This window comes from Acipenser ruthenus, chromosome 8 (genome assembly GCF_902713425.1).
Source record: "Acipenser ruthenus chromosome 8, fAciRut3.2 maternal haplotype, whole genome shotgun sequence".
NCBI lineage: Eukaryota > Metazoa > Chordata > Actinopteri > Acipenseriformes > Acipenseridae > Acipenser > Acipenser ruthenus.
In genome coordinates, this window is record NC_081196.1 from 8944602 (window position 1) to 9066825 (window position 122224).

Consider the following 122224-nt stretch of genomic DNA (forward strand, 5'->3'; position numbering starts at 1 on the left):
TATCTCGCTGCTTTGAGAACGCCTGAACCCAGACTGAGATTTCTCACATATGTTATGAACTCCCAGAAATCTGTTGAGTTTCTCAGCCACTACTCTTTCTAAGACTTTAGACAGAAATGGGAGGTTGGAAATAGGCCTGTAGTTCTTAAGAACATTGGGATCTAAGGTGGGTTCCTTGAGCAGAGGTTTTACTACAGCAGTCTTGAATGAGTTAAGAACAGTACTGATAAAAGAGAACTGTCAACAATATTCAAAACTGCAGTGTTTATTTTAGGGAATAGTTCCTTAAAAAAGTGAAGTGGAAATTGGGTCTAACACACATTATTATTTATTTCTTAGCAGACACCCTTATCCAGGGTGACTTACAATTGTTACAAGATATCACATTATTTTGACATACAATTACATTATTTTTACATACAATTACCATTTTCATTTTACTGCCACTGCTTGCAGAGAACAACCCCGCAGTTAACAAGTTGTTTACATCTCCCCAGGAAATCCTGGACATCGTAAAATAACTCAAAATAAATAAAGGCTACGACCTCTTTCTATTGATGCTCCACCAATATACCAAAGTACAGGAACATTCATCAGTAACATATTATTTTGGTTTTCATTTCTGGACTGGCTGTACAAATCCCAGCGGGAGACAGAACTCCTTTCTATAGACAACCATCTCCAACACACCTGAGCGGCTTCTTGCTCTCCCAACACATCGAGCAAAGCATTGCCAGGCTCATTGGGACATATCCCACAACATAGCCCTGGTAACCAGGAAATTATTATTAATGGTGTAATTAATGGTGTTTTCTACCCTTCAGCATCTTTTTTTTTTTACTGCTCCCTAAGCATTGTGCTCTTTATTTATTTTCAGTCTGCATGTTGTCCCGCACCTAAGTGTCCCTTATGCTTTGCTGGCCTATAATCTCAATAATGCCTCAGGTGTACTGATACTGACTTTCCCCTTGCTTTGCAACTTCAGTCGGAAGGCATTACACTTGAAGAGTACAATGTGTATGTAATGCTATTTGACAGCAGCTACAGCTCCTCTGCAGAGGTATTTATTTACATGAATTGAGAATGACGTGTGAAAAACATTACTGTAATGCAAATGGTTACAACATTCTACTGTAAAGACTACCCTCAAATGTAAAGCACTCCAAGTGAGAGGTCATGTTAATGCAACTAAGTATGTTAACCGTAATGGTGGGATTTCTATAAAATATGTCTGTGATGTATGTTGTTTTCCTGTGGAAAAAAAAGCATCTTTGAAGGGGCAGAAAGACATCTCGGAAGAGCCTTGCGAGTTTCCCTGTGTGATCCCTGCTGTGTGTAAGCGTGAAGCTTTCTCGCCGGACCCCTTTACTTTAACACGTTGCAGCTGCCGCGGAGACTCCGCAGATGAATAGAAGAGGGTCAGGCTCTTTCACTGGGGAGCAACGCATACCAAATCAGAACAAGGGGGAATCAAGTTCCTGCACAACTTTTCGAAAGTTTTACTCTTCGTGTTTATCTCTCAGTAATATTTATTCTGTGAAGTAGTATGTGTCTAAAATGTCCTTAAAATATGAGTAAACTTTCGAAAGGGTGCGCTGTGGAACTTTAGGATTTGGGAACAGGCAGCATTGTTTGGTGTCCTCCCCATTTCTTAAGAAGTGGGAGGGTCCAAGCAGGAGTAGCAAAAGAAGGAATTGTTTTAGAATTCAGTCATCCAAAAAGACAATTCCATATGGAGGACTTGGAGGTTTGAACAGAATGTTACTAGCATCATCGCTCTAACAAGAGTTTTAAAAACAAATGTACAAGCTTTATGCAGAATAACAAGGAAGCAATCTGGATTTACCCTTGCTACAGAGGAAACAACTTTGTAAAGATTTATCCGTCAGAGAAAGTTTCGGTGAGTTACATTTTTAAAAGATTTCGTTTTTCTTACAAAAACTAGTCTGCCTTTGCGCAGCGACCCCCTTTCTGTTTTGATTCATGGTGGGAAATAGCAGCCTGTTTTACAAACTTTAGCCCGAGTTGAATATCTTTTAGATTTGTTTATTGTACCTTTTTGGAGAACAAAAACATGAGCAACTTTAGTGTTCTGAAACTTGAATGCGTTTTGTTACATTTTGCCGTATATTTTGTCAATCCGTATATACGTAATTACTCTTACGCATGGTATGTGCTTGGCTACAAAAAACCTTACTTCTACAAGTCATGTCATATATACACAGTATTTATGCATTTCAACTTCATTGCTTTAATAATATCAACATGAAAACGCTCCACTGATGTAGCCTTTGAGTTAAACAATGTGCAGTGCCTGATGTATGATTTTAGTTCGTTTTATTTTGATTTGCACGTTTTATTTGTGGTTTGTGTTTTAAAGTAAAGTGTAACCAGTACTGCATTACTGCAAATGATTTGTGAAGTTAAACGAATAAAAGAAAAAACATTTCTTATGATAAAAAGCTGTAGAAAATTTCTAAGATTGTGTTTTTATGAAGGCCTACAGGCCCATAGTAAGTTGGTATGTTGTGATGCAACCTGTGAAGAACCTGTCAGAAAAGACAAAAAGCCCGGTGCAGTTTTAAGAGATTCTTATTTCTTAGGGAAAGATAGATCAGCAGAACATTAAAAGCAAATATATTGGCCTTTTTAAATTATAAGTGGTGTGTTCGAACTTATACATTTGTTTCTGAATTATTTCAGCTCGCAGCCGTTAATTATATTTTCAGAAGATACTTTGTATTTACATAGGGGGGCTGTAAGTCGCCTTGGATAAAGGCGTCTGCTAAATAAACAAATAATAAAAATAATAATAATAATAAAGTAACTGTAGCAATATATAACCAAAATAATTACAAGACTAATGATAAAGTAAAGTTTGAAGTAAGTTTAACGATTTAACGGTGTTAAAATTGACATTCTGTCTGTCTGCATTTGTTTTTATTGCACCCCAATAAAAAGCACGTTTAGGAAATGGCTTGGGGAATTTGTATTGCTAGTTTCTCAACAATGCCCAGTAGGGAATCCGAAATATAGACTCCCCCATCTGTGTTTTCTACTGTCGGAGTTATACTCTATAATTTGAGACTATCCCTGCTTTCTGAATTCTATTTACGTCTCTAGCATAAATATTATACTCGAAAAGCAAAACGTTAAAATTACCAACTTTAAAGGGCCAACACATCGTTTTATTTTTACTTCTACATTTTCAGAAGAGCTGTAAAATGTAGGTCCGGAATTTAGCTATGTTTTGAAAAGCGTATTCCAAGAAAGCATGGCCACTGAGGGCAATATTCAGCCAGCCATGATAATCAGCTGTACAGAAATGATGCTCATGAAAGAATTTTAAATTATTCAGTTAATGTGATATGTAGTGATGTCTTGAACAGATACGTTCACAATATTAATAAATTAAATATGCTTCTCAAACTACTTATACTTCTTGTATGTGTTCTTATTTTTTGGGAGTGTAACCTTTTGGTTATTTGGCCTATGAGGAATTCAGTTTATGCAGTCTACTTGATTATGGAACTTTATGGTGGCAGTCAAAGCTTTGGTTTTGTTTTGTTGTATGGATTAGTGGAGGCTGCCCCTGTACTGGTGTCTTCTGATGTGTTGCAGGAATGTGCCTGAAATACATGTACCTTATCTGGCATCTCTGAGATATCCTTCCAGCAGGCACTGGGCTAAAACAGACACACAGATCCCTGAAGTGTGTACTCTTTCTTAACAAAATGATAGTTGTCTTGCATTCTCCTAATGTTATAATGCACTGCACTCTTTGTTGTAAGGTCAGTGTTTCCATTTCATCTTGTTATGAATGTACAATTAGCAGGAGGCCCTTCAAACCATCTTCTGATTTGATTATGGGTAAAGTGGCACACCTTGATTAATTTCTGTACTTGCAGCTGCAGTAGTGATGTGTTCTGTTTGTTTTCCAATGAGTGCTGCCTTGTTTGACCCATGGTTATAAATAAATAAATACATAAAAAACAGGGTTGGTTGAATGTTTTTACAAATAGTGTACAAGAATGTACCTCTGGACCTTTGATATGAGTGTATTACAGCAATAACCAATAAGACATTGGAAATTATGTATATATAATATATATATAAATAGTGTTTGAGGGTCTCTGTATGACTTTGTTGGAAGCCTGTTTATTATGGTATTTAATAGCACATTTAACTTGTTACACAGTTTTGATCCCTCATGGAGATATTTAGCGATTTTGAATCAAATTGATTGTTTGGTCAACGTTTTTTATAGGGGCTCTTGTAAATACAAATCCAAATTAGACCATAGAAAAAAAACTTTCTTTCTTTAAAAAAAAAAAAAAAAAAAAAAGACTTCCACTCGGATGACTTCTTAACCATACAGGGAATTGCCACAAATTCCTTCCAGAGCATCTCTATTTTTTTTTTTTTTCCTGTGACATGCTGTATAAGTTGGTTCCTGGCTCCTATACTACTAATGTGGCAATGGACAACCCATCTGAGAGGGTCTGAGCAGTGCAGATGGTCGAAGCGGGGTGCTGCCCCTTTAAGGGCAGCGGCGTTGGTGGGGGAGTTTCTTCTCCCTGGCGGGTATTGTTGAGCTGGGGTGCCGGGTTCCTGGTGGGGCTTTCAGCCTCTGATGGGGTTTTGTCAGACGGAAGAAAAGCAGAGCAGCCTCCAGCCAGGAGGGGCTTAGCAGATTTCCTTTCTCTGCTGTCTGGAATTGTTTGGAAAGCGAGCCATGAAGAGATGTTGTCTGGCTGCATTTTCTTTAATAGAAGAAAAGGGGGGGGGGGGGGGGAGGGAAATCAATATTGGCAATAAGCCTAAATGTAACATTATTTTAAAAGAGTTAATAAAAGTAAAGTTTAGTAAAAACTTTATCCAAAAATTACTTTGTTCAAACATTTTTCTTTAATTTGAACAAAACAAGTTATAATATAAAATAAAGCCTGTATGCTTTTACAGAGGCAACAAGTGGTACATAATGGTGGTCTGCTTGTGGTTTGAGTGAGGTTAAGTGTTTTGAGATGTTAAGACCCTCTGGGCACTGAGCAGAGTCCAGCCATCCAAGAGAGCACCATTAATCAAGGCAGAGGACTAAGAACAGGCAGAACAGCATGAAAAGACCTGTCCCTACCCTCCTAGCTGTTCTGCTCGTAATGGCAATGCTGGTTTCTGAACTAGTAAGTTGCACTGCATCTAATAAAGTATTGGTACAGTGACTAACAAGTACCTTATTAGTGCTAAACACATGAGGGTTTAAAAACATTGCTGGTATAAAAAGTAGGCAAATGCGTGTTCTAATTTGTATAAGGATGTTCATTTGAGAATTTACACAGGGATTCGGGCAACATCAAAATTCAATGGGGGTGTTCAAGATTCTAAGGAAGTCGCAAACTTGTATCTTTGGGTGTCATGGAATTCTATACATACACTCTTTTCCTCCGCCAACCTCTCCAGTCCTCTCCATAAATATTGCATGGCATGGGTTTTCATGGCATATCCTTCCGCATATTGATAGCCTACAAGTCATTTTTATTTTCCTTTCAAAGTGCTGCAATGAAGACCTTTCCTAGCCAATTAAATCGCACTTGCATGCTGGACAGTACGATGGCTGTGTGACAGCAGAACCATTGGGACTACAAGTCACTGTGTTTTCCTCTTTCTAAAACTACAATAAAGTTAACCACAGTTTTGTTTTGTTAATTCTCTCTTAATGTGTATATAGTGTCACAATGCTGTGTGTGTAATATATATCTATCACACACTGATGCTGCCAAGCTCATGATAATAAAATCCCGAGACAGGTAAACAGAAGATGTGTGCACGGTCAAACAATCCTCTTGAAGTAATTATTTGTCTAAAGCTTAAGTCACACTGAAAGAGCTTGAGGAAAGCAAACGGTTGTGGCCAAGAAAAACGTCAGGCTGCTTCTGGAAGTGATATGGGGATCAGAGATTCTAAATAGGCCTTTATAACAATGCAGGGCTCCTGTCTGTTCTGCACATGGTTTGGTTTGTGTTTTAGGTGTGATTTCACACTGGTGGTTGTGATGGATTGAGTCATTAAAATATACCATCATTTAGTTCCATGTCGCTCATAATTCCAGGCTACAAAAAGGAGAAAGATGAAGAAATAACATTTACTGTAACATGACTGAATCATATCAATTAGTGTGTGATTTATGTTTAATGTTTCAGTAACATAATCTATCCTGCTTATTCTCTTAGCTCCTTCTTCCCAGGACACACATGAAACAAGATGCTGCATCTTGGTGTATTTCAAATTCTTATGGAATATTTGTGCAAAACAGATTCTATACGATCAGGTTCCGCTGGCTGGGGATTCCGCTGTCCAGAAGTTGCTGATCAAAATCTACGTGACTGAGTAAACATGTACTTTCTGTTCCTGTTATATATTTGTGTATTTAACCATTTTAATAGGTATTGTCTTCTGACACCTCAGCAGAGTTGTTCTCTTTCTTTCATTTCTCTAATTGTTTGCAGGGAATGTATGATTAGAAGAGCATTTGTTTTTAGCAGTAAAGGGGTTGTCTGCTCTTTTTAATAGGCTTCTAAAAGGTGGTCTTCTTCTTCTTCTTCTTCTTCTTATTTGTTTATTTTAGCAGACGCCTTTATCCAAGGCGACTTAAAGAGACTAGGATGTGTGAACTATACATCAGCTGCAGAGTCACTTACAATTACGTCTCGCCCGAAAGACTGAGCACAAGGAGGTTAAGTGACTTGCTCAGGGTCACACAATGAGTCAGTGGCTGAGGTGGGATTTTAACCGGGGACCTCCTGGTTACAAGCCCTTTTCTTTAACCACTGGACCACACAGCCTCCTTATGTTGAAGATAATACAAGCCAATTAAAAAATAAAAAAATGGGGCAGGTTTTAACACCACTCTCTTAACTTGCCCCTAGTGTTGGAGTTTAGCTGCTGTTTTCACTGTGTGGTTTTATTCGACTATTTCTGATCGCGTCATTCGTTAACAATGTAAAACCACAAAGTGCCATGAGCTAACAAGCTGTGTAAACAGGGCTTGTGTAGAGGCAAACTAGACAGAAAACAGTCCGTATACCACCACGCCGCCTTCATTAATTTTAATTTCAAATAATTAATTGCACTGTAGAATTGGTTCCAGTTGTGTGCTAAGCAGTTGATTTATCTCCCCATACACATCAAAAATCCCCACCGCTAAAGTTAAGGAAAGCAAGACTCATAAAACAGGTTGCCCCCAATCCGCTCCATGTCAGCTTTTTCGCTTATAGGTGCATGTGTGCGTGCGTGCGCGTGTGTGTGTTTTGTAAGTGAACATTTGCTTCACATGCAGGCTTTCAGTAACCTGCTGGTCCTGATGAGCACACTTTTTCTTGTCTATTTTGGAACCTGTGTTTTCACTAAATGATGTAATTGCCCAGTTGTGTTGATTTCCTTGTTTTTAACGTGACATGTGTTGTCTTGTGGCACACCCCTTAGTGTAATGAATGCATGGCAGTCCCCTCCTGCACAATTGTTTTTCCGGTAACTGATCATCACCCTGCCTGAGTAGCTTCCATTCTACCCCACTGAATTGTTTATGTATTTCTCTCTTTATTTTAAATGCCTAATTCTGGGATAGCTGTTTTAAGGTGGCAAGCAGCCGACCTTGTAATCACAGCCGATCGTTTCAACATACTAATTCAATAACAAATGTTCCTTAAAAACAATTGCAGGTTTGTTTGTAAGTAACATTTATCTTTCTTGCTTGTGGTATGGTAATTCTACAGCTTTTCTGGGCCAGGGTTCAACGTTTGTTATGCCAAGAGGGCTAAAGGCTGAATGATGGTAAATAGATAACTAGAATCTGTGGATCAGCATCGTGATGCCATCTCTGAATAGACCTGAGGCTGTTTAATTAATCAGGTTCAGTTCAGTCTCCAGAGTGTTCATGAACACAAACTTCAGTTTTCACAGTTTTGGATACTGGAGTTTGAACTTCATGAGTGGTTTAAATGTGGTTCTCCCAACATCACCATGGAGAGTAGTCAACATAAAACATGCCATTTTTAACAAAATGACTTAAAACATTACAACCATTCTAACTTGCAGTACAAGTATTTAAAATGATCCATTCAAAATCTGTTTGCCATAGTTAAGACTGAAGTTTGTGTACAGCAATTCCATAACTTCACTTTTAGAATTTGTTTTGTTTTTTTAACCACAGCTTATTGCAATAAAGGTACTTTTAAAAGCGGGTCTTTCCTTCTGTGGTCTTGTTACATTTAGTGATCTAACCAAGTCTCTTATGTTTTAAAGAATGTAAAAAGTAATTAAAGTTATTTGAACATTATCGTCATGGAAACTACAAGGACTTGATCATGCAAATTGTGCAATTGCCTACAATTTATTTCCTGTATTAAAAGTAACGAAAGAGATAAGGGCTTGCTCCCCTGAGCTCTGTATACTTAGAGTGGTTCTTTTGATTTACTTCCTAATAACTTTCCTATCAACAAACTCATTAAGTATGTCTGTAATGGGAGGCCATGGCTTGGCCTAGAGGCCTCTTGCAGTGTTCCTCAAAGCTTAATCAAGGTGTCATCGACAAAAGGAAATTGGTTTTTTTTTTCCTTATCTAACATTAAAGACTTCGAGGCACCACTTTATAGATATGGAAATGAATAGTTTGAAGTGTAATTTAGCCTTGCCAGAAGTAGAGATAGAATGATAATTGTTATGAAAAAAAAAACAAAAAAACTGTTTGGCTTGACTTGAATTGAATTGACATGCTCTGCAAAATTGCCTTAAGAGGTATTCGGTGAATAAGATTAGTTAAACTGCAGATTGGGGAATCTGAGATCTAAATGGGTCATTCGTGCACATGTTGCATTTTTAGAAATACATGGTAGTTAATCTGCACAGAATAATGACTACAGTCTGTCTAAACTCACGGATACCATCTAGACATTGTTAACTGGAAAACAATCGATATTTCCCATGCAGAAATCAATGTATGATTGTGGCACCCTGCTAAGCCTTGGGATCAAATGAAGTATAAAAATGGTAAAAGCATTGGATAAACCATGCACAATGAGAAATCCAGAATTGTCAGTTTGATCCCACAATTTAATACTATAGTATCCAATCCCCCCCTATCCATGTTGATGTTAACCCAGCGTTCTCCTAAACAGACTGTACTATGAAAGTTTCCAGTGTCCATTTGTTTTGGTTTGTCCTGTAGGCACCTGTCAGCGTTCGGAAACATTGAGTTCTGTCTGAGCAAAGGTCACCATGTGCCTGCGTTACGTTCAGGTTTAACACAGTGTTGTGATTTTCTCAAAGGGCTGTTGAGGATCAAACCCTGACCTTGGTATGTCAGCTGCAGCAGTGCAGATGGACATACAGTAGCAAGTCAGCAGAGGGAGAGAGAATAGTAGAGCTACAGTGAAGTCTTCTAGCAAGGCTGTCATTTGTTTTTCATTATGTAGCAGATTGGGCCAGATCAGCTGTACTTTGCGAAATGAATAGCGGTCCTTCTGGTGCATTTCTGTGTTCTACCTGTTGGTTAAACATGCGTGTCTCCAAGGAGGGGTCCTTAATGTTGGATACAGAAAGCCTTAACAGAATCATTGGAATGTTGAAATCAAAAGTTCCATGCCCTTTGCTGTTAACTATTACAAAACCTACCACTTTATGTGATTGAATAGAAGGTGTACTGTACAAAGCTGGTCACTGGATCATTTTTTTTGTTCCTCTCTCCCCCATAGTTCTGCAAGGGAATCCATTGCTAGCCGTTTGCCTGTTAGTGACATTTGTTTGGGGAACTAGCTTCATTTATTTAATAGGTGTTTTTTAAGATTTCTTTGCATGTCCACTGAAATGTGTTGTTTTCAAGGATGTTCTGGTGGTTCCTATGTATTGTGGTGGTAAATTGAGAACTAGGAAGTGCACAATTTGACCTGTGTTGGAATTTGGCTAAAAGAGTGTTTTTTTTTTTTCTTCTTCTTCTTCAAGACAGCCTTATCGGGTGATATCTAAAATGTTTACAAAGTTTTATTTTGTATGTATTTGTTATATAAAAAATATTCTAGCTCTAATAATTTTTACAAGCCATGGAAATAAGACAAACAATGACCATATACCCATTTTATCCAAGTATTAACTTGATAATGAAAACCTTTCATAACTTATATATAGGGGATTGTAATCCAATATAGCAAACAAGTAAACCATGTAATGTATAACGGAAATGACCAGTTGCTGTTTCTTGAACAATAAATAACAGTGGATTGAAGAGGCCTATTCTAAAGATCTATTCTATGACCTAAAGATTAACAGCAAACACATTATTTCAGGTTTACCTATGTATATTCTAGTTATATATATATATATATATATATATATATATATATATATATATATATATATATATATATATATATATATATATATATATATATATATATATATATATATATAAATTTTATAGTGTGTGTATGTATTTTAAACCCAAGACAAACCAAACAACTGCTGAAACATATTGAGGTCCAAGTGTAGTATACTTACAGTTTTAAATGAAGAATCAGTTAAATATTTAATATTTTCAACCTTAACATCCCTGGGATGCTTGTCAGTATTCCGAGTTGCTGGCATTCACATCAGTTAAATAAACCACATTGTCCTAGTTGTTCCAACAGAATACTGTTATGAATTGTAAGTGCATTGCATTTCAATGGCTTAAAAAAAATGACACGTCAGGGATTAATTAACATGCTTGTTAATTATGCTTGCTTATGTAAATGAATCAGTTGGCTAATTGATTAGCAACCCCCCACTGTGGCTAAGAAGCAAATCACTGTGTTAATCTGGGGACTCCAGCAATCCAGTCAATAGAACATGTACTGTTAAATACACTTCTCTTACTTGGTCTTGTAATTATTTTTTTAATGATTTAGTTGTGATTTGACTGGTCTTTGCTTAGTTTCATTACAAATCCAGCCCCCCCCCCCCCCCCAATTGAGATTCCTGGAGGTATTTAAATTGTGAGTCCTTGCAGGCTGCTTCTGTGAACTGAATTGATTGTCTTAATAGAAAGCATCAGGCTGATGTATGCCAAGTTAATGCTGATGGAGAGGGGGGGGAATCCATGATACAAGCCCCCCCCCATGCCTTTCCACTTCTACATATAAACTAGGATTAATGAAAAGAAAGCTGAACGCTTCCCTAGAAATATTACAAAGGTACTTTTGTGGGTTTTTATTTAGTCATCCGCTCGAGAGCAGTTATCTGATGTTTGCTGGCCCCTTCTCAAAGCCCTGTTCTTCAGAGGGCCCCGTGTATTCAGCTGAACAGGGCTGGGACGATCAGTTTTCTTAATCTCTGAAGTGTAATGGGATATTCTGGAGAGACCACAAGATAAGGAACAGAGCAGGCTCTATTTATTTATTTTTTCTCTCTAATTGGTGGAACTTTTTTTTTTTTTGTCCCTGAGCTGAGCATTCTAAAACAAAGCGAAGCAAGGTAGTGTGTTTTTTTTTTCTTCTGAATTATGGAGATTTTTGTAACAATATTGCTGGAGGTATCCAGCCTTTATTTTTTTAAATAGCCTGTGTATTGGTAAGATTCAGAAACTCTGAACGCCTTGATTTTTTCTGAACACTTTCCAGCTTACCTGTTCACTGGGATGCTAAAATAGATTTTGTGAACTTAAACCTATCTGGTGTATCGAAACTGTATTTTAAAGTAAAGTGTGTGTGTAATATAGTTTATTTGAGACAAAGTGTTACCTAAAAAAATATTTTAAAAAGGCAAGCGATTCTAAACGTTTTCAAGGATACATTTATTGCAGGTTACTGGCAGGTTTCTTCTGACTCAAACCACCATTAGATTGTTGGACCACCACAAAAAACACAAAAAACAAAAAAACAAGCCACGTTGAAAACCAAAGGGTTGACTTTTCCTTTGGTTGGCCACAAAGCTGTTATTAAAATAATTCCTTTGCCACCATTAATGTCCATAAGCCAGCCGAGTGGGCATTGCTGTGCCATTCAGAAACTGCAAAGGGTTTTATTTATGCATTTCCTAATCCAAGAAAACCTTTTATTTTACGTGTTCCTATAGTTATGTTTTTTTATGTCAGTTTGTGAATATGCTGCTTCAGAGTGTTTTGTGATCAGTTAACACTCTGTGATCCGTGAATGTCGGAATAAACCAATAATATCCTTAAGTGAAACAATTTGTTAGTAAAAGTTTCCTAAATTGGAGCAGTAAGGACATGAACAGGTGGGCTCCTCCTGCAGTCAGGGAATGCTGCCTATCACTGTAACCTTTAAATTGATGGTTTCTCTGTGAGGCTTGGGGCACGTGTCAAAATATCTTCTAGCTCTTATGTAAAGAGAAATGTGTAACTACTTTTTTTTAATTTTAAAGGTAAGACAACATTTGACTGTCCTGATGTGTGATTTCAGTTCTTGAAGACAATATGTCAGTATGTCAATATTGAAGATTTCTTCATGTATCTACATTGGAAATTGAAACACATTGTTAGTTTGTTGTAAATTCACCAGTAAACTTTAATGAAAATAAGCTGTACGTGAGCTAAAAGGTTTGAAGTTTTCAGTAGGTGTTTTTCATACGCAGTGTAAATACAGCTTTCCTTCTGCCGTAGCAGTTGCTAAGCCGTTGACTGACAAAGTTTGCAGTACAATTTTTCTTTCCTCTACTCCACTCCCCCATCCTTTTCAACATCACCCATCAGCTCTTGCTCCAACCCTTCAGAAAAACTGCTCTCTTTTAAAAAACAAACCCCTGGGGTAATTGTCTCCTCCACCAGCTCACTGCATTACAATGAATATCGACTCTATTAAGCTGCGTTCTGCCTGTTAGTGTCGTCAGGGGCAACCGGGTTCCCTTATAAAAAATATGCAGCTGGTTATTGTAGGCTTCTGGGCCTCATTGAAGGCCTGAGGCCTGCGCTGGCAGTTGAACTCCCCACTCCTCACACTTGACACTGCCTCTGTTTATCTAAAGGGGGGGGGGGTATTTGGAAGCTGATTGTAAAAGGAAAAGGGGTGGGGGGTGGCTCAGTTAGAAGTTTGGGGATGGGGGAGGGGTGCCTACATGAATATTCAGAAGACAACCCCCCCTTACCCCTCCCACGCCGAAAGCAGATGGAATGTAAAACAACAAAAAACAATTTACATGGGGAGAGTGATCGTATTCATCCAATTACCAGGGTTGTCAAAATGAATTTATACAGAGGGGTTGTGGAACAATGAAGTTTAAGTCGGGGAAAAGAGTAGTGATGGAACAAAGGAGTATTTTTTTTCTCTAGAAAAACTGTATAATTTTCCACTCCTGTAGGGTGCTTTTCAACAGCAAGGTGCATTGCTGGTTAATATTTATTTATTTATTTATTTATTTATTCTGTAGAATATCTTAAATAGAATTCGAAAAATAGTTTCTAAAAATCGTACGTTACACAGCGCCCTTCTGTCACACTTGGTTCGTTTGAAGTTTGGCTCGCTTGGAGGTGTTGTGTATTCTAAATAAAACACGCCTCAAATGAAGTGAACATCTCTTAATAGACTTGTTAACTTGTCCATATAATCTGGCCTCCTGATTGGTGCGTGTTTTGCCGTGTCTCTGGTTATGTCGGTGCATTGAACTTTTGAACTGACTCCTTTTTGTTCTTTCGCATTTGAAATCATGTCATGTTGACTTAAGCAGCACGTTGTGTTTATTTTTTCTCTTGCCCTGTAGTCTATCTCTGGACTTGATCAGAGAAAACAAAACCCTTAAGATTCTTTCAAATACTTAAGAAAATATTTCAGTCAACTGGGGGAGAAATGTGTCTGGGGGAAAAAAAAAGAAACAATATTATTAATAATCAGTTTTTAGTAAATACACAAATTGTATTTTAAAAAACTACAAATAACTGCGTACGTTTTCAGTTTTTAAAGGCTATGGCAATCTGTGGTGTATTCTCACAGAACTACTGTAACGTGTGAGAGTAGAAAATGAAGTTTACCTCTGTGTTTTAGACCGGCTGTAAAAACAGTCTTCTTGATTTGTCTTGGTGGAGTGTATTGACAGTCTGTCTCTGCCTGACCTTCATAATTTGTACTGTAGTTCAAATTGTTTCAGTATCCGCACTCCCAGTTGGGGTTCCTATTAACACAGTAACAGTGGGAACATGGGTGGCTGCAGTTTGTTCGTCTGCTGAGTTAGTGGTGGTATTTGTGATGATCGCAGTGTGAAGTTAAAATAAACTAGAGTACATGTACTGTATGTACATTTCTTTTGGTCCATGGCCTTTTTTGTACCTGGAGTGGGGATTCCATTTGATAAACTCTAGGTATGTCAATTGATACTTGACAGTATGCCTTCAGAATTGGATTTTAGCCTACAGCTCTTTTCTTTCACTTTCTACTTGAGACTTGGTTCCACAGGAAAACAGAATAATTTAATCTGAGATTTGAAACTACTCTATGGATAAACCAAATCAATATTGTCCCCTGTGTTAACAGACACAAAAAAACGAACATCTGTATTATTTATAAAGGAATTTATGGGGTTTTTTTCCCTATAGAACCAATATTCAAGCCAGGCTGCCTAGCCAAGTTTTGAGTACACAGAAAACATTAGAATTGAGTTTCTTTCCAGAGGTATCAAGTCTTTTGCTACAAAACTATATGGACAAAACTGCTGGGAACAATAATTGAACTGATCCATCCTGCCACTCAGCTGTTTCTCTCAGGTCTTCTCATAAATGTGCCTTTTCATTTAGACAAAAGTTACGTTTTGCATGGCAGCTACCCTGTAGTGACTGACCTACCAACCACAGTGTTTCTACGCACTTCGTTCTGCACAGCTTCTCCTGTAGTTCGACAATTCAGAACTATTTTAACCCTAGTTGCTTTCTAATCTAAAACTTTTAATTTCCAAGTTCAATTTTTTCAAAACATTTTATATTGCTATATCTGCAAATCCTGGGCTTGATTTTTTTTTTTAATTGATTTGGAGCCATAGTCATGAAAACAGCCATTTAAAAGATCTCCAAGACCAGCTTGGTTTAATATAGAAAGTTTAAAGGCCCTGACACGGGTGCAGGCTTTGGTTTGTTCTTAATGAGGCTACACACTATAACAAGACTGGGATACCTCCTCATATCAATAGTTGAGTAACTTTCACTTGTACAATGGAAAAGACACGTATTGGGAAATGATTTTGTAAGTTTTACAGAACAATATAAATACGCAGATGGGGAAGCATGACTCCCATTACTTGGCAGTTGTTTGGTTTTACAACAAGCTTTGGTCGCATGTTGTCGCTACACTGGATTTGTGACACATATAATAAAACTTGCACTAATAACCTGGAATGGTTCAAACGGCTGCTATGCAACAGGTGTCTTATTTTCACATCTGTATGTCAGCAACTGGAATGCCTTAAACTGCTTTGCACCCTGTGATGTGTGTAGGTATTCAGCTTTGTCTTTTAATTTTATCAGTGAATGCGTTGTGTGTATTATAGTTTTGTTTTTTGCTGAACGTACTACACAGGATACACAAGTATTGGAATTAGCAGTGATTGGTTGATTTTTCCTATGTGATTTATATAATTTAATATAACTCATTGGGTACATGGTTAAACGGTTCCTTCAAATAAGTTGTCAACTGCTTGTTTATTTTTATGCCCCAGGCTGGACGCACGTCTAAAATGAATATTTAGGAAGCCCTTCCTGTAGTAGTTGGTATATTTTACACTGTGATTGGAATGTAAGCAGTGTGTCAAAGCTTTTACTGGGGAATGTGCCATTTTTAACCCCATCAAAATGCATAATGTCCTGGAGCTTTGTGGAAGGAGCCAGATCATTGATCCGACACTCTTTGGGTGACTGTACAAAAAAAAAAAAAATACTGACCAGACTCTGCAGTTAATCTTGTACAGTCCTGGTGCTGCAAATTTGAGCAAAACCAGAATTCAGCCGTCGTGGGCCAAAATCTGTGCATGCATCCTGTCTCGAACCACCCACTGCTGTTTCCCAGGGCACTAGCAGAGATAAATAAAAAATGAAGGGAAGCAGGGACAGGCAGATAGAGATGAATGGTTTTCATGAGCTTTTATTTTAATTTGTATTAAGGACAGATGGTTTAAAAAATATCATATCCATGTTGATTTTTTATATCGCTCTGTGTGTGTGGTCACATTTTATCTCTGTGATTAAAACCATCATTTTGGTGTACTTTTTTTTTATATCGTAAAGACATTTCAAAAATTACTTTCCAATTATCTATTTTAGCAACTTCAACTGACGTCATCACCATTAATAAATACTTTATTTATTGAACCTTGCAGAAATTTAGGGATCGTCCAGCAGAGGTTATTGGCCATGACTTGGTCTCATTTTTATAATAACCTTATAATTCTAGAAATCATGCCAGTTGCCATTGTTGATCTAAACAGGTGTGTGTAGACTTGGTTAGAGGTCAGAATAACAAATATTGGGCAGTTGGTATACTCTCTGTTTCTGATAACGTTACAGAAAGAACAAGGGGTTTGATGCAGTCTTCCCTACTCTTACTTGGAGAGCTCACTGTAAAATTAAATAAACAAACCATTCAGAATGAATGAAATGACCTCATCCTGGTTTGAGAGAGTCAATGAACGCTACAGTTTCCTGTTTTCTGTTGGTGTCAACTTACTACATACTTCCAAAGCTGAGCTTTCTATACGTTTCTGTTCTTCAGAAAGCAGACCTTGTCCATTGCCAAGTATTTTTAGATTCTCCACTGAAGAGTTTTTGCAAAAGGGACCCATTCTTGAAACCTGACTGTTGCTTTGAAGCTATAGTTACTAGAGAAATGTTTTTTTAGCCATTTATATTCAGGTTTGTTGACGGTAGGTTACTTTTTAAAACCAGTTTCACGAAGTTACCTCATTAAATAAATGTATTATATTTGAGCTGCTTCATTGTGCAGAACAGTATGTAATAGGTTCATGAAAACGCCCGTATGTGAAATATACAATCTCAACTGCCTAAACCAAGACTTGCCTTTCTAAAGACTGCACAACTTGCATTTTTGTATGGCATGTGCTACTCCAAATGTTTTGCCAATAAGGTTGAGTTGATCTCCAGGGACAGTGCAAGTATGACGCAGCTGCAGTCTGATCCCAGAGCCTTTAACTAATGCCCTCTAGGCTGCAGCTACTGAAGCCTTGGGGCATACATGACTGACTGCTCAGTATGGAGTATATCTGGCTATTGAGGTATTAGGTTGCATTTGCTTCTACCCTGTCTGATTTTACCAAAAAGAAAATCACATTTTGGTATAAAACCACTGTACCTAAACTTGAATGATGTAAACATACAGTACAGATCAGATCTGCAGCTATGGCCAAAAGTTTTCCATCACCCTGTAGAATGAACACATTTTGCTTCATAAAGTTGAATGAAATCTGCTGAATAATGTTACGTTAACATATATTTGTAGTCTTCCATATACCGAAAAACGGACACATTGAAAAATGTGCTATTTCGAAATCTAACGTGAAACACTCTCTAGACTCTAGGCTAATGCGTTTATTTCTAAGGATTAATTGGTTTCTTTCCTTGCGCCCTGGAAAGGCTGTTTTTTTTTTTTTCTGCATTCGCACTCTCCATTTCCAGTTGCAGTTTGTCTGTTTTTCTCCATTGCAGGTTGGCATCCCCAGGGATGGGCCATGCCCTGCTGTTTTTGGAAAAAAAAATGTTTGCTGGGCTGAATAAACAAGCGATGAAGTCGATCTGTTTTTACATTGAGCCCCTCTGGATGGTGAGCTCGTAATGGCCTTAAGTCCTACCACCCTCATTCATTTTCCCTGAGCTAATGACATGGGTTTGGGGGGGAGGGGGGTGATTTGCTGGCAGTCTGGGACCGAAAGACCACCCCCATCTTGAAGGGAAGTTGTTACTTTAACCTGACAGGAAAGAATTTGGAAAACTTGGCAGAAGTCTCCCTTTCTGATATTAACTGTTAATACACTGACTGCAGGCTCCAAAAAAAAGTAAGGGGAGCTTTATTCAGCTGCTTATTTTCCATTTGGTAACTTCCACATAATTCCTTGCTGAAAGACGTCTTTTGGCTGGAGATAATCAAGAATGTTCAAACCCTAAGAAAGGAACTATACATCCATCATGTAATTTGAAATATTACTCATTAGTTGCAGCATAAAAACCCCCATCTGTGTTTTTATTGTTCATATTCAATACATTGTAGTGCTTGACAGTAAAACAAGAACATCGCAGATTGCACTTGGAGTTTCATTATTGGGGTGCAGTGTGTTGGCAGGCATGTGTTTCTTTTCTCGGGCTCTGGGCAAGCCATCTGCTACAAAGGTTTAGCCAAATATGCCGGTCCAGTTCATTCTCCCATGGTTCCCAGCTAAAATAGTCTAATCCTAATCTTCTGCAACTCTGACGTGATTTTAAGGGCCTAGCGCCATTTCAGGTGGTGGCAATAGGCCGCAGTTGTCAGCCGAGAGTGTTGGGTCAAAAACCTCAGTGTAAGCTTTCAGCATTGGAGATTACCAGGCATGACCACATAGAAATGTATTGTGGCATTTTTCCCGGGGCAACTTGGAACTAGTTTGTATCCTGTTGTGAAATGTCACGCTATGGCAAAGCAAAATGTTTAGTGTAAGCTTTGGTCTGCTAACCACATATTTACAGTTTAAAGTTCTGGTCCACTGTCCACACAACAATTGTCCATGTCCATTCATAAACATAATGTGCAAAACCATTATTTTATTGCTCTTTTGAAAACGATTTTATCAGTCTGTACCATCTGATTTATTATTTTTATTTATTACTTTTATTTCTAACAGTTGGTCCACTCCACAGTGCTGCTGGAGTGTGTTTGTTTTTGGTTCCAGAAATGTATTTGTCTACCAAAAATCTTTATGATCGGTCACATTAATACATTTTTATAAAAGAAGGATTAACTGATCAATTAATCTGAGAAAATGAGATGTAATTTATATAAAAAAGAAACATTTCATTCAGTACAGGGGGCATTTTAAATGAACATCAGTATTTATTTTGTGGCATCACAAATAAGCAAACCCATGTTTTGTCTGAATGAATATGACTTGCATTTCTCGTGTTTGTGGAAAACAGGACAGTTCAGCGAATTGGTACAGCAATGTACAGTTTAACTCGGGTAAGGTGTAGTTAGACTACTGTATACAGATTCCAATTAAAATGTAATTACAGGGCAGCTAAATGAGTTAATATAAATGAGCAGCTATTTATTTTTTCTTCTACTGAAGTAAAAAAAAAAAAAAAAAAAAAAAAAATGGTGAGGTTCTCATGTATCAGACTGTGGCTCCGACTTGTCGGGAACATTCGGAATGTATAGGGTCACAAAACAGAAAGCCAGTGAATAAAGGCACTGTTTCTCTCCCCCTCCCTCCCCCAGTTAGTTACCTGAAAGCAATTACATGGATGGCGAGTGGTCCTGCTTTTACCTGTATCAGTTACACCACGGCTACGCTTGAGAGAAACCATGGGACAGGGGGCTCTGCTGCTCTGTAAAGGGTAGTATTTCCAGATGCAGGTGCAGCCTTGGGACAGTCCCCCCCTTTGCTCAAACACAGAGGGATTACAGTAACTAGGGCTGTTGTATAAAAGCATCGCTGTTGTTAAATTTAATCCACGACCGTAGGAGTATAAGCAGTAGCTTTCCACTGCTGCGTTTAGTGTTTTAAAGAGCAACTGCTCATTAAATTGAATTCCTTCGGTATGTAAGTAAGCAGGTACTTGTGGGTCTAAGAGGCTGGCTTGTTTGACTTGCTCGTTACTGTCCTGTTTTTATCACTTGTGTTTCGGGGGCTTCACTCTATTGAGGCAAGGGTTCCACAGTAAAGGGTTGGTATGGAAACCCTGTAAAGCAAAAACAGCTGACTGTGTAGAAGAAGAAAAGATGGGTGGGGGAGTGGGGGGGGTCCACTGTTTTTGGCAGGCAACATCCTCTGCCACACACATTCAAGTGGCTTATTGTGACCAGGAGTGATTAGCCTTTATTTTTTTAGAGCACCAACTTCAGAGTACAAGTTTTTTTTTTATATATGTGAATTGTTTTTGTTGCATGTAAATGTTAGTGTGCTATGCCCACTGAGGGGCATGGGATGTTAACCAAAGCCTTCAGAGGTGAAAAGCTAGTGTATTAACCCACTGCATCACTAAAGCCCTTTTCTTAAGATGCTTGCTAGCCCTTTCAAAAACAGGGAATCTCCTTTTTTTTATTTATTTACTTTTATTTATTTAATTTTAAATAAAGTGTCCAACATCTTGGTCCATATTCATATAGCATTAGCATACAGGTGCATTTACTCGCTTTAGGTTTGAAGGGCAGTTATTCTTACTGTATAAACAATGGTAATGCAAGATACTCAACATTTTCAGCAGAGGCTTTTGTGAAAGAAGTGGTTTGCCTTTTACTTTGTTTTATCATTTACTTTGTTTTATTACTATATTACAAGATCTATCAAAAACAAAATAAACCACTTCAGTAGCCAATGTAAATAGATCTGTTGATTTTACAGTCTCCCCCCCCATGTTTGTTTTATTGCAGGGTTGATCCTTTGTATTCAGTGCATGGAACAGCTTTGCTATCTGACAAGTGCTGGATGATGAAGGACATGTTCCTGATGGATGGGAGCAGGATGGGGTTGTGGAAGAACTTATCTTTTGTTGCTTGGCTTCTTGTAACGGCCCTGGGGTTTCTGGTGTCTGCTGCTGGTAAGTATAGAACAGCTATGATATAAAATTAAGTAGTAGAGTATTGCAGTATTAATATGCTTACATCAGAAGTGCTGAGGCTATAGTGTGTGTCTTTTTAATGACAATCACAATTGCACCAATTGACTATTTCAGAAGGCTTCCTGATTGCACTGTGTTGACTGGCTCACTGGTGTGAGTCTTATTGTCTGGATAAACCCAGAATGATTCGCGCAATACAACAATTAGTCAGTTTTAAAACGAATGCTTATTAGTTACAAAACAGCATGCAATATGAAAAAGGCATAGTTAGCAATTTCAGAGACAACAGAAGAGTGGAGCAGTCTAACAAAGGAGCTCTAAATAAGCCTTTTTATACCTAACCTGTGGTTACATCATTCTTCAACCATTCTTTCTTCTTGTTAGTGTTTTCCAGTATATGAGCAGATCATTCACAATCATAGAAAGTCATCACTTGCAACGTAAAGAAACTAAAAAGATGAGTTCTACAGTGCTGTGCACACGCTGGGAATAACCAATTGGTGCAGTCCTCTCCTACTGCAGCACCTTGTCCTTGATGACTGTTCTGTAATCATCCCTTAACGAGCCTTATTAGGATTTGCAAGCTCTTCTCTGAGGTATACAGTTATCACTAGCCATGTGCTTTGGGGAGATATCTGAGTGAGCCTCTCTTATACTGTGATACCCTTTGAACTGCTGGAACAGCTTGCATTCTGGTTAGCAAAACAGTCTGCCGTTGAGGTCACAACCTCCTCGGCAACGAGTGGGCGGGATTTCCTGTTTCTTGGCACAGCCAACTGACTGCAAAAGAAGAGGGCTTGATTAGACTGGTGTGAGCCCACTTTATGAAAACCTGCCTGAGGTTTACAGTCTGGGATAAAGAAAGCGTTTGAGAAATCATAATGTATTATTTAAAAAAAACATCCCCTACTCTACATTCATGTTTTGTTGTTTCCTTCCTAGTTATGTGAAATTAGTAGTTTTGTTTTTGCTTTTATTAAAAATTCTGCAAAATTAGCAGCACTGGGGTGAAAAATGTTTAATGCCTTTGTATACAACCTGGTTTCCAATTTTCTGCAAACATCATGCTGTAGAATTAATGAAGTGTACTTGTGTTGCTTTAAACCAGGCCGCATGCATCACTGTTGCATGTAATGATTCAAATAGCTTTATTTGTTTATTTTTTGGTTTAACTGATTTATACCGCAGGGTGCTTTAATTTATTTTCTTTTCTATATCTCTTTAGTAAAGAGGTTATGTAAAAGATATTACTTTTTTTTCCTAGACGAGCTGCCCACATTCACAGTGCAACCCATGTCTGCAGTCCAAAAGCTGGGTGGTCCGGTCACACTGAGGTGCCGAGTCGAGCCCCCTACTGCCAACGTGAGCTGGAGGCTGAATGGACATGAGCTGAGAGACTCCAACGCCAGCCTAGAGGTGCTGATCCAGCCGGAGGCTCTCATCATCCCGGCCCTGAGCAACCTGACCATTGGCCGCTACCAGTGCATCGCTAGGACTGCGATAGGAGCCAGCGCAAGTGTTTCTGCCACAGTCACTGCTGCCAGTATGTAGCTGTTGTGCTTTCTTTCTGTACTTTAACTAATCAGGGGTGAGCAGAACATTCCCCTATAGGATCATTGCTGCAAATGCAGTGTTTCTCATTGGGTGGCACAATGTTCAATGAAAAAAGAAGTCAGTTACAACATTTGCATTACCAGTATTTCCTAATAAATCTAAATAAATGTTTCCTAGGTTATCGGTCAATCAATCAATCAATCTTTATTTTATATAGCGCCTTTCTAGTGGACCACATCACAAAGTGCTTTACAAGGTGCAGCAACAATAAAATCCATAATACTTTAAATACAGAGAAATGCATAATACATGATATACAGTAAAAAAAAACAAAAAAAACAATGCATAAAACAATACAGTGAAAAATGCATAATACATTAAGTACAGTGGAAAGGTTTTTTTGATTGGAGTCCTGAATGATCAAAGTCTTTTTTTTAGCTTTTAATTTTTAAAAACAAACATTTTTTAACCCATTTAGTGAGTTTTACTTAAACCGCAGGGTTCCTTCCTCTGCGGCTCCGCTAGCCTGAAGTTGGCAGTGATAGGAGGGTACTAAAATAGCAAAAATAAACACTGGGGTATATAAGTGTAAGAATATATAAATAATCCGAACAGGAGAAGAAGGAATCCAGTTATTTAATGCGAGTGGCTCCTGGAAAAGGCTTTGTCTCTGCGGCAGTCTCTTGTCATCGAAGCAGTAATCAGAACTGAAGGGTTCAGGCCCAGGCCGAAGGGAATGAGTGCGAGCCGAGTAATCCAATCCCTGGGCCGGGGTTTTGTGGGGGCTGAGCGATGGGGGCTGTCATTATAATCGCTGCGGCCGGAGACTCTGGGCCCAGTGGTCAGATTGAGTTACCTACTGTGCATTCCAGAGAAATTAGAAAAGGTTCATCAGGCATAAAGGAATGTATTGAAGCAAATGCTGAAAAATAATTAAATGAAAACCAATAGGATATTCATTTAGAATTCATTTTATGTAAGAGATTGGTTTGAGCTACCTATACGTGATGTACACAGCTGGATTACATTTATTAATTATTTATTTTTTTGGGGAGCATTTTACAGCAGTGGCTGTGCTGAGAATAGAATTTATTGGTACTGGAAATTGCTCTAAAAAACAGTTGTGGCTTATCAAGCCCTAAATCGGGACCAACTGGTGAAACTCTGATGTAGTGCTGTTCCAGAGAGGTTTGAGTTGAGATAGGAACGTTTTGATGTTGCCTTGAAGTGAACGCTGCTTGTATTAATCCTCCTTAAGCCAAGGCTTGTATTCATCTCCTCTAGTCTGGGTGAACTGGTACAGTGAAGCATGGAACCGAGGAGTTTCTGAAAGAACCCTTCTCCTTAAACACTCAACTTGTATGACTGTTTTAAATACTGCATGATGGCAGTAGCAAAGTTTGACCCGGTACTTTTAATTCATCACCTTCAGACACTGTTTTTAGATTTGACCACTGATGTGATGTTTTAAATTCAAAGTGTATTTATTCTCATTCGATTTTATTGTTTTATCCACTTGACTGGGTTGGGTTCAATAACATTGGGCACTGTTGCCTGGATCTATTAAGAGCACTGTGTACACGGCATATAGAGAATACAGTATATTAAGGGTTTGTAATGCTGGCTGTCCTTCCAAATTGTTATGAAATGCTTTGCTTCACATATATTATCTGTATACAAGCATTGGTCTCTGCAGTGTGGTCCAAAACCTATTAAAAGTAATTGCTTTTCTGTATTTTATTGTAGTCAAGATTTAAAACGCACACACTTGAATTTTCATTATTGGTGGTCCGGTTTAGACAAGCAAGTGATTTATTGTCTCTGCTGCAGACGTTGAGTCAGTCACAATGTCTCCAGGCCTCAGCCAGAAGCGTAGTGAGTGATGTTGCTGACATTTACGGCTTATGAGAACCCATTTTTCCTGGCATATAGAAATGTTGGCAACTTTCTCCTGAAGAAAAAAAAAAATAAAATAAATGATCTCTCTTCAGTGAGATAAACACTGCCGACGGGTATTTGGAAAAAACAAAGTGAACATCATACCACCCCACAGTGTCTGGTCCTGTATTTGTATTCCAGTAATGTGATGGCAGAAGTGGAACGCGCAGAGAGGCCTGCTGTTGTGACTGCTACATAATGAATCTGCAATGAGACACTCTTGACTCGATCTGTAATAGAACCAGGGACACTTTTGATAGGCAGGTTGATCTACAAAAACCAAGGCACAAATATGTTGCTGTCTACACAGTTATGAAATCCGTTAGCTGTGTATATGCCAAACACATTGACTTCTCTGTAATGTTATGGAATTATTGTTTCTTTTTTTCAAAATTTTGTTGTGCCCCTGATAGAAAATGGTTTGAGATTATGTCACTGTTACTTTCCAGCTACTGGCAATGAGATCCTGGGGAGTTTACATCAGAATGGGGGATGAAGTTGTTTGGGGTTGCATGCACATCTGTGTATTTCTGGTGGTGTCCCTACTGAATTAAGTTAGAAGGTGCTAAATGGAAAGTAGGCGCTTTCTGTTCCCTTTTTACCCTTTTATTTTGCTGTATTTGCAGTGGAAATGGTACGGACGTACTCCAGAGAGACTCTGCCGGCCTCTTCCTGAACTCTTGGAAATACAATTCCCTCCCTGGTTGTCTTTGAGGATTAATGATATTTATAAAGTAGTTCAACTTTTTTTTTCTCCCTTCATTTTTAATGTCTGGTTGCCAAGGTATTCCCAAAAAGTATTAAGGATTATAGATCATAAATCATTTTTGCTACTTGCAGAGAGGAAAAAAAGGAGAAGGGCAAAGGGGATGTAGTCTTCAAAAGAATTTGAACTCTGCGCCTTAATGCACGCAGAAGGAAAAAACAGCCCCTCTCTTTTGGGAATTGGTTCAGACAAATCCTTAAGTTAGATATCATTTTTTTTTCTTCTAATATTTATTTTTTAAAGAAACCTTACTTGGATTAGGAATTTAAAAAAGAAATACACTAATATAAACATCTATGTTCAGGGACTGCAAATAACAAAATATTGTAGTCTTCCATGTCTTGAAGTATTAATGCTTGATCATTTCTTGCCTTGTGTATACTATTACCTCAGGGGGAGTGATTCCTGAATGATGTTCTGATTGCATTCTTCATAATGTTTCTCTGCTTGTCTCCATTCATTTTGTTTACTGTGCCGATATTTAGTTGAATTCACTTGAAGTCTGACTCTCTTACCCTTTTAACCCTACCTAAGTAATGTTCAGAAAATGTGGATATGAAATTATCTGAAAATGCCCTCTATATAAAACTAGCAAGGCTATTGGTTCCATTTCTTGATTTCTGCTGTTTTCCTGCCTCAGTGACTGGGTGTAGGACTTGGACCAGAGCATGTGGAATATTAGGTCTTGGGATCATGCCTGCACCAATGAAACTTCTTGCTAGTTATTGGTTAAAGACCATTTGTACTCGGTTGTGTTTTATAGCCCATTCCAAACCAGGACCTTGCTCCAACCAGGTTCTAAAATACTTACTTGTCCAGGACCTGGCCTGGAACAGATGGAAAGAGCCACAGTGGAGAACCAAAGCTTGAGACTATTCTGTAAAGAGAAAAATAAATGTTGTAGTAGTTTTTTTTGTTTTTGTTTTTGTTTGTTTGTTTTAAAATGAATTTCCACACTCAATCTCTGTTCTGATATTCACCTACAGTCTTTTGGCACTCGAGTTTCTTTTGCTCAGGAATGTGGGGGTGTAGAGTCTTTAGGGAGATGGTGAAGGGTTTCAGAGGGGAGAGCTGTAAAAACAGTAAGCAGATGGATTCCTCAAGCAGACCAGAAGGCAGGTGGTGTGTTGCATCAGTGAGAAGTCTCCCCCATGAAACCTGAGCCTTTCAAAGAGGCGGCCTGCTTTCTGTTTTTCTCATTTCTCTTTAAATGAGATGCCCTGTGGAGCCATGTACAGCCTAGAACAGGAGTGGAGATAAGAGACGAAGGCATGACGGAGTACCTGTCCCTGGACACCGGGTGGGGGAGTCCACACAGGAGGAGAGCCTTCAATTGTACTGACTGTTGAAAGTGCATGGTCTTCTAGGGGGCTCTGGTTGATGTCTTTATCTGCAGGAGTTTCTCAGAGGCAGCACAGGGCTGAGGTTGAGAAGTGAGTTCAGAACTTTAAACTCGCAGCTGGGGAACAAGCAAGTTCACATAGACAGAATGTGTTCATACCACTGGAGCTAGGTTGAGTAGTGTGTGTGTGTGTGGTGTGTTTTTTTATATATAAATACTTGTCTCAGGCCCCCTTTTTAAGTACAAGTCAATCTGTAACCTAAACAAGATGCATTTTCTATAAGTGCTAAAATCAAAAATCTGTGAACGCATGAATATTTTTACTACTCCGGTTGATCTCGGTAAATTCTTTTGTACCTGCAGAGGGCAGATTGTCTTGCTGCACCCAGCTTTTCCAAGTTTAGCTAGCCATTCATCCAGTTAAGCTTTGATGTAGTTACATGTTACAGAACAGCAGTCAAAACATTTTTAATTGAACAGATTCAGAAAATACGAGATGCAAGTTAAGAGTCTAAAAACAAAAAAAAAACTTGGCTCGCAAATGGAAGCATACACTTTAATATAAATATTACATTTCAGTGCTATGTATAGACCACCACTGTGTTTTCTCATGTTAGATGCACAAGCATTCTTTATTCTTGAAGGCATTTTCCCATGGTGGCCTTTCAGTGTACCTCTCCCCATAGCTGGACCCCCTTCCCCCACACCACGTCCCCTCCATTGAGGTTAGAGGGTAATTTAGTCTCCATGCCTACTCAATCAAGGGCCTCTTTCTAACCAGAGCCTGTCAGTTATGCTGATATGGTTGCCGACGGCTGGCTGTGTTGTGCTGTGTACTCGAGGACCCCTGGGACCATCGTTAAGCTTCCCTGCACTTATTCCAGTGCCTAGCAGGCAAAACTAGTTTTCTTTTTCAGAAACCTGATAGTAGCACTGTGTCAGCATGGGGCACACTCCCCCCCTAAAATATTGAGGGCTAAAGTGGCTACACTGTTTGGGTTACAGATATTTGGAATTGGTGTCTTTTATTACATTGGGAATCGCACAAAATCACTTGTAGCAGAGCTACAACTAACAAACTACATTCTCTATATCTGCTTGTTGTACGGCAACGGTTTTAGAAAAGGCTTTTTATTGTTCTAGTTTTCTAATTACTTGCTGCCGACTAGATCCATTCTAAAAGGTAGAGCTCCTTTTAAGTTACTGAACTTGCTGTCACCAACCATGTTGTGTAATTCTTTCTCCAGAGCTGCGGGATTTCGAGGCAGATGACCAGCATGAGATCGAGGTGGACGAGGGGAACACCGCTGTCATAGAGTGTCACCTTCCTGAGAGCCACCCTAAGGCTCAGGTCCGCTACAGTGTCAAGCAGGAGTGGCTGGAGACTTCCAAAGGTGAGCCAGAGCACACAGCAGGATTCCAAACCGGGGGCTGCCATAGCCATGCTGAACTGCAGCACAAAGCTTCACCATCAGCTCTGCGGATCTAAACTAGAAACGGATTATTTCAGCTGCATCTTCATTTCCTCTTTCTTAATCTATAGTAGAAAAACAAGTTGAAACAAATATTAGTTAATTCCTAGTACTAATGAATCAAATCATTTAAACTGCAGCAGAGGTGTTTTATATATATATATATATATATATATATATATATATATATATATATATATATATATACTTGGTGGTCCAAAGCACATGTCCTCCAAATACTACCTCCACTATACACCAAAGTCATTGTATTTATCTTGCTCTTATTGTATTACTTGTACTGTAACACTTGAAATGTCGCCCTGGATAAGGGCGTCTGCTAAGAAATAGATTTATTATTATTATTATTATTATTATTATTATTATTAATACAGCAATGTCTGACTGCCTTGTTTAAGTCATGCTATCCAGGTAATCTCAAACAGTGCCTGTGAATAACTTGAGTGTGCTTAAAATTCAAATACAAATGTCTCCTCTCTCTCTCTCTCTCTCTCTCTCTCTCTCTCTCTCTCTCTCTCTCTCTCTCTCTCTCTCTCTCTCTCTCTCTCTCTCTCCTTTTTCTCTTTCTTTTTCTGCCTGTCCCGTCTCCAGGGAACTACCTAATCATGCCGTCCGGAAACCTCCAGATTGTCAACGCCACTCAGGAGGACGAGGGAACCTACAAGTGTGCTGCCTACAACCCTGTGACCCAGGAAGTGAAAACATCCTCCTCCTCAGACAGGCTGCGTATCAGACGTAAGTGCCACACAACATTGGGGGGCGGGGCTCGGACGAGGAGCACAGATAAATGTTTGTTTTACAGTAGGATTATGATCATTTCAACCTACAGTATGAAAAACAACCTAATTTGCCCTCTCTGCTCACTCCCTCAGGCTCCACATCGGAGGCCGCTCGCATTATCTACCCCCTGGGAGCTCAGTCCATCATTGTGACGAAGGGGCAGAGCCTGGTGCTGGAGTGTGTGGCGAGTGGCATCCCACCTCCGCAGGTGACCTGGTCTAAAGACGGGGCAGGTCTCCACCAGCAGAACAAGACCCGCTTTCTTCTGAGCAACCTGCTGATCGACGCCACCAGCGAGGCAGACTCGGGCACCTACAGCTGCCAGGCTGACAATGGCGTCGGGGAGATCGGCGCCGCCTATATATTCTACAGCGTGCAAGTGCTCGGTAAGCAGAATGCTTATGTAGTCTTTTGTATACCCAACACCGGGATTAGTTTCAAAGGGACTTTTCCATGACTGTTCAGCGAGCTTAAAAAAAAAACAAAAAAAAAACAAAGGTACCAGCTCTCAGTAGCTGTATGCTAGGAAAATTGAATTAAGGATCCCTGTTTGAAATAACATTAAATTCTGGGCATTGTGTTTTAGTAGGTTTTTCTTTTGTCTTGAAGTCAAACAGCTGTTGTTAATAATACAGCAGATTTACTGGTATTTCATTTTGTTTTTAAACACTTTTTTTATTAAAACATTCAAATTCAGCCAACCATCAACTTGTCTTGGTTCATCATATTGTTTTTTTTTTCTGTAAGTGGTAATTGTGACTGGCATGTTATCATAGAGGCAATATTGAATTGATTTGACTGATATTTATAATTATTATAGAAGCAGCCAATGGTACAGATCTTCATTTTTTTTTTTTTAAATCAGTGCTACATTAACACTGGAACATCATCATGGAAAGAGTAAGCACATTGCGCTGGAATGCTCTGTGTTTTTTGTTGCAGAGCCCCCGGAGGTGAGCCTGGAGCTGCAGCAGCAGTTTGTGCCCTGGGGTCAGAATGCTCGCTTCAGCTGTAGTATCCGAGGGAACCCGCTGCCCTCAGTGGTCTGGCTTCGCAACGCAGCGCCCCTCTCCCAGTCGCAGCGCCACCGCCTGACCAAACGTGTTCTACGTGTCTTGAATGTGGGACCGCAGGACGATGGCATCTACCAGTGCATGGCTGAGAACGAGGTGGGGAGCTCGCAGGGTGCTGCCCGTCTCATCACAGTCCCGGCCGGTGAGTGGAGATACTGCAGCAGTGTTACTAATGTTTCAGTTCTAAAACTAGAGCTTTCAAAACCCCATTGCTGTTTACTTCACACTGTGTTACTTAACCCTATATGTTTTTAATTTGGTACAGAATAAATGGGATTAAAACAAAAAAAATATATATATATATATATATATATATATATATATATATATATATATATATATATATATATATAATCACAAGACTGGGTATATTTACTGTGGGATATATTTTTGTTATCTCACACGAGTGGGATAACATGCTTACCGTGACTAGTTTTGAATGTGTCATTTGTTTACATTCCAATCCAGCAGTGTGCTGCTGAAATTCAGGAGCTGCGTGTCAGTAGTTCAAACAATACTGATTGTGCCTGCGTTTGACATCCAAAGTTTAATACTGGTAACAGTAGGAAACAACAGAGTTTAGTGAAGAAATGCCAGTTATCGATCTGACTACTCCTGGCTTATCTGAGCAGCCTGTAGCCCTTTCATTAAAACCAGAGAGGATGTAAATTGACACCGAGCTCAAGGTTCTATCTAAAGACAGTTGCAAAGAGGACATAATGAAATTAATCTGCAGCGAAGCATAGTCTGTTGACAATAAAAGGTAAAGAAGTGGCAGATTTAAATAATCCCTGAATTAATTTATTTAATCTAAAAATATATAGCCCTATAGCCTGGAGGTCGCTGGTTCGAATCCAGGCTATTCCACTGCTGACCATGGATGGGAGTTCCAAGGGGTCAGCGCACAATTGGACGAGCGCCGCCCGGGGTGGGGGTGGGGCTTAGGTCGGCCAGGGTGTCCTCGACTCACCGCGCACCAGCGACCTCTGTAGACTGGATGGGTGCATGCAGGCTTGCCTGTAAGTTGCCCAGAGCTGTGTTGCCCTCCTACCCTGTAGCACTGGGTTGGCTGCATGGCGGGCCTGCAGAGTAAAAAAAAAAAAAAAAAAAAAAAAAAAGCAGTCGGCTGACGGCACACGCTTTGGAGGACAGCATGTGTTCGTCTTCACCGCTCCTGAGTCAGCGCATGGGTGGTAGCGGTGAGCTGAGCCTAATAATACAATTGAACATTTCAATATATTGAATACTGAATGATTGTTTGTGGTATACGGTTTATATTCCCCTTAGTAATATGTCCTTGCATAAACCACTCTGCCCTTAATATCGGCTGTTCATACCTTAATTTTACATGTACTACTATAAATATTACACACATCTCCAAATTCACTACCACTGTAGTGCATGTAAAATTAAGATATGATGAGGCGATATTAAGAAAATGCAGTTCTTGTTGAAGCTCAAGTTGAATGGGATAGCTTGCAGCTGGGGGGTGTTGGCAATGTGAATGTAATTTATGAAATTATCTTCCTACTGAACTTTCAAATCAATCAATTAATGTCCCTTTCCACATAAATATCAAACAGTTGCCTTTGCCCTTAATATTAAATCATCACTGTGGCCAATTATTTTAAAGTGTGAACCCTCTTTCTTGCAGAAAAACTCCCAACTCAAATCATAAAGCCTGTCAATCCAGACAAAATCCTGAGGGACAAGGCCTCGCAGAAGCCTCGCCCAACACTGCCAGTCGTTCCTATAAAGTGCCCTGTAGACGCAGGGAAGGTGTCGCCTGCTGAAGCTCCCATCATCCTCAGCTTACCCAGGACTACAAAATCGGACTCTTATGAGTTGCTATGGAAACCAAGGGATGGGGGGTCACCTGTACTGGAGTATATTGTCAGGCATAGAAAGGTAAAGAAGAAAAAAATAAGAATCATTCTTGGATTCAAAACTGTAAAGAGACTAAGTCAAGTAGAAAAATATCAGCTGGGCATTTAGTGTACTGATTAAATGTGTATGGGATATGTGGTGGTGGTGTTATACTAGTGAGAGTTCGGTGTAAACAGCACCCATTGTAAATGATGAGTCTGTGAATGCTGGGTAATTATGAAAGGGGGAAGGTTTCTGTCTAGTTATGTTAGCTATGGTTCCAATACAAAACTGATTTTATAATTCAAAGAACACAAAAATTTTTAAATAACTGTAATAGAAAAAATGTACTTAGAATAAAGGGGCAGTTGTGACATGTAATGAAATGCCCATGTAAATGCTGTATCTCTTACAATATGTATTTCTGTACTTTTCACCATCAGGCCACAGACTCCACTGATGACTGGACTGTAACCAGTATCCCAGGTAACCTGCACAGACTAACCCTGGTCAAGCTGGACCCATCCAGCCTGTACGAGGTGGAAATGGCAACGAAAAACTGTGCAGGGCTCGGGCAGGCAGCCATGATGACCTTCAGGACAGGTAACTGTCCCTATTTTAATGTCATAATAAAGATGAAAATACTTGTAGTCTCTGTTCTCAATTAGCGAGAAACTGATGCCTGTAAAAGCCCTGAATTAAACTTGTTTTTTATACTAGTTTGTAATGTTAAATGAGGGTTTTTTTTTCTTAAACTACAAAGCATTTAAAAAAATGTTTGCGTACGTGTGTGCGTGTAGCTCGTTTGAATAACCGTCTGTCTGTGTGTCTCTTTCAGGTCGCAGCAGCGGGCCTGAAAAGATCCTCAATGATGATCCGTGCTCCAGCAGCCAGAACCCCAGCCCATCAGATAACGCTTGCCTGTCTCGTACGTCTCGCCCCGTTTACTCCCTTATATCTTCTTGTGTGTAATTATATGTATATATATTTTAGTTTTTGTTTTTATATAATCTTACCTGTATTGGCTCATTCCTGCGTGCATCATGGATTTTTTAAAACTACTAAACCAGGGATCATGCTTGTTCCCTTTCAGGAAGTAAAATGGGAATTCTATAATATAGTAAAACAGCTGTATGCCTGCTCAAGGGGGTACATGGAAATTGATTAAACTGGACGCCATGGCCAGCGTTCACTGTTGCATGTCCACAGGCAGTCGGCTCCACTCCTTGCATGCAGGTTGTCTACTTCCATACTAATTGAACTAATCCTGGAATTCCAAGCATATTTATCTCTGCTGCCTGTGGGAGGGACATTTCTTATCAGTGATTTATCCCTGGCAACAAAATAAAAGCTGGAACATTGCTACAGATGGTAATTTCAGCTATGTAATGGTCTAAAAACAGACAGATCATTTGCGAATATTGCCAAACAATTTTCAACTGCTTGTAAATTTCAAGCTGGAACGAAAAGCCCATTCAATTCACCCTTGCATTGAAAATAACACTTTCTTTTCTGTGGTGTTAACTCTAATAGATGTGTGTATTTTCTGTCCTCTCTCTCTCCTCTCTCTCATACGTAGGATAATCTGACAGTAAGTGTTCTGCATGTAGTTGTGAGGAGTGCCCTTGTGATTTGCTTGTTACTGTATGTGTGGTTGATTAGACCAGGGCCAATGCGGATGTTGCACTGTTATCCCAACAAACATTGAGGCAAATGTGTGAAAATACTGCACTGAAGCTGTTTATTGGCTGGCTTGGCAAAAAAACAAACAAAAACAAAAAATAAAACACCTATAGGCCATATTTATAAAGCTTTTGCGTGTATCTGTACTGGCTCTAAAGTTTATTTAATTCCGTGATTTAATAGTATGATAGCATCAGTCAACCTTTTCCTTCTTTTACAGTAAATACATTGTCTGAAGGATTTCTTTTTTGGCTGAGCAATGCATCATTGAAGATCACTTGCGACTGCTTGGTTTTATTTTAGTTTCTTTTAAGCCGTTATATGAAGTTCATTTTCAAATGGACTCGTCCTGTCCTGCTCCTCCAGCTCCCGAGGCCCCTGACCGGCCCACCATCTCCATGGCCAACGAGACATCGGTCTATGTGACGTGGATCCCGCGCGGTAACCGTGGTTTCCCAATCCAGTCCTTCTGCGTTGAGTACAAGAAGCTGAAGGGCGGAGACTGGACACGGGCCACCAGCAACATCCCTCCCTCCCGGCTCTCTGTCCAGATCTCTCAACTTGAGAAAGGTCAGGCACTGGACCAGTGTTGTGCAATATAAGGACAAGAACCGTGTGGTCATACTGCTTCTGCTTCTATATGAAGAAAAACAGACGCGCTGTACCAATAAATATTTCTTTAGAAGTGTAATAAAATAAAAAAAATATGAATCTTGTCCTTTTTTAAATAAAAAGACACAAAACAAGGAATATGCCGTGACCCGAATGCACTGTATCTCTTGAGTTATGTCCTTTCTATATGAATGCCTACAAAGTATGCTTCTCGTTGTTTTATGCAGGCGACTCCTATAAGTTCCGGGTGCGTGCAGTGAATATCCTTGGGGAGAGCCGGCCCAGCACTCCCTCCAAGCCCTATGTGGTTTCCAGCAGTCACCGCGTCGCGGTCGCTGGGCCTATCGCGGGACCCCACATCACCTACACCGAGGCTATCAATGAGACAACCATCATGCTCAAATGGATGGTAAGTAAATGTGTGTTATTTTTAATTGTCATGAAACTCAATTTCTCTTCAGAGTATCATGTTTCCAGACCAGGCTAGTTTTCTGTTACAACAAGCCACACGTTTTAAATGGGAGCACTGGCACTGATACAGGAAGAAGCACAATTTGCCTACACTTTAATGGCATGAAACTAAAAGGGATTTTGGTTAACTTTTAAACAGAATAAATTTGACTTTAAACTTAAAAAATGTTGGTGATGTATTTTAACTGTCCAATCCTTTGTCTCCCCGTCCCCCTGAAGTATACATCTTCCTTTAACAACAACACTCCAATCCACGGGTTTTATATCTACTACCGGCCGACAGACAGCGACAATGACGGCGATTACAAGAAAGACGTGGTCGAGGGTAAGAAGGCTCCTTTATACTGTGCAAGCTGACTGGATGGTATCATCCCCAGCTCTATAGTGGCTGGCAGCGTTACACAACAAACAAAACGCTTACAGTATGAGGGTATTACAAATGCACACTTATTAAAGCCACTTCCACTGGGAAAATTAGGTTTATGATGCCATTCATGCATTGGTTTTTGTTGTAGTATCAAACCTGAAAATGCAGGTGGAAATGTATATTGTACCTGTTTTTAAATTTAAAAATGTAAACTTATTTGTAAAAGGGAGAAAATGGGTTGCCATATTAATTAATGTGTGTGTGTGTGTGTGTGTGTGTGTGTTTTAATTTGCAATGTGTTTTATTAGGGTGAGGTAGTTTGGCTGATCATACGTTCAAATATAAATAACAGTTTTATTTTAAAAACTCTGCCAGGGTTCAATTTTTAAAGCTCTTTGTTGTACTGAAAGGTTCTGACTGTTCAGTTCTGTTCTGTGTCGTGCCGAGTCCAGGATATTAACACATTGCTTGTTCCGTTTCCCATTCAAGGTGATCGCCACTGGCACTCCATCGTCCACCTCATGCCAGAGACCTCCTACGACATCAAGATGAAGTGTTTCAATGAGGGCGGGGAAAGCAAGTACAGCAACGTCATGATCTGCGAGACCAAAGGTGAACAGTTTTTTCATTTTGAAAAAAATGTAAGAATTTGGACTTGCTGCGTTTGTTTTTAGATTGTAGTATTGTATAACAGCACAGTACCAGCACTAAACTTTTTGTATCTCCCTAGCTCGCCGGTACCCACGTACCACAGCCCGTCCGGTGTCTCGTCATCCTAATGCAGGCCATAGAGAGGTGCCAGCAGTAGCACGCTCCAGTGATCTTCCCTACCTCATTGTCGGCGTGGTGTTGGGTGCCATCGTCTTCATCATCGTGGCTTTCATCCCATTCTGTCTGTGGAGGGCCTGGGCCAAACAGAGTGAGTATTGGAATTACAAGTAGCCAGTGATCCCTGCAACAGAAACCAGAGTAGCTGCAAAGTAACTGAGAGATAATCAGGTAAGCCTTGTTTGCAGCTCCCTGGGTAAACTACTTGCTTCCCTGACACCTATAAATGAGAAGCAATCCAAAATATTGCTTATTAATAAATAAATACATTAGTTTTGTACTGTGTATTTAAAATGCTTTACATGGATATGGTCTATTTAAACCTCTTTTACAATGATGACCCTGTGGACCCAATGGACAGCTTAGATATTGGGAAACTTTCTCAGGGACTTGTCTGTTATTGTACACCAATGGTACTGTCTCCTGTTTTCTAGCAATAATTTTATTTCATGTACATTATACAGCGCCGAGTCAATTCGTCAGAATGGGTAAATGATTCAATTAAATTGTTTTATTTTTTATTTCATGTAGTATTTAAAATGACTCCTATATTCAAATTGGGCGGACTAGCAAAATTAAGATTATTCATCCTCTTCTAGAGCAAACGTCAGACCTGGCATTCCCGGCTGCCAGCCTGCCAGTGTCCTCGTGCCAGTACACCATGGTGCCTCTCCAGGGGTTGGCTGTGCCCAATGGGCACTGTGCAGCTGACAGAGCCACCATCGCGCTCAATGGGGGTCATCACCCACTGTCCAGGAACGACTACACTACCTCTGGAAAACACCTGAACTACTGCCTTGGTGGGCTGCACCAGGTAGACTGCTGCATTTCTTCTTCTTATGTACATGAGTTCTCTCTAATTAGAGGGCTGGCAAATCAATTAAGGCCTGAATTAAATCTGAATTCACACAATATAAGCTTGGAAGTGCTGACCGTAACAATGCTATGACAGTCTCTACTGTACACCTGTTTTTATGGGAATCTCATTAAAACATGTCCAGACTGCAGTGGAGTTGGGGATGGTGTTTGAAATGCTTCAGCTATCACGATGGCGTTAACGCTTTGAGATCAAAGTGAGCGTACAGAACCGCTCAGCAGGTTAAAAGCTCTCCTCTGAGGATTGTGTTTCAGTTCAGGTCCCAGTTGAGAAATCGGGGAAGCTCCTCATGCGTGAATATGAAAAGTTTCTCTGCTGCTCTAATAATATCTTGGTTGTCTTGAAACAATCTTCAGAGAATGTTGTCCGCTGTCTGCTAATCCCTATAGAAGTGTCTACATTTTTTAAACTGTATTTTAGACTTTAGATTTTTTTTTTTTTCGGATGCTTACAGAATTAACTGGAACTTTTTGTAACAAACCACTTTGAAAGTTAAGACTGTGACAGCCAAAGCTATGTGCCCAGTGGTATTGCCAGTGCACACTCATGAAACCAAACGTACCTGTTTAAATGGGGTAGTATAGCTTTGGGGGCAATGAGTGATTGTTAGTCCTCTGTTTCAGGGTGAAATGGAATGCAACAGCTTGCTTCAGGAGAACATGATGTGCAATGGCAGACCCGCAGCGTACCGATATTCTGAACGGTAAGTTCACGTTCACATTAACGTGGAATGCTTTGTATAATTTATGATGTATACTTGGTTTGTTCAAATAACATATTTTTGCAATGCCATGTATTTTGTTTGTTAGGGGGGAGCAACATTAGACTAGTTTGTTTAAAGGGATGGAGACTACACATCTCCTGAAGACCTCTTACTACCTGCATGTCTAGAAGGTTAATCACCAGGGCTGATGTGTAGCAAGCCATCTTTCCTCAGTATGTACTTTGTGTTTTATTTAACCCCAGGTTGCCCGAGCATGACCATGAAGAAAACTCGTTTCTCCCAGACGACTCCACCCACCAGCTTCTCAACACTGGTAATCACCAGGCCAGCAGTGTGTGCCATGTGACAGGGAGTGAGGCCCCATGTTGCAGAATAGAGGGTGCACGGGAGATCAACATGAATGGTGGTAAGAACCCTCCCTGGTGATTTTTTTTTTCCTTCACATTTTTACAAACAGAAATGCACTACAGAGTTCTACATTAGATTTAAAGATTCTCCTAACCGTGTTACTCCCAAGGGACCTGTTTTAAAGATCCTAAGGGGTTTGTTACATTGATCGAAACAGGACCACCAAAATTGAAATCATTAAAAGCCGGGTTTGTGAAAACCAGCATCTATAACAGCATGTGTCTCTCTTTATTTTTCATAGTAAAATGGCAGGCTTGTTCCTGTTTTTAATATGTAAACAGTGACAGTAATCCCCACTTTTAGATCAATTGAATAACCGCTGTCTCTCTTTAAAATCTGTTTTAAAAACTCTGACAGCTGACACTGAGATCTTGGCAAGATTTTCTTTTAATCGTATTTGCAGGTTCGTGAAAATGTGGCACCATAAATTTCTTTTAATGACAAAACCTGCTGCGATGTATAATATAGAGAGCAAGATTTTTGATCCAGCTCTTCTTTTGTATGTAGGCCCTCCTCCGTGCGTTGCTGTTTTAACTCCAGTTGAAGTTGAGAGTCCTGAAACACTCCGGTCTCTGAGCAACTGCTCCACACAGCAGCCCCAGGATTCACCAGGGCCGGAAGTAACCCAGGAAGAAGTGATATTTTCACCCAACACCACCAAGGAGCAGAGTGGGCAGCTACAGAGCAATGACAAGGAGTAACAGACTGCCAGAGAGACTGGGGGAGGGCGGGAGTATTTATTTTTGTATAACAAACATATTTATATATTTATACATTTGTAAATAAATTGGTATGTGTTTTGTTATACAGTTTTATATTTGTATATATCTCAGAAATGTTAAACGAACCCTGTTCTGTACAGGAACTGATCAAATATACGTCTCACTTTACGAAAATATGTCTTCCGAGGACCGTAGTGTCATTGTTTTCTTTGCTGTTATTCACTAGTTCATATTTAAAGAAATAAGTCCTTTTAATATCCATATTAAATTTGGCTAGGACTCCCCCTAATTACCCTTTGAGAAAAATTGGCAACACCCATTCTCTCTTTTCTGCTTTCAAAATAATGTCGAAAGGTGATAAATCTTTCTAAATGATGTCAGAAGCTTAGCTTGTCTGTAAAAGGAGTTCTTTCTATTTTTTTTTTAAACATTAGAATTTCCAAAATTTCACGCTTCAGTTATGAATTATAAAAAACATAACTTGATAAGTTACTGTAGTTTATAAAACTATTGGAAAAAATGTTTTGAGCAGACTGAATTTGTCAGCGTGTAAACAGTTTACTTTAATTGTGTGTTTACTTCACTACACTGATTTTGTAGAGTACTAAACAGTACAACCATCCAATATTAACCTTTCTGATTGTTCTGGTTCCAAGGTTACTTTTAGTGTGAAAAATCTCCATTGCTACATTTCCATAGGCTTTGACTTGAACATCAGAGCTATAAAAAGCAGACACTTAACAAAAAGAAAAGGAGACCATTGACAGGCCTGGTATCTTCTTTAACTTGAGATTTATTTGAACCGAACTCATGAAACATTGATGCTACGGTCCTCGGACAACGCATTGTCCACTACAACGCTTAGAGTAATTTCTGTTTTAAGAAATTACCTTGACGCCTGGACCATGTACACAACTGAAGGGGGATTGGCCGCTGTTTTCTGTGTTGTGGTGATGTATCATCGATCAACCCAAATTTCATTGCATATATAACATGGTTGGCTTTTATGTAAGCCAACCATGTTTCCCCCTTGTACAGTACAGTGCCAGTAAGTGCATAAACTGCAGTGTACTTATTACTGAAATTCTTTGAATGTTGCTGTACGTGCTGTATTCACATAATGATTCATATGTACAGGGCTGACATGTAGTTGGTGTATATCCACGTGTGCATGCTAGACAACGTAGAGTTGATACTGGCACAGAACCATACATGGGGAACACCATGGGGCCATATTCTTTTTGATTTCTGATTTGTGTTTACATTTTTATTTCATAATTAATTAACCATGTAATGTGCACATATGGGCATTTTTATGTTGCGTCGTTGTGTTTCCTGTGGATTGTTCTGTGCCAGCCCAGTACCAACAAAAACAACTATTACCTGCTAAATAAAGCCCCAGCATGTTTGGATATACCTCAAGCTATTTAAAACCAGCCCTGTAAGACAATGCGTGTTCAACCTGGGGCCTAAACAGACTTTTCCTTCAGACCTTGTTGCATCTCAATTATCAGACATTACTAATGTCAGCGTGTATTCACTGTATTTGTGGTTTGCATGGTCAGGGCTTTTTTTTTATATATAGAAAATATATAAAACTATATTCTTAATTGCTGTCATTATTGATATTCTTGTCCGCTAATATTTTGTTAGTGAACTACTTTTTAAAACTCTTACGGTTGCTAGTTCTGAATAATGTTGAATAGAAATCCATCCTTTATGTTGTAAAATCATACCATTGCTGATAATACTGAACTTTCATGCAGAAGGTGTATCGTGTCTGTGGACTGCTAGAATGGTGATATTTTGGCAAGTTTATTTCAAAGCTAGAACCCATGCTGTGGGTTTCTCGGCTTGCTAAAAGTGCTCAATTCTTTAGACATGGAATTGTTGCTTCGCTGTATCGCATGCGCAGAAATGAAGGATGTAGTCTGAATTCTGTTTACCACTCCTGGTAATGTGTAACCTCCTGTACTGATCAGTTATATTGTGTTCTGTCATGTATTAGGCCTGTATGCACTTATGTACAATAGCAATTGCATTTGCAAATACTTTGTCAAAGCAAGTAATGCATGTAAATAAAGCAGTACAAATTAAACAGGTTTTGTTTGTACTTTTGTCTTTGCTTTGCCAGTGATGTATTTTATTGAATAAATGTCTTGCCAGCAGGATCAGCCTGTTAGCTCACTCATTGCTGGATTTTTTTTTTTTTTTGGCAAGTAATGTGAAAAATTAAGAATGTGTTTCTAGCCCATTACAGATGTTCTCTCTTAACCTTCCAGTAAAATGTAGTTTGTTTTTTAATTGAAAAATATTTTTCTCTTTAGAACACCCCATTTAAAGCGGTTCTAGCTGGGGGTTTCCCTGTTGCACAATTCTATTAGTTATGTTGGTTTCAAATGGAAGAAAACAAAATATCTGGTACCCAGTTAAGATTGATTTTTTTAAAACTACATACACAAAAATAAAAGAGAATCATTTAAGACGTTGCAATCATTTGATTTTGTTTTAGTGCTGATGAAAGGTGATGGAATCATGTACCTTCACTTTCCTCTCCTAGCTCTTGCCCCCTCCTGGCACTCCCAAGCAGAGATAACTACACTGGAGGCTTGGTTGAAACCACCAAATTTCACCTGTGATCTATTCTCTCACCCCACCCCACAGTATGGCTTCAAACTGGAAAACATTGAATACGTTACCAGCTGCCCTTTTTCAGCTTTAAAACGACCCCATGCTATCCAATCTCTTTGGACAGCTCTTCACTTCGTTATAAAGCAGTCCATTTGTTTCGATAAAAAAAATAAAAAAATAAGACACTATTTGGGCCGGAATGGATTGAAGCGGTATGTGTTGACGATACTTGATCTTTGAGAACAAACTGGGTCAATTCCAAGAAACGGCTCGGGTCTCCTTATTTTAAAACCTCACACATTTTACAAACTGTACCTTTTTATAAATAACAGAAATAAGAACTATCCAGTAACCTCCACTCCATCAATGTGTAATTTGAGTCATTCTGAAAAGCATTCAACCTTGATTGTATATAAATATTCTCATGTGCAAGAATTACTCGGGATTCTTGGAACAAGGGTCTGGAAATACTGCTTTAGACAGAGAAGCCAAAACTCAATCACTGCATTCTAACAAGCTTAATAGGCCCAACTGAACTGAAGTCTATAAGGCAGACTTGATGGAAAACAATGTATATATATATTTTATTTTAGATGCTGGTCAAATACATAGAATGTCCTACTTATAGAGGAAAATATCCCAAGCTTATTCCAGTGGAACCCACATTTATTCTCTGGGAATAAAGTGAAAGATGTTTTTAAAGAAAATAAAAATAAAAACATGGCAAGTGCGCTTACAGTTAGTACCAAAAGACTTGAGACATGGGGAGTGAAGATACCTGCCTGTGCAGAATGGCTCAATCTTGCAATGAATTCATCTGAATAACAACGTGGGCTGGTTGTCGCTTAGTTCTTTTTTAAGCACAGCATTCTTCCAAAAAATGGGTCAGGAACAGAATATTGTTGTTGCTTGTACAGAAACAGGTATCTGGGAGTCAATCAACCGGGTTGTCAATAAACTGGACCACTACGTGGGGCTCAACATTTGGATTTTTGTATTCGTTAGACGTTTTGCGCTACACAATTTCATAACCAGAAGCACAATGCTTGTAAAGCAGTCAAAGCAGGCGCTTGCAGAACTTCGTTGCAGTGCGCTCTTGTTACTTTTCAGAAACATCTGGACGACCTGACTGCTTATACCATCTATTAGTCTGGTTACTCGTCATAAAGTACAGTATTCTGTTTATAAAATAACAACAATAATAATAAAAGAAAACAATTAAGTGTGATGAGCCATCCCAAATTTTCTGGGGAGCAGAATAATATATTGTTATTGATTTAATATCTAAATGAAACAATTATGTTATTAAACCAATTATTAGTGCCAGTTGCTTGTAACTAGGGTGCATTTTTTCTTCAGTCTGAATATGATATATAGCATAGCATACTTACAATAATATATTATAGCTTACAAGGTTATCACTTATATATCTCCTTGTAAAATTCTTATTTATATGTGCTTGCAAAATATTGAAATAATCCATGACTCAGAATACACACATCAGAATACATCTCACAACACTGTCTCAAGTTTGCTTTGGTCAAAACAAATACGAGTTTATTGGTGTGACACTGACATGTTGCTATTTTATGGTACTGCAATATAATTAATTACTGTATATAAATATATAAAATGTCATGTTTTGTAGATTTGTTAAAAGGCTTACTATGTTGTCCTAAATTTGTAGCAACGCGCTGTAATGGTCACCTGCTGCCCTCTGGTGGTAAAAAGTGAACATTTTTGTTTCTGTCATTCTTTTTAAATGCATCTGAATGGTATAGGGATGCACTTTTTAAACTTTACAATTACAAGGACAATTTGTTTTTTCAATCAATAAAAAAAATTTTTTTTAGGTAAATCATTAGTTTTGTTAAATGAAAACCATCTTTTGTCACAGGTATGAATAAAAAAAGCAAAACCAAATTATTTCAATAGAAACTCTTTAATAATCAAGTCTTTATATATTTACAAATATCTACAGACAATACAAAGTTTTTTTTATTAAATTTAACAAATATGTATGTACAATTCCAAACAAATGAGCTCACACTGTACACCCTGATGGTTGCTGAACTCCTCAGTGAGTTTTTAATAACAAATCAAACATGTTCAAATTTTGTTTGCATAAATCAATAACCTGACTTCCAAGGTGTTTTCAATTAGTGTTCTTATTTACACACACGAGATCAAAAACTAAAGAAAAATGACAGCACTGTTCAGAGCAGCGAGTGTAAACCATGTGTTACCCATAACCACTGGGCTTCTCATCAACATTATTAATTACAGGCATTAGCATTTCAAACTACCATTGAATACATGAACAGAGTATTTCAGAAGAAACGTAAATCGAATTCATTCCCATTAGCGACCACTTGAATTCCCACATTGGGTGGCACACGGTAATGGAATTGCTGTTGAATCTATCTTTCACATTCCATCGTGATACATTATTATAAGTAGCTCCATATTTCATTGGATTCTTTTCCCCCCATTTCTCTTACCTTTCATGGTTTTTACAATCATTGTGGGTGGTTGTGAGTTCCTCTCTATTATAATCTACCTGATTCTATAGACGACGTCAGAAAGATTTTGATATTGAGAAAATGTCAGCGTTGCAGCAACAGAACCACACAGAATGATAAAGTTAAGGGAAGGGTGAAAAGATAAAGAAAATCAGTTTAAGCTACGTACCATTTCATTTAATTGTTCTAAAATTAACAGTATAAGAAATAATAGGAAATTCAACATTTATACACTATTCAGCTTCCACTATAATATTTAAGCCATGTGAATTTGCTGCCCCCAAATAACGTACTATTACTTGTGAGCTAGGACATTATAAAATCAATTTGAAAGTAACTTGCTTTAAAAGCCAAGTCTCAGGAACCAGAGCGAGGCCTTGTCTATTACCTGCACTCTGATAACGCAACACCACCTTCTTTACATTGAAGCGTTCTGCAGCATGTACTGTATACATCCTGTAGAAATACCGGTGCCAACTTTAGCTGAGGAACAAAGGCAGTAGACAGGTCTGAACATTAATAAAAGCTGCTGACAGAACTTTGAACCCATGTAGGGGCAGCTTTAAAAGGCAACACAAGCACAAAATCTTCTTTATCACAAGTTGCTTTTCTACATAATTTTACAAATTAGCAGTGCTGAGGGAAGTCAGCGAGCAGTGTATAAACCTGTCACTCCTTGTGCTTTGTTTTGCTTTTTACACAGCAAGCCAAGAAAACAGTTTTTCTTTCTACACTGGAAAATCAGGCGCTCCAATTTTCAAAGCACGCAATGAAAATAATGACTTAAAAAAATGTAGAAGATACAGGAACATGCTTTTAATATAAAAAACTTGGGAGCAGGTGGTGTCTTGCCAACTTCCCTGTACAGCAAACACAATTTCTACACCAGGAAGAGCTGTTCAGGATGCCAAACTGAGGCAGGAATTTAGACATCGTTAATGTAATCCCTGTAGCCGTGTATAAATTATACAATACCCTACAGTGACACACAACTGACAACCGAGTCATTCAAACATTACTGAAAATGCAGACATGCCTCATACTTCAAAAAACAAAACAGCCTCCATCTATCTTTCCATTCACACCTTAGAGGGGACACAAATATACAATGATCTTATAAACACCAGCTGTTGGAATCAGTTTGGCTCAGCTGCCATTTCAAAGGGAAAGTAACATACCCTGCCAGAATCCACATCCTAAACAGGCCATCTTAAAGGAATGGTGTTTTTTTTTTTTTTTTAAACTGTGGTTTACCTAATATAAGGCGACTACACACTTGCATTAATCACTGGTGTCAACAGTAAAACTACAATTGTTTTGTTAAATTATACCTAAAGTAAAAATAGTAAGACTTGTTTTAAACTAACACAATAAAGTTAAGAAGGTACCTTTTGGTTCACAATATTACAGACTATCTAGCCCCATCTTCTGGCTAAAGCACAAATGATAAAACAGACCAGCTAGATTGCAGTACTGTAGCAAACCATTCATGAGGTCTGAGAACCAACACTGATGTCCATTTTCATGGCATTAATGAAACAGAGAAATAAACACATTAGGACAGCTTTAATTATATAAAAAAATAATAGGAGTTTAATTTAGGTGAACTAGTTTGTTATCACTGATAATATAACTTTTTAACACTAAAAACTAATTTAAATTTAAATGCATGACTTTATATAGGCTTTAAAAAAAAACATAAAAGACTATGTTAAATGTGTTGTGACTAGGGTTGATTAGCACCATTATAATTCAAACAGCAACTTAAAACTGAAGAGAATTTAACCACAATATTATTTTTTGCACTAGTTTCAATTACCTGGTTTGAAAAGCCACAAGCGAGTACCAATGATTTACTGCATCAAAGATTATGGTATAATGCTACCATCATTCCACTCTGTCAAAGTGTAAAATATGGTGCAAACTTATCACTGCTGCAAAAACTTAACACATCTAGTGCAATGTGCGTGATAAATTAAAATGTACTGCAATAAAAAAAAAAAAAAAGTGCTCTGGCTTTTCTGTTCCGTACATCATGGATCTTATTGCTGTGTTACCTGTTTAACAATGTGGGCAACAGTCCTTACACGATCAGTGCACTAGAGCAGACATTTTGAAAAGAGCTTTGAAAAAGACTTCAAAGATGTAATTGTAAAAAGTTGTCAGCATGTTAACAATGAAAAGAAAAATGACAGGTACGTTATTTAAACAGTTGTAGCAACACGTGGGGACGTGGAAAGCTATTTTTTTCGGAACACCGCTACTTACTGTTTAAGACATTGCCAGGACTAGGCTTACAGATGGCGTATCTTTCAAACAGCTGAACTACCATCATGCCCTAGAATATGGCTTATGTTGTGCGCTGGTCTGTTGGAAGGCTGCTTGGTGGTGTCAGAGGTGGTAGTGTTGGTCAAGGACAGCAGGGGAGACATGGGCATGGCTGAGCCGTCAGGAGGCAGCGCAGTAGCGATTTCGGGAAACAAAGAGGTTAGGTTAAAGTTGGAGAGGTGAGGAGTGATGCCCGAGGTGTTGGCCATCGCCATCGAGGACATGTCTGGAAGCAGAGGAAAGCTTGGCTGTCCAAAACCTACTGGCCGGGGAGGAGACAGAATGGATCCAAAGCGGTTGTTCAGACCCCCACTGTTAGCCTTCTCTGTGCTGGGGCTGGTGAACATCTGATTGGAGAAATATTGTATGGAGATATCGTTAGACAGGCTTGGGTGGGCAGCAGTGGAGTATGAAGGGTAGAAAGATGGCAGGGTATTCTGTGGCTCCACTGGTATGATAGCTGGTGTTCGTGTAGCACTGGGTTGGGTAACTGGAGGGATAAAGGAAGCATTAGAATTTATGGGAGGATTCATGCCACTGTCAGGAATAAATGAGAAGCCAAAGTTCTGTGATAAGGCATGCTGGTCTGTGGCTAGGTTGTCAGCTGAGACTTGTGGACTGTCGGCCATAAAGCGCACAATGCTTCCACGTCTCTCAGCAGCAATCTGCTGGCGAATCATACCACTGTTTGAGGTTAGAGGAATATGGGTGTTCGGGTCAAAGGTGTTGCCTTGCCTTCGGTTTCCAGACCCAGTTCTTTCAGAGGGACGTATTTTCGAGCTCTGGGCGTCCTGTGCTGGGTGCCTAGAGCGGTGGCTTGCAGATGTGTTTAGAGAGCGAACTGTGGAACGGCTTTGTTCAGAGCTGCCATGGGAGACCACAGTATGAGGAAGGACTGGCCTGACACCAGTTCCATGCATGTTGGTGGTAACCTGTTGATTCAAGTGACTCTTATTTCCTTGACTATCATTTATCCTCATAGAGTTGGGCTTTTGTGCAGCAACAACAGGACTTGTGTTTTTGTTCTGGATGTCCCCGGCTGTAGAGGAGCTGGAGAAGGAAATGTTTACAGAGTTGTTTCTTGAGCTAATCACGCCTAAGGGCATGTTGCAGCTTTCCCGGTTCGAAGCCTCACTCTCTCTCCTTACGTGGACACTCTCCCTGATTGGAGGACAATTATATTCCATACTGACCGGTGGACAGCACTGAGCATTCCTCTGGTGATCAGAAATCCTCTGGTTTGCACTAATAGGTTCCCCAAGGTGAGGAGCCAGCAGGCTCTGCATGAAGCTTTGATGGCAGGAGTTCTCATTCTCTCTAGGTGGAATACCACCCCCTGCTTGAGCTGGCTGGTAAGATCCTCTTTGTTGCCTGTCAATGGATGGGGCTTGTCCTATCCTAAAACCTTGCGACTGCATTCCTCTGTGTGATGGCACCACTTTAGCTGCCATGTCGCTGTTTCGGGAAGCCTGCACTTCAAAATGATGCTGGTTTCCCCCAGTTGTCTTAAACGGGGGACACTCTGAAACCCGCTGAACATCAGAAACTACAGGGTGTTCTACCGAGATCCTGCCTTGTATGTTGTGCACTATACCTTTGCTCCTTGAAACATCAAGGTATGACCTCATATCAGACTGCTCTTGATTCACTCGGGGCCCTTGGATGGACATACCCATTCTTTGCTCTGTAGTGGAAGTGGATTTCCCAATGAGAGCTTCAGCAGAATAATTAGAAATCCTGTTCCTTTCCTGCCTGGTTGGAGTACATGTTATATCAGAAGGTCGGGATACAATGCTTGGCTGTGAATTCATCTGTTGCTCTAAAGTCCTGGAAGTCATAAGCATCTGCATTTGATTCTGCCCTAAAACATGATCAACCTGAACTCCTTGTTGCCGGCTGTTGCTGCCCTCTTGCTGTTGTTGGTGCTGTTGTTGCTGCTGTTGATGCTGCTGATGCAGGATTTCTTGACTGAGATGGCCTTGGGGATGCCCGGCATGGTGACTCCTGCTTGTGGATGGGTTCTCACACCCTTTCTCTGGATGTGGCCCTCCAAAATGCTGTTGCTGTATCTGCTGTTGAAGGTGCTGGTGATGAGAATGTGGCGGTCCACCTTTCTGCTGTATATTCTGATCCCCACCACCATTGTGGTGCTGCTTCTGCTGTAAAGACATCTGGGGTCCAACCTGTGCTCCTCGTATAAGACCTCTCTTCTTCTGCATATTGACTTCTTGCTGCATAGTCCTCTGCTGGTGGACGTTATGGTGCTGCTGGGAGACTGGCTGACTCTCTGATTGAGTAAGGTGGTGCTGTAGCTGATATAAATGATGCCTTTCTCTTATTTGTCCCTGAAGCTGCTGTTCTTGCTGTTGTTGTTGTTGCTGCTGCTGCTGCTGCTGCTGTTGCTGCTGTTTGAGATACAGATTGTTGCTGTGAAGGTGAAGCGCTGCTTGGGAAGCAGCATGGTGGGGATGCTGCTGTAAATGCTGTCCACTTTGCTGACCTTGTTGTTTCTCCTGAACTGCAGGTTGGGGTGCACATTGTATCTCGGATTGCCTCAGAACTGAATGCATGAAACTGTTTGTTGAAAACAAGGTGCTGAGACCATCATGACCCTGGTTGTTGTTACTTGAGATGACTGAGCTTGTGGAACTAGAAGGAAGTTGGCTAACCATAATTTGAGGATGTTCCGGTACATTTTCCAGGGCTCTGCCCAATGCAGACTTGACCTCAAGCCTTGTTAAACTGGTGCTGTGGCACTGCTTCTGTCGCTTGTTTGTTGGAAGGAGGAGGTCCTCTTGAGAAGCACGCTTGGAAGCATCCTTGTGATGCTCGCTGTTCTGCTTCATGTGTAAATCGTGAACAACCTGGCTTCTCATGGCAACATTCTTGTGAGTGTATTCCAACATTTGTGTCGGTCCACTACAGTGAGTCGTGAAAGAACTGGAAGACGATCTTGGCATGTTCACTGAAACTGGAGGGTTGTCTGGAGGATTCAGGTTAGAACAGACGTAAGGTTGGCTAACAGTGTTCTGTCGTATTAAGTTATTAACACTCAGACAGCCTGCTGAGGCTGACGACTGGGAGGCTGAAATTAACACGGGTAGATTTGTACCAGCAGAACTGCTGCTAACCGTTTTTGGTCTTTCACTGTTTAGCTGAACTTGGGAGGGTAACTTTACTGGTTGGACTTCTGTGTGTTTTGAAATACTTTCCTTTATCTCCTGAATTTTTTTAGGCTGTTGGCTGCCATTCTTCTCTTTGTTGACGGACGGAGGCTGCTGGTTAACAGAAACTTGTCTATGTATGGGTACTTCAGAGCCACTGGTTACACCTTTCTTGTTTTGGCTTTCTTGGTCAAAAATGGCTGTGGCTGCAAGAGCCAAGATATCCGCTTGCTCTGAGAAACTGAAACTGTTGTACGAGTTTCCTGACGTGCCAACGCAAGGGACATCTTCTCGATTGGCATTGGGGAGCATGGATGCCACAGAGAATCCCCGGCTGCTGCCAGAGCTGGTGGACACTGGAGAGTCTGACTGCCTATTGGAAAGCAAGGAACTGCCTACACCCTCGTGATCTAATACACAAGCCTGCTGCTGTGGGGCATTTTCCTTGTTGTTGACCAACAAAATATCTCGGTTATGATCTTCTTTATCAGTTAAGTCACTAGATGGTGGCTCCTTCGAGTGAGAGAAGCTAGTGTTTGCATCACCTTGAGAGGTAAATTGGTGTGATGATATTTTATCTTTATTAATTTCTGAATGAGCTGTTGTCTGCTTAGGTTCTGCTGCAATGGATCTGGCCTCGGCTATGGAAGATGATGATGATGTTATAGTAGACTGGTCTGGTCTTTGAATCTTAGGCTCTGGAAAACTGACAGATGTTGCAGAAGTTCCAGATCTGCTGCAGGAAAGTAACTTATTTTGGGACTCCATTATACCGGTTTCACATCCTATAGATTGTAGCGGAAGAGTATTAAGGCAAGACATTGAGATTTGAGCAGACAGTTCAGAAATATTGGTCATTATGCATGACAAAGATTCCGATGAGGAAGTGTTGGTGGAGGACACATTTGTTGTCTGGCTGTCTTGAAAAGTTGTTTGTGGCAGGGTCAATGCTGTTTCTTCTACACACAATGCTGGGGTAATTAAGCCTGGCTGTTGTACTGTGACAGATTCAGCAGGCGCAGAACAGGATGATGCAGTAGTTGCTACTGGCTCCTTTGCAACATATTCCTTACTAGGAGCAGACTGGGATAATCCAGAAGACACTACAAGTGGAGAAGAGGATGTTACTGGTGTATTGGAAGTTGACTTTGATGCAGCTGTTAAGTGCTCCGATACAAACAGAGTCTCCTTACTTGGAAGTTGTGGTTGCACATCAACATTTGACGGCTGGCTGCATGTAGGTTTAGATGCCTTTAGAGGTGAAGACCGTTGTTTGGCGGATTTTGATTTCTTCGAAGAAGTCCTTTTAGGTTTGGAACCTGCAGGTGTGCTGGGTTTCTTTAACATTTTCACTGCACTGCTGCTGCATATGTTTTTTGATATCGAGCAGACAGACAAGGCTGAGTTGCTGGGTGTGCTTGTACTCGAGGCTGAAACACTGATGTTGGATGTGGGGTTGTTTATCTGGCTGCTAGTAGATGATGCTCCTTGGGTAGAAGTCTGACCCACAGAGAGTGGCACACGACTCTGGCCAGCCATCTGCGAGATACTCTGATTCAGGTTAGAGAGAGCGCCTAAAGTGTTAAGGGCTACATTTGTTGTTGGGTCTTCACAGGTTGTGGGCTGGACAATTTGCATGGGGTTCTGGTTGCACACTCCACGGGAAGGCTTTACTGGCTGCAATGCAAAGATCTGACCATTCACTGAAATGGTCTGAGCTTGCTGTTGACTGTCAGAGGCAGCAAGTGGTCTAGGCAGAATATGCACCAGGTGTTTGCCACCCACAGTTTGGAGACTTGGGGTCTGAACTGGGCAGCTGGAAGTAACAACATGATTGGCTACTGGGAGAGCAGATGGTGCAACAGTTGTTTGTTGATTCTGAAGTACAGCATTCTGATTGGCTGCTTGAATGATTACTATTTGCTGACATGGAGTTTGATTGGCTATGCCCTCCCTAACCACAGCTGGTGTTGGGCCAGTGTTCGCTGGTTGTAGGATGACAACGTTTGGATTAGCACCAGCTTGAGGGACGGTTGCACCAGCAGGGTTAGTCATCTGGATAACCTGCATCGCTTGTAGCAATGGGAGGACATTAGGTTGTGGCTGAATAGCGATCTGGGGCTGTGCTAACACTGGCTGTATAGGAACAGAGTGGAGAGAGGGCAAGGAAACTGCAGCTATTTGTGAATGTACTTGCTGACTACCTGCAGGACACAAAGAAGTCCCTTTAAAGCCAACTGGAGCGACTATGTTGCACCCATTAAGAATCCCGCTGTCTAATGATGCATTTGTGAGGGTTTCATTCATCGAAGCGGGCATAATACCAGAAGGCATTTGGTTCAAAGGCTGCACAGTGTTTCCAGCAAGCTGTAGTGTAGTCCATGTGGTCTGGGTGTTACCAGAAGTTATCCTGGTAAAAGTGTTCACACTGTTTATATCATTGCTAATACTGGAAGAAGAACATGGGAAAGCGCAGGTATTATCTAAACACGGTAAAGTATTGATAGAAGTCAAAACTTGAGCTGTGGCTGTTGGTGGCATGCTATGATTTGCTACAGATGTGCTCTTATTGAGGGCAATTGTGGAAAGCTTTTCAGAAATCAAGGTTCTCTGGGGAGAGGCTTGTAATGAAGCCTGCAACGCTGGCTCCTGGAAAACCGAATTTGATTTAATCTGCTGTAAATGCAATGGCTGTAGATGTAAAAGATTTGAGGTGGTAACATTTGCTGGAATGGTCTGTGCCGAGTTTGCAGTCTGTGGTTTGCTGCTGGCAGCTGAAAGTGCTGTTTGAGCTTGCACATCACTACTAGTTGTGAAACAGTCAGGAAGGTCATTCTGGGAAATGGAAACAGGCAAACTTTGAGTGTTGTGCACCGTTCTGGCAGATGAATAGTTGGCAATGGTGTTTTTAGTCGTAGAAAGGGTGGTAGGAAGGTTTGGCTGAGCCTGCTGTTTTGCACATGTTGTAGGTGCAATGTCCTGCAGCTGGGGCCCTTTCCAGCAGAGTTCAGGGACAGTCACATTACACAAATTCTGTATAGTCACAGGATCAGCAGTCTGCTCCTGTAAACTCGGCCCAGCATTCACCACCACATTCTGGACTACAGCTTCTGGACAGCTGGGATTGACTTTGTTGCAGTTTGAGAAAACAATGATTCCCTTCTGAACCTGGTGGGTAGGAATGACCATTGCCACTTTAGCTTTTTTCATGTTTCCTCTCCAATGGACAGTGGGGTCATCCTGGAAATTGATGCCATTAGCCTTCAACAGTTCAATGTAGTGGCCATTCTCCTTCCTCAGGTCTTCTTGTTGTTTTCTGAGTCTTTTAATCTCTTCAGCTACAAAATTCAAAACAGTGAATTTAGTTTAATAGTTTTAAAAAAAGTTTTGGTAACAGTTCTAACAACACAACCTTACTTGCCAAAGCTGAGAAGTTTTAGATTAAGATGCTTATGTTATCCATTAGTCCACATGCAGATGTGAAATTTGTCACACCACTATGTGTAATTGTCTAAATACCTTTTAAACATGAGCAACAGCTGGTTTTAAACAAAAATCACAGTAAAACTTTTTGTTGACCACAAACAACAAAAGTTTCAGAATGTGTTCAAAGCTAATGTATGCAGCAGAGCTATGACAGCGAATCCTTACCCTGTTCCTTGTCGCCCCGGTTCAGAAGCAGCTCATCGTTTTGTTTCTTCAACTCTACTATATATTTAAAAGCCTGGTCCAGAATCATGTTCTTGCTCTATAAAGAAGAAAGAAAAAAAAATGATCAAATTCTACCTTTTTTAACAAATACAATTGCATTGTGGGAAAATTCTGCCTTTAGGGCACAGATACCTTTACACATATGTAGCTTTGGCATCAGAGGAAACAGAAAAATGCACAGTGCACTTTTACATGTTTCTTTTGCAAGAAGACACATTTTGTTAGTATTTTAGCATGTCACAATATACATTTCACATGTATGATTTTGAAATTTGATGTAGCTGAGTGAACTCAGTGACTGACCAGCACATGATCAATAGGTTTTTCCATTTAAAGTGGATGCAGTTTAAATTTGATTCATTGTTATCAGCGGTTTTAGCTTGTGTTCTGGGCAGCAAAGCCAAACCCAACTATACTAGTAGACAAATATTTTGGCTATACCCTTTATAATTTAGTTTAAAAAAACAGTACAATTCCTTTCCTCGCTACATCCATGTTCTGTAGAAACACACATCGCCTAAGTTACTAAAATGATATATATCCAAGCAGTAGTTTCTTAACTTTTCTCCAACCAATGTTGGTTATTGTTTAAGATATTAAAACAGTGAACAGAAAAGCATAGTAGATCAGGCCTATATCAGAAAGCAATTCTAACTATAACTATATTCCAATTCCTTTAAAGTAAATTCCCAATTCCAATTCCAATTCCTTTGAATTTTCATTTCCTTTGAAGCCAATTTAATTGACTATCAGTTACTTCAATGTAAGTAATTTGTTGTCACTGTGGAAAGCTCATTTTAACAGAACAGTGATGTGCTAGAACTGATTAAAAGGGAATTGGAATTGGGAATTGATTTTAAAAAGGAATTGGAATTGAAAAACTGGAATTGACTCCAACCCAGTCCACAAGCAACCGTTTTGTAGGATGTCTGATAGCAGATCACACTGCAATAAACCTGAACAGCTTGTCTTCTGCCGAGATACAACAAAGGCAATAAACTGATCAGTTGACTGAATGATTGAATGATGCACCTGTTTCAAAGCTGGTGAACAGGGAATGAGCTCTCCTATTTTGTTGATTCCCGAATTTATCTTTTTTTTCCGATGTCTCTCAACTGTGGATAAGAAGATAAAGGAAATTTCAATTTTGAAATTAAAACCAAAATAGTTAAGCAAGTTCTGGCAACAATATTAAGTTATGTACCCTTATGAGAACAATTGTTTTATTGAACATATGATAAGCAAACAGATAGTTTTGACAACTATGAAACTATTTTAAGTAGTTGTATCCTCATTCAAATTGGGGTCATTGGCAAGCTTAATTTATTAACCATTAACAAAAATAAGATGCTTATGTATATTCACCTGCATTGTGAGATTCCCTGTTTTTCTTCCTAGAAATGAAAAAGAAAATTAAAAGTATTTCTTGGCTAAAGATGATGTCAATAACTGACTTCTAACAAAAAACATTACAAACATACAAAAAGGTAAAGCTAAGGTAAAAAAAAAGACACAGATTTTTTTTTTTACAAAATAGGTCCCCCAATTACAATCACTTTTTTTAATATACAGTGCATACAATGTAGTACAGTGGAACGTCGCATATCCGACCGTCACATAACCGCCCTGATCAATTAACCACCTTGCTAAATAAATAAATAAATATTAAAAAGTAGGCTACGAGAGTAATGGCATTGGCAGCAAATGCAACTTCCGTGATGGAAACAGAAAGAATTATAGCAATCAGACTTTAAGTGCGTTCCCCTTTAAGAGAGGCGGGCTGTGTGCACGTGACACCCTGGGATCCTTCAAGAAGCTGCTTGATGAGATTCTGGGATCAATAAGCTACTAACAACCAAACGAGCAAGATGGGCCGAATGGCCTCCTCTTGTTTGTAAACTTTCTTATGTTCTTATGTGTCAGTCAGCTGCGTGTAGCAGTAATGTTTCAATACACCAGTTGAGAAAGCTTTTTTTTGTGCAGTGTGTTTGTATGATGGAGCGTACGCTTGCAGATATTGGCAGCGTGTTGTTGTAGCTTTTAAATGCATTTGAATTAAACAAAGCAAGCTTCATAAACGCAATGCTTACCGGCCGTTTGTCTAAAATAGCCGAAGCAATATTCAAACCGAGCTCTTGGCAATATCAAGAAAGTATCGTGACAGAGATTTTAAGAAAACAGAACCAGGGAGGCAGGGACTTCTAGAGTTAAGAAAGAAGCCAACAGTTATCGAAGAATAATGACTAAGATTACATTTACTTTAAGGAGTCGGTTACAAGAATTATTGAAGTGTAAATGTTTGTGATTCCAGGTTGAATGTGTGATGAGATTGTCTTTTAGAGCGATGTTGTTTTCAGGGATGTAAAATTACTGCTGGCTGTTTCTGGTCATCTTGCCAGGACACTCTTGTAAAAGAGGCCTCGGTCTGGTTAAAAAACGAATAAATAAATACATAAATAAATAAAGAAATAAATAAAATGTAGTGCTCACAGCCTTGATAACAACACAACTCACCTGTGGGGCTTCTCTAAAGGAGTCTGATTCTCTGTCATCTCTGTCATTTCTGGCATTGTCACACTCAGAGGAGTCTGAAAACAATGTACAACACAATTCAGAAACTAGCATTTAACACTGATACAAAACTTAACAAGAGGGAATGAGATAGCAAGTGGTGTGGTGTCCTAACTCACCAAACTGATACAGACTTAAATTAAAAAAACAAATCCTGTGTATAAAGGCTAGTAAAACAGAGCAAGCTATTCAAAAAGTCTCAGTGTTTGAGATGATGCTCAGGTGGATGTCTTACAGATCTCCAGCAACAGTGCAGTGTGACTGGGCTGGCAGCCATCTTGGCTCAAGAGTGGGGGGAGCACCCTGGAGCCAAGATGGCCACCATTTGCACAGCCGCATGGTTTTAGTTATTATTATTATTATTATTATTATTATTATTATTGATTTCTTAGCAGACGCCCTTATCCAGGGCGACTTACAATTGTTACAAGATATCACATTATTTTTACATACAATTACCCATTTATACAGTTGAGTTTTTACTGGAGCAACCTAGGTAAAGTACCTTGCTCAAGGGTACAGCAACAGTTAATATAATTGGTTTGGTGTGATGTCTTTCTGGGGAGGTTGATTGTCTGAGTTCCTGGTTGGCTGATCAATCAGTCAATTAACCACCTGGAGAAGACACTACACCATTTAAAATGAACAAAGAAATGTTTATTGGGGGTGGAGGGAGACAGTTAGTTTAGAAGAAGGGCTGAGAGCAGCAGCAGCTTGTGCTTTCTGCCCTCCACAGCTGTAGCTTGGGTGCTGTTTTATTTTGGATTTGGATATTTGTTTAAACCTTTTATTTGTTGTTAATAAAAGTGCGCCAAAGCGCTGAACTGCAGTCTGCCGCCTCTGGGTTTGCTATTTCTGTTGCTGGCCAGCCTTGACTGCATGCCACTCGACCACATGCAGACATGCTCAGTACTTTATAGCTTGCCTACCTTCAGATACAGCAGAATGTATCCACTTCACCTGGAGGACTCCTCATATGATCCAATGCTGGTCAGCAAACATTGTCCTCATAGCATTGTGTATCTCAGGGCCAACTCTGCAAAACAACAAGCCTTCAATTCAAAACACCAAGCAAATGACTGATACTATAAAAAGTACTGAAGAAAGGAAAAGAAAATAGATGGTCTATATCAGGTAGTACTAATCCAAATAACTATGCTACCATGGATATATATACACATACATACTTACATACATACATACATACAGGTCTAGTTTTTTTTTTTTATCTCCATTTTCTATACATTTTTGCGTACATAACCAAACCATCCCTGGTAGCATAATCCAAGTGGTATGTCATATTAATTATTTGTAAACATGAGGTTTAAATGGATGAGAAAAACATTTGTTTTGTCCAGGTTTGATTTGTCCAGAAGTTAAAACAATGTGGGAGTGAAATGGCTCATTTCTAATAGACACAACCTCGAACCAAACTTCATAGAGACAAAAAGTCACACAACCTGAATAGGACAGCCTAACTAGGTCGGAGGTCAATGTCATGACACCAGCATATTTAGTATGGGGGGGGGGGAAGGGGGTTATAAAATCCTGCGAATATGAAGTCACTATCTGAAATGATTTCTGAGACGTGAGGCTTTGACAAAGCAGCGGAAACAGCTTTATAAAGAACTGTCACACACCCATTTGTGTCACACACCCACTTGACCAAGAGAATCCTAAAATACAGCTACCAAGTATGAAGCCAATATCTTGACTCTTTAAGTCTTTATCATCCGGAAAGCAAAAAATCACATGACCCTTATATGACAGCTACCTTAGGCCACAGGTCAAGGGGGTTTCCACAACACCGACACAATGAAGTTGCAAGTTGACATGGTTTTTGAGAATCAGCAGTTTAATGATAATAGATGTCTCTAGGCTAAACTATAAGTGCTAACTAAATCTGTATCCCTAATACCAACATTTAGTTAATTTCAGACCACTGGATTTATAATGTTTGGTTTAGAGAATACCCACATGTACTTTGGTCTAAAAAGGTACAGTGAAGTTGTTTTTATTCTAAATAAATTGAATTAAAATGCCATCCGTACTATTGCCAAGAATTGCAAATGGCTAGTCTTTTAAAAACAGATGACTGAATACAAAATGTTGTACACGGGAAACTAATTATGTATGTTTATAATGGCACAAAGAAAATTTAATTAAAGTTATTTTTTAGGAAGTTGTTCATTGCACTGCTGGCACATATCTATATACTTTCCAACAAACCACCCAGAAATTCTGCATCTGGAAATGTGACCAGAGGATATTTACTTACGAGGCAGACGTTACTTTATGGAAAACAATCTTCATCCCTGGATTCTCACTTCTTGGGGTGGGAAGTGGGAGTGAAAATTGAAAAGAACCTTCCATATTTTACATACATGCCGGTCCACCGGTGTTACGGCATACAATCTGGACAACTCATAGCAGCAGCATTGACAGAAAATGCTGCACAAAGGTAAAATGATCAGTCACAGATACAGTTTTTCATCCCAGTAAATCTCTGGGCCACTTAAAAAAGTGCTTGGCCACTTGATGACTAACAGTGTTTGTGAATTCTCTCAGTTAATTGTCATTAGTTGTTCATGTGTTCTTTGTTTATAAATATGCTAATTTAGTAATGTGCAAAGCGGTTCCCTGGATGTTAGGTTGGAACTAGGTATAAATTTGCAAAAATAGGGTGAACTTTAGTGTATTAGAGCTGTGGTTATCTGCTCAGCAGAGGCATCCACCAATTACTGTACTGTCACAAACACATGCCACTAGGTCTGTTGCAGATGAACTGTGTGTCCAAAACATGGCTTTTGCTTTCACTGGCGTAAAAACTATCTTAAAACTGGTGAGAGAATAAACATAGTAAGTAACACCAATTCAGACATTTCAAAAACCAAAAGCATTCACACCTTGCCAACCGAAGGATAACTTAAAAGAAAGTCATTATATTGACCATAGAGAGTATCTGCAGCATGGTCCATCGGGTGAGCATTTAAAGCAAAACGTGTGTGCGATGTTCACGATCTTCCATCCCATTGCAAATAAGACCATGATGACCAAAGTCGGTGAAGGTTTACTTTGAAGAAGCAACTGTAACCAAACTTGCGAACAAATTTGTAATGTATGTTTTGTTTTTTTTAAACTAGGTAAGCTAACAGTGTACTGACACCAACAGTATATGCAGTAGTACGCGTAAAATAAACAAGACAACATGGGGCATTGATAGTCCCCTACACATCGAACTAGAACAGAATAATATATGTTACAAATATTGTCACTGTCGGTTAACAATTAATTGCAAAGATTAGATCATATGATGAAAATGATGACAACCCTTGTAAAGAATACTCTGTAAAACACGCTCTTTGCAATATGCAGAATACAGGTACCTGTCATCCATTGAACAATATTTGTACATTTCCCAGAATTGATAGTGTTTTAATGAGGAATGGAGAACTGCAAAAACATTAGTGACAAAAACAAAAAACATGCTATAATAACAACACGACATACACTCACTGGGAGCATAGACGCCTGCCAGCATTGTAGCGATATTACAAGATAACGCGGAACAATTCAACCCGTTGAAAGGGTGGTCATCTCAGTATAAAAAAATATATAAATGAAAACTAAATATAAACAACACTAACCGATTCCTTCTCCATCTTCTTTGCACGTCTCTACCAAAACTTTAGTTTTCCTGGGAAACCAACTCTTGTCACAACCTAACCCGGATAGTAGGACATACAGCAACTTCACCCAATCAGAATTCCAAAAAATAGTAAATATCCAATGAGATTCAAATGGAGGCGTACCTAGTGTTGTGTGTACCAAAGAGCAAAGAAAAAAAGGCTTGGCTGTGATTGACATCAGTTACAGCCAGTCAATAAGTTGCATTGCATTATATTGGCAAATCAAAGCATAGAAGGGGAGGGTTAATTCGATTTTAAGCAAGATGAGTTGAGGTTTACGGGTGTTATTGACGGAATGATTGGCAAGGGTTAGGCGGAAAGAGGGGATTATTGTCTTAAAGGGGAAAGTACAAAATAATATACGCAAATTCGACACATTTGGCTTTACTGTTACTGTTGATAAACCAAAACAGCTGGACCATTAAAATGGTTCACATTGGTTTGTAACCATTTTATAGTCATTTTTATAGTATTTTTGTATAGCGCACAGTGCCAACATTGTCCAAATGTTGCAACTGGGCCCTTGTAAATATGCAATAATGCAATCTATCAATACAATGTATAAAATACACTGGCTAATCTAAGGACTTTGGTATTTATCTGTTCAAAGAAATTCTATGTGCCTTCATAGTAAGGTATTAAGGTCACATATTGTTGGTCCCTTGACTGGCCTTAATAGAACGAGTTTACTGTATTCACAGCTCTCGTTGTGTCTTGTAAAATGGCTCAATTTTCTAAATGTGGCATTGTGTCTATTTTGTGAATCCTGTCAAGTAGCTAATTCGAGCTAAACCACTCGCTCCCGCTAATCATGTGTACTTACATGTGATCAGAGCATTCTTGTTAGATTAAGATTGCCTTAGTGTTGACTGGTGAAGTGCTGTAATGAATTAAAAAAAATGCATGTACACCACCAGCTGTTGCAGTGTTTCCACGTGCGAACAAACAGCATAGAAACATCACAGTAAATTACTCTGGAGTAATACTTCAGAAAAAAAGTCTGCCGGGACATTCGTTTAAGTTTAAAAGTACTATCCTGCCCAGTGTTTAAAATGGAAAGCCTCCAGGGGTAGAATGTAGGAACCACTTGAATAACTGTGACTATCGTTTTATCTTTGACATGATATATTGTTAACTGTACTGTAAACTACAGTGTTGCCCTGCACAGATAAACAAAACCACCGCTGTGTAAAACACGAGCAGTTTAAGAATCAACAACAAATTTAACTAATGAAAATAAAAGGCACTGGGGAACATCAAGAGTTAATGCAAATAGTATTCATTTATTTTGAGGTTAAAAAGTCTTATAATAGAGCTCCAGAAAAGATTTAAAAAAAAAATACCAAACAGCATGCTTCAATTACAATAAGGGGAGGGGAGACCTCACAGCAAAAATTAGCATTCCAGCATCAACAGCTTGTTAAATGGTACAGGATTTTACCCATCAGGCTGAGCGATCCACAACACTGAAAGCTTTGTGTGTTTATTTGCACTCCCACCCAGGACTGCCTAAAAGTGCAAAACTCTTAAAACAACAAGACCAACAGTCCTCAAAATCCTGGATCCTCGTCATTACACCGACTAACTCAAAACTCAGTTCTTTGTGGTGGAGCAGTGACAGTCAAAGGGAGAAAAGAGAGAATTCAGTTCTAGGTCTGGTTTCAACACTGGTTTTATCAATGTATTGCACAAGTTAAATTGAATACAAATCCAATTGATTTATTTAATTGACTTACATTAGAAGTTCATATAAATAGTATCTAAAACAAGAACAGCTTTTCCAGTGCACGCTGTAATCTGATTGAGAATGATGATCATGTTGGCTTTATTCAGTCATTTCTTGTTCTAATCAATGTTTTAGCATCAGTTGGGTTGCTACACTTATATAATAAATAGGATGATTATTTAAGCAGTTTCCATCCCAATTAGTGATCCTTTTAAATCACTAAGTGCAATAGAAAAAAAATGGCACAAATGCAAAAGTAGGCTTGTATGTGGTATGGCCAAAGAACTGAGATTTAAGATTGTCTTGCTCAACAGAAAGCACTGCAATGAATTTTGAAGTTGGTAAATTATATCAGAGCCCATCCTTCCTTTAGATTTCCAGGCATTTCTTTCTAAAGAGATGGCTTTTAAATAAAGCAGGCAGGGTATCAAATCAAACAGCCTTCACTTTCCCAGTTCATTTTGATACATTACCATATGTGGTTTATGTCACTTCCCAGTCTTCTTAAGAAAAACAGCCCTTCCACGCCATTCACGGTAAATTCAGACAGTTTTTTAAATTGACTTTTCCCAAAAATAAACAAAAAGCACTCAGAAACTAAAAGGATAACCACCCTACTGGTAACAAGATGGCTCACAAACCCAACTCCTCCTCCTCCTCCTCCTCCTCAAGTTTATTCCACACTTTCATGTCAATTTCTCCACCCTGACATTCACTTATATTCAAGAACCTTCCAAAGGCAAGCCAAAGTAAAGTGGCAAGGCTAGATATCAAGGGAAAAAGAAAAAGAGAGCGGATACACTGCTAATCACCAAGGGTTAGGCATCAGTGCAATTGTTGTCTTTTTTTTTTTTTTTTTAAGGAAACCGGACGTATTTTAAATCGGAATAAGGGGAGTGGAAAACTTTTGCTGAAGTCACTTTAACCAATTTGGCGTTTTGTGAGAACAGTTCTGAAAACAGTATCATTGCCTAGGTTTGTTAACTTATCGTAATCATTAAACCAAAAATAACTAGGCATTTCAAACCCTCATTCCTTAAAAAGGTTATCTGGTAGCGGTTTTTATTTATTTATTTATTTATTTATTTTAGTTAACCAAGACAAACACTTTCCTTGTTCTTCTCCACTTTTGGATTCTGAAACTTTTTTTGTTTGTTTGTTTGTTTTTAAACTAATAATACATTAAAAAAAAAAACTGCAACATTTTAAGAACTCTGTTTGCAAAAGAAATGCAGAGATTTTTTTAGTTTTCTTTTTTTATATAGTAAATTTAAATGTCCCTTGAAGAAAGTGGTAAATGTGTCGTCAACATTTCGATTCTTTCATTGGGTGTCTGTTAAAGTTTTGGCGCTGGGCAAGTGCAGGAGTGTTTGTTTTAATTCGTTTTGTGCACGTCGCAGCCAGGAGAGGGGCTCCGCAGGTTCTTCTGAAGCACGTGTGCGTCCGCCGGCTCTATTCTCTTGTAGTAGTTCTTTTTCGTTTCTATGATCTCAAATCCAAACTTCCGGTAAAAGTCGATTGCCGATTCATTACTTATCTGAACATGCCTGGGTCAAGAAAACAAAGAAAAATGGATTTAGCTGATGGAAAATGGCACATTGGGTTAATGCAGTAAACCCTTTAAAATCTGGGTTCAAATTCAGAAGTGAAGAGATATTGGTTGCATTAAAGCCTACATTACAAAACTGGTACACAATTCAGAACAATTGTTAGTTTTTGTCCAGGACTGTGCAGGTGGGTTATTCTGCGAGTGAAACTTTACATTACCTCTCATTAGCACCAATATTACTGGTCCCCCTTTTCTTCTGTTGACAAATCTTTTGGCTCTTTGAGTGTTTTTGGTACTTTAACTCAGAAAATACTGTACAGATTATCCAAATAAAAAAGTTTCTGCTACTTCCTGTTACCTAATCTCTTCGGTAAATAAATAAAGAATGCAAGCAAAGAACCCTACAATTTTCAGACTGAAAGGGAGCAGTGAAAAGTTTGCTCACAGTACTAAGAAAATTGTGTATAACAGTTTCATTTTCTTACTGAATACTTACAGATAGATGTTGTCAAATGTGCCATCCTTCTCACAGATGTTTAAAACATGGTTCAGCGTCTTTGTTCCTAGAAGAAAATATATACACATTTATATTATAAACACACACACACATATTATATATATTTTAGCTCAAAGAGCCAGCTGCCCAACGTTTTCGATATTTATAGGTTTTTGACAGCATGACTACTTGTTATTGTTTACATTCAAATCCATGATTTATTCTTACATGATGTAATGGTGTTCTATATATTGTGACATCATTTTTACTTCTACCTTTGAATCTGTATTAATTCTAATTAACATTACTTTATATAAACTTATATTTTTATTATATCATGCAATGCTGGCTCTGAGGATCAGTCTTGATTTGGCCTCCCCAGTGCATCAGCATGCACAACTTTTGAATGAATTTTGTTATGTCACATACATTTTAAAATGTTTGTAATGTATTATTAAAGTACTATTCATGGGGTAAAATGTGTAAGTCTTGTTCAATATATGAACATTAAGTTAGGTAATATTTATTATTGCTTACAAATGTGCAGAGTGAAACACACTGGCCCGCCTACTCCTAACTTATTTCCAATCTGGCCCCTTTAAATTTTAAAAACTAGTTGAAGAGCTCTGCTCTGACAAAGGCAACTCTATCTGTCCAGGATATACGAGAAACACATGCAAGCAGTTTTACAGCAAGTACAGCATAAACCAGTCTGCGTTGTTGCAGAAGAAACTACAGATGGGAGAGATAAGTGTCCTGAACATTGTATTTAATTTGTCATTTTATGAAAATTGTATATTTTTGTAATAATGCCCCTCGTTTGTATATTGTAATGCCAGCAATAAGCTGTTTTTTCAAAACACCTTTATTTGTTGACTGACCTACAGTACATTGTTACTAGTGGACTGCTTTAAGAAAGATTTTTCCTGAAAACTACAGTATCTCAGGGACTTAAAACAAAAATGAATTCAACAGATTTTTAATGTAAAAATATTATTTATGTTTAAATTACGTTGTTAATTCTTAATAAATTGGTAAAAACGGAATTGGTCATTTTGAAAAACGAAATTTGCCATTCCCTAGAATGGAAAATCAGGAGCCCTATACTTTCGAATTCCACACAGTGAAACTGTCGACATGTAATACATTCTCAATATGCTCAGACATTCACATCTGCTCTCACAGCTGCCAAGCCTGCTTGTCCTTGGGGACCACACTCATGTCTCATCTTTTCGGCTGATTGCATAACAAATTTAATTCAATCAAAGCCAACTAGATTGAAAAATGTATATTGTGTTTCAAATGACCCTCACAGATTATCTAAAAGTTGCACATAATTCACAGATTCACAGTTTAACAATATACACAAACATGTCTTCAAAAGTTCAGAACCCTGCAAAACCAAGGCCATACTGAACAGACAACATGCAGTACAGCACTAATGTACCTTCTATCAGCGATAGGTAACCCCGGCACTTCCAGTCCAGAGATCTTCCTTCCAGCTATATTGTTAATTATTAAACTGATCATTTCATCACATCTAATACACAGTTATTGGAATGGCATCTAGGAGTTGCCACTCTCTGTTTAATAAGATGCTATTGAAACCAATAAAGGCATTTTGCTTGTCTACGTGACTTCAAGTTTGTAGTATGATGCATGTAGAAAGATGAACTGTAAAGCGTTACCTATTCCTAGTCGACGGTATGGTGCCAGACAGCCCAGGGTCATTATATAGAGCCTCTTCTGGTTCTGGGAGTGGTCGACTCTGCAGCACACTGCACCTACCGCTATGTCATTGAAGTACGCTGAAACAGAAAGTGGAACGTGTTACAACTGGAAGCCTGCTTTATCAGACACAAAACTTTACACTTTACACTGGCTTTGTACTTTACATTGGCTTGCAATAACATGGTGATAGCTCAATAATAATAATAATAATAATAATAAATCATTACACCTGCACAAAAGCTACCAAATAAAATGTATTTTGATGACTAGACGCCTGGCCTGAACTTGCTAATTTACCAACTGAGCCACAGTATATATTAGGCGGCCAGAGTTTCACAACTTAGGCCCAGTTTTAATAAGCTTCTGCTCCAGTTTGAAGTTTACATCACTTCTCTATACGGAATGGAAATATGTTGTACCTAACTTATTATAAAATTTGTCTGAAACATTAGCAGTATGTTTTTTCCTTTTAGAAAGAAAAAAAAAAACATTTTTCCCAGAATAAGATTGTAGTACATCTGGCTCGAATTAATGAATTAATTAGATTTGTGAATCAAATTATTTTTAACTTAAATTCTTTACCTAGTACAGTATAAGAATCATTAAGATTTACTTATAATTTCCCAGAATACAGCAGCAGCACAAAATCACATTCAAGCAGTTAGAAACAAATGACAATCAAATTATTATTATAAAACAGACCCAGTTCTCTTACCCAGTTTAGCGAGCTCTCCCACCTCCAGAACATCTTTGTAGAACTTTTCATTGTAGCTGACCGGGAAGATGACCTGGTTTAACCGTTTCAGTTGCTTAATGTTGTGTGGCGTCACGTCTCCCAGCTCGATCCGGCTACTGGAACAAAACCAGACTGATCAACAACCAAGACAACCAAATTCACTGGCACCGAACACTGCAGCTCAGAGTCAGACACGTTGCTGCATTCTGCCTAGTGAAATACAAACAAACTGAGGGATTTGAGAAGTGACCGAAAAAAAAAACTTGTTGAGTTATGGTCTATATTTGTCACTTTCACAAAATGGTTTAGTAAACTGGAAGTACATTTGCTCAGCCCCAGCCAGTTCCCAGCTGCTGGACCCAAAGCTGGAACAGGAAGAGGTACGCCACAGCTGGACCGCACTCTCCAATCTGCTCCTGTCCTGCTTGCCTGCCTCTCCCTACAGCAGGGGCGACTGCCCCGAGATGATGGGGAACAATAAAGGAAACCAGCACTGTTTAGAACAGGGGGCCAGTCGTGGTCCTGGAGGCCCACTGCACTCCAAGTTTAACAGGTAAAATGAGATCATTACAGGAGTCTGTCGCGTATCCATGCTATTTTATCCCTGGTAGCTCCCTTTTCCAGTTGTAAGCACAACTCACTTTTGCTTTCCTGTAGCTATTTTGTATTAGCCAGGGTTAGAAACAAACAAAATTGTAGTACTAGTCCCAAGGACTATTACCTTCTGAAACTTGCTAGCCCTTATGTAAACTTACTAGCCCTTATGTGACGTTTCTGAGTTAGAATCAACAACAGACGTTGGGGTCCCTAAAATATTATTACATTTTATGTTCCTAAAAAATGGACACTTATAAAGCAGGATACAACAAACATTAATGCTCATTTCCAGATACAATGATTGGGTTTCTGCACCTGCCTTCCCCACATTCCGAACCCCAATAAAGTCTGTGTGGACAACACCATTGACAGCGTAGCATATCACTGCATCAGTAATGGAACTATCTGTAGAACAGTCCGAGACAACCGACAAATATTTAGCAGTTGCCATTCTGGTTAACTGGGCTGGATGCTGGGTCCTCGCAATAGTGTGTATTCACCCCTGTGCCTGTTTAGAATTTCTATAGGTTTTCCCCACATTTAATTGTTTTGCCTCATCCAGGTCACACATCCATTCAAAATTAGAATACAGTCGTGCTGTTTTGCAAGGGCGTGCGCTGTTCTAAAAAGCACTTTTAGCTTTAAAATCAGAGAGGTGTTTCTGGTGTGTAGTAATTGCTATGCTTTTGATGTGCCTTGTTTGGCAGTCTTTGTCTTTTCATTTTCACAGTTATATTGATTACTTGATTTGTCATGCGCTTTAAAAACGGACTATCGTAAAGGTAGGCGACTCAGTCACAAATGTGCCACTCTGGCTTTACATCTTATTTTCTGAAGGCGTAGACTTACTGCAGCCAGTCAAATTGTGAAAGCCAGGTTACTTCAAAGAGCGCTGCCTCTTTTCTCTGTCGTATTCCTTGTGTTTGTGAATCATGGTCTTTTTCTTCTTTTGTGGTGGGCGGTATAAATCTACACATTGGGTGACGTTGCTGAAGAGCTTGATCATGACGGATAAACGGTTTGGGAGGTTACGTGACGGCCAGACATACGACGGATTACTGTAATTACTTCTGGATGGAGGTTTAATTGGTTCAATTAAAACAATTTAGAACAGGGTTGAAACAAAGATCAGGAGTGGAAAGGCCAGCTTTGGCGACCTCTGGTTTAGATAGTTGAAATAAGTCCCTTTGTGTACCAAAGAGTCTCTTTAGTACTTTTCTACCTGTAAAGATTTTGTAGAAATCCAGAAAGGGTCCTATATGATAAAAAAACAGACCTGTCTAAAACCTTGTCTGCATGAAAAAAAGTAGGATTTGGACAACTAAATTTCCTACTGTGAGTGATGCACGACAGGATTAAGAAAAGGCAAGCGTGCTATGAACACACAGTAGATGGTGCTCTTACACCCACTTACATACTGTATTGCAATACTGGCAGACTTCCCTGATCTGCAACATGAGGTAGAAACAGATCTTCCGGTACTCAAACCACCGCGTACAGCAAGACTTGCACCTACACAGGCCCACCACGAACACAGACACACAAGGATGATTTAAAAAAAAAAAAAAAAGAACTGCAGATCACACGTGAGCACAACTCCAGTCATCACATCACACCCTAATCCTAAATGATACCATGGAAATTAAAAAGGACAACATATATTATTTGTTTATTCGTCATAAAGCAGCACAGGCACAGCACAGAACCAATTACATACTATGTGAATATACTCTGACCTAGATATGAATGTGTTTGTATTGCTGGAACTGCGATGCTGGTACCGCTAGTTGCTGATGAGCAGAGTTATCACCTCATTTGAACCAGACTAGTAAAGTATATTTATAGACTACATAAACAAATTCCCTTTTAAAGATGACAGCTGCAACAGTGACGTGCAAATTCAACTTGAGAAGCAACAGCAGTGGCACCAACTAGCCCTAATTACAAGAGCATCTGGCTAGGGACTAGGTTCTGGCCCAGTGCTGGGTTTTGTAACTCCCCCTTGTTTGGGTATACTGTTGAAAGGTCCAGATGCTAGGAATGTGTGCACTATGCTAAATCTGTTCTGAATGGGCTACAGTAACAACACGGATAGGTTTACCATGAGGAGTTGTTAATGAAGCTATAAAAGGAAAATTAATTTCAATAGGGGCCTAATTGTTGACCATCTAACATAATTAATTGATGGTAGTTCAGAAACCCAGGACTGGACTTGTGTCCAACCTTTTTCCAAAACATATTCTCTTAAGATAATAAGTTATTACATGACAGGGGAACCAGAACACATTTCCCTGATATGTCATATTAAATAATAACCATGTAGAAACATGTATGGGGCATTATTATATTACCTGCACACTCAATCTTGGTTTGTTACAGGCCACCTGTGCTCTGGGATCAATATGCTTAAGAAAACAGAACTGTAGGGCTGCTTTCTAGTTAATTTTGCCAAACCAGACCAGGGGGAAGAGATTAGCTTGCTTTAAAAAAAAAAAAAAACGTAAAATGGAAACAAAAATTAGTGAGGAAAAGACAAACCACTACATATCCCGTGAGATTTGCTTGAGAGTGTCGGCAATGTAGATTATAGGTGACCGACACAGAGGCTGGCCTTTAAATATCGAATGCCATTCAGCCTTTCTTCACTGCCTTATTGAAAAACAAGAGCACAGATTGGTGCAAAGACAAAAGCACTTTAACTAGTTCCAAGTATACTTAACATTAAACAGATGGTACAGTATTTGCCATGGCTTTTCTACTTGAACAGGGCCTTCTGTAGCAGTGAAAACAAACCAGGTAGTCCTCCCTCTATACACGAATAACTTCCCTACATTCCCTTTTCGCCGAAAATTGTATCAGTGTCCCTCCCCTTTCTAACACAAAAACAGCTCCCCGTAACGACATCATTTCAGGTTCAATTTTCTGTTCCAGGGAAAGAGGTGTGGAAGCTGTCGACTAAATACAGAAAGAGAGGTAGAGCTCTCATGCTCCCAGTACTTGGACATGAATAATATACAAACTTTTGAGGTAAAACGGTGTCGGACAACACACATAGTTACAGTAGCTAGCTTTAGTTAATGACTACCAGATTATTCTAAAAATAAGAGACCCCTCTGACAGTAAACGGTTGTATGAAAACGCGACCCAATGTTGGAAACAAGAATCAAATGAGAATATTATGAGAAGGCTTCACTGAGGGCTGTGCTGAAGTTTACATGTAATATGGAACGAGTGGGCCTCAAATTAGTTTCAAGGAACCGGCATGTTAACAATATATAACGATCTGGAAAAAAATCGCATTTATTTTTATTTTATAATTTATGTTGCTTTTACAAAGCAAGTTGCAAGCCACAAGCCACACAGTACAGCGCTCGATCGACTGTGTAACATCGTACAAAAATGACCCCGCCTTGTTTGTTACTTACACACAAGAAATAATCGATCGCTTAATACTATATACGACTACGACTACTAGAAAACACCGGAAAGCAGCAGGCGTTCTCCGCGTTAACATAATTCAATAAAATGAAGTAATCATGACGCTGCAAATTGTCCTTATCCAAAATACACCTGGTTAAAAAACAAACAAACAAGCGTTTGACAATAAAAACACTCAATCTTGAAAGAAGAACTTGTAATATCGAGTCACGCCAGCACTGTAGTGGGTATTGATGGTGCTGTCGTTGGCAGATTCCAGACAGTACTACAGACAGTATTGCATTGCACTACAGCCCCTAAAAAACTTTATTCATGATCAAGACCAAAACGTACCGTCAGACGACAGTAACTCACCCTTTCATGTTGATGAGGATTTGATTCTCAGTTTGACTGTTATTAAAGCGTGTTACAGTTTATAGTTCGGTGGATTTTAAACTGAGTTCAGGATCAAATTTTCTCCCGCTGTAGATCCAGCTCCACATGGATCAATCTCACCACCGAACGGAGCAACACTCGGGGTCAACTCTGACCTCGCTTGCACACTAACTCAGAATAAAATATATTTCTTTCTTTTTATAATTATAGTATAGCAATTATATCGATACTTGAATACCAAATATTGTTCGATTCCGATTGAACAATGTAATATAAAATAAGATTTAAAAAAAACCAAAACACGAGGACGTGACCTTTGACTCGAATGTTTATTTTTATTTAAATACAAATTGAAATTCAGCAATCTCCAATGGTTTTACAATATAAAAACGATTAAATGAAAATGACCTAAGTAAAATATGTTGTTATTTTTTTTAAAAAGTAAAATCACCAAAGGTTTTCATGTTGTCACGTGACCAGTGTCAAACACCCGCTTGTGGATTTTTGTTTTTTTACCAAACGACATAACACCGTTTTTTATTGTTTAAATTGTGTTTATTGGATTTAATCAACGAGATGAACAAGCAGATATACAACGATAAATGATTCACCTTGACTCACAATTTTCACCGAAATATAAAATACTGTTGCTACAATAGATGGTTATATCAGTGCTTATGTTGCTTTAAAAATATATTTAAAAAATAAATACAGTTGTTTCTGTTTTAATAATAGTAGCCCACAAAAAACAAACCCGTAAACAGACACCACGCAAAGGGGCGATCCACATTAACTTCCAACAAATATACACACATCTGTAGTTAATGTAAAAATGTATTAAAATGGTATTGGTTTTGCAACTACTGCCCCTCCCCCGCTTCCTTGACCATTGTCCTCCAGTATCCCATGATGCACACACCGGCGAGGCAGATGGACTACAGGAAATCAAGCTTCAAATAAAAGAGGAAATTGTGAAACTACATACCTGTGTATGCCATCTTGGTTCTAACAGTCTAATGTTTAGTGTACTTTAGCGACTGTGTTGGAGCCACAATGGCGCCTGTGCCAAACTCTTTAATCTATATACCATAAACATCGGCGTGACTGAATCAGCTGACTGTGATCCCGCATCAGCAGTAGATACACGGACTGACTGACAGCAGGGGAAAGGGGGAAAACAGGCATTAGCTGATTAATCAGGTAAGACGGTGGTGTATTATATATATATATATATATATATGAATAAATATTGTAAGTAAGAATGGTCTATTTGTAGTATGCATGGTTGATAAAACGAACCATCTGCTGGACTTGTAGTCATCTGATGATATCCTCTTTCGATCGCAGAAATGACAGGTTACCAGATGTTGATATTTTCAGATAGGAAACTAGAACACAATCTATGCATTTTTGTATGTGTTATATTTATGAAGTAATGTGTATATCTATAGTACAGAAAGTATATGTGATGGCCCCATTGTATTTGTATTGAGCCGGGAGTGTAATTGACTGCTGGATTTTTATAAACACACATCATTAATCCTCGGTAGGTAGATGAGACAATGACGTAAACATACAAAAACACCAGGACAAGAAACCGAATTGATTATCACACTAACTTAGATACTCGGATGTAGTGTTTTTATTTAACAAATGCAGCCAGCCGTAACTTGGCCTGTAATGAGCACAGCATTTTGTGATGAGCAACTGAACTAACTGACCCCTGCTATAGTGTTTGTGTTAGAGAATTGTATTACACGTTAGGTTCATTGCTGCCCAAAAAAACAACTTTAACACTTCAAATCAGGTACGATATGGTGATAGACAAACATTTTAATCATCAGTGATATATGCTTCTGATATCAATTTAAAACAAATAATAATAATATGATTTAATAATCCTGTAGTTCATACAACTGTGATAAATGAAACCAACATTTTAACGGTGGAGTATTTTTTTAGATAGCATTAAAGTTAATGCGTAACCATCAATTGGAAACAACGCATTTAAAGGTCACGCAAGCTTCCTTTAGAAACGCCGATGTGTATTGCAACATAATATGCATATATAGTTTAACATTGTTTTTGTTGTCAGTCAGTAATTTTGACATAATATATTTCTGCGTGGCAACACAACATTTAATAAATCGTAGAATTTGCACTGGCACGTCTATCTGGGATCGTCTAGTTAAATGAACATCTGTTCGCACAGTAGGTCATGTGGTCTGATCAGCAGATCAGAAAATGGAGATGCGTTTTGCGGAACAGCCAGTAGTCGTATTTAATATTGATTAAAACCTTTTTTTGCGTAGGATATATGCGTTAACCATTTCACAGGCACATTAAAAAGGCTGTATAATTAATAGGTAGTTATTATTTTATCAAATTAAAACGTACATTTATTATAGCATCCGATCTTGTGGGTATCCATTTTACATTAAAGCAATTCAAAAGAAAGACAATAAGATCATCCATTGCACCCCCAAACAATTACTATATTTTTTAGGACAGGCCTAGCATCACTCCACCAATGAATTGTCCAAATGTACCTTCCAAAGGGTTTATGTTTGAAATAATTCCACTGCAAAAATCAATTTGCCCTTAGAGAAACATGACTTACACACAACAGGAAAGGAGGCTGTACCTACTGTACCATCCTTCTCATTAATACTGGTCTTAATGGGCCCTCAGACTGTTGAATCTAAAAGTGAAGGATTGAATACTTTTTTTCTGCGGACCAATATTTGCTATAATGGCTTGTATATGATAGTACTATATAACATTATACACAAGGTTTATTTTAAAAGCAAAATAATATTTAATGCTAAATAAGTTTTTCGTTTTTTAATTTTAAATGGAGATATTTATATTTACAGGTTAATTTGTTATTTATATTTAATATTTAAATAGTGAATTAAGCTTACGTGTGAATGTGCTTGTTATGGTTTTAAACATTATTTTGGATACTGGAAAATCCTGATTGAGGCATCATTGAAAACATGCTTGATTTAGAAACAGATGAATCCACAGTGATTAAGTGACGGCTGACGGTTAGACGATCCTGTGACTGAAAGCACAGTGATGCATGTTGAAATATTTCCGATTTCCCTTCGTTTTCTAGACCATACACACTAATTACATATAAGTCAGTATAATGTAATTACATGCTATGTTTTGACAGCCAATAATCATATTAGTAACAGAATGAGCAGATATACAGTGCCTTGCGAAAGTATTCGGCCCCCTTGAACTTTGCGACCTTTTGCCACATTTCAGGCTTCAAACATAAAGATATGAAACTGTAATTTTTTGTGAAGAATCAACAACAAGTGGGACACAATCATGAAGTGGAACGAAATTTATTGGATATTTCAAACTTTTTTAACAAATAAAAAACTGAAAAATTGGGCGTGCAAAATTATTCAGCCCCTTTACTTTCAGTGCAGCAAACTCTCTCCAGAAGTTCAGTGAGGATCTCTGAATGATCCAATGTTGACCTAAATGACTAATGATGATAAATAGAATCCACCTGTGTGTAATCAAGTCTCCGTATAAATGCACCTGCACTGTGATAGTCTCAGAGGTCCGTTTAAAGCGCAGAGAGCATCATGAAGAACAAGGAACACACCAGGCAGGTCCGAGATACTGTTGTGGAGAAGTTTAAAGCCGGATTTGGATACAAAAAGATTTCCCAAGCTTTAAACATCCCAAGGAGCACTGTGCAAGCGATAATATTGAAATGGAAGGAGTATCAGACCACTGCAAATCTACCAAGACCTGGCCGTCCCTCTAAACTTTCAGCTCATACAAGGAGAAGACTGATCAGAGATGCAGCCAAGAGGCCCATGATCACTCTGGATGAACTGCAGAGATCTACAACTGAGGTGGGAGACTCTGTCCATAGGACAACAATCAGTCGTATACTGCACAAATCTGGCCTTTATGGAAGAGTGGCAAGAAGAAAGCCATTTCTTAAAGATATCCATAAAAAGTGTCGTTTACAGTTTGCCACAAGCCACCTGGGAGACACACCAAACATGTGGAAGAAGGTGCTCTGGTAAGATGAAACCAAAATCGAACTTTTTGGCAACAATGCAAAACGTTATGTTTGGCGTAAAAGCAACACAGCTCATCACCCTGAACACACCATCCCCACTGTCAAACATGGTGGTGGCAGCATCATGGTTTGGGCCTGCTTTTCTTCAGCAGGGACAGGGAAGATGGTTAAAATTGATGGGAAGATGGATGGAGCCAAATACAGGACCATTCTGGAAGAAAACCTGATGGAGTCTGCAAAAGACCTGAGACTGGGACGGAGATTTGTCTTCCAACAAGACAATGATCCAAAACATAAAGCAAAATCTACAATGGAATGGTTCACAAATAAACATATCCAGGTGTTAGAATGGCCAAGTCAAAGTCCAGACCTGAATCCAATCGAGAATCTGTGGAAAGAACTGAAAACTGCTGTTCACAAATGCTCTCCATCCAACCTCACTGAGCTCGAGCTGTTTTGCAAGGAGTAATGGGCAAAACTTTCAGTCTCTCGATGTGCAAAACTGATAGAGACATACCCCAAGCGACTTACAGCTGTAATCGCAGCAAAAGGTGGCGCTACAAAGTATTAACTTAAGGGGGCTGAATAATTTTGCACGCCCAATTTTTCAGTTTTTTATTTGTTAAAAAAGTTTGAAATATCCAATAAATTTCGTTCCACTTCATGATTGTGTCCCACTTGTTGATTCTTCACAAAAAATTACAGTTTCATATCTTTATGTTTGAAGCCTGAAATGTGGCAAAAGGTCGCAAAGTTCAAGGGGGCCGAATACTTTCGCAAGGCACTGTATATTTAGATGAACTTTTAATTCATCCATATGTCCCATCCCTAACTTGTGTCATACAGTGTAGAACTATTGATTATTATTATTATTATTTATTATTATTTATTTCTTAGCAGACGCCCTTATCCAGGGTGACTTACAATCGCAAGCAAATACAAATACATTCAAGTGTTACAATATAAGTCATACAATAAGAACAAGAAATACAATAATTCTCAAGTGTGACAAACCACAATTCAATAATACAGCAGATAATAGTGAAAGTTACATCAGGATATGATTAAATAGTGATAGTTACATCAGGATATGATTAAGTACAAAATACTACAGATTAAACACTTGGCAGATTACAATATTCTGAGGTACAAGATTAAATGCAGTAAAATAGGGGGCAGATAAGAGCAAAATAAAGCATATTTAAATGAAGGGTGATAGTGTCCCAGGATACAACAGAGGAGTTCTACAGGTGCTGTTTGAAGAGGTGAGTCTTAAGGAGGCGCCGGAATGTGGTCAGGGACTGGGCAGTCCTGATACCTTTAAAGCATCAGCTTTTAGTATATTATACAGAAAATATTAATAGGAAAATGTAGTTTGGTGGCACAAGCCTGTGATGATATCAGTGTATTATTAACAACTCCCAAAGTGTGCTCTTTGCGTTTCAGATTACATTTCTGCATCCGATTCTTTCTGCTTGCTGATAATTGTGCGTCTCAATCCTGCTGTAGTTCCTTCATGGGGACTAGACCTTGTCAGACATTTTATAAGTCAGCAGTAACAGGTTAAAGCACGAAGGGGCCCGTGATCGGAGTGTTTTTGGAGGTTTTGAGGGATTCAAAGACGGTGGGAAGCAACACTTATCCAGGGAGTGCTTTTCTTGTTAACAAAGTACCTTCGTACCCAACAGTTATCAACATGTATTTCAACATAAATGCACCCTTTACAGAGGTTTCCTGTGTATTAAATATGAGTAAACTCAAGTTATAAAATTCCATATAAGGGATACACCATGAACGTTCATGGAGGACTGTAGTTATTCCTTTTCAATGATTCTTTTCTTAAATTGCTCGCTGGTTTGCTCAAGATTATTCAGCATTTGGCACATGGTACATTAGATGGAGAAACTATTCCAGTAACTGTTTTCTGATAAGGAAGTGTAGACTAGTCAATATTGCAATTTAAGAAATCTCTGTGGCAATGTCAGAACACATTACTTTCTGGGAGGGGGGAGGGGGGAGGGGGGAGTCAGTTCTGCTATTGTGTGGGAGTGAGAAGCTCACATTAGTCGTCGTGTCAGCTGACTGTGTGTGGCTGTGCTGGGGATTCTGTGCCCCTTCTGCTGCAGTCGTGTCTCACTCTGCTTACCCTGCTCTTCCCCCGGTCACTGTGTGAATTCAGACCTGAGATACTGTGCTGAGGGTGGGAGGACCAGGGAGAAGTAAGTAGAAGAGGCTGACATTTTCATTCATTCATTTCATTCATGTAATGGTGTTTTTCCTTTCTAAATGGCGTTGCTGTTAAATTGTGGATGTTTACTAACAGCAGAACAAGGCAGGGAAGCCTTGTATATTTGGACATGCATTTAATCTACTGTAGGCAAATCTGCTCTATGAAATGTTTTTAATGGCTGCAAACGGTTGATATTCATTAGCTTTGCCCCCCACTGGAAGTTATTAACCACGCACCTACCAGAATTTATTGGGAATTAACCCATCCTTGGCAATTATTTAAACTAAAATGATACAGCCCAGTTGGCAACAGCTAGCTTACTTTGCACTACATTAGAGCCATAGTTGTAGTTTTGATTCATAAAGCACTCTGCATTTGGTAATATTCAGTATGTCAAATTCATAATATCCAATTGGCTATTGCAGCACAAGAGAAGGTATGTCCATTAAAGTTCAGACAGCACAATGAAGTGATACAGTTCATTAACCTTGGTAAAGAAAGGGCATTTGTGTTTAAAGTGGTTCACTTCAGGTTTTTTAAAATCTGTTATCATTATCCAGAGTAATTTCAGTGTCAGGATTATTTTATTTATTTTTTTTGATTAAAAGATTGCTGTTTGCTGTGAAACACTTTCCAAGTCAGACCATTCCAGTATCGCTGAGAAAAGTCATTTTTTCTTCTTTGACACATTAGCTTTGCTGTGAGGGGCATGTAAATCTTTTAAAGTACAGAGCTCCCCATCTCAACTGGGAGAACAAAATATATATGGCTACCTACCATCTCACACTGTTTGGGCAAGAAGATAGGCAGGTAGGTCCTGTGGAGGTTTAACTGAGCAGAGAGTTAAAAAGGCTTCTTGCTGATCTCCTCGTGAGGCGTGTGCAGGGTGAGCAGGACGGGCCCATGGTTTCTTCACACCTGACTGTCTGAATTACCAGTCGGTTTCTAAGAGGACAGGAATGTGGCGCAATCCTTAAACATGTGCTCGGGAGAATAAACCGACCACGTGCTAATTAAACCACAACCAATATTACAACACAGTCACGTCTTTTTATCCAAAAACATTTTCCTTTATCTAAAAGGGGAATACAGCCTAAATAAAGGAATTTGTGATGCCATCATGGTAAAAGTAAACTGTAGCAATGTTATTATTTACATTACATACCAACAGCGTGAGGATTTCAATCTTTCCATTTCTGACGCTCTGACTTTAAGGGTGGGCCAAACATTTCCATGCCTAGGCGACAGCATGTCCTTTAATACCCCCTGCTGAAGATGCATAGCTCCAGTGCATGGCCGGGAAGCTTGCACCCCCACCATCAACTGCAGCAACGGCAAATAATATTTTACACAAAGAACATGTTCAGTAGTTTCATTGGCTTATAATCTCAGTAATACCCTTGCACAGAGGACATTACCGCTGATGGCTCGTTACCGGTTTGTAATCTCTTGTACAGTGGTAGTGGAGCGCTGTTAATAAGAATGCATTTTGGTAAAGTTTAAACAAGGCTTCAGTATATACAGTAATACAATGTTGCACGCCACCAAGGTACATAGAGAATACTACATCTTACTATATTACTGTATCTATTCAACGTATTAAAAAACAAATGGACAAGTAAACCGTTTTCTATTCCATATAAAAATAACTATTGCTGAGAGGCTGTGAGCGAGACTGAATTTTTGTCATCATTTAGTCACTTTTCAGTTTATAATATTCACTTGCCTTCCTGCTAAAGTCCTTCCATTAGCTCAGTGCAAAACCCAGACAAAAAGGTAAAATGAGACAATAATTTGTTGTTCCTACAGTTTACGCGGTTATGTTCGTGAGCTCTCCACGCCATGTAGTATTTATCTGTTCTATTAAAAGACCTCTGATGCACGTTTTTTCCATGTCTACTGCTGTTTACATATGAAGAATATCTTTACAAGGCAGAATCCTGTTCCCTGATTGGTTGATGCATACTACACGTTGGTTGTATGAAAGTGAGCATCTTTTTCTATCCCATGCTATACAGTAGAAGCCAGTGTAGCCTTATTCTGTCATTCCTGTGCGTCTTTAAAACAAACAAAAAAAGCCACCCAGTAACAAGACATTAAAGTCTGTGACTCAACTCAAAGATCAGTATATATGTTACTGCTTAGCTGTCTGTAAAGGTGACTTTGCAGCATCACTGCACACAGAGCTGCAACAGCCACAGATGTGGTTTGTGCGAGATTCAAAGCGAGTGCCCCTTTTCTGAAGGAGAAAAGACATTGAATGTTAAAGGCTGTATTGTTCTACTAGGTTTTTGGAATGTTTAGATTGAATTGTGATAGCCCTGGCAGGAGTGATGAGGACAGGGTTTTAGTTTGTTTTCTGTAGATTAGTTACCCAGGTGAACACACACAGGGCATGACACCAAAGAGTCACTCAGAACAATGAAACAAAACAAACAAAAAAAAACATTCAAATAAGAAGTGACTCTTCTAGTCTTCCTAAAATTTTTAATTAAATAGCATTTTTTTGTTTAGAAAAGCATTGGGCTTTAATAACTTCGTAAGCCAGCTCATTTTTTGGTAAGCATGTACTATTAATGCTGCCCACAAATGGATGTGTTTTTAAAAAAAACATTCTCACTGTACAATGTATATCAAACATCACTATGTAAGTGTTAAGTTTCCTAAGACATGTACTCTTTCAACGGTTGCTGGTTACTAGCTTGGTTGTATTGTCCAGTAACTGGCAGAGTTGAAAGTTCACATTAGCTCGAGGTCATGTGACATTCAGAATGACAGCAATAGAAACTAAATAGAATTGAAGCGTCTAGCTCTTTAATACGGCCTTACGGCACATGGTAATATATTCATATTCTAGTATACTACCTACTGTTTTGTTGTAAGTCAGTGGCCGGAAGACTTGCAATTCTCCTGGCTATAAAAACAGTTGTTAATCTGTGGTAACCATCTAGTTACCGCATCAGCTGCTTTTGTTCTGTGATTTAGTGTTCTTGTAACTGGAGTATCCAGAGGTAAGGTGAGTTAAACCTGGCATCAGCTTTCAGCAGACTGAATAGCTCTGGAGTTCTAGAATGACACTATCGTGGGGTTCTCCTAGCTGCGTTGAATTTGAGTGAAGGTTCTGGCTTCAAGATGGATAAAAGTATGAGGGTTTTGTTAATGGTTTCCAGTGATTGGAAACCTTTGACTGAAGAGCACCGCAGGGTTGAATACATTTTCTAACAAGGCGTTTTCCTGTTCGTTTTGCCTTTAACAGTTAAAACTACAAGATGGATTTCTCAAAGCTTCCTAAGATCCGCGATGAAGAGCAGGAGAGCATGTTTGGATACGTGCATGGAGTCTCCGGACCTGGTGAGTCCATTGTTTTATTATGTTAAAATGAAGAAAACAGAAGTTATGACCAATTCACACAATATGAAGGATATTACTATAGAGCTTCTCTCCTATCTGATGTGTAACAGCTGGAAATCTCCCCTGACTGTAACGACACAAATCATCTCAAATTATGCATTGAAAAAGGGTGAAGAAAAATCTGCTTCTGTTAATGGCCCTATGACATTTCTAATGTACTATGCTTAAAATAGTTAAGGAAATTAAAGAAGATAAAATTTCTTAAATATTTAAACTCATTCCTTTTTAGCTGGAGTAACGTAAATGATTGAAGTTGTATTTCTTGTCCTTGAAGGTGAACCAAGCCACATATATCTCAGTTTCTTCTTCCGCAAGTCTCTGTGAATCCCTTTTCATTAGGACTTTCCTGAAGTGAGAGGTTGCATACTGCATTCAAAAAATACCAGGCACAAAGCAAAGTAAATGGGTTTTCGACTGTAGAAGAGATTTGCAAGCAGACTACTTGACCAGCAACGTGTTTGTTATGTTTTTGTTCTTTCACTCCAGTCGTCACCGCGTCTAACATGGCTGGTGCTGCCATGTACGAGCTGGTGCGTGTGGGGCACTGCGAGCTGGTGGGAGAGATCATCCGTCTGGAGGGAGACATGGCAACCATCCAGGTCTACGAAGAAACCTGTATCCTCACTGTCCCACTACAGGCCAGCTTCACTCACTGTCCATGTGGTGATGGGCCTCTCCAGCAAAGAAGTTGACATTTCCTTTTTAGATAGACCGGTACGGTTTGGCCACAGATTGAATGGTGCTTTACAAAAAAAACAACCTGAATTAAAGGTAAATAAAATCTGTGTTTCAAAGGGAAGTGAATTAAGGCTTAATGTGCCCCTTAAGTGAAATACCTTTTAAAATGGTAGCTGTTTTCATGTCTCTGGTAGGATTGTATTGTCACAAGCTGGGTTACACGAATAGAATGGCTATAATGCAGTTTAGAATAAATATAAATATGCAACTTGACATCGTTGTAGCGTCCATATTTCCAATGCTAAGAGTTATTGTAGATGGGGAACCTAATATTAATATAGGGCTCTTGATAGTTCCTGCTCCACCTAAGCTGTCAGGGATGCCAGAGTGTAGTTTCTTGCTGCTCTCCTTAAGTTGAGAAACAGTAACACGCTGTGGTCAAATGGATCTAAACCCTGGTCTTTCCCTGTTCCATGCAGGGGTACATTTACTTGATGAAAAAGCACTTTTGGATTGGGGGCAGGGGGCTAATACTTTTAGCATGAGTTTAAGTAAGGACTTTGTTGAAACCAAAACTAGTAAGCTTGGGAGCTTCAGCAGCCCAGTAGTGTCTCTGTGAGTGTGGGAGACTGCAATCCTAGTTTTCCTGAGCCGCTCCCTTGCAGCTGGTGTGTCGGTGGGAGATCCTGTGCTGCGGACTGGGAAGCCCCTCTCCGTTGAGCTGGGGCCTGGCATCATGGGCTCCATTTTTGATGGTATCCAGCGCCCCCTGAAGGACATCAATGACCTGACCAAGAGCATCTACATCCCACGCGGAGTCAACATCGGGGCTCTGAACCGAGACCTCAAGTGGGAGTTCACACCCTCCAAGAGCCTCCGGGTGAGGCCAGCATTGCCCTTTTTATTCAAAATGCATTATTGGTTTAGAGCTGGTATTTGGACATTCTACTTTTCCACTGTAAACCGCAAGCCAAAAGGGTTGACATTTTAACTTGGGTAGCTAACATATATTCTGCAGTGATCCAGTTAGGTATCTGGATGGACCACCTTTAACAATTTAAAGTGTTTTTGTGAGGCGTCCTATTTACTCATAGAAAATAGCCATCCAGTGATTGATATTCAAGGATTGTAAAGCAAAGCTCCTGATGGATGTGATTGTGTTGGCTGATGGCATTTGACTGGACCTCCTTGTTTGTGTCTCCCTCCCCAGGCTGGGAGTCACGTCACAGGCGGGGATATTTACGGATTGGTGCTTGAGAACTCCCTCATCAAGCACAAGCTCATGCTCCCCCCACGGAACAGGGGCACTGTGACCTACGTGGCTCCGGCCGGAAACTACGACATCTCTGTGAGTCCACTTTTCACACGGTGTAGCAGGGTCTGTTTTGAAATGTGACCTCGCGTTTACAAGAACTTTCTGTTGGCACTCATTGATATGTAATGAAATCCAGTTGGACCAGTTTAACAACATAGCGAGTGAGTCCTTTGCTTTGACCATTGGGCAACCAATCCAGATTGCTGATCCATGCTTGTTGTTTGAGCAGTATAGTGTGTCTTGACACGCTCAGCGCTAATATTGTCCTATCCGCTCTTCTCTGCACTGTTGTATTGATCACTGCTCTGTGCTGTAATCCCCTGCAGGATGTTGTGCTGGAGCTGGAGTTTGAGGGGATCAAGGAGAAGTTCACCATGATGCAGGTGTGGCCGGTCAGACAGGTGCGGCCAGTCACAGAGAAGCTGCCCGCCAATCACCCACTGCTGACCGGACAGAGAGTTCTCGACGCACTCTTCCCGTAAGCAGCAGTCCCCTTTGCCAGGGATGGAGTTACACTGGGGGAGACGGGAATGTATGAGGGGCCTTGCTGCATATGAATATCAGTGTGTCTCCATCACTGTAATGGGTGTGTGACTGGAATCCGTAAGATGCCAAGCTCTGCTGTGTGGTGCAATGGCGAGAATGCTTGATTTACAAGCTGTTGCTTTTTGTTTCTGTGCCACTCTCTCCATACTATTGTGTATTTTGTTCTTGTTTGGAAATCAGTGGTTTTTCACAGATGCACACAAGATTTGTTAAGAATTAAGGGAGATGTCATTAATCTAAGTAGCAGTGTATCTAAATATTGCAACTGTTTTAAATAATTTATATGAGGGTCATTGTGTACCAAGTTTATAAAAATCTAATTTGTAACAGTGCACGCAAGTCTCTTTATTATATTTATGCCGGTACAAATAAGTAAACAGCCAGGAACGTCCTATGGTTTTAACAATAACGATATTTAGATCCTCTGCCTTTTAAACCAATTGAGTAGACCCCCGTGTGAGACTGCTTCTGGATCTCATTGTGATTTTCAAAAAAGGTATTTTATCTTCAAGGAAATCACACTTTGATTTTCGTAGTTTGCAAGTCTGTGGCGTTGAATTGTGAATCTGTCAATATAATAAATGGCTTTGACAATGATCTGTGTCTGTGGTAGAGAGGAAGGGCTTGTCATGCATGTTCATAAACCTATCAATGACCCTGCACATCTCCGCAGTGGGTGTTTTATGAATTATGGAGAAGCAATTTTCGACATGCTTTAATTCTTTCTATTAAAATGCAGAGCGTTTTCCTTGTTTTGTTTCCTTGCATGACTTTGACATTTCCCCCTGTGTGTCTGCAGGTGTGTGCAGGGCGGCACCACGGCCATCCCCGGAGCCTTCGGCTGTGGCAAGACCGTCATCTCACAGTCCCTGTCCAAGTACTCCAACAGCGACGTCATCGTCTACGTGGGCTGCGGGGAGCGAGGAAACGAGATGTCTGAAGTACTGAGGGATTTCCCTGAGGTCAGACTCTCTCACGCTTCTCAACAACAAAGTCACACGTTTTGATTTGAATTCCTGTATGTAAAGATTTCTTCATTTGATGAGGTGTGTGTGGGTCTGAATGCTTCCTGCTGGCTGCATGACTAGATTCACCACGTGGATACTGAGTGAAATACAAACCATGTAACATATTACATCTTAAATACATTACATAGCACTTCTTCCAGATATTAGAAGTGGACCATGCTGGATGAGAATTGCAAATGTAATTTGCGTCACCTTAATGAAATACGTGTCAAAGAGGTTGACGTATTCCAGCCCTCCTATTTTGTATGAGGAATTTTTTACTTTCATCTAATTGCTTTTGGGGTATTCTGGTTAAATTGGGATTACTGCTTGACATGTCTCCTTACTTCTGTGGGACAAACCATTTCAACCCCTCTGTCATTTACAACACCTCCCCCTTCTGTCCATTCCTCTGTCTGATCCTGTGGTGACTAATCCCTTCTTCCCTCTGCTGCAGTTGACCATGGAGGTTGATGGGAAGACGGAGAGCATCATGAAGAGAACAGCGCTGGTTGCCAACACCTCCAACATGCCTGTGGCTGCCAGAGAGGCCTCCATCTACACAGGTACACACTTGACATTACATCAGTAAGCCTCAGTGCAGACTCAGAAGGTTTATTGAATACTGAAAACTGGACAGAGAAATAAGTTAACAATTAATGTTCAGACTTCTAAAATAATGGTGAAGTAAATATAATTGTAAGACATTGCTCCAGGTCTTAACCCATTTTCCTGTATCTTTAATTTGAACATATAGTGTTGTACAATCATGTTGTATGTGCATACAGTTTGTTCTGTGGTGTTTATTGTGGAAGAACATTTAACATTGAAATAGACTTGAATTAGTCAAATTGGCCTTGGGAAAGATTCGCCAGAGTATTTTCTAGCTACACAGCATTCTACATCTTTACTATTTAGCCAGATTCAATACCTGCTGTATGGGTATTGTGTGTGTGTAGTTACACTTCCAGGCAGGTAGGTGTCAGCAAAACTAAATGGAAAGAGTCTGCTTATGTAAACTGTATTTGCAACTCTTTACATTGTTCATTTGGAAGCTAAGTTATTTGAAATATCCTGAACGTGCAGTTCCTTCCAAACCGGCTTTGCAGCTTAGGGAAATAATGTCCTGTCAAAACAGAACAGTGGTGCCTTGCATCTGTTCTCTTGCTGCAGAATGTTCTTTTACATTGATTTTAATGGACCACTGCCAGTTCACTACAACTATGGTGATGTGTTCTACAATAAATAAAAGCAGCACTATAATCTTCAGTAGACCTTCCACCTGGTTTCATTTTAGATTGTGCTGTTTTAAACACTTTAATCAGTGGTAAAAACAAGACATCAGATTGCATATAAGTTTCATGCCATGTTTTACTGTGAGATTGTATAGCGAAGATGATTAAATAAAACCTGGAATGGCTTATACTTTCAAGCACTGGGTCATTTTGGCTATTGTGGCTTTGTATTTCAAGCTGAGTTTGTTTTGGGTTCACTGCCAGGTAATAAACATACATTTGTCCACGCAAGAATCTATGTGTATGTGTGTTCCCGTTAATCAGCGATTCCTCTGTACAAAAGCTGGTGCGCTCAACAATGTCTGCCTTCCACTACTCTGGATAAACTGTGTTTGAAATATGGCAATGAAAACCCTACGCAGAAGGTTGCAGTTAATCAGTCTGACCAGAAAGTTGTAGTTCGTTGACACTTTTGAGAGCTCAGGTGTGATGGAGGTGTCCCCTTGCCTTTCCAGGTATCACCCTGTCTGAGTATTTCCGTGACATGGGCTACAATGTCAGCATGATGGCCGACTCCACCTCTCGATGGGCTGAGGCTCTTCGTGAGATCTCGGGACGTCTCGCTGAGATGCCTGCCGGTGAGGCCACACTTCCTTTCTCTCTTCATTTTACATACACTATGTATGTTTGTGACCAAACTTAAAGGTTGTGACTAAGGAACTGGTGGCACATCAGAAAAATAACTTTTAAAGCAAAATTAACTTTCATTTAACTAATTAAATAGTTCTATGTTGTGCTAAAAATATCCAAATAGGTATAGATATACATATAAGCATATTCGATTAGTTTACTGGCCTAATATTTTGAGGTTTAGTTATCTTCTCTACACTGCTATAGCCATTTTCAGTTTAGTATTCTGCACTCTGCAGTGTTAAAGGAACTGCTGTTTTTAATTCTTTGTTTTTGCTTTTTGTTTTTTAGACAGTGGTTATCCTGCCTACCTGGGTGCCCGCCTGGCCTCTTTCTACGAGCGTGCCGGCAGAGTGAAGTGTTTGGGTAACCCTGAGAGAGAGGGCAGCGTCAGCATCGTTGGGGCGTGAGTACAGTAAAACTCCTGGGCAGGGTGGGCAACAGTGACTGCTCCACTGGGAAAGGGAGGCTGCTGCTGGGCCGGCATTCAGAAACTCAGGCCTGAAACTTCACTGAGAATTCGGCTCGAGTTGCAGTGTTGTGGTTTGGAATAAACACAAAAAATTAAAAGTACTGCCGAAAAAATCTTAATTTGATATCCCACTTTCTTTTTATATCCAGCCCATTTTGCTTAATATTACTTTCACAAACTGTTTCCTTGGGACAGTGTAGTGGTTAAATTGTGGGATGTCAAGTTTTTCCAGGACAGCTAGTGAACCAGTAAATGCATAAGACTCCAGCATAATTCCTGTCTTGGTAAGCCTGTGCTTGCCTGTGATCTATTTCATAAGAATCGTAAGCAATGGCAGGTTTTTGTAGAATTACTTGTTAACTAGAATACATCTTTTTTATTTTTTTAATAACTGATGTTTTGTTAAAGCATGTTTATTTTATTTTTTTGGCAGTGTGTCTCCCCCTGGTGGTGACTTCTCAGATCCAGTTACATCAGCCACACTCGGTATTGTACAGGTAAACAGATCCATTGAACTGCAGTATAGTATAAGGAAGCAATGGAGTTGATATTGTCAACACTGCTTAAAAAAGTAACAACCTTTATATGTAAAAAAAACCTACCTCTACTACCTGTAGAGGTATCCTGGGTGGAAAGTTTTCCCTTTTTGACTGGTTGTGACTGAGAAACTTACAGTGGTGGTTCTGTCTAGTTTGCTCGCTCTGTGTCTCTTACCCACAGAGCGATTAACCGGTTTCAGATTTTCATATACTCAGAACACACCTTCATAGCTGTCATGGAATGTGTGACTGAGTTAAGGCCTGTAGCAAACCAGTACAGAACATGATTATTACATTATCCTCACAAATCCAAGCAGCTGTTTCTTCACTTGTTTAACTTGGAATGGTAAATTAACCCAATCGACACCAATGCCTGTCACCTATGGAGAATCCAAATAATTGATTTGTGCAGCTCTAGGACACAGTGGCATGAGTCCCAAACTAACCTGTGAAAGGGAAGGGACTGGGTGCAGTGTTAAGAGTTCCTGTTTGTTGCTCAGCAACACACCTCAATCCTGACGTGAACTCTCTGTGTTATTGAATCTTGGTTCTCTCTCAACAGAGACTTGACAATTGTGGTGATTTTTTTGGATTAATAACTAATTTTGCTAGCGAGCCAAAATTTAGACCCAGTTGAAAGTGCTGTTTTGGCTTAATTAACCAATAGGGGTGCTGCTTCTGAATGTTTTGCCAGGTGTTCTGGGGTCTGGACAAGAAGCTGGCTCAGAGGAAGCACTTCCCCTCGGTGAACTGGCTGATCAGCTACAGCAAGTACACGCGCGCACTGGATGAGTACTATGACAAGCACTTTGCAGAGTTTGTGCCTCTGCGCACCAAAGCCAAGGAGATCCTGCAGGAAGAGGAGGACCTGGCTGAGATCGTGCAGCTCGTCGGCAAGGTCACACTTTATGCATTTATTACATTGCCTGTTCCTCTCGCTTGACTTTTCCATTCACTTTTTTCTCCAGCCTTAAACTAGCCCATATCAAGTTTACAAATCCAAATCCTATGTACATGTTGGCAATATCTAAAGCTCTTTTCTGCACTCTCAAAGATCCTTTTAAATGTTGAAAAAAAATCATGTGTTTTGTAGGCTTCCCTGGCAGAGACTGATAAAATCACTCTGGAAGTGGCCAAGCTGATCAAAGATGACTTCCTCCAGCAGAACGGCTACACTCCATACGACAGGTGCAACAACAGTAACCCTTTCTTTTATTAGAAGTTACTGGTGTTCATGTATTTACCCAACTTAAAACAACAACAAATAATAGTTTAGACCTATTTATAACAATGAGAGAGGAAGCTACTCTAGGCTGTGTGCTGTCCTCTATATCATCATATGTGTGTTTTGTGCCTTGTGCTTTCCACAACCCAAGAAGCCTGGAGTGCCTTAATGCAAAAAAGCAAAGAAAAAGAAAAAAAAAAACTTTCATAAGCATGGGCTCTTCCACTCATTTTACCCTTGTCTCAGTATTGCTGATCAGATGCTTTAATAACTTAATTCTGCTGGGGATTTCGGGGCCTACCCTCATAATTCCGTATCAGTTAATTACTTGTTCTTTTTAATGTTTGCTGTTTGTCGTGTAAAGCGACGATCTGCCTGTTGGCCTGTCTACCGCTGTCCAGGTAACGGATTGTCGTTTCTTTTCCTCTAGATTCTGCCCATTCTACAAGACGGTGGGCATCCTCTCCAACATGATTGCGTTTTATGAAATGGCGCGCCATGCTGTGGAGACGACCGCTCAGAGCGACAACAGGATCACCTGGGGCATCATCCGCGAGAACATGGGCGAGATCCTCTACAAGCTCAGCTCCATGAAGTTCAAGGTAATCGACCACACAACTTGCTGTCTACCCTCCGGGCAGTAAAAACTGTATTGGTCATATTGCATCATCATTTATTTGTATTTGGTGCTATTGTTGCCGATTATCGGTATAACTTAAAAATTCAGAAGCTTCAAGTTCTTGGGTTGGGTTAGGATCATCTCCTTTGATTCAAAATCTAGTTAAATAGAGGGTTTCCCTTTCTCAATGTCTTGGGAGCTCTTTCTCCTCCAACACCCCAACCTCCATTTTTGGAGCTGTATCTACCTTACTGGGTTGTAGTTGGTTTCCATCCCCCAGCCTTGTTTGACCTCTGACTGGTGTCAGAGTCTCACCTCAGTTGCACAAACAGCTTTTACAGTGGGTTTCAATGCATTCCTCATTATTCAGAACTGCATTTACACCTCAGCTGAGTTTTGGTCCCTGATTAATCATTTCTTTCTCTGACTTGTCAGCCTTTTCGTTTAATGTTTGTTACATTTCAGGACCCGGTGAAGGAAGGGGAAGAGAAGATCAAGGCAGATTATGCCCAGCTCCTTGAAGACATGCAGACTTCCTTCCGCAACCTGGAAGATTAATTCACCTCACCACCATCTCAGACCTTCAGATTTCCCTGTGCAGTGCAGTATTTGGACAAAAAAAAACAAAACATATTGTGTGCTTTTTTTTTTTTTTCTTTCTTTATATTTCCTTTTTAATAGGTCTTGCAGCAACTCAACATTCCTTTTTGTTCCATGGTGGGGGTTTTGTTTTGTTTTATTTATTTGGCCAAACATGGTGTTTGCATTAGATACCCTGTTTACATTTGTCAAAACCAGTTTTACATTGTCGCCAGCAAACGTGGCATGTGTTGATGGTGTAAAAAGCAGATATTAAAACACTACAACAGTGCTGCAGTAATATTTTTAGTATCTCTCTGTTTCCTACATTTTAAAGAGAACTGTTGTTAAATGGCACTGGGGACACGTGATAACCATCAGGCATGTTAGTTTCATTACAAATCGTATTGTGCGATTGTGTATTTTGTGCATTAAGGTATATTGCATACAAGGGTTATTTAATACTACCAGCAAAATAAAATGTTAATTATTCACAGTAAAGTAAAGTAAACCCTCATAAGTAACACAGATCTGTGCGTTTCGACAAGGAAGGCTTTATTTTGCAGTAAATGTGGGTAGTTTGTATTTAACAGAGTTCATGTAAAGGTGTATTACACTTGAAACTGTACACACATTGAGTCCTTTGCAAGCTTATTTCAGCTGTGGAGCACCGTGTACATTTAGGGCATCTTATATCTGTGGCCTCGGTACACAAAAGGGCCATCGTTTGTCGTGATGACCAATGTTAAGACCTTCCTGATTTTCTATTCATAGCTGGTTTGACAGTCATTGAAAAAGGGCCCCAACTGGGAACTGAACCTGTAATCCTGCAGTTGTGAGCTCCTCCCTCCCTCCCCAGTATGTAACCCTGCCTGCACACCATTCCGCCAGGACGCTCTGAACTCTTAAAACCGTGGATGTACTTATTAATGCTCATATGACCTTTAGAGTTTAAACACAAGGGATGCAACACATCTGTATTTATTGCAGGCCAGTAATGGAAGCCTGTTTTATGGTTCTGTATTTCAGGTGTTGTAATGTTTTTGTTTCCGATTATTATTTGTTCACTGTTTAGTCGTCGTGTTTACTGTGTGTTTTGGTGCACAAAGGAGTGTACTTGTTGTTTTTCATGTCTTCAGTGGTACATGTGTAAAGCTGTTTGAGTCCCAAAGAATAAAGTGGAGAAAGTGATCCAAGACTGTGCACTGTTTTATTATTGTCTTTCTATACCTGGGCATCTTGGCATAACCACATTAAGCTTCTGGTAGCTGGCTGCTCCCATCTCCTTTGTGTTAGTGTTAGACTTGGCATTTACTAAAAGGACACTGTAAGCCAATTTATTTCACATTACATTTTTCTTCACTGTCTTTTCCATATACAGTTGAATGCTGTCCACATATAGTCTTATACATACATGTCGCAGTAATCTATAAAAAATGATGAAGGGCTTATATGATGGCTATTGTGTTTGGGTACAAGCATTCCTGATTTGTTAGTTTAAATATTTAAACGTGCTTAATACAACAATTTCAACATTTAGGAAATTAAACAGATCTAACAATCCTTGTTCTGTGTACAGTGAAAACATAACTTCACCTTGTGAAAAATCCTTTGATTTCAAATGCTTTGAAATGCAACTTCTAAACAGATCCTCCCATTAGTTTTTAGTTTACTACCCTCAATTAAAAAAAAGATGTGCAGCAGGATATTAAAACAGTCTGCAATGGTACATTTAGATACAAAACTCAAAACAAGGTTGCACATTCATTCCTCCAATCTTTAAATCACATTCTTCTAATCTATTAATGAAGTAGGAGGTTTCTATTAGGCATGACAAGTGAAAAACTTATAATAAATACATTATTTTTATTAAATAAAAGTGTTATGAACAGAAACAAGTGCTTCTGAAACGTTTTCTTTGTGGTAGTAAAACTTCATCAAGCTGTTCATGCTGTGGAAATAAAAGAGGACAAAATAACTGACAGTACATCAAATAACCTGAATAACGAGGGCAGTGTGCGCAGTCTGGTTAGTTGATTTTCTGGATAATTAAAGTAACAAGGATGCATTGTGACTGCATGCGTCTAGTTTTGCTTGCTTTAAAAGCACCACACTGCCTGCTATTAACCTATGTAACACGCAAAACCCAATTTCATGTCTAACACAGGAATAAATCAGATAAATACATGTTTTCATGGGAACAGGTGGTGGTCTGGTTAATTGACTTCCAGATACTGCCCTCAGTACTATAGCTACAAACATGAAGGCAGCAGGTCTATATTCCACATACAGTAATGTACAAATCTTGTTTACTCATCAACAAGACAGTGTCCCCCCAGTTTTAAGGGGAGGTTTTGACAGTCTGCCATAAGTCACACTGGAATGTGTGTGTGTGCCACCTGTGGCTGTCGTTTTAAAATCTGAGTTAGATTCTGATGGCCACCTTATGTGATATGTTAGGCACTGCTGTCACCAGATATATCTCATTTAACTGCAGTCTGAACCAGCCAAGAGCTTCAGACTGCTGTACATTAAAGCTTTATACTGCCATCTTGTGAATACAAAAACAAAACCAGGAATAATTAATTTCTGACATTGAACTGCAAGCCCAAGCTTTACTGACCTGTGGGTATCTATTTCTTGAAACACATGAGCTTCTTCCTGAACTGGGGCACTATGATCGCTACCAGTCCCACCGTGACCCCCACAGCTGCAGCCACCACTCCAATAATCGTCCCGATTGACTCTTCCATCCCGAACAAGCCTAGGGGAGCACATCATCATAATCACGTGTCCCATTTTTCTGCCTGCACCACGCTATAGAAATACTGCCGATGAAATGCTTTACGAGACAGTTAAACTGCTGTTCAGACATACTTGTGCCAAATTACTGAACGCAGCAGGTTTTTTTTTTTTTATCACAGTGTGACATAGATAATCCAGCAATATGGAAACCGATGAATACCTGGGAAAAGGTTAAACTGATAAGAATGAAATATAACAATGCGAAAGAGAAAATGCCCTAATTCTCCAGCCTGTGAACAGTGTTAACCCTGCCGCTCACATCAGGGTTCCTTAGTCACTGTGGGTCCATGCAAGACCCCTATGTTTTTAATGTATTCTTGTGTTTCAAGTCAGAGTGGAGGCCTTGTTGATGGAGATGGTATTAGTGTACTCCAAGGCTGTGGCTGGTAGGACATTCAGCATGACTGGCACCAATTTCCAGTTCACATTATTTTCAGGTTCATTCTATATTGCTTTTCAGTTCAAATCTTACATTCTCTTTGGCTAACATCCTAATGACATCAAGTTAGAAAATAATACAGTATTTGGGCCTGTTTAAAAACTAGGCTGGATTAATCCATTGGTCCTGATCAGGACTGTTATCTTTGTCTGTTACATGAAACTGTACAGTACTTTCAGATGACCCTGGGTTGGAAAGCATTGTAAAAATGACGAAAATGTCACTTTTGTTATTGATTGATCTTTTTAAAGAGTGGATATTCCAAACTTGACTAGCAACCTACTTGTCTGGCTTAATGCTTAAATGATCTCTTATATTACTCCTTGTGCCACATCTTACCACATTAGACAAAAGGTTATTGCCAACTCTTACCCGATCTTTTCCTGACACTCAGCTTTGTGCCATCTCCTTCTAAAGTACTTCCATCGGGTAGTGTCACAGAGCAAATGTAAATGCCATAATCGCTTGACGTGACGTTGAGAAGGGTCATGGAGGCGACGCCTGTGCCAAGCCAATCCCCGTTCAAGAACACTCTGCCCGAATAGCCCTCCTCCTTTGTTTCATTCCCAACCAGGACTGTCAGTGTCTCCTCGCTCTTCTTGTTGTACCACGTCACAGACAAATTGCTGGAAACAAAGTGACCACTCTGGGTAAACTGGCACGAGAACACCAAGTTCTCCCCCTCCACCGCTTTCTCTGTTGGGGGGCTCTGAGACACAGAGGGCTTTAATTTTGATTCAGGCTCTGAAGTGGTGTTTGTGTGCTGTCCTAGGGTGACCAAGTGCAGTTGTAGGGCTGTGTTCTGAGCAGTCTCAGAGGCTCCATCCCCTCGTGTTTGGATAGCGACTGTGGCACTGTTAGCAACATGGTTGCTTTGGATTAAGACAGCTGTTGGCAAAAAAAAAAGACAAGACAGGCTTTAGAGATGCTATTTTTACCAGAAATGAGTCAATGAAATGAACACTAGGCGTTCTAACAATAAAGTTGATCCTTTATCAGCCTTTAAAATCTCATGAGTACAATCTATCAGCGCTGCTTTCTATACTTATCTGGGGTGATTAAAAGTACCGGTAACTTAAATGAATTTGCTACTTAGGAGTATATTGCAATCTGACTTCATGTGCTTTCCTTCCTTATCATATTTTTTTAAATGTATGATCTGTAATTTTGATAAACTAAGAAGTATATGCAGCAGTGACCCAAACATTATGAAGAACAAAAGGTTGATATTCAGTATAACAATGTGTTTAGTATACATGACCACTTGGCCTTTCTATATATATCAAGTGACCTGCTGTAGGAATCTTGTCATTATGTAACAGTGTTTTTTATAACACAGTACTGTCTCTTAAGCACTCCACTGATCCATGTCTGGCATTGTCTCTGCTGTTCAAATTACAGCAGTCGTGTACACACTCGGCCTTGTAACCACAGTGTCTCGGGGATGTAAATAAAGTAATTAAGCGGGCCTCATGTTAAAGCTAATGTTACAGTGTAAAGTGTGTTATTGCCCCAACTCTAACCTTATTTGAAGTACCTTTTTAAAAAAAGAAACAACAACAGATACGTCTGCATGTACAAAACGCCTGGTAGTGCCTTATTTGAAACATTTCAATGTATGTGTTGTGTATAAAGATTGTTCAATAGTTTAAATAGGCCGCATTCTCTAATCCTTGCAAAAACAGGCTCGTCAGTCCAGTCATAAATGGCTAGAATGAGAGTGGCAACTGTTTTTCTGGTGTCATCACTCAGGGACCTAGTGTCATGAGCTAATCTCAGCCTTTTGTCAAGTGTATAAGAGTGATGTCAATTACCATGGTACCATACACTACAAACTTGGTAATTATGTCACAGAAAGGTAAATATTAACTTTTATCAACAGCTACAGACACTGTATGTATATTTATATTTACTTGAATGGAATTACTCTAATCACTTCCTATGCTGTTTTATTTCAAAGGTCAAGCAGTAACCACATAGGAAGTGATTAAACATCAGGAAGAAACAGTTTCATCTTTTTCTGGACAGTGTTTTACTCTATAAAAAAAAAAAATCAATCAATACACAGTGGCATCCAGTGCAGCAAAATGATTCCATGTCAGTACTACTGAACCAGGTCCACTGTGCCAAATTTGCTCAAACTTGATTGTGTTGCCATCTGCAAATCATTGCAATGTTATCCCAATGTCCCAGCTCCCAAGGGTTCTCATTCAAGCCCAACAGAGACTGCATGTCCTTGTGCCACACAACATATGACAGGAGTTCAGAGAATGAGACCAGCGTTACGAGCGTCCCAGTGAGCAGCGAGGGCTGAGGCTCTTCCATATCTATAAATAGATCTAGAGGCTAGTGGAAAACTGAAACAAAATACTCTGATGCTAAAATTAGAACTCTAAAAGTCAAATGGTTTTACATACTACTGTGCTTTGCAAGTCTAAAACCTGGACAACGTTCTTCATCATTCATAGTAGATAAAGCAAGATACAAATTGAATCGTCTACAGATGAAAAAAGTTTTCTGACAAAGATATTTGAAATCTGGAAATTAACTTTCCAATGAAGCAAAATCACCCTAAAATATAAAGTCTGTGCATCAAAACTTGTTAAACATGTGTATGTATCTTACTTTTCAAATATTCAACCAAGGCCAACTACTACAGGAGCATGCCAAACTTTCAACATAAAAATTACATAACTGTATCCTTATTGGTGCTGCACCTGAAGCGGCACTTCTGTTAAAATTTATTTAATGCAAAAACCACCAGCAGAGTTACAGATGCTTTGAGCTTCCAGATCACAGTACTGCAACATACATTATGTCTTTAACAATATGGAATAACTGACCTACAATTAAAACTGATGCATTTGTCATCTGCTCTGATATATGTAGGCACAGATAAAGAAACACACAGAAATGTGCCTGGACTTACCTATAAAAGCTGTGATTAAGAGCTGTGGGAAGGGAGACCCAAAGATTTTGGAAGTTACGAGGTTCATGGTTATTGCTGAATCTCAGCTGCACAGTGCACAGAGAGGGAGGAGAAAGAACCCAAGCTAAATGCGGCCAATGACTTCTGCAGCAGTCTTATTTTTAAGTTGGTGTCATAATAGAAGACCTGCTTTCTGTAGCAAAACAATTTGACTAATGATTGACTGGCTCAAAAAACTCACAAAGTGCGGATCCCCTTCTTATTTCTTATTGTATTATTCTTTATATATCAGTACAGTGAAACTGATTATCCGAACTCCTCTATTATCCAAATACCTCTATTATCCAAACACCTCTATTATCCGAACAGCCCCTTGTTAACCTGTCTTGTGTGTTGTGCTCTGCTGCTCTGTTAACAAAGAAAATGCACTACTCAGCCATTAATTTCTGGTATTTACAGAACAGTGCATTGCTGTAGGTTTTATATTTTTTCCTACATTTAGTAAAGTAATGTTAAATATTTTTACTGTCACAATTCAATTATCAGAACAATTCAATTGTCATAACACCCCCTGGACCAATCAATTTGGATAATATACGTTTTATTGTACAGCTCTGCAGAGTCCCAAAATACTCTCTGTGCTTTCATTGACGACTGTATCATACAAGTAAATGTCTCTACTGTAGGCATAGGTATTCAATTAATAAAACACTTCAAAATAAAGGAAATAAAATACATTAAAAAATACTGAGCAATGATAAATAATGAAAGTACTGAATGAAGTTGATAATAGGCTAAAAAAAGGTCGTTTTATTATTTCAACATATTTTTTTTTTTTTTAAATTAAAAAATCACCATTTCAGTACTGCAACACGTTTCACAACGGTCAATTAACTTCGTTTGAAAGATGGAACCACACTTAATATAACTGTGTTACAATGTCCAGCAGTCGTTTGAAAAGAGCACATTTCTAATGACTTTATATATAATTTTAAGGTCTGCGCAACTTCGCTCAAGATGCTGCCCAGCCCAAGTTGTCGAGCGTTGCAGTCACGAGGGAAGCGGTGTTTCGGTTGCTATAGCAGCCGTAGCTTTAAAGGTACAGCCTTGATGAAGGAGAAAAGAATAGCAACAACTTGCACACGATGGACATCGATAACAGCTTGCATTGTCTCAAAGAGCAACTTCAGTCTGTGGTAAGGTTTGTTCACAACATGGGATACACTGGTTTAGAGCTACACCGACAAGTCAGTATTTGAACACAATGGATACTTTGTATATAATTTTGGTCCAAGTCAATATACCCACAACAAGATAAAACGTGTGATTTTATGTCCCTCGTAGAATCCCTTAAAATCACACAGAAAGGTATTTTTATGAACAAATATGAAACGATTGCATATATGCATTTACCATTCACTACTGGAAGTAGGCCTACGGTTCAGAATCGTTGTACATATATAATTTTAATTGACGACGAAATGTATACAATAAAAACAAGTTATAGTAGATCTTAGATTAACAACATTCAGTGATGTCCAAATGAGCAGCTATAACAAGGTAATGATGTGTCAAGCTAAATCGTGTAACTTAACCCTCGTTTAGACGATACGTGAAGAGAAACAAGAATCAGCTGAAAAAGAAGAGGAGGAAGAAGAACAGGGCCCAACTAACTCGTTTTCTGATATTTTAGTTCGTGAGATTTCGCTGTCCTCTGGGTCTACTGACAGGGGGTTCTGGGTAAGTCCAAAGAAATAGAAATGAACAAAGCAATAAAAACAGATAGGGCATAGACAGGTGGATTGAGGCACAGTACCCTACCAGACTATTTTTAGTCGGTGGAAAAAAAAACATTTGCCACAGCGCCACACGACGTCCAATAGTGGTATAGTAATTTTTTTCCACTTTCCAAGCATGATTGGATGTGCGGTGAATGTATTTTTTTTATCACTTTTTTTTAATTCCAGCTTCCTTAAATGCAAATGAAAAAAAGAGTTGATGCAGGAAATATATATTTACATGTTGTATGAATATACACAGTGCCTTTAAACACAGTTTAGTAAGTGTAGGCTTTGTCACTGTGACGATGTACGTTTAGCGGTTATATTAATTTTGTGTTCTACAGTGCACAGCAACAGCTATTCGAGATCTTATTTCTAAAAACGAGAGAGGTTTACGAAGACGTTTCGAAGTGTTAAAACATTAAGGTGTCACTCTGACCGTTCATAAACTCCTGACATGCTCTGGGGTGAAAACTCAGAGGAGATCAATTTCGGAGCGACTTAAAACGGTTTAATACTGATAGTACTATTATAAACTATGATCACTATGCAGTTGTGCCGTTTAATGCCTTTTTCTTAGACCGATATAACCGATTTTTTATTTAGATTTTTTACATGAGTTTTCAACTCTTAACTACTGTAATTATTACTGCTGTTCTTCAGTTAGATTTTTTTGATTTTGATTTTTTTTTTCTGTTCAGTGCTAATTGGTGTTGAACAAGGCTAGCGTGTAGACGACTCCACCCCTTCACTTCAGTCGCTTTATGTAAAACCCGAACTTAAAATATCTGGAATATCTTTTTTTTTCTTCAAAAAACATTAAAATGACAAATATAGAAGTAAATAACAAAAATGGGTCTAGAATATACCCGCATCCACCACAGCGAGATGTTACCATTTTGAAAGTGAACGCTCTAAAAATCCAGCTCTGAAGCTGGAGCTCGTTCGGAGCGTCAGATTGAGTTTACGAATGCACCCCATCATTCTGTCGTGTATAATGAGTGAAATATGAAACAATGCTGTCAATGGTTTTCACGAGCTTCATTATACGAGATAAAACGGTGTGGAAAATGTGTTGTGTTCGTCAAGAAACAACGGTAAATACTCATACTGTAATGATAATTAATGTTCTGTTCAAAGGGTAAGGGTTATCGTATTATCAGGTGTTTTGTGGTAAAGCACAGGTAAGCAACATTACACATAAGTATGATACATTAGGGTATGGTACAATAAAACTTGTGAAACAGGGTAATCACGGGAAACCTGTGATGCACACAAAAGGCTTAAATGATTTAAAAAACAAAAAACAAAACATTTCATGATTTCATTTTTGTACACTGCAGTTATACCTCCTTTCAAACACACACACACACACACACACACACACACATATAGCATGGTTTCCAACAAGCAGAATGCAGTAGAGGTTAGAATGGACACTCAGTTGCACTCACCATTACTTGGATTGAAGACAGGTGTGATAGAGCTGGTGGCTCAGCAGAGGTCACTCTACTACAGTACACAACAACAGCTTGACTTTAGTGGACGAGGCACATGTCTTTTGTATGGGATGTTAAACTGAAGCCCTGTCTCCCTGTCAATATCTCACAAAATTCTGGCACTTTTATGGAGTTTATTGGTGCAGTTAAAAACTGTCAAGCGAAACTTTTAGTGTTAAATGGAAGAAAGAAACTGCTCCTGTGTGTATCTCAAACAGCTTAGAACAGTGTTTTCCTTCCATCACAGCTGCACAAGGGGCTGGTAGTAAAAGGGCTGGGCTCAAGGGTAATCAGTGGCACAAGAACACACGCAGGTGCTGGTGGACAGTGCCAAAGAAGATCATCCAGCAAGTTGAAGAGGAGCTCACTACCATGATTAACTTATTGAAGTTTGAAATACTGTACTAGCACAGGAGGAGTGGATTGTAACAGTATACACCCATGATTTTCCTGATTGTAATGAAACGCAATCCAAACCACTGACTGTACTCTTTTAACCATATGGGTTTAGAATGTCAGCAGCCAATAGGAGGGGGACATTCCCAAGCCATTTTTAAAATGTTCATATCTGGTCCCATTTATTTCCCTGTATGGTTTCCTGTGAATAAGCCCTTACAAATTTATAGATAGGCCTAGATTTGTAGTTAATTATAGCCTTTCAATTTAAATAAAAGCAAACAAACAAAAAAAACAGTTTACCATGCTTTCCCATGCTTATTCTATTCAATGTAATTTACCCATTTTAACCATGTGTTTTACATTGCATTACCTAGTTATTTTATGATTTACTATTCTTAACTATGCTTTACCATGAGTTCACTATACTTACTCAAGATTTTATTGTTGTATACCACAGTGCGCTTTTGTAAGAGGTTACTTATTGACTAAAAGCTAATATGTGTTTTGCTGCACACTTACTGAACAAATAGTCTACATGGCCCAACAGAAACATAGATTTTAAATATCATTGCAAATATGAATTAAGATTGTCATAACAACCACTGTTTTCAGTAACAATTACTGTAGATACTGTTTTCATTATTAATGTCCCAAAGTATGTCCTCTTGCATTCTGTAATTCATTAGTTGCTACCATAAAAGACTATTTTTCAAAAATGTTTAACATTTGAAGAGTCTGTCTGTATGTGTGTCTGTCTGTCCAATGTATTTTTTTTTTTTTTTTATAAATACATTCTGTTGGTGTAGGTCTACAACTTACACTTGATACAAATGGCTCCATTTTTATATTTGCAGCAAATTCAGTGATCAGCAAAAATCTAAATATGTGTCTACTGCTTTAAGTAGTATTTATTCTTCTCTATAAATCGGATGCATTCAATTTCTAAAAGATAACAACATTCATCACACAGCATGTGGCCTATATTCATGTTTAGGAAACATTTGAATAGGTTTAACAAGGTTTTCTACATTGTAGTTCTGATATTACACCACTGTCTAACAACTCGGGAGTTAAAAATACCTAACAAGCTGATATTTACATGTTTCAGGTTCCGATTACCACTTATAAACACAGAAATGAAGAATTTAAGAAACTATTCAAACACCTGCTGGAGTCTGAGAAATTAATTGTGGGTAAGAAAGTGATCCCTTTTTCGCCAGTGTGTTTAATAAATGCCTGTACTTTACATATATACATGTGGTTTATTAACAGCAATTAGATACAGAGCAGAATATCAGTTAAACCCTCCGAATGATGGATAGCAATGCCCCCTATGGCAGTCGATCTGATTGAGATCATTCGATTGAATGGGACGTTATCAAGCAAAAATCATCAAATAGGAATGTGCCAGTAGGTACCTACTTTCTGAAAATATCCCCAAAAACGTGTAGATTCAAAAGGTGCCAGCAAGTTGCCTGGTGCTTCATGGGGTCCTTATTAGGAACTTTGTTTTGATTAGAATAACCAGGTTAAAATAAAACAAAAAAACTTTTCTAGTCTTTGTGTGGGGACATATGGAAGATGCAAATGCATGACGACCTCATATGAAGATGCAATTTTTCCCCTTATAAAGCAACGGAAAAAAAAAGAAATTTCAGTAAGAAAAGATGTATTTATTATGTGTCCAAAACTACTTTTTACTGCTATTTTCAATATTTCATGCTTAAAAGAGTTAAAGTCAAGATTAGATGTTGACAGTGGCTCACCTTGTAAAACCTAGTAAAATTGACATAACACTGACTTTGTTAGAAGAGGTACTGAATTAATGAATTTTACCTTTGCTTATTCTTGAAAGAGTGAGGTCATTGAACAGTAAACAGCTTTCAGGTTACCCTTGAACTTACTGTAGACAATTCAAGCAACGCAATCATTCTTAATTTCAGCAAAGTTGCTTGAAAATGTCTCTAGATGCTAAGCCAATCTTTTTACACAGTGAATAGTTGGTTGCATATTTGACACGTCACCCAGAAGTAGGAGAGCATTTTGATTGTGCATAATGCTTGAGTGAATGGCCTTTTGTTTGTGTAGACTATGCCTGTGCTCTCCAGAGAGACATCCTGCTGCAGGGACGCCTGTACCTCTCTGAGAACTGGCTGTGTTTCCATAGTAACTTCATTCTCTGGGAAACTACGGTAGGAGCACTGGATACTATGCAAACTGATGAACTCTATTCCTAGGTAAAGAAAATATTGTGTACAGTTAGTTCCTATTGGTTCCTACTGATCCGATTCAGTCACAATAAAAATGACTGTAAACAAGTTCTGTCTTAGATTGACTCACTAGTAATCCCTTTTGTTCTGCATGAAAAGTGTTTTTGTTAATAGCAAAACTAATTTATTTAAGTAACATGCAAAGTTAGCCTGTTGTACAGTACAAAACTTAACCTTATAGAGAACCGTATTTTATGGAAGTACATACAAAATATCACATCAGCCCCCTGATCAAGTAATATTTTCCCCAGTATTACATTTTCAGTGATGGCACTGTTCTTGTATTGTTATGACCAACCTTTCTTTTAGCAAATTCCAGGTGGAATAGTGGAATAGAATAGGAACTCAGAGGCCCTTTGTTTAAATAGTTTTTTTGCATTAAGTTCAACTCATTCAGAATTCTCTTGGTAACAAAGGCAGCCTGTCAGGAGGAGATAGACTTTCCCTAGTCTCATCAGTGTTTATGCTTAATTATTACAAACAAGGTGAATCTCCTTCTGTGAAGACTTCACCTCATTATGTCATGCAGAAAAGGCGGTCAGAAACTAGATACTCTATGCTCTCTGCTATTTATTGTCCCATGCTGGCCTCAGTGAAAGCTTGACCTGAGAAGGAAATCAGGAATATCTTTTGCATCAAGCACATTCACCCCTGCTTGTGTTTCTTGGAGAATCTGAGTAAAAAACAGAAACATTGTTGATAGTTAATTCAGATACAGTGGTATCTCTGAAGGTGCCAGAAAAATTAAGTAAGAAACAATATACAGATATATTGTAATCTTTAGGTTGAATCAAGTCATTTATTTTCCCTGTCTTTAGATAGCAATAGCTTTGAAAGATGTAACCTCGATGTCAAAGGAGAAGACTGCGAGACTGATCCCCAATGCCATTCAGATTGGGACGAACAATGAAAAGGTATTATTGGCAAGCACACAGAACTTACAGGAAACGCTGTACAGGCTACTTGATTTAGTAAAGGGGCAGGGTACTAATTTAAGTGGCCACACACTAAATACTAACATTAAATCCATTCCACGTAACTCCCAGTGCATTGTACTGTTTGGCGTTATTGTACTTACTAACTGACGCATCTAGTTCCTAATGCAGTGTCCACGGTATACACCTGAAAAAATGAAAAATTGAAATTGAAAAAATGCATTCAAAAGGTGAATGTGTCTTCTCTGTTTGTAGTTTTTCTTTACATCATTTGCTGCTAGAGAGAGAAGCTACCTCAGTATCTTCAGGATGTGGCAGAACGCATTACTAAACAAGGTAAGATAATACAATTAGAAAATAATTATTAACAAGATTCTTACATTCAGCTGCTGGGGTGGGTGGGGGGGGGAACCTTTTTCCAATGATGAATACACTGTTCCTTACCTCACAGAACATGGTCATGCTGTAGTATTTGGCATCAAACAAAAGTTTAGTAAATTAATGTACAGAGGCTTTGAATAGAATACAACTATTACATTCTGTAAATGACAAATCACATTGTCATTCATAACATTGAAAATAACAGCTAATATTAAATCATACTGGCAAGTCATATGAGCCACATCAATTGGAAATAATTGATCTCTGGTGCCTTTGCAAGCAACAAGGACTAGGAACCAGACAAGCAATACAGGGCTGAGTGGTTCTTAAGTGAAAAAAGTAAATTTCTCTTCACAGTTATTCTGTTTGGCTCTTATTGCAATTGCTCAAATATTGTGTTTTTAAATATACCGATATATATATATATATATATATATATATATATATATATATATATATATATATATATATATATATATATATAATATAGCTACTCTTCCACTCTAGTTGCCTACTCTAGATGAGTTTCTTTATATTACTGGATTCTGCCGAGTCAATGCCCACCCAATCTAAAATATGGACAGGAAAGTGTAATCAATCAGACTGTGGAGGCTGTATCAGTCTTTTATATATGCATCAGTGACTTCTACAATATTTTAAGACGTTGCAACAACAATCCTGTAGGACTGGTTTTAACATCCAAATATAGTACTCTAGTGAGGCTATAACAGGAACTACTGGTTTACTAGAGAATTCATGGCAGTTTGTCAAAAGGTGATACTACACCTGCAGAACTGGTTTGTCCTTATGAATGTCTGCTACCATTTGTGTTCAGCATTTTTTTTCCTAATGAACAAGGGATCTGTCTATTAACAATAACAAACAAACAAAAAAGGAAATGGAGTGATTTATGAGGAAAGCGTTATCTAGATGTATGACTAAGTTGAACCAGCACTTACTGAATGTTGTGTGTATTTAAATGTTAGCAGCTTTAAACAACAATTAAGCTATTAAAATGCGAAATTACAGTATATGCACGTACATAACATGTCAAATAAAATAATGTATGTATGAGATATGGGGACAGATTTACTTGATCGAGTGAAAAGTTTGCAAAACATTTCCAAAGCCTTCGGAGTCGGCAACTCGGACAACTGTCGTGTTTCGTTTCTGATTTTCATCTTAATTATACTTATAGCGACATATTAACGATAGTCTATGGCATATTTTTAAAAGGGAACCTGTCTTTTTAAAAACTCACCTTTGGAATAGATAGGGCGGGGCTCTAATTACGCGTCTTCCAGATTGAAACAAACAACTTTCCTAAAACCCGCATACCTCTGCAGTAAGCTATAGGTTAATATAACTTTACTCAGTAAAGAAGCTCGGGCGCAGGTAAGATTGGCTGTTCATTTCTACATGGAAACGGAATATCAAGGACCAAAAACACGATTCATTTAAATAAGTAGATTAATTCTACATTTGTCAACTGAGACTCTTAGGTTTAACATGCGTGAACTTCCTCATGAAATACGACAGCATTTAGGGACCGAGACAGACCGACAGGAAACAAGTGGTTGCTGACGTTGAAAATCCAAAAATATAATTAAAAATATTGTACTTTGTATATACATTTTTTGAAACGATTTAAATGCACGTTTGTGTTGTTATTGTTTGGGTGTTTAACGGTAGGCGGCAGGTACTTTAATCCAGGGGCTGTAAACTATTCGGGAGTGCTCTTCCATTACTGGTTTATTGGTTTATTTACATGATTTAGAACATGGTCAGGTTTCTATTTAACAAAATGACACTTGTAACAAAGACCTGCACGGGAGGTATTGATGTTGTCAACCAATACTCAATAGACCTTGCATGCAGTTGGCTCAGCACCCAACCGTACTCGATAAAACACTTCTGACATTAAAATAATAATAATTATATTATATAATATTATACAAGAAGTCATTACATACTTGGTAATAATACCGTAGTTAGGTTTTTTTTTTCAACAGTGCTTCAGTAACAAACTAATAGATTGAATGTGAAGCAGAATGTGTGTGTGTTTTTACAGTTGGGTTCAGAGTCCGTGTCATCTTTCAATCAGAGGTTAACGAATGAACTTGAAACACTGTTGTGTTTGTCCACAGTAATGCTTGTTGTACAGTAGCGCGGTGTTGATGTTCTTTCATGTCACATTTGTTGTACTTTGCTCTTCTCACCCTCCTCCACCTCCCCGCTTTCCGTGTAACCGTGTAATTGTATTGTACAATAACCTGATAACCCCAAAGAAAGTTTAAAGGTGTGTAAGGATAAGATGACGAGTCAGGAATGACTTACGGCATGGTCAGAAGCAGGGAAATGGTACAATTTAAAACGATTGCCTATTTGTTTCTAGAATTTGACAAAGCAAGACTTTTGGCACATGGTCCAGCATAATTATGGGAGTGATTTGGGATTAAATAACGAAGAAATGGAGAGTTTATCGTTATCCACAGAAAACCTCAATCGAAGTGGGTAAGTGATATTCATTGAATTTGATTTTCCATTGACCAGAGATACTTGTAGATTATTTTTATAATATTTTTTGTACTATTCAATATTATAGTTGCAAATAACAATAATGTACGCTGAAACGGATTTCACTGTAACAGAGCATAAATATGAGCTACAAATACAAAAATTGAAAAACAGAGATTGCAGGCGATCATTACTCACTGAAGCTCGCGTTTTACTTGAATTATCCCTCACCAGGAATGCATACCCCTGCAAGGGAATATAGTGGAGGTGAGGACACGTATATGTTTTGCATATATCTAGAGAATCGCTTGTACAGCTGTCTTACTAAGGACCTCTTTAGCGCACGTATTACAATGTATCCTAATCTTGAGTCTGTGGAAGTTGTTTGTGTGTTGTCTGACTCTCTGTCATTTTAGAATTGTGTATATATTTAGTTAAGTGCTTGTCAAATTGTGGTGAATCTAGCTAAGGACGGTCTTTAGCACAGGTTATATAATGTATTCTAATCTGGGGGTATATGGAGGCTGTTTGTCTATCTGTCTGACATTCTGTAGTCATTTTTCAGTTTGGCAAATAGGCAGTGAACACTGCTTGTCCAATGGTGACGGAACTTCGTAAGCCTTCTTTTGTGCAAAATATTTCATGTATGTGAATGTTTGTTATTCCACAAACAAAATGTAAGTCGATGATGCATAGAACTTTGGGAACTGCTTTCTTAAATTTGAGTTTGTGTATGATATTACTGCAGTTGTATAAGAACTGCTTGCAAAACTATGCATATGCATTTGTTTTTCTACATGCTGTAGATTTAGGTTATAGTGACCAACTTTTTTGTGGTCAAAACATATATATATTTTTGTATAGTCCCTTATTTACCAACAATAAACAGTCTGGTTAAAATATTATACACATAGGCCCTACCTTACTGTGGGCCCTGTTCACAAAACATGTCTTAACTGTTTCATTTAGGCGTGCAGAACAAATTACTTGTAGTTCAGTATGATTTGCTTGTAGTTTAGCATGGTTAGCCAGTGATGCACCCTAAGCATGGAACTGGTAAAGTATGACAAACAGTACATGAAACAATGTATCTAAGTAAGAATTCAATACAAGATGCAGTTTTCTAAAGTATCTTTTTTCCCTTTAGTGTAACTGTGAACACATTATCACTTTCAAATCCACTGCATGTAAACATTCTGATAGTTTTTGTTAGTTGTCGTGAAACCCCACCAGATACTGTATGTGTGGATCATTAAATACTGTAACCGTTAAGGGTGGGTCACAACTCGCAAGCACATGGTGTATAACATCTCTGTAGGCTTTTAGCACTTTATTTCTGCTTACTATTTTGGTGTGCATTCTTATTTTTTTAGGGTTTCAGCAACACACACCAGTGATGAATTTTCTCTTAAACTAGAGAGACGGAGCAGTCTTAAATTCCCACTGATAGAAACGCCAATGGAGGATGCAAGCAGTCGAGCTGAAGGAGAAATAGGATTACCCACAACACCAGCGGTGATAAATGGAACCTCATTAACACTGGTAAGAAGTCTGGTGTTTGAGTTCAAGCCCTGATGATTCATGTTTAAATGGAATACACAGTGGGTGTGTTGGAGTGCTATGTTGACTTGCAACATTAAAAATGGGGACTGATTTAATGTAAAGCTGAACCATAGGTGTGTCAGCCGTGCTATTCAGTCAAATGGTAGACATTCTTACATTTTTGTTCCTACTTATACATGTTCAAGAGCAAGTATTTCATTGAGGAATAGGATATCTGAAGTGGGGGGCTGATTCATAGCTATGTAAGAATACCGAGAGCTGCAAAATACAGCTCTTGTGTATCTGCATCTACAGTATGACGTAGCTGACTTAAAGTTCTGGAAAATGACCTTTCATAAAAAAAAAACAGCTCTACAAAATCCTGGAAAATAGCTTGTGGTTTTGTTTTAGTTCTAAAATATTCTTAGTTTATTCTTTGGCAAGGGTTGAGTAGTTTGACAAAGTTTAAGTTCTGTATTTTGTAACAAATTCTTTAGCAGAATAACCAAAACAATGAGTCACTAACTGAAGCCGCAATTGCCAGCTGCAGTTACAATAGGCAACTGCTTAAATAAAACTTTAAAGAGCTAGTATCACACCCATATAAGTTAGAACAATACCTGTAAGATATATTGAACATTGATTTTCTGTTTCCTAACTTCACAGATCACTTGAAATAACTTTCCGTACTTTTTCTTCTTTATGAACTGCTTTGGGCAACTCTGATCTGTGAAGCTTGGTGGTGTTTAATTTGTTTTCCTGCAGTCCCTGAATTGGCATCTTCATTCTTTCCAGTTAGGTAGCAGCCAGGTACACCCTGATTTAAGTCAGTAGATGAACTCAGTGGCCTCTAGGTGTTAGAAGTCTTTTATTTTTGTATTTTTAGACACCATTAAAATGTAATACAACTTTTTTGAAAAATGACAACTGTAATGGTAATTGTATACAGTAAATTAAATACCAAGACCTCTCTGGTTGCGAGCTGATGTCAGAACCAGTGTTGATTGCATCTTGTACCCTGTTCCTGACAATTGAAAGAGAATACATGTATACAAGTGTGAAAAACAGAGGAACATTTCTGTTGTATAGAGTTGAGGTATAGTCAGGGGTTCACAATAGCTTTTAACATTAGGTTCTCACCTGAGTACCAGCAGAAATGGTTTGGTACGCACCAACTTTAGGGGTCATCATCCAAGTCGCTGTCGAGCTCCACCTCTGACATTTCAAACAATTGGGATGGCAGTGTCAGAGACCACAACAATAGTTTCTGAATGTTTAAGTAGGAGTCTGAATTGCTGGTTATTACAGTTTTTAACAAATCATCATGCATTGTCTACTTATTTCAATATGCTACCACCATATTGCCACTCTGGGGATTCAAAAGCAAAAACCCAAACACTTTGTCTATTAGTGTTGTTGAACGCATTAGCTTTACAGCACAGTGATATAACTGAGGGTGAAAAATATATTATTTTAAGTAAAGTGGTTAAGTAAATGTGTTTTAAGGTTACATTTGGTGTATGCTTCTGATTTTGATGTAAGTTTTCATAAATCTAGATCTATATTTATGAATTCTACCCAGTTACCAATTGGTTGGGTTAATGAAGTATAAAAAATGGGAACAGCTTCTCAAATTGAAAGTTTGTGCTTTTTTTTTGTTTGAGGCTAGCAGTTCCTTCTTTATTAATATTGCTGGAGCTCTGATTTGTAGTAACCAGATAGGCCAGAACAAAGTCTTCTTCAGTTCACTGGGAGTTGTGTAACACCCATGTATCTTAAATGGGTTGGAAAATGATATAGCTTGTTATATTTCCAGTTAAGTACTGCAGTACAGTACAATAACAAGTATCAAGATACAAGCTTTAGAATTTGAGGTATGTTTAAAAAAAAAAAAAAAAAAAAATACTGAAATGTGTCTAAAAATCCTTTTATTGTATCGACATTGTCATGTTTTTGTAATATAAGAAGTCAGATCCTCTATTTCACACTAAAACCTGCGTTTTAGAATTAATTAAAACAATTAACTAATTCCCTTTTGTGTATTCCAGTAATTGGGTGGACTTAGAATAAAAAAAAAAGATGATGACTGTTTTAAATCAACAGAATGGTACTTCTAATGGTATTGGCTGTACAAAGTAAACCAACTAGAAATATTCAGTGACTGGACCGAAAATTAGGGACTCCCGCCATTTACAGCACAAAGTTTTGTTAATAGTCATGCCGGATTTAAATATTTGTGCAAATGTCTAACATGCCATAATGAAGAATGGCTGCTTCTCCTTGTTGCAAGTCTGTTTCACTATAGGACAGCAAGACTGCATTGGACAAAATAACATAGGGCTCAGGATAACAGTTGTTTTTGTCTGTTTGTGTTCAGGAGGTATTCGGAGATAATCATGTTGGCAGGAGCCCAGTCATGACCTCCGAGAGGAATGCCAAGGATCCTGCACATTCTCTAGACCTCAATGGAAATGAAGATCTGTTGTCGGAGAGGAGCGGCTCTGATGTCAATGAAGAAGGTGATCATTTACGGGTCTGGCAACTTTTGTGTTTGACTGCTCACTATTAAGATGTGTGTAAAGAAGAACACATGAGCAGCTAGGAAAAGGGTTTTGTTGACTTCCTTTGGAGTGTTTTCACACAACCCCTTTCCAGAGTGTCAGATTCAGGAAATCACTTGGTTGTGTTCCCACCACGTAACTGATTGCACTGAAGACTTTGAACCCGCTACATAGTTTACACCAACTGGTCAAACTTGGAGGATCCCCCAAATCTGCAATGTACACTATACTACACTATAAACTGTTTTTTTTTTCTTTCTTTATTAGCAGAGGAGGGACTCTTTGCTAATGATGTCCAAGGAAGATTGTATATCAACCGGATATTTCATATTAGTGCAGAGAAGATGTTTGAACTCCTGTTTACTGACTCCCATTTTCTACAGCGATTCATGCAAAAGAGAAAAATCACAGGTTGGTGTTTTCATACAGTTGGTAATTTCTAACATAGCACTTGGTATACATCTTAATGTAATAGTTTTTTTATGTTCTGGCCCTTCGAGCACCAACACTAACATTTTTCTTCATGTCCATTTCATGTCCATGTAGGACTGGTGAGCAGTCCGTGGGTGAGGGACGATAGTGAAAATCAGAAAAAGACTCTGAATTACACCATCACTATCTCAAATCCTCTCATTGGCAAATTCTCAACAGCAACAGAATTGCAGGTAGTGTGCCTTATTCAGGTTTAACTCTTTCAACACTGCAGACCTGAAAACATGCTAAGAAAACATAACTTGCTATTGTACTGTAGGAAAGACATTTTCATTCAAAGCAGCTTAGAGTAGATATTGGCCGTGGTTTGATGGAGAATTTCCCTGGCGCTGCATTTTTTATCTCTTCACTTTCAATTTTCATCCCCGGAAGGGACAGTAGATTTTGCACTTGCAGTGTCTTTCTGCTGGAAAATGTAATTTATACAAATGGTATTCATACCCAAATACATTCATCTCGTGCAGCACACTGCCTCGCTGGTTCTCACCGTCTCTGTGGACTGTGTTCTAGCTGCCGCATATGATACTTTCAACCACACAGACATGGCTCCTGTACATTGATTGTGGGTTGACCTTTAAGTAGGGGATACAGGAAGTAAGAATGAGAGAGAAATGTGAGTGAGACTGTAAGCAAGACTAAACAGCTACACTATCCCTCTTGATCTGTACACATCCTCATACCGTGTATTCTCCCACTAAAGCCATTTGAACCCACTTATTATGTATCAACAATTAATACATAAGCCTTACACAATCTTCTCAGTCAAAGTAATTGGTTATCGAAAGCTGCCTCAGAAGACAGCTACCCATTGTTTCTGTTCGGATTGGGTATGTTGAGCAGTGGTTGCTTGGCAAAGGAACATAAAATATCACAGAGTGGGTTTAAGTGTCTTGTACTGCAAGTCAGGGCAGTTTTAAGATATGTACATTCCATGCTCAGTTATGGTTCATTATACGCGTAGGTTGTTCTTGCCTTTCAGTTGTCGAGAATAGTAAGAAATGTTTTAAATGACAATAACTGCATTTGCTTGGCACATCAGTGTATCAATGTTGTGTACCTTTACTACACCTATTGCCTACTGTTTTGTAGTCCGCCCCCCCCTACTGGAAATTTGACAAATCACACCCTGCGTTGTATTTATTTGAAAATATTTTGGTGTGTGTTTTTCTTTCTTCCTAAATGCATAATGGCATATAATTTGGGTGGTAAAACTGGTTTTACTACAGATTATAGGTTACTATTGTTTGTTCAGATTAAAAAGGTAATCTTCAAAAGTTGATGTATCAACTTAAAAATACATCTGTTACAAGAAAATAATTCTCAATGTATGTGTAGTATGTATAATATGCACATGTATGTTTTCAGTCACATTTGTTCCAGGAGGTTGGCTTTGTTTTTTTGTAAACACTAATGCCTTTTTTTCTTTTTTTTTTTTTTTTCTCAGACCATGTACAAAGATAGTCAGCAAGGACAATATTATCTCATAGATGCTGATGTGGTAACCCACGACGTGCCCTACCATGATTATTTCTACACGTCAAACCGTTATTGCATCATTCGGACCTCCAAACACAAGTGCAGGTTACGGTAAGTATACCAGGTATTCATGACAAGCCTTAAATTACACACCATCACCTATCGGATCGCTCTGTTGTTATAGAGAATGTCATAATGCATTACTGCTTTTGATTCCAGTAGTATATGACATTCCATCACTATGACAACATGGAGGCTACCCCAAAAGTAAACAGCTGAATGTCTAGATTGAATCATGTATTTGAGAATGTGTTAAGCAAAAGAAAGACAACAAAACACCTGTCAAGGTAAGTAATGGTGTATGATGGTGAGGGTTTGTTTAAGTGCAGTGAATCTGGAGAGTGACTTTCCAAATTCTAAAGTAAAATGAGAATTATTGCTTAAGTATGGTTTGTCTATATATTATGCCCCACTAAGGATACATAACCTTGGTTTTTCACAATACTGATAACTAGATTGGCGTAATCGGCTAAAAAATATGCAAGTTACTATTGAATCTTGTTTGCGTTTTACACAGTGCATTTGCTTGACTTTAGTTTCCATATTTATTTACCATAGAGTAGGTTTCGTTACCAATGCAATTACAATGCATAACCTTTAACACTAGAAGGACCAGAGATATACTCATACCTAGAAGCCCCGCAGCAGTCTTTGTGACGGCTGTATTCAAAACACTGTAAATAGTGTAATGAAAGGAGAAATTAGTTTTTTTTTCATTGGGTACGCCACAAACATCTGAACAACGAAGCATAATGGTGTGTGTGTGTATAATATATATATATGTATGAACATTTATTTTAAAAATCAAGAAACTGTAAATAAACATCTGAACAGACATCGGTTTGCAACATACATATTTATTAAACTGAAATGATAGCAATACATTTTTAACTTTTCAACAGCAATCGGTTTATAATCAGATGAGCAAAAGCAACTGAATGATGTAGAAAAATACTTTGAAGAAAATATTTTACAGAAGCGCATTGACCAAAAATTGAACAGGACACCATCGGGAGCCAGCTTTCACTGAATACTTCCATGCCATCTTATCCTAAACATCAACTCCATATTTTGTTGCGTTGTAAAACTCCACGGTCTCCGGTATTTATTTTCACTAGTCCCGATGCTAATTGACTTAACAAAGCAGCGCAGCTGGCAAGCAGGCGCCAGCCTTTCAAAAGGCTGATTGAAAAACTAAAGACAGTTATTCACTCAGGCAGAGAGTAGAGACTAATCTAATTACAGCTAAACACATTGCAGACTGGTAAATAATAATAATAAAGTAGAATACAATTGTTTTCTGTGTGGCCGTCAATGTGACTGCTCTCGGGGCTTTTAGGTGTAATACATCTCCTTTATTTCTGCAGTCCTGCGTTTCATGCTTTGTGAGAATATTTAATACATACGGACAGAAAGGTACATGAACGCACAGCCCCATATGTGTTACACGACTGGAGAAAATTACATTTTAAAACCAAAAACTGCCAAAATGACTGCCGCGGGGCTTCTAGTGTTAATACATTGTAAAACCAAATGAACTACCATTGCCGTTAATTATATTTCCAATTGTAGGCAACAAAAGAAGTTACTGATTTTTTTTTTTTTATTATTTCCCTTCTGATCCCTTGTACCTGTGTTTGAGAATATTGTGCTGTTTCTGCAAATGCATTATCAGCATCTTTTGGGGTCTGAGGATTTCAAAAATGTAAAAGGCATCAATTTCTTAGTTCACCTGTTTTTCTAGAAGCCTAAAGCTGCAATAAATATAATTTGGTCTTCAAAACTAGGTTGGTCTTATATTTTATCAAAATTTCTGTCTGCTCAGGAATAACTTACTTTTGTTATTACTGAATTAGCATATTCTTACAGGAATTAAAAAATAAATTAAATAAACAGTATTTCTTCTTGCCTGTCAGCACTACATTTATATAAAAAAAAGGGAACTGAAGATCAATTAAACGTGCAAGTCAGCGTTGCATTTCTCCTGGTTTACTTGCACAAGGCATACGTTGAACTCTTTCAGCACTGGTGACTTTACAGAAAGATAAGCCAAGACAACTACTTGAACATTTAATACATAGTTTGTGTCTTGTACTGAAAAACATTTTAAAATTATACATGCTGTGTATAGGCATACACAAATTGGTTTACTGGTCTAATGTTTTCAGTGGAAGTTATCTTTCCTATAGTGCAGTAGCATTCTGCTGTTCTGTGTGAAGTTATCTTTTCCAGACTTTCTGAGGGAGTTCATTAAGGAGAAGGTAGGGTTATTTAAAGCATAGGATACCATCACCCAAATACTGTTGGGTTCTGTAAAAGTACCAACAGGTTTACTTCAATTTAAAGACAAAGTCAAATGTGTGTGTTTTTGCACTTGGATTGCACACCTTCCCTTCTACCTTCTCGTCTAGGCTAAAAGATTGCTTACAAATGTAAGTACGTTACTTTGAACAAAGAACACACATACACCCAGTCAAGGATATAAATGACACATTGCAGGTGTTTGTTTCATGAAAAATGTAGGTCCTCATTGCCATGACCTACATTCACAGAATGTGGAATGTATTTTCTAACAGATATTGATACAACGTAAAGGAGTTCCAAAGATCTGGCCATTTGAAACTGATGCAAAAGTTGGTCACCAACTCACTTTTTGGGTTTACAGAGTTTCAACTGATGTTAAATACAAGAAGCAGCCATGGGGTCTGATCAGATCCTTCATTGAGAAGAACTCCTGGAGTGGTCTGGAAAATTATTTCAGACATTTAGGTAGGTTTTGCCCACCTCACCCTTTTTAAATTTATAATTTTGCCGTTATAAAATCTAATTAAACAGCGCCAAAACAAACTATGTGCCATCAGCATTTTGTATCAGCCAGTACAGTGTAAGGCAGGGTCTTAAGAAGACCAATATAAAAAAGCACAAGCTAAGTTAAATGTCAATGCTAGGCAATTTCTGACGTATTCTAGTGCTGCTCAAGCAGCAAGTCATTTATTTGTGCTTGTGTGAGTTTTACAATGGATATGTTTGATTGCATTATTAACATTTGGACAAGTCATACATTTTCCCACAAAAATCAACTAGAGTTTTTTTTTTCTCTCCTCTCATGATCTTGACCATTGATAATGCAGCAGAGTGAGGCGTCAGCATTTTGTTTTTACTCCCTGGTAAAATGTCTGATCCAAGCACAAAATCGTAACTCTCCATCACACACCAGGTGTGCAGGTACAATTGATAAGCCTGTCTCTCTTTACATTGATTGTCTGTGCTTATTAAGCATTCCCATAAGGGGCGTTTATGTTCTTTTAAATCCACCATAATTTCCTTGCTCATATTTCATAAACCGTCTGCTGACTTCATATTTTCACTGTTCGGGAAACAGAATGTGTAAAATGTAATATTACCCCTGGCAGCCATGCTTCCTGCTGTTAGCCACATCATGTTCTTTTTTAAAACTACTACTAATTTAGGTGAAAGTAGCAATCATTAGGAGGCAAAGCATGACGTAAGGAAACCACGATTATCGTCCAAATGTAATCCAGTAATGGATACCTGGAAATTTCGTTATTGCCCCACTGTTAGACAGTTGGTGTTTGTTTGCATTATTGCTCAGAATGCTGATCTTCATCAGGCTTATTTCCCCCGTACAGAGTCTGATTTGGTGACGGAGGAGGCTCATCTGAACCAGAGCACTGCAGACCCCAGCAAGCCAGGCGCATTGCGGAGGCGAAGGAGGACGTACAGCCGCTCTCTGGTGGACCGCCTGTCCAAACAGTCCCTGAAACAGTTCTCAGCCGGGGACCTTGGAGCAGAGCGCAGTGAGGAGTATTCAAGTCAGTGCGGTTTATACATGTCCTGCTGTGTTTAATGCATTACTGCTAGTTTGGCCAAAGTTGTGTTTAGAAAAATGGTAGTTTTTATTTTATTTACTTTTAATATTGGGAGGGGAGGGGAAGGGTGGGTATTATAAATTACTATTTTAAACATTAGGAATTCTTCAGGTATGCACAAATTACTATCCAAGATCCTAATCCAGATTTCATTGTAATTTGATTTATCTTTTATGCCGTAAATGAGAAGTGCTCTAAATAGGAATATTATTGCTAAATGTTTTTAAATTGTGTTTTCTGTTTCACAGGAGTAAACTTGGATCTGAAAAATACACAGAAATATAACCTCACCAAAATTTTGCTATCAATGAGTGTTATGTAAGTTATTTTGTTTGTCTGTTTTTTTGGTCTGCAGAAAAAGTATTGTTCTCTTGCTGAATGATGCATTAGTTGTGATAGAGGCATAACTGACTAATGCTTCCAGTGAGATTCAGATGTCTACCTGCTTTTATACATTAATACTGAAAAGTATATTTATCAGTGTTTTTTTTTATTTTTTGCAGGCAGAGAAGGGGTTACTTTTTGGAACTAGAACAGTTTGAGGGGCAATCATTCTTCTTATGAAGAACACCAACCCTAAAAAGATTTATCAGATTAAATTGTTCTTTGTTTGAAAATTAGGATTATATTTGAATTGCCATTATCAAATATCATCTAACCCTTTTGATCAGATAAATATAAATTATATAAGGTTGGATCTCTTATTCTTGCACAATTTTCTAATATACTTTTTTTTCCCTCCCTAGCCTTCTCATTTTGACTCTACTGAACTTGATTTTGTTCTTCAAGCTGTGGGCTATAGAGGACGTCGCACGTAGGATACACGTATCCAACGAGCTCCGATTCCCAGAAAAAATTAATTTAAAGTGAGAAAAATCATCATGGATTAGTATTAAATGTAAAGTGAAATTCAGGAGTCGAAGACATTGAGATTTTAAAACGTATTTTTAAACACATTGTGCTGAAACCAGTTTTTTTTTTTTTTTTTTTTTTAATTTGTTGTTTGTTTGTTTTTTCAGTTCAACTCCAAATATCAATTCTAAACTGCCAAAAACAGATAAAGAAAAAACTGCTAGGTTGAAAATTGTGCTTCAGGAATCTATAGCTCTGTTGGAACAGGTAAAAGTCCTTTTTTATTACATATGAATATTAATTCAAGTCTCCAGCTTGCCTCAACACATGACCTATGTGGAATACAGCTTTTTTTTATTGTCCTAGTTGTTTCAATACTGTTTTAACCTCTGGTCATATCATTGATACTGACCACAAGCTTTGGTACAATAAAGATCCATGTGGCGGTCCGTTAACAATAACCATTCCAGTGCCACATTGTTTTAACCCATTGGTCATATCAATAATACACGTGGACACAGTTACCTGATTTTTGAAATGTGTTGGATCATTTTCTGTTTTAACTTCATATTTGCAATCCCTTGCAAACACTAGTAACCTAGCTACGGTCTGCTTAATTCATACCTCAATTGCTTGGCATAACAATAAACAAAGGACTCTCAATAGTCACTTCAGGCACGGCTAATTACCAGATGACTCACCCCAGCCGCTTTGCTTCCGTTATAATCACTTAGAACTAGAAAAAGCTGCCTTGATCTGAGAGCTGCTTGTCTCACTGAAATATTTTTTACTTATTTTACTTTATAAGCTGTGGGCACAATGGAATTAATATATAAAGTACTTTTCACTTATTTTTTTCATTTTTCAGATGAAACGCTCACTACTGATGCTGCAGACGAATTGTGAGCTTCACAACAAGACGTGAGTGATGTGAGAAACCCAGAAAATGAAACCACTCCACAGCTTGCACAATACAGAATGTTTAATCTGCTGCATTGTTAAAGACTCATTTTAAATAAATAAACTTTTGCATAATTACCGTTATGCTGCTGTTACTTCACACATTCCAGTTGTCAAGTATCATGAAAGGGTGATGCTGTGATGTTGTTTTTCTGTGACTTAAATCATATTATTATTTATGTATTTTTTTTTTTTTTTAAAGGCTGCATTTGACTAACGTCATTTAAGTAAATGCAGTCCATGTTTTCATTTGATATACGTTTGTTTTCTCATTATGTTTCTGGAAACTGCTGCATTGAATAAGTTCACATTTCCAGTGCCATCTGGTGGCAACACAAGGAACTACAGCAACTACTGTTCTGTACATGTTTCTTTTTTTATTATTATTATTATTTGTTTATTTAGCAGACGCCTTTATCCAAGGCGACTTACAGAGACTCGGGTGTGTGAACTATGCATCAGCTGCAGAGTCACTTACAATTACATCTCACCCGAAAGACGGAGCACAAGGAGGTTAAGTGACTTGCTCAGGGATACACAATGAGGCAGTGGCTGAGGTGGGATTTGAACCGGGGACCTCCTGGTTACAAGCCCTGTTCTTTAACCACTGGACCACACAGCCTCTTTTTGCTAGAAAACAGTAGTTTAACCGGAAGTCAGTTTCAGTGACTGACCCTATAGTCTTATTTAAGATAAAATTTTAGGGGGGAGAAAAATGTGTTCCCACTCTCGATTTTGGTAGATTACTGTTCTTAATTTCCCAAAAGGGATGTAAAACTTGAGTTCAAATAGCAGTAAAAGTACTGTAGGTTCACGTTTGACTTTATTCTTAATGTCTTCTGAGTTGCACATGCTTGGTTTGAGTCGAGAAGAGTGGACCACCTGTTCTAATCAATATCAGAATGAGAGAGCTATACAGTACCATAATAATATTCAACCACTTAATATTCAGCAGAAGCAGTGTATAGCCAACCACACCATAAGCCATAATGCAAATGATTATGCTCATAGATCTTTTAATAGCCAGTGAGTAATTTCAGGGGTTTTGAGGATCGGTTCAACAAGCGGAGTCACACGCTTTCATCGAAAACACATATCCAAACACAAAAACAGTATGGGTGTAAGCTTGTAGACAATCCTTAGGATAAGTCTTCTGGAAGTCTGTATTCTCGTTAACAAGTGCATTTTACAATATATTTATAGATACATTATTTGTTCAAAGTAAAAAACTGTAGCTGTTTTAGTTGAGTTTTAAAATGTGCATGTTGAAGAATGCAATAAATGTGTGGCTATAGAGGTCAGTATAACAGCTGTGAAAGAGGGTGGTGGGGGAACTTCCTTTGTGGGTCTGAATTGACATCGCCCCAAAGAGAACATGGTCAATGGTGTCACCAATTACTATTTATTTATTTATTGTACTTCAAAAACTACTTGAACTGTGTGGTTATAAATATTGTATTATTGAAGGTAAAAGCATGCACTTACAGCAGATATAGTATTCATTCCAACTGAGCTCTCGATTACACTTAGTACAATCATTTAGTCAAACCTATTTATAAAAACCACTCAAAGAACTGTTTAAAAGTGGTCCTTGTGTCCAGGTTATTAAACATGGTGGAGTGCCTTTTAATATATGTTTTGAATGTACAATTTAGATATGCATTGCAAAGCATTGTAGTAGTGGAATTTGAAAGCAATTGAAAGCAAAGATGACTATTTTTAACCCCATTAACTTCACCTAAATTATGCAGAACCATGTCCCTAATACTATAACCAAAGTAAACATTCCCCAAACAAATTTTGTGAGGTAATCCAGCCACAGTCTTCCAACTAATTAACGTACATTGAGAATTAATCAATGGCAATTATCTGTGTTGTGTATTATTATTTAATTATAAACTTGAAGTACAACATGGCCAGCATTTGGGAACTGTCTGAATATTGGCCAACCCAAAACATTAGGTATCCTTCCCCATACTGCACCTTATACAAAGAGCCATTCACTTACTCTGTGCAGAAAAATGATCACAGACCATGTAAGTTTGTTGGCTCGGCTACTGATGTGTACAGTAAAGCAATACAGGTTTTGAATATTTGTATATTTACTGCAAACCCTGTTTTTAAATGACTTTAAAACACGGGTCAATTCAATTTCTTAAAACAGTGGATATCTAAATGCTGCCACCATTTAATTGGTTGAATTTGTACATATTTCTGCAAATGTAAATCCACTAAGGGGTGCACATGCACTGTAAGGTGTTTGATTTTTAGAGCCTTTATACACAAAAGGCACTATTTTAATAATTTAAACAGAGGCAGTGTTTAGATCAGTTGAAAATAACCCAGTGTATTTTTTTGGAAGAAAATGGGTTTGAGAATGATCATGTAAAGTGTACACTGCTGACATAAGTATACTTCATATAGATTGGCACATTAACAGAACCATCAATGCATGCAACATTCATAATCTGCATCTACTGTGAAAGTAGCACTGAGATGGCACATGATCACAGTCGCCAAGATAGACTTGTGGCCATGAGTGCTTTTAGACCGTCAGCTCTCAAGATCCTTAGTGGGAGCATGTAACACAATATCATAACAGGGTTCTATTAAACAGTGGTCTCTAAAAGCAATGCAGGAAATTGGCGTCATTGACTTTCTTAGATAAAACGTCCTTGGCTGCATAAATAATTAGAATTGATCAGAAACAATATAGCTTGCAGTGTGATGGTAAAGCAATTGACCTGTTTTCAGATTCCCGACCCGTTAGACATCATGACTAGAGGCAGTCCATTTCTGCGGGAAAATATACTAAAAAAACTGCTGACATTTTAAGTAGATATCTGCAGAGCTGCATATGTGTTTAGTATTTGTATTAATAATGGCTTATAAAAATGTAAATCAGGTAAACATAATCATATTAAACAGTGGGTTAAGTACTTCCAATGTAATATATCCAGCAATTTTGAATGTAAAATCTTTAGAAACTGTCAAATAAAAAACATCACCTCACATGAGACTCACATTTTCAATGCCTTAACTCCAGTCTTTAATTATAATGACGATGTAGCTGTAGAATAAGGTGAATCTATGGAAGACTGCAGATTCTGTGATTTCCAAGGAATTCCGTTATCTGTGGATTTGGACTGCCTCGTGTCATGACCCATGTAGCTGCCATGTATATAATTATTTTGGCTTGGTAGAAACAGCAAATTGATAATTTTTTTCTTTTTTGTTCTGATTTTACTATAGTTATACCAACTATCAGTATTTAGATGTTGTAAAATGTACCACTGGCAAATTGTTTCATGAAGAACAGTAACCTACATTTCAGCCATTTATTTTGCTCACCTCAGCATAAACACTGGAGGAAAAAACATGATGTTCACCCACAATCTGCATACATGGCTGTGTCTTACTGTGCACCCTACCCAACTAGTGCACTTATCTCCCTTGGAAGGCTGACTCAATGCCATAGTACTGTAGCACACCACATTTGCTCGCCATATCTTTTTATTACTTTAGCAACATACAGGTAAATGTTTGGTGGGAATCTTCTACCTTGCCATAATCTGGACTTTCTGAATCTGGTGAAACTGTGAATGAATTATTAAGAGTCATGTGAGCTGGAGCTGGTTGTTTTTGGTGTGACATTCTCAATACTGCTGAAGTGGTCCCGTCGTCATGTCCCGACACAATACTTCCATCTTGCAGAAACCTGACCTGCCTGGTCCAGGTGCAGGCGATGATATATCACACACACAAGCCCAAGAAACATATCAGAAAACAGCTGGGACTTCAGATATGAAATATGAGAGCTTGGGAAGTTGTATCACGTGCCATTAAAAAAAAAAAAAAGAAAAATAATGTAAAGGTCTCTTCCATCACCAAGGTGTCAAGTCCAACATGGCCCTGGTTTATTATACATCTGTTCGAGCGCGTGTTTGCAACATTGTTTCTTTTAAATGCATTGTTTATGTCACAGACTTAAGATGAATTTTCACTGCCGAGTGCTGGAAAGCATTCTTTCTCAATGAACAATGTTCTAGGGAAGGGAATTTTTTAAACTCTAAAGAAGTGGTTAAACGTTTAATAATATGCTAGACGTATAACCGGTCACATGACAAATTTCACTGAACACATTTTTTTAAAATGTATTAATTTTAGTAATTTATCATCATATACAGCAGTCTGTCGCATATCCAACTGCTGTGGTGCCACAGTAAGGACGGATATAAAAAGGAAGGGGTTTGACAATTGCCTTCAAGTAGTTTTTCTAATTGGTGCAGCAGAAAGATTGACATTGGGGCAGGTTTTATTCTTGGTCGATCTGGCGCTTCATTGGTGCTCTGTGTGTTCATGTTGTAGTGGGCGTGGTATGGTTAAGTCCACACGGGTTAAGAAGTGTGTTTTTTCTGACGCTTGTTATATATGAAAAAACCATGGTATGTAAATAATTATGCCAAACAAAATTGCCGTACCACAAAAAAAGTTCAATGCTTCGTCATTTGAAATGAAAGCATTCAGAATTACTGTGGATGCAGTTACTGAATGCAGTAAAAAGCAAACATCCATCATTATTATTATTATTATTATTATTATTATTATTATTATTATTATTATTATTCATTTCTTACCAGACATCATATTTACATCATAAACAGAACGCTCTAGATGGCGACTGTGCATACGTATAACACGATTTTAAAAGGAAGTTTTATTTTTTAATATTAACTCTGAGAACGCATAAGTGTAATGAATTATGTGTAGGCTTTAATTTACCAGCAAATCATGTGTTTTAAATCCCTCGATATCTATGTAAAAATGGATTTCCTGTTTGTGGACCGATCCTTGAACAGTAGAGTTAACAACGTATTGATACTAATATAACAATGTATTGGAATCTGCATTTGATAGATTTTGCAACGTATGTAAGCTGTGTTTTAAAAAATGTTTTATTATTTTAAATATTGTTATTGGTTTTGTTCTTTAAATATAATATAATCTAAAAAAAAAATGGTTTAGTTTAGTGTATTCACTTTGTGCCCACAGGGCCAGCACAGGTACATCTCAGAAGTACAGTACAAATACAAAGAGAGACATTTACTAAGATAAAAATAATACTAATGCTTTTAAAAAGACCAAATTCCCACTGCGATTATTTATTTTATTTTTTTAGATTCTATTGATTTCTTAGTATTACATGCAGGACAGCCGCTATAAGCTTGTTACCTTTATTAAAAATGTGCACGGATGAATCTACCGGTTAATCAACTACTGCCCACAAATTAACCAATCAAAAATTTGAATCGAGTGACCTGCCTAATTCAATATATACTTTGGTGTGTACATGTTTTTCTTTCTTTTTTTTTTTTTTACTGTAGTTCAGTATCAGCACTTTCAGTAGCTAGGTTTTGTGTGCTGTACAGTCTAGCTCTTGTGGTTTCAAACTGTCATTGGGAATGTTCTCCCAGGGGAAACACAGTGAAAACTATACACTGTGCTGGGATATTAGTTTCTTGCAGTACTGTATATGAAAAAAAATCCCTGTCTTAGAAACCTTATAGAGAGAGAGTCAAAGTTAACAATAATGTAATGTCAAAAAAGCATCGTCGCCTGTCCTTCAGAACAGATATATTTTTACTTGCAGTTTCTATTCAATAACTTCAAGTATTTTACTGTCCATTAACCTGATGTATAACAAATACGAGGCTAACAACAGCTGTAAAGTGGTTGTAGCAAACAAAACAGTTCAATAGAGCTTTCCAGTCATGCATTTCCTTTTACTATGTATAGGCAGCAAATGTGCAGCTTTAAAAGATGCATTTGACAGATGCATTATATTGTCCACTTGTTTAAAGAAAGTTCTCCATTTGCTTGCCTTACTTTCAGGAAGTCTGTTCCTGCTTCACTAGTTAATTTCTCAGTGTTTTTAGGGTCAAAGCAAATAACTGGCTGGAAGGCATGTCATTCAAAGTAGAGGGGGGGGGGGGATACTAGCTGGTTAGTTAATGACTGGAAAGAAGGTGTTTATAAAGGTGGGAAAATGACCAAAGATGTGCAAGACTACACGAAAGCAACAGAAATTTCTTTAAGATGATGTGCTACCAGCAATCATGTTTTGAAACTGCACATCTGGGACCAATAAAGACAAAGGAAATGCATGACAGGTACGATTTATGGGATTTATCTGTTAGTTATTTGTAATCACTAACTGACGAAGTTACTTTAAAAAGTAGGTTCATGTCTATCCCAGCAGGTGTTTTGATACTGTCTTTAGCTGTGC

At 38.6% G+C, this 122224-nt stretch overlaps 6 protein-coding genes across 11 annotated transcripts; 3 read left to right on the forward strand and 3 right to left on the reverse strand.

Annotated features, from left to right (window-relative positions):
* Positions 1-1336: 1336 nt before the first annotated feature.
* On the forward strand, positions 1337-40381 carry LOC117405703 (brother of CDO). Its single transcript, XM_059028405.1, has 19 exons — positions 1337-1900; positions 20595-20761; positions 22047-22325; positions 27630-27776; positions 28464-28607; positions 28745-29038; positions 29595-29867; positions 31380-31633; positions 32035-32194; positions 32430-32519; positions 33641-33844; positions 34114-34295; positions 34577-34682; positions 35214-35336; positions 35455-35643; positions 36152-36366; positions 37053-37132; positions 37396-37559; positions 38069-40381. Exons 2-19 carry the CDS (start codon positions 20650-20652, stop codon positions 38260-38262), a joined length of 3210 nt encoding a protein of 1069 aa, XP_058884388.1. The 5' UTR covers positions 1337-1900; positions 20595-20649; the 3' UTR covers positions 38263-40381.
* Positions 40382-42837: 2456 nt separating this feature from the next.
* LOC117405906 (basic helix-loop-helix domain-containing protein USF3) lies at positions 42838-59011 on the reverse strand. Of its 4 annotated transcripts, none has more exons than XM_034009409.3 (7): positions 58858-59011; positions 56140-56246; positions 55154-55227; positions 54005-54033; positions 53672-53754; positions 52580-52676; positions 42838-52266 (listed from the first exon to the last, which is right to left on the reverse strand). In XM_034009409.3, the coding sequence occupies exons 3-7, from the start codon at positions 55207-55209 to the stop codon at positions 45749-45751; spliced, it is 6783 nt and encodes a 2260-aa protein (XP_033865300.3). In that variant the 5' UTR covers positions 55210-55227; positions 56140-56246; positions 58858-59011; the 3' UTR covers positions 42838-45748. The 4 variants fall into 4 exon arrangements, with proteins under 4 accessions (XP_033865300.3, XP_058884390.1, XP_058884389.1 ...); XM_059028407.1 differs by lacking the exon at positions 58858-59011 and adding an exon at positions 58727-58841; XM_059028406.1 differs by lacking the exon at positions 58858-59011 and adding an exon at positions 58721-58841.
* A 1151-nt stretch (positions 59012-60162) lies between these two features.
* LOC117972617 (N-alpha-acetyltransferase 50) lies at positions 60163-69715 on the reverse strand. Of its 2 annotated transcripts, none has more exons than XM_034922320.2 (5): positions 69527-69715; positions 65117-65250; positions 64359-64478; positions 62671-62737; positions 60163-62172 (listed from the first exon to the last, which is right to left on the reverse strand). In XM_034922320.2, the coding sequence occupies exons 1-5, from the start codon at positions 69532-69534 to the stop codon at positions 62001-62003; spliced, it is 501 nt and encodes a 166-aa protein (XP_034778211.1). In that variant the 5' UTR covers positions 69535-69715; the 3' UTR covers positions 60163-62000. The 2 variants fall into 2 exon arrangements, with proteins under 2 accessions (XP_034778211.1, XP_034778210.1); XM_034922319.2 differs by having other exon boundaries at positions 65117-65253; positions 69527-69714.
* An 877-nt stretch (positions 69716-70592) lies between these two features.
* LOC131737711 (V-type proton ATPase catalytic subunit A-like) lies at positions 70593-89341 on the forward strand. Of its 2 annotated transcripts, none has more exons than XM_059028411.1 (15): positions 70593-70747; positions 79091-79185; positions 79732-79860; positions 80589-80803; positions 81134-81271; positions 81565-81716; positions 82584-82746; positions 83249-83357; positions 84542-84664; positions 85008-85122; positions 85622-85685; positions 86422-86625; positions 86821-86915; positions 87383-87554; positions 88037-89341. In XM_059028411.1, exons 2-15 carry the CDS (start codon positions 79104-79106, stop codon positions 88127-88129), a joined length of 1854 nt encoding a protein of 617 aa, XP_058884394.1. In that variant the 5' UTR covers positions 70593-70747; positions 79091-79103; the 3' UTR covers positions 88130-89341. The 2 variants fall into 2 exon arrangements, with proteins under 2 accessions (XP_058884394.1, XP_058884395.1); XM_059028412.1 differs by lacking the exon at positions 70593-70747 and adding an exon at positions 75700-75823.
* On the reverse strand, positions 88187-94549 carry LOC117972764 (uncharacterized). The gene is made up of 4 exons (XM_059028417.1): positions 94324-94549; positions 91767-92282; positions 90774-90914; positions 88187-90101 (listed from the first exon to the last, which is right to left on the reverse strand). The coding sequence occupies exons 1-3, from the start codon at positions 94388-94390 to the stop codon at positions 90784-90786; spliced, it is 714 nt and encodes a 237-aa protein (XP_058884400.1). The 5' UTR covers positions 94391-94549; the 3' UTR covers positions 88187-90101; positions 90774-90783.
* An 869-nt stretch (positions 94550-95418) lies between these two features.
* Positions 95419-117592, forward strand: LOC117405812 (protein Aster-C). The gene is made up of 18 exons (XM_034009188.3): positions 95419-95519; positions 95929-96063; positions 99111-99195; positions 100091-100194; positions 101091-101186; positions 101463-101543; positions 103984-104102; positions 105479-105647; positions 108025-108166; positions 108476-108619; positions 108755-108873; positions 110145-110287; positions 112902-113005; positions 113887-114069; positions 114375-114444; positions 114873-114992; positions 115146-115245; positions 115847-117592. Exons 1-18 carry the CDS (start codon positions 95469-95471, stop codon positions 115901-115903), a joined length of 2022 nt encoding a protein of 673 aa, XP_033865079.3. The 5' UTR covers positions 95419-95468; the 3' UTR covers positions 115904-117592.
* Positions 117593-122224: the final 4632 nt, after the last annotated feature.

Bases quoted from the DNA above. Each gene is read 5' to 3' on its own strand.
- LOC117405703 (XM_059028405.1), top strand. From the start codon at position 20,650: ATGATGAAGGACATGTTCCTGATGGATGGGAGCAGGATGGGGTTGTGG. The intron at 36,367-37,052 runs GTAGACTGCTGC...CCTCTGTTTCAG, and splicing joins GCCTTGGTGGGCTGCACCAG to GGTGAAATGGAATGCAACAG. The intron at 37,133-37,395 runs GTAAGTTCACGT...ATTTAACCCCAG, and splicing joins GCGTACCGATATTCTGAACG to GTTGCCCGAGCATGACCATG.
- LOC117405906 (XM_034009409.3), bottom strand. From the start codon at position 55,209: ATGCCAGAAATGACAGAGATGACAGAGAATCAGACTCCTTTAGAGAAG. The intron at 54,034-55,153 runs GTGAGTTGTGTT...TTTCATTTCTAG, and splicing joins CCTTTAGAGAAGCCCCACAG to GAAGAAAAACAGGGAATCTC. The intron at 53,755-54,004 runs GTGAATATACAT...TCTTATCCACAG, and splicing joins CAGGGAATCTCACAATGCAG to TTGAGAGACATCGGAAAAAA.
- LOC117972617 (XM_034922319.2), bottom strand. The intron at 64,479-65,116 runs GTAAGAGAACTG...TTTCTGTTTCAG, and splicing joins GGGAGAGCTCGCTAAACTGG to CGTACTTCAATGACATAGCG. The intron at 62,173-62,670 runs GTAAGTATTCAG...TTCTTGACCCAG, and splicing joins ACATTTGACAACATCTATCT to GCATGTTCAGATAAGTAATG.
- LOC131737711 (XM_059028411.1), top strand. From the start codon at position 79,104: ATGGATTTCTCAAAGCTTCCTAAGATCCGCGATGAAGAGCAGGAGAGC. The intron at 80,804-81,133 runs GTGAGGCCAGCA...CTCCCTCCCCAG, and splicing joins CACCCTCCAAGAGCCTCCGG to GCTGGGAGTCACGTCACAGG. The intron at 81,717-82,583 runs GTAAGCAGCAGT...GTGTGTCTGCAG, and splicing joins GTTCTCGACGCACTCTTCCC to GTGTGTGCAGGGCGGCACCA.
- LOC117972764 (XM_059028417.1), bottom strand. From the start codon at position 94,390: ATGAACCTCGTAACTTCCAAAATCTTTGGGTCTCCCTTCCCACAGCTC. The intron at 92,283-94,323 runs GTAAGTCCAGGC...TTTTGCCAACAG, and splicing joins CTTAATCACAGCTTTTATAG to CTGTCTTAATCCAAAGCAAC. The intron at 90,915-91,766 runs GTAAGAGTTGGC...GTGCTCCCCTAG, and splicing joins GAGTGTCAGGAAAAGATCGG to GCTTGTTCGGGATGGAAGAG.
- LOC117405812 (XM_034009188.3), top strand. From the start codon at position 95,469: ATGGACATCGATAACAGCTTGCATTGTCTCAAAGAGCAACTTCAGTCT. The intron at 110,288-112,901 runs GTAAGTATACCA...TTGGGTTTACAG, and splicing joins AAACACAAGTGCAGGTTACG to AGTTTCAACTGATGTTAAAT. The intron at 113,006-113,886 runs GTAGGTTTTGCC...TCCCCCGTACAG, and splicing joins AAATTATTTCAGACATTTAG to AGTCTGATTTGGTGACGGAG.